Raw genomic sequence first — 144,179 nt, forward strand, 5'->3', positions numbered from 1 at the left:
TTGGACTTTTGCTTTACAGCTTTATTTTCAATAAAGCCTTCTTATTTTCACTTATCCCTTGTTGTACGTCTGGTTCATGGTTCCGTGACATTAGGACCAAGCCATGAATTCTGACGGTACAGGGCCATGCTGGTTGCCAGACTTGATCAGCAGGATCACCTGTTGGGTCGGTTCGCTGTGGCGTTGCAAACCCTGCTTGAACGCACGGCTCATTTCGCTCCCGTTGCCGATGGGTCGGTTGTCGCTCCTGGGCCCGCTCCTACTGCCGCTCCGGTTGTTGCGCCAGAGTCTACCCCGACACCTGTTGTTGCACCTGCGGTGTTCCGGGGTATGATCGGTTCTGCCCCTCTTCCACAGCGCTTTGGGGGAGAGCCAACTCAGTGCCGAGGTTTCCTTAACCAGGTGGGCATTTATTTCGAGTTGCTGCCACATGCCTTTCCCACTGGGAGATCAAAGGTGGGCTTCTTGATCTCGCTGCTTTCGGACAAGGCCTTGGCCTGGGCCAGCCCTTTATGGGAGAACAACAATCCGGTGGTTGCCGAGTTTTCCGGTTTTGTTGCTTCTCTTCGGAAGGTATTCGATGTGCCGGCTCGTGCTGCCTCTGCTGCGAAGCTCCTTATGTCCATCAGACAGGGTTCACGATCCGTAGCTGAATACGCCATTGAGTTTCGTACCCTGGCAGCAGAGGTGGGCTGGAATAATGAGGCTCTGGTCGCTGCTTTCTCTCATGGTCTCTCGGATGCCTTGAAGGATGAGGTTGCAGCTAAGGACCTACCAGTGGAGCTCGAGTCTCTTATTTCTTTCCTGATTTTGATTGACACCAGACTCAGGGAGAGACCTTCCTTTAAGGAGAGCCTGCGGAGGTTTTCTAACAGATTGGCGCCTACGTTTGCTGTCCCACCCGTGCCTCCCTCTCCTCCCACGCCTCCTGGGGATGACTTGTCTGGGGGTGAACCCATGCAGCTGGGGTTTGCTCGCCTGTCCGAGGGGGAGAGGGTACTCCGGAGACGCGAGGGCCGATGCATGTACTGTGGTCTCGGTGGGCATTTTCGGTTGGCATGTCCGAACCGTCCGGGAAACGCTCGCACCTGAGATCCTGTCGGGGGCAGATCTTGGGTGGAGTCTCCTCGTCCCCGGTTTCCCGTGTTGACAAACCACTGATCACTGTTGTCCTCTCCTGGGTCGGGGGCTCGGTGACGACCCAGGCGTTGGTGGACTCTGGTGCTGGTGGTTTGTTCATTGATAATGTGTTCGCTGCCGCCAATTCCATTCCTCTGCAGGCTCGAGGTTCCCCACTGGCTCTTGAGGCGATAGACGGCAGATCCCTTCTGCCGCCACACGTGACTCATGAGACCCTTCCAGTGGGGATAGCCATTGGTGCCGTTCACAGAGAGTCGGTCTGTCTCCAGGTTATTTCGTCTCCACACTACTCGGTGGTCTTGGGGTACCCCTGGCTCCGGAAGCATAATCCGACTTTCGATTGGAGATCGGCCGAGATCCTCTCGTGGTCACCGCAGTGTGGGGCTAGTTGCATCCATGGGTCTGTCAAGTTGCTGTGTACTTCCTCGGACTCTCTGTTGCCTCCTGAATACGAGGAGTACCGGGATGTATTCGATAAGGTGCGCGCGGTTGCCCTACCTCCGCACCGCCCATACGATTGTGCCATAGAGTTACAATCTGGTGCCGTTCCTCCTCGTGGCAAAGTCTATCCACTGTCGGTAGCGGAGAATGAGGCCATGGAGGAGTACGTGAGGGCGGCGCTTTCACGCGGACACATTCGCAAATCCTTGTCCCCGGCAGGGGCTGGATTTTTCTTTGTGAAAAAGAAGGGCGGTGAGTTGAGGCCTTGCATCGATTACAGGGGTCTCAATCGCATCACGATCAAGAACGCTTACCCGATACCCTTGATTTCCGAGCTGTTCGATCGCCTTAAAGGGGCCACGGTCTTTACCAAACTCGACCTGAGGGCGGCATATAACCTGGTAAGGATCAAGGCGGGCGATGAGTGGAAGACCGCGTTTAACACCAGGACCGGTCATTATGAATCCTTGGTTATGCCCTTTGGGTTGTGCAATGCGCCCGCAGTCTTTCAGGAATTCATCAACGATGTTTTCCGTGACCTGTTGCAGCAGTGTGTGGTGGTCTATTTGGATGACATCTTGGTATATTCTGAATCCATGGAGGCCCACATTCTGGATGTCAGACGAGTGTTGCAACGGTTACGAGAGAACAAGCTGTTCGGTAAGCTTGAGAAATGCGAATTTCACCGATCCCAGGTAACCTTCTTAGGTTACATCATTTCCACTGAGGGGTTCTCCATGGATCCTGAGAAGGTTTCGGCTGTCTTACAGTGGCCCCAGCCCAGTGGTCTTCGTTCCCTGCAGCGCTTTTTGGGCTTCGCCAATTATTATCGGAAGTTCATCAGGGACTTTTCCATGCTAGCCAAGCCTCTCACGGATCTGACCAGGAAGGGCAGTAATTCCCAGGTCTGGCCGCTCAAGGCCATCCGAGCTTTTGAGGCTCTAAAGTCCGCCTTTGTGTCGGCTCCGATTCTGTCGCATCCCAACCCTGGGTTGCCCTTTGTCCTCGAGGTGGACGCGTCTGAGACGGGAGTAGGCGCCCTTCTGTCTCAGCGTAGAACACCAGAGGGTCCTCTGCTTCCTTGTGGGTTTTACTCCCGGAAACTGTCTTCCGCGGAGTGCAACTATCAGATTGGTGACAGGGAGTTATTGGCCATCGTGCAGGCCCTTAAAGAATGGAGGCACTTGCTCGAGGGTTCGGTGGTTCCGGTCCTCATCCTGACGGACCACAAGAATCTGACCTACCTTTCTGAGGCCAAGAGATTGACACCACGTCAGGCCAGATGGGCTCTGTTCTTGTCACGTTTTAATTACGTGGTCTCCTACCTACCCGGTTCCAAGAACATCAGGGCGGATGCCTTATCACGGCAGTACTCCGAGCTGTCCAGGGAGGAGTCGATTCCGACTTCGGTCATACCTCCGAATCAGATCTTGGCCGCCATTCGCACCAGCCTGACCTCTCCCCTGGGTGAGCAGATTTTGGCGGCTCAATCTGGTGCTCCCTCTGGGAGACCCAACGGCAGATGTTTTGTGCCTGAGGAGTTGCGCACTCGGTTGTTGCGAACCTACCATAACTCCAAGACCGCGGGGCATCCTGGAAAGAATCAGCTGTCCTGGGCTGTTTCACGTCTGTTCTGGTGGCCTTCCCTACGTTCCGACATCGCCGCATATGTAGCGGCATGCTCCGTTTGTGCCCAGAGTAAGTCCCCTCGGCACCTTCCGTTGGGCCTTCTGCAACCCATAGCCACCGGGGAGCGCCCATGGTCACACCTGGGGATGGATTTCATTGTGGACCTCCCTGCATCCCGAGGCCATACGGTCATTCTCATGATTGTGGATCGGTTTTCCAAAATGTGCCACTGTGTTCCTCTCAAGAAGTTACCCTCTGCACAAGAGTTGGCCACGATTTTTGCCAGGGAGGTCTTCCGGTTGCACGGTTTGCCCAAGGAGATTGTGTCGGATCGGGGGAGTCAGTTTGTGTCCAGGTTCTGGCGCGCCTTTTGCTCCCAGTTGGGGATTCATCTCTCCTTCTCCTCGGCCTACCACCCTCAGTCCAATGGGGCCGCAGAACGATCCAATCAGGCCTTGGAGCAATTCCTTCGTTGCTATGTCTCCGATCACCAAGACAATTGGGTTGACCTCCTGCCTTGGGCTGAGTTTGCCAGGAACACGGCGGTGAACTCTTCCTCTGGGACGTCTCCCTTCATGGCCAATTATGGGTTCCAACCTGCCGTGTTACCGGAGGTATTCTCTCCCCAGGATATTCCGGCTGTGGAGGATCACCTTTCCGTCCTACGTGCTTCTTGGGTACTGATCCAGAGGTCCCTTGAGGTCTCTGCGCAGCGCCAGAGACTCCAGGCTGATCGCAGACGAGCGCCTGCTCCTTCCTACCAGGTCGGAGACCGTGTATGGTTGTCCACCCGCAACCTCAACCTTCGAGTGCCCACTCCCAAGCTGGCGCCTCGCTTTGTTGGTCCCTTCCGAGTGCTTCGCAGGGTAAACCCGGTAGCCTATGCCCTTGCGCTTCCTCCTGGCATGCGGATCTCCAACGTGTTTCATGTCTCCCTGTTGAAGCCACTGGTGTGTAATCGTTTCACTTCCTCGGTTCCTCGGCCTCGTCCGGTCCAAGTGGGTAATCGTGAGGAGTATGAGGTGAGCAATATCTTGGACTCACGCCTGGTCCGCGGTCGGGTGCAGTTTTTGGTCCATTGGCGTGGTTATGGTCCAGAGGAGCGTTCCTGGGTTCCCTCCGCAGATGTCCATGCTCCTGCCTTGCTCCGAGCCTTCCACGCACGCTTCCCTCAGAAACCGTTCTTTACTCCGCGGAGGAGGGGCCCTTGAGGGGGAGGTACTGTCATGGTCTTACCTTCTTGCTGTTCTCCTTCGTTTGACATGTGCTGGCGGCCATCTTGGTTTCTGGGTTTCTTGTAGCCTCCCACCCTGCGGCTCCTCCTTCCCACTGGGAGGAGCTGGATGCCTAGCTCATATATATAGGAGGTCTGTGGCTTCAGTTCCTTGCTTGGTCCTCCTGTGTTCACATGCTTCTAGACTGCTGCTGCTTCTGGTTCCTGATCCTGGTTTCGTCCGACTACCCTGCTGGTTCCTGATCCTGGTTTCGCCCGACTACCCTGCTGGTTCCTGATCCTGGCTTCGTCTGACTACCCTGCTGGTTCCTGATCCTGGCTTCGTCTGACTACCCTGCTGGTTCCTGATCCTGGCTTCGTCTGACTACCCTTCTGGTTCCTGACCTCTGGCTTCGCAAAGACTCTGCTTCGGTTTCGCCATCCGTTTGGACTTTTGCTTTACAGCTTTATTTTCAATAAAGCCTTCTTATTTTCACTTATCCCTTGTTGTACGTCTGGTTCATGGTTCCGTGACATTAGGACCAAGCCATGAATTCTGACGGTACAGGGCCATGCTGGTTGCCAGACTTGATCAGCAGGATCACCTGTTGGGTCGGTTCGCTGTGGCGTTGCAAACCCTGCTTGAACGCACGGCTCATTTCGCTCCCGTTGCCGATGGGTCGGTTGTCGCTCCTGGGCCCGCTCCTACTGCCGCTCCGGTTGTTGCGCCAGAGTCTACCCCGACACCTGTTGTTGCACCTGCGGTGTTCCGGGGTATGATCGGTTCTGCCCCTCTTCCACAGCGCTTTGGGGGAGAGCCAACTCAGTGCCGAGGTTTCCTTAACCAGGTGGGCATTTATTTCGAGTTGCTGCCACATGCCTTTCCCACTGGGAGATCAAAGGTGGGCTTCTTGATCTCGCTGCTTTCGGACAAGGCCTTGGCCTGGGCCAGCCCTTTATGGGAGAACAACAATCCGGTGGTTGCCGAGTTTTCCGGTTTTGTTGCTTCTCTTCGGAAGGTATTCGATGTGCCGGCTCGTGCTGCCTCTGCTGCGAAGCTCCTTATGTCCATCAGACAGGGTTCACGATCCGTAGCTGAATACGCCATTGAGTTTCGTACCCTGGCAGCAGAGGTGGGCTGGAATAATGAGGCTCTGGTCGCTGCTTTCTCTCATGGTCTCTCGGATGCCTTGAAGGATGAGGTTGCAGCTAAGGACCTACCAGTGGAGCTCGAGTCTCTTATTTCTTTCCTGATTTTGATTGACACCAGACTCAGGGAGAGACCTTCCTTTAAGGAGAGCCTGCGGAGGTTTTCTAACAGATTGGCGCCTACGTTTGCTGTCCCACCCGTGCCTCCCTCTCCTCCCACGCCTCCTGGGGATGACTTGTCTGGGGGTGAACCCATGCAGCTGGGGTTTGCTCGCCTGTCCGAGGGGGAGAGGGTACTCCGGAGACGCGAGGGCCGATGCATGTACTGTGGTCTCGGTGGGCATTTTCGGTTGGCATGTCCGAACCGTCCGGGAAACGCTCGCACCTGAGATCCTGTCGGGGGCAGATCTTGGGTGGAGTCTCCTCGTCCCCGGTTTCCCGTGTTGACAAACCACTGATCACTGTTGTCCTCTCCTGGGTCGGGGGCTCGGTGACGACCCAGGCGTTGGTGGACTCTGGTGCTGGTGGTTTGTTCATTGATAATGTGTTCGCTGCCGCCAATTCCATTCCTCTGCAGGCTCGAGGTTCCCCACTGGCTCTTGAGGCGATAGACGGCAGATCCCTTCTGCCGCCACACGTGACTCATGAGACCCTTCCAGTGGGGATAGCCATTGGTGCCGTTCACAGAGAGTCGGTCTGTCTCCAGGTTATTTCGTCTCCACACTACTCGGTGGTCTTGGGGTACCCCTGGCTCCGGAAGCATAATCCGACTTTCGATTGGAGATCGGCCGAGATCCTCTCGTGGTCACCGCAGTGTGGGGCTAGTTGCATCCATGGGTCTGTCAAGTTGCTGTGTACTTCCTCGGACTCTCTGTTGCCTCCTGAATACGAGGAGTACCGGGATGTATTCGATAAGGTGCGCGCGGTTGCCCTACCTCCGCACCGCCCATACGATTGTGCCATAGAGTTACAATCTGGTGCCGTTCCTCCTCGTGGCAAAGTCTATCCACTGTCGGTAGCGGAGAATGAGGCCATGGAGGAGTACGTGAGGGCGGCGCTTTCACGCGGACACATTCGCAAATCCTCGTCCCCGGCAGGGGCTGGATTTTTCTTTGTGAAAAAGAAGGGCGGTGAGTTGAGGCCTTGCATCGATTACAGGGGTCTCAATCGCATCACGATCAAGAACGCTTACCCAATACCCTTGATTTCCGAGCTGTTCGATCGCCTTAAAGGGGCCACGGTCTTTACCAAACTCGACCTGAGGGCGGCATATAACCTGGTAAGGATCAAGGCGGGCGATGAGTGGAAGACCGCGTTTAACACCAGGACCGGTCATTATGAATCCTTGGTTATGCCCTTTGGGTTGTGCAATGCGCCCGCAGTCTTTCAGGAATTCATCAACGATGTTTTCCGTGACCTGTTGCAGCAGTGTGTGGTGGTCTATTTGGATGACATCTTGGTATATTCTGAATCCATGGAGGCCCACATTCTGGATGTCAGACGAGTGTTGCAACGGTTACGAGAGAACAAGCTGTTCGGTAAGCTTGAGAAATGCGAATTTCACCGATCCCAGGTAACCTTCTTAGGTTACATCATTTCCACTGAGGGGTTCTCCATGGATCCTGAGAAGGTTTCGGCTGTCTTACAGTGGCCCCAGCCCAGTGGTCTTCGTTCCCTGCAGCGCTTTTTGGGCTTCGCCAATTATTATCGGAAGTTCATCAGGGACTTTTCCATGCTAGCCAAGCCTCTCACGGATCTGACCAGGAAGGGCAGTAATTCCCAGGTCTGGCCGCTCAAGGCCATCCGAGCTTTTGAGGCTCTAAAGTCCGCCTTTGTGTCGGCTCCGATTCTGTCGCATCCCAACCCTGGGTTGCCCTTTGTCCTCGAGGTGGACGCGTCTGAGACGGGAGTAGGCGCCCTTCTGTCTCAGCGTAGAACACCAGAGGGTCCTCTGCTTCCTTGTGGGTTTTACTCCCGGAAACTGTCTTCCGCGGAGTGCAACTATCAGATTGGTGACAGGGAGTTATTGGCCATCGTGCAGGCCCTTAAAGAATGGAGGCACTTGCTCGAGGGTTCGGTGGTTCCGGTCCTCATCCTGACGGACCACAAGAATCTGACCTACCTTTCTGAGGCCAAGAGATTGACACCACGTCAGGCCAGATGGGCTCTGTTCTTGTCACGTTTTAATTACGTGGTCTCCTACCTACCCGGTTCCAAGAACATCAGGGCGGATGCCTTATCACGGCAGTACTCCGAGCTGTCCAGGGAGGAGTCGATTCCGACTTCGGTCATACCTCCGAATCAGATCTTGGCCGCCATTCGCACCAGCCTGACCTCTCCCCTGGGTGAGCAGATTTTGGCGGCTCAATCTGGTGCTCCCTCTGGGAGACCCAACGGCAGATGTTTTGTGCCTGAGGAGTTGCGCACTCGGTTGTTGCGAACCTACCATAACTCCAAGACCGCGGGGCATCCTGGAAAGAATCAGCTGTCCTGGGCTGTTTCACGTCTGTTCTGGTGGCCTTCCCTACGTTCCGACATCGCCGCATATGTAGCGGCATGCTCCGTTTGTGCCCAGAGTAAGTCCCCTCGGCACCTTCCGTTGGGCCTTCTGCAACCCATAGCCACCGGGGAGCGCCCATGGTCACACCTGGGGATGGATTTCATTGTGGACCTCCCTGCATCCCGAGGCCATACGGTCATTCTCATGATTGTGGATCGGTTTTCCAAAATGTGCCACTGTGTTCCTCTCAAGAAGTTACCCTCTGCACAAGAGTTGGCCACGATTTTTGCCAGGGAGGTCTTCCGGTTGCACGGTTTGCCCAAGGAGATTGTGTCGGATCGGGGGAGTCAGTTTGTGTCCAGGTTCTGGCGCGCCTTTTGCTCCCAGTTGGGGATTCATCTCTCCTTCTCCTCGGCCTACCACCCTCAGTCCAATGGGGCCGCAGAACGATCCAATCAGGCCTTGGAGCAATTCCTTCGTTGCTATGTCTCCGATCACCAAGACAATTGGGTTGACCTCCTGCCTTGGGCTGAGTTTGCCAGGAACACGGCGGTGAACTCTTCCTCTGGGACGTCTCCCTTCATGGCCAATTATGGGTTCCAACCTGCCGTGTTACCGGAGGTATTCTCTCCCCAGGATATTCCGGCTGTGGAGGATCACCTTTCCGTCCTACGTGCTTCTTGGGTACTGATCCAGAGGTCCCTTGAGGTCTCTGCGCAGCGCCAGAGACTCCAGGCTGATCGCAGACGAGCGCCTGCTCCTTCCTACCAGGTCGGAGACCGTGTATGGTTGTCCACCCGCAACCTCAACCTTCGAGTGCCCACTCCCAAGCTGGCGCCTCGCTTTGTTGGTCCCTTCCGAGTGCTTCGCAGGGTAAACCCGGTAGCCTATGCCCTTGCGCTTCCTCCTGGCATGCGGATCTCCAACGTGTTTCATGTCTCCCTGTTGAAGCCACTGGTGTGTAATCGTTTCACTTCCTCGGTTCCTCGGCCTCGTCCGGTCCAAGTGGGTAATCGTGAGGAGTATGAGGTGAGCAATATCTTGGACTCACGCCTGGTCCGCGGTCGGGTGCAGTTTTTGGTCCATTGGCGTGGTTATGGTCCAGAGGAGCGTTCCTGGGTTCCCTCCGCAGATGTCCATGCTCCTGCCTTGCTCCGAGCCTTCCACGCACGCTTCCCTCAGAAACCGTTCTTTACTCCGCGGAGGAGGGGCCCTTGAGGGGGAGGTACTGTCATGGTCTTACCTTCTTGCTGTTCTCCTTCGTTTGACATGTGCTGGCGGCCATCTTGGTTTCTGGGTTTCTTGTAGCCTCCCACCCTGCGGCTCCTCCTTCCCACTGGGAGGAGCTGGATGCCTAGCTCATATATATAGGAGGTCTGTGGCTTCAGTTCCTTGCTTGGTCCTCCTGTGTTCACATGCTTCTAGACTGCTGCTGCTTCTGGTTCCTGATCCTGGTTTCGTCCGACTACCCTGCTGGTTCCTGATCCTGGTTTCGCCCGACTACCCTGCTGGTTCCTGATCCTGGCTTCGTCTGACTACCCTGCTGGTTCCTGATCCTGGCTTCGTCTGACTACCCTGCTGGTTCCTGATCCTGGCTTCGTCTGACTACCCTTCTGGTTCCTGACCTCTGGCTTCGCAAAGACTCTGCTTCGGTTTCGCCATCCGTTTGGACTTTTGCTTTACAGCTTTATTTTCAATAAAGCCTTCTTATTTTCACTTATCCCTTGTTGTACGTCTGGTTCATGGTTCCGTGACAGATGCTCGAGTAAAAATGGTGTTCGGCCGAGCATGCTCGCCCAACACTAATAGATAGATAGAGATTTGCTTTCATAGTAAACAGCAAGTCCAAGATAAGAGAAAAAAGCAAAGTCTGTCATTGCAGTAAATTACAAGCAGTCCATAATCCTGGATGTTTACACACTCTTTTACAAAGTCTTCTTGGAGCTTACAGCATTCATACACTGGTGTAATGTAGACTTCCCCATTAGCTTCAGCAATAAACATCCGGCTTGTTAACCCTCCTGTGTCATTCAGAACAACCAGTTTAGTGCTTCATTGCAACAATGTATTAAGGGCCCCTTACACAAGCCGAAAATCTGCCAGATAACCGGTAATGAGCGTTCATAGGAACTCTTGTTAGCAATTTTCTTGAGGTGTAAAGGTGCCGCCAATTACCCGATGAATGAGCAAAATTTTTGTTCGTTGGGTAACTGGATCATTTGTGTAAGCACGTAAATCGTTGTTTGCCGAAAGCAGATCGTGCCGCCTAAACAGTCTGCTGCCGGAGAGCAATTATTCTGTATGGGGACGAGCGATGGCATTAGCAATCACTGCTCCCCATACTGTGGAGGAGATCGCTACATGTAAATGTACCCTTCACTGATGAGCAGGTACTTTGGAGAGAGTTCAGAGAAGAGCTACTAAACTAGTACATGGATTGCAGGATAAAACTTACCAGGAAAGATTAAAGGACCTTAACATGTATAGCTTGGAAGAAAGACGAGACAGAGCGGAGATGATAGAAACTTATAAATACATAAAGGGAATCAACTCTGTAAAAGAGGAGAGAATATTTAAAAGAAGAAAAACTGCTACAAGAGGACATAGTTTTAAATTAGAGGGGCAAAGGTTTAAAAGTAATATCAGGAAGTATTACTTTACTGAGAGAGTAGTGGATGCATGGAAAAGCCTCCCTGCAGAAGTGGTAGCTGCAAATACAGTGAAGGAGTTTAAGCATGCATGGGATAGGCATAAGGCCATCCTTCATATAAGATAGGGCCAGGGGCTATCCATAGTATTCAGTGTATTGGGCAGACTAGATGGGCCAAATGGTTCTTATCTGCCGACACATTCTGTGTTACTTACCGGGAAGGAATGCTTCCTCAACGACAAACACCTGCAAAATTGGCCTTTACATGGAGGCTCATTAATATCATGCACCCATTAGTGAATTTCCTGAGATGTATTTAGTGAGAAAAGCAGACTTCAAACTTTTTAAGACTCTCAGAACCCCAAACTCATCCAGACCAGATCCTTTAATGCATATAATACCCCAGATCAGACCACTAAACTCATTCATACCCCGGATCAGACCCCTAAAGTTAACCTGACCCCAGACTCCCTTATTTCATTCAGACCCCAGATCAGACAACTTACTTCTTTCAAGTCCTTTTCACTTTCAGGCACTGCCACACCTGTATCATTGATGTGTTGGAGAAGGTAATGCCCACCACCAAGCAGATCCGTACAACTAGTGTCCGGATTCAGACAGCAGTACATCAGCTGGAACAGAGGATTGTACATTAGGTCCAACTACAGGTCATGCTACGTTCACATCTGTGCCATCTGATCTGGTGGTCTGTTCCAGCAGAGGAAAAGACTACTGGATTTAACCTTATCCGACATAGCCGTTCCTCGCCTGGCCCCATTGACTATAATGGGATCTGGTCGGGATCCAGCTGGTTTCCAGCATGAATGCTGGGTTTGGGCTGGACAAAAAGCGCTGCATACAGCAGTTTTTGTCTGAACGAAACACGGCACTCATGCCAGAAACTGGCCAGATCCCACCAGAACCCATTATGGTCAAGGGGGTCCAGAAGGGAACGGCTATGCCGGATAGTCTGTTCATCAGACTACCAGATCAGGTAGCACAGATATGAACATATCCTCACAGATGAACCCTCAGCCCTAAATATAAGAGACTTATGGGAGAACTGCTTCATTTCAGATTACCTTCTAGTTTGAGTCGTGACTCTTTCCTCCCTCTAATGGCTTTGAGTTTTGTCTCAGAGGCTTCCACTAAATGCAGGACTTGGAGATAATTATTTGGAGCATTGTCTAAGGAGGATTATACTATGATCACACAGTTCTGCTAGATGGATGAAGGAGGATGGAGCTGAGGAATGCCGCTGACACCAAGGCTAGTGAAAAATCACCTGCACATACAATGTAAAACACGTGTCAGGAACACGCAAGGCTCTGTGCAGCCCGAGCAGCAGGATATTGCTTCTCCAAAGAAGGTAGTCCAGAGGAACAACACAAAGCTACTGGGCCCCAAAACTGGTCCTGTAATCGGGCCCTATTTATAAAAACTGGTGTCTTCCTATGCGATAGCCATTGGACCCCATCCTCCACCTCTGTACCTCCCATACCTTCAGCCCTGGTAAGGTCTGCAGAATCTATAACAAACTACGGCCAAAGTACAGCCTCACAAGGTGTAAACCCTGAGAATTTTCCACAATGGAATAAAAGGGTTTGTGCAAGAATGGGAGGGGAGGGGGTGTTGGCAACTCTCCCCCCCCCCCCCCCGCCCCCCCAACTTGACAGGACCTGTAAAGGAAAGATGACCTACCTGCGTTGCACCGGCTCCCCACTCCTTCTCCTCTAGGCCTGCGATGCTCCGCTCGACTTCCTCAATGTCAACATCTGGTTGGATATCGCAGCAGCCAATCACTGACTGTGGTGGAGACCGGATCCCCCTTGCATCATGTGACAACTTGTCATGACATAAAGGAAGCTGGTCACTGCTGCGGCCATGATTGGCTGCAGCGATGTCAAACCCAATGTTGAAATTGGCCTGGAGGAGAAGGAGTGGGATGTGATGCTGGGGAGCAGGCAAGTCATCTTTCCTTTACAGGTACGGCCAAGTGGAAGGGTTTGATCACCGCCCCCCCCCCCCCTCCCATTATTTCACAACTTCTTTAAGGAAAGAAAATCCACAGAATTAAAAAAAATCTCATCCACCTGCTGCGTATAAAATCTGCAGTGTAAATTGACCTACGCTGCAGATATTACCCACCTCAGCCCCCAGTGCTTAAACACCCTGAAAAACCAGGCCACTTTTTACACTTCTGACCTACACTACTTTCACCGTTTATTGCTCGGTCATGCAACTTACCACCCAAATGAATTTTTTCTTCTCACTAATAGAGCTTTCATTTGGTGGTATTTCATTGCTGCTGACATTTTTACTTTTTTTGTTATTAATCGAAATTTAACGATTTTTTTGCAAAAAAATGACATTTTTCACTTTCAGTTGTAAAATTTTGCAAAAAAAACGACATCCATATATAAATTTTGCTCTAAATTTATTGTTCTACATGTCTTTGATAAAAAAAAAATGTTTGGGTAAAAAAAAAATGGTTTGGGTAAAAGTTATAGCGTTTACAAACTATGGTACAAAAATGTGAATTTCCGCTTTTTGAAGCAGCTCTGACTTTCTGAGCACCTGTCATGTTTCCTGAGGTTCTACAATGCCCAGACAGTACAAACACCCCACAAATGACCCCATTTCGGAAAGTACACACCCTAAGGTATTCGCTGATGGGCATACTGAGTTCATAGAACTTTTTATTTTTGTCACAAGTTAGTGGAAAATGATGATTTTTTTATTTTTTTTTTATTTTCTTACAAAGTCTCATATTCCACTAACTTGTGACAAAAAATAAAAACTTCTATGAACTCACTATGCCCATCACGAAATACCTTGGGGTCTCTTCTTTCCAAAATGGGGTCACTTGTGGGGTAGTTATACTGCCCTGGCATTCTAGGGGCCCAAATGTGTGGTAAGGAGTTTGAAATCAAATTCTGTAAAAAATGACCTGTGAAATCCGAAAGGTACTCTTTGGAATATGGGCCCCTTTGCCCACCTAGGCTGCAAAAAAGTGTCACACATCTGGTATCTCCAAACTCAGGAGAAGGTGGGGAATGTGTTTTGGGGTGTCATTTTATATATACCCATGCTGGGTGAGAGAAATATCTTGGTCAAATGCCAACTTTGTATAAAAAAATGGGAAAAGTTGTCTTTTGCCAAGATATTTCTCTCACCCAGCATGGGTATATGTAAAATGACACCCCAAAACACATTCCCCAACTTCTCCTGAGTACGGAGATACCAGATGTGTGACACTTTTTTGCAGCCTAGGTGGGCAAAGGGGCCCATATTCCAAAGAGCACCTTTCGGATTTCACAGGTCATTTTTTACAGAATTTGATTTCAAACTCCTTACCACACATTTGGGCCCCTAGAATGCCAGGGCAGTATAACTACCCCACAAGTGACCCCATTTTGGAAAGAAGACACCCAAAGGTATTCCGTGAGGGGCATGGCAAGTTCCTAGAATTTTTTATTTTTTGTCACAAGTTAGTGGAAAATGATGATTTTTTTTTTTTTTTCATACAAAGTCTCATATTCCACTAACTTGTGACAAAAAATAAAAACTTCCATGAACTCACTATGCCCATCAGCGAATACCTTGGGGTCTCTTCTTTCCAAAATGGGGTCACTTGTGGGGTAGTTATACTGCCCTGGCATTCTAGGGGCCCAAATGTGTGGTAAGGAGTTTGAAATCAAATTCTCTAAAAAAATGACCTGTGAAATCCGAAAGGTGCTCTTTGGAATATGGGCCCCTTTGCCCACCTAGGCTGCAAAAAAGTGTCACACATCTGGTATCTCCGTACTCAGGAGAAGTTGAGGAATGTGTTTTGGGGTGTCTTTTTACATATACCCATGCTGGGTGAGATAAATATCTTGGTCAAATGCCAACTTTGTATAAAAAAATGGGAAAAGTTGTCTTTTGCCAAGATATTTCTCTCACCCAGCATGGGTATATGTAAAATGACACCCCAAAACACATTCCCCAACTTCTCCTGAGTACGGAGACACCAGATGTGTGACACTTTTTTGCAGCCTAGGTGGGCAAAGGGGCCCATATTCCAAAGAGCACCTTTCGGATTTCACAGGTCATTTTTTACAGAATTTGATTTCAAATTCCTTACCACACATTTGGGCCCCTAGAATGCAAGGGCAGTATAACTACCCCACAAGTGACCCCATTTTGGAAAGAAGAGACCCCAAGGTATTCGCTGATGGGCATAGTGAGTTCATGGAAGTTTTTATTTTTTGTCACAAGTTAGTGGAATATGAGACTTTGTATGAAAAAAAAAAAAAAAATCAGCATTTTCCACTAACTTGTGACAAAAAATAAAAAATTCTAGGAACTCGCCATGCCCCTCACGGAATACCTTGGGGTGTCTTCTTTCCAAAATGGGGTCACTTGTGGGGTAGTTATACTGCCCTGGCATTTTCCAGGGGCCCTAATGTGTGGTAAGTAGGTAAATGACCTGTGAAATCCTAAAGGTGCTCTTTGGAATATGGGCCCCTTTGCCCACCTAGTCTGCAAAAAAGTGTCACACATGTGGTATCGCCGTATTCAGGAGAAGTTGGGGAATGTGTTTTGGGGTGTCATTTTACATATACCCTTGCTGGGTGAGAGAAATATCTTGACAAAAGACAACTTTTCCCATTTTTTTATACAAAGTTGGCATTTGACCAAGATATTTCTCTCACCCAGCATGGGTATATGTAAAATGACACCCCAAAACACATTCCCCAACTTCTCCTGAGTACGGCGATACCAGATGTGTGACACTTTTTTGCAGCCTAGATGCGCAAAGGTGCCCAAATTCCTTTTAGGAGGGCATTTTTAGACATTTGGATTCCAGACTTCTTCTCACGCTTTGGGGCCCCTAGAATGCCAGGGCAGTATAAATACCCCACATGTGACCCCATTTTGGAAAGAAGACACCCCAAGGTATTCAATGAGGGGCATGGCGAGTTCATAGAAAAAAAATTTTTTTGGCACAAGTTAGCGGAAATTGATATTTTTAATTTTTTTCTCACAAAGTCTCCCGTTCCGCTAACTTGGGACAAAAATTTCAATCTTTCATGGACTCAATATGCCCCTCACGGAATACCTGGGGGTGTCTTCTTTCCGAAATGGGGTCACATGTGGGGTATTTATACTGCCCTGGCATTCTAGGGGCCCTAAAGCGTGAGAAGAAGTCTGGAATATAAATGTCTAAAAAATTTTACGCATTTGGATTCCGTGAGGGGTATGGTGAGTTCATGTGAGATTTTATTTTTTTACACAAGTTAGTGGAATATGAGACTTTGTAAGAAAAAAAAAAAATATTCCGCTAACTTGGGCCAAAAAAATGTCTGAATGGAGCCTTACAGAGGGGTGATCAATGACAGGGGGGGTGATCAATGACAGGGGGGTGATCAATGACAGGGGGGGGGTGATCAATGACAGGGGGGGTGATCAATGACAGGGGGGTGATCAATGACAGGGGGGGTGATCAATGACAGGGGGGTGATCAATGACAGGGGGGGTGATCAATGACAGGGGTGTGATCAATGACAGGGGGGTGATCAATGACAGGGGGGTGATCAATGACAGGGGGGTGATCAGGGAGTCTATATGGGGTGATAACCACAGTCATTGATCATGCCCCTGTAAGGCTTCATTCAGACGTCCGGATGCGTTTTGCGGATCCGATCCATCTATCAGTGCATCCGTAAAAATCATGCGGACATCTGAATGGAGCTTTACAGGGGGGTGATCAATGACAGGGGTGTAATCAATGACAGGGGGGTGATCAGGGAGTCTATATGGGGTGATCACCACAGTCATTGATCACGCCCCTGTAAGGCTTCATTCAGACGTCCGGATGCGTTTTGCGGATCCGATCCATCTATCAGTGCATCCGTAAAAATCATGCGGACATCTGAATGGAGCTTTACAGGGGGGTGATCAGGGAGTCTATATGGGGTGATCACCACAGTCATTGATCATGCCCCTGTAAGGCTTCATTCAGACTTCCGGATGCGTTTTGCGGATCCGATCCATCTATCAGTGGATCCGTAAAAATTATGCGGACATCTGAATGGAGCTTTACAGGGGGGTAATCAATGACAGGGGGGTGATCAGGAAGTCTATATGGGGTGATCACCACAGTCATTGATCACGCCCCTGTAAGGCTTCATTCAGACGTCCGGATGCGTTTTGCGGATCCGATCCATCTATCAGTGGATCCGTAAAAATCATGCGGACGTCTGAATGGAGCTTTACAGGGGGGTAATCAATGACAGGGGGGTAATCAATGACAGGGGGGTGATCAGGGAGTCTATATGGGGTGATAACCACAGTCATTGATCACGCCCCTGTAAGGCTTCATTCAGACGTCCGTATGCATTTTGCGGATCCGATCCATCTATCAGTGCATCCGTAAAAATCATGCGGACATCTGAATGGAGCTTTACAGGGGGGTGATCAATGACAGGGGTGTAATCAATGACAGGGGGGTGATCAGGGAGTCTATATGGGGTGATCACCACAGTCATTGATCATGCCCCTGTAAGGCTTCATTCAGACGTCCGGATGCGTTTTGCGGATCCGATCCATCTATCAGTGCATCCGTAAAAATCATGCGGACATCTGAATGGAGCTTTACAGGGGGGTGATCAGGGAGTCTATATGGGGTGATCACCACAGTCATTGATCACGCCCCTGTAAGGCTTCATTCAGACGTCCGGATGCGTTTTGCGGATCCGATCCATCTATCAGTGGATCCGTAAAAATCATGCGGACGTCTGAATGGAGCTTTACAGGGGGGTGATCAATGACAGGGGGGTAATCAATGACAGGGGGGTGATCAGGGAGTCTATATGGGGTGATAACCACAGTCATTGATCACGCCCCTGTAAGGCTTCATTCAGACGTCCGGATGCGTTTTGCGGATCCGATCCATCTATCAGTGGATCCGTAAAAATCATGCGGACGTCTGAATGGAGCTTTACAGGGGGGTGATCAATGACAGGGGGGTGATCAATGAGAGGGGGGGTAATCAATGACAGGGGGGTGATCAGGGAGTCTATATGGGGTGATCAGGGGCTAATAAGGGGTTAATAAGTGACGGGGGGGGGGTGTAGTGTAGTGTAGTGTAGTGGTGCTTGGTGCTACTTTACTGAGCTACCTGTGTCCTCTGGTGGTCGATCCAAACAAAGGGGACCACCAGAGGACCAGGTAGCAGGTATATTAGACGCTGTTATCAAAACAGCGTCTAATATACCTGTTAAGGGTTAAAAAAAACACATCTCCAGCCTGCCAGCGAACGATCGCCGCTGGCAGGCTGGAGATCCACTCGCTTACCTTCCGTTCCTGTGAGCGCGCGCGTTCACAGGAAATCTCGCGTCTCGCGAGAGGACGCGCCGGCGCGTCCAGGAGGAATGAATCAACCACCTCCAGGACGCGTCTGTGCGTACAGCGGTCCGGAGGTGGTTAAATCCGCAACATGTCTGTCTATGATAAAACCGAATGTAGTATAATATGAAATTTTATGCTGCCAGATTCTGCTTCTGCAAGTGCCCAGGAGGTGGAGCTTCACAGCCCCTCCCCTTTACTCTGAGTGGCTGCAGTAGGACCCAATAAGGAGACCACCACAGCTGTCAATCAGATCAGAGGGGAGGGATTATGAAAAAGCTGAATATAGATTCCTCCGATTCGGACTTCTGATTCTATATGGGTACAACAATCGTTAGAACGGAAAAAAAAAATGCAAAAATTTCGGTTGAATTTTAGAATCTATTCATTTATCTCTACTCATCCAACAAAAAAAAAATTGTGGCATCGGACTCCATAAAGAGCAAGATTTAGCAACCTCCCCAGCCGTGCTGCAACTACGACTCTCAGCATGCACGGTTGCTTAGTTGTTCTTATAACTCCCATAGAAGTGAATAGAGCTCGCTGGGAGTTGTAGTTTCACTACAACTGGAGTGCCGGAGGTTGCTGATGTAGACAGAGATATTCTTCTAGGGAAGAAGTCCAGTGGAGCCTGTTCATCTGTGTTTGGAGACATACATGCCCCACTGCACTTACAAAGGGCAATGTTTGATGAGACCGTACACTGCATTGCTTGATTACATTGTCTGCCAGTCATGTGCTTATGGTGGGTCATCAGCTCAGTGACACCGGATCATAAATTGTCTACCACAGGGAACTGACAGCAGCAAGTGACTGCCATTGACTCCACCAGTGTTAGTACATGAACCACCGCATTGTTCTGGAGGGGAGTCTGCTGTCTGCTGAAGATAATAGATTTAGACGTCTTAGGGTACAGACATGCAGGAGGCCAAAACCAGGAATGAATTATAAAAAAGAGGAGAAGTCATATCTGTCCTTTGTACTTTCTCTCTAGACCGTGTGGCCGTACCCTTAGAGTTTCACTCAGCACTACCACACTGGACCAGAGCCTGTATGCAGTCCATAGGAGCGGCCCAAATATACCACTAGTATGAATACATTCTGGTTTTACCATGTTTTCCTTTAAGATTGGCATTTTTTATTTGTGCTGTCTCACAATTGTAGGGGAATATCAGTAGCAAAAAAAAAGATACAAACCCACATTTTTGGGAGGAGCTTTGCTATGGGCAGGGGTGGGACATTTTTTGGAGGAGCTTTACTATGGGCAGGGGTGGGACATTTTAAATAAGCAGGTGGGACATTTTTTGGAGAAGCTTTACTATGGGCAGGGGTGGGACATTTTTTGGAGGAGCTTTACTATGGGCAGGGGTGGGACATTTTAAATAAGCAGGTGGGACATTTTTTGGAGGAGCTTTACTATAGGCAGGGGTGGGACATTTTTTTGGAGGAGCTTTACTATAGGCAGGGGTGGGACATTTTAAATAAGCAGGTGGGACATTTTTTGGAGGAGCTTTACTTTGGGCAGGGGTGGGACATTTTTTGGAGGAGCTTTACTATGGGCAGGGGTGGGACATTTTAATGAAGCTGGTATGAGCAGGGGTGGGACATTTTTTGGAGGAGCTTAGCTATGGGCAGGGGTGGGACATTTTAAAGAAGCAGGTGGGATATTTTAAAGAATCCAATATGGGCAGGGGTGGAAGAAATCACTATTGTCTCAAAGGCATGAGTTTCAGAATGCATCCTCTTACATTTTAGCATGATTTTTGTTGTGTAGATGGTCATCCAGCCCTCAGTTATCAGTCCTGATACCCTCTGTTTCAGGCATGTCTTGGCTCTTGAAAGTATGCACGCTGTGTCTGAGTGCGTAAGGCGTAGTTCACATCTGCGTTGGAGGTTTCGTTATTGGCCTCCATTGCAGCTTTCATCAAAAATGCTGGGCACCATGACAACAATATGACAAACCCTATTATAGTCAGTGGGGTCTTGTGATGGATCAATATTTGGCTTGTATTCAGTTTTTCCCAAGAAGGAACCGAAGAATGCCTGATAGAGATCCGAAGAGAAGTAACATTAATATATGTATTTATGGTTATGCTATCACCTTCTCAGACAATGAGAGGAATTTATTGTTTTGCTTGATTCTGCATTCCCCTAATTTGCACCACATTTCTCAAACATGACTTGTTTGATACATTTGGCAAATTATTATTTATTTGAGAGTGCCATTAAGGGTCCATTCACATGGGCGGTTTTTTCGGACCACAGATTGCCTTCAATGGATCCGCGATCCGCAAGATACAGCAAAAGATAGGACATGTCCCATCTTTTGCGGAGCAGAGGCAAGGACCCAGAAGACCTCGGAAGGGCTTTTGTCTGTGTCTGTGGGCTTCTGGGTCTGTGTCATTGCTCCGCAAAAGATAGGACATGTATCTTGTAGAGCGCTCCAGAATATGGGGGATGCAAGAGGATTCTTGTAGACGATTATGTGAGGAACTGATGAGAGAAGAACAAAGAAGGAGGTCCTGTAAGGATTGAGGATTATGTGTGGGGATGTTTCAGGGATGCAGGTCAGAGATGTAGGGAGGGGACAGCTTATGGATGGCTTTATATGTAGTTTTTAGTATTTTGAACTGAATTCGCTGGACAATGGAGAACCAGTGAAGGGATTCGCAGAGAGAAGCGGCAGAGGAGAAACAAGGGAAGAGGTGGAATAACTGGGTAGCAAAGTTGAGGATAGATTGGAGGGGTGTGAGAGTGCAAGTTGGGAGGCCACAAAGGAGGATGTTGCAGTAGTCCAGGTGGGAGATGAAGGGCATGGACTAGCATTTTACTTGACTAAAGGGTGAGGTAGGAGCAAATACGAGAGATGTTCTTGAGTTGAAAGCAGCAGGTGTTGATAAGGATTTGGATGCATCCATGTGTGACATGGAAAGATGATGAATTCTGTTCAGTCTTAAGAAGTTGGTAGGAAGAATGAAGATATAGCTGACAGACACGCTGGGATTCTGGACAGAAGTGAAGTGATGTCTGGGCCAGAGAGGTATATCTGAGTGTCATGAGCATAGGCGTTGTATTTGAAGCCATGGGACTCTGTGGTCGAATGTATTAATGTAGAAAAGTAGGGATGATGAGGTAGTGTATGAATGGAAAATGCTGAAGGTTCTGCTGGTGAAGTACGAGGAGATCCAAACGAGGGCCAGTTCTCTGATGTAGAGGGATGAGAGGGTTTGCAACAGGAGAGAGTGGTTGAATGTGTCAAAGGCAGTGGAGAGGTCAAGAAGGAGGAGCACAGACTAAGGACCTCCCATCGACCAGGGACCTCCCATCCGGGACAGGAAACCTGAGAAGATAAAAAGGTTCACACCCCCACCAAGCACCAGTGATAGTAATAAACAGTACTCCGGAGGTGAATACACGTAAGAAAGAGAGAGAGAGAGATCCAATACGGTACATTATATCTCTTCAATACTCAAGAGAGAAACTCTCAGAAACCTATAAGGAAGTAGCGGGCTACTCCGCATATAACCTAATAAAGGACAACTAAAAGCCTTTTATTTTTTTTTGTTTTTTTTTATATTAGGGAAGGGAAAATTTCGGGGGTGCCGTCATGGGTATCGAGAAAAACAATTACCGGTAAGCAATGTTGTTTTCCCCTCACCCATGACGGCACCCCATGCGAGATAGACTATTAATGAGAAACTAGGGGGGGGACAACCGCCTGAAGCACCTTCCTACCAAAGGCGGAATCCGTGTGAAGTTGGAGCCTGTAATGCTTTAAAAAGGTATGTTGAGAGCTCCAAGTTGCTGCTCTAGAAATTTGGGCCAGGGAGGCATCCGCCTTCTCGGCCCAGGACGTAGCTACCGCCCGGGTGGAGTGGGCTCCAAACCCTGAAGGGGGCGAGAGACCCTGCGCTAAATAGGCTTCGGAAATGGCCCTTTTAACCCATCTAGCAATAACTGCCGTGGACACTTTCCGCCCCTTATTCCTACCCCAAAACTGAATAAGGAGGTTTTCTTCCAACCTCCAGGCCGATGTAGACTCTAAATAAGCCAGCAGACATCTTTTGACGTCCAGGCAATGATACTCCCTTTCTAAACTATTAGAGGGATTAGGGCAAAAAGATGGAAGGACAACATCCTGACTTCTATGGAAGTCCGAAACCACCTTTGGCTGGAAGGACGGGAGAGGCCTAATAATAACTTTGTTGTCCAAGACCTGGGTATAAGGAGGAAAAGCCGAGAAAGCTTGAATCTCTGAGATCCTCCTAGCTGAAGTAATGGCCAGTAAAAAGGACATCTTAAAGGAGAGCATATCTATGGGCATGTCTGACAAGGGCTCAAAAGGTTTCTGTGACAGGGCCGTCAAGACCGTGTTTAGGTCCCAAGGAGGGGACAAGGGTCTTATCGAAGGGCGGATCCTGGAGGCTGCTGACAGAAACCTTTTAACCCAAGGATGCAGGGCCAGCTGGGAATCGAAGAAGTAACTCAAGGCTGCCACATGTACTCTTAGGGTGGAAGCCCTAAGCCCCTTATCCAAGCCAGCTTGTAAAATATCTAGGACCCTAGAGACATTTGGAGGAGAGAAGGGGTCAGGATTGATCCCTAAAAAGGAGGAAAAGACTTCCCAGATTTTATTATATTTTCTGGCTGTGGTGGCTTTCCTACTTCCCAAAATGGTGGATACTACAGATTGGGACAGACCCCGACCTAACCAAATCTCCCTCTCAGCCTCCATGCTGCCAGATGCAAAATTCCTGGATTGGGATGCAGGATCGGGCCTTGATATAATAGATCCACCCGAGGGGGCAGAAACCAAGGGGGGGCTATTGCTAGGTCTAGGAGGCAGGAGTACCAGGACCTTTTCGGCCACACTGGGGCCACTAGGGTAACTGTCGCTTTCTCCCTCTGGACTTTTTTCAGGACCTGCGGAATTAGGGAAAAAGGAGGGAAGGCGTAACCCTCCTCCTGAGCCCAGTTCTGTGCTAATCCGTCTAAAGCTGTTGGATCGTCCAGACGAGGCAAATAGGTCGACCGTGGGGAGGCCGAATTTCTGCGTTAACTGGGAGAAGACCTCTGGGTTTAGGCACTCAGAAAATCGGCTACTATGTTCTCTTTCCCCTTTATGTGGACTGCCGACAGGGATAGATGTTTCTGTTCCGCTAACTGAAAGATCTGGTGACAGAGTATTGCCAGAGAAGGTACCCTTGTTCCGCCTTGATGGTTGATGTATGCCACTGTTGTCAAGTTGTCTGAGTATAGAATTATGTTCCTGAAGGATATGTCTGGAGCTATCGCTTTTAAGGCCATTTCTACTACTTTTAGTTCTTTGAAGTTCGAGGTGGCTTTCCTGGTATTCAAATCCCACCTTCCTTGCCAACCCTTGTTCTCCGAGTGGGCCCCCCAACCCCACGGGCTGGCGTCCGTTATTATTACTATTATATCCTGAAAGGACCATGGTACTCCTGCTGAGAGATTCTCTGTCACAGTCCACCAAAGAACAGACACTCTCGCCTCTGCGGATAAGTGGAAAAGCCGGTCCAACGACTGCTTGCAGCCGTCCCATTGGCTCAGGATGCATGACTGTAGCTTCCTTGTGTGGGCCTGCGCATATAGGACCGCTGGAAAGGTTGCTGTCAGGTGGCCTAGCACTGCCATTGCCCTCCTGAACAAGCAGAGGTAGGATCTGAAAAGATCCCAAACATGCTCCCTGATGGAGAATATCTTGGCGGACGGGAGGAAGGACTTTTCTACTCGGGAGTCTAAAAGGATGCCTAAAAATACACAATTCTGAGATGGTGTTAGGCAAGACTTTTCCCAATTTATTTTCCAGCCCAGGCTCTTTAACAGGGCGCAGGAAACTTCGATGTTTTGAATCAAGCCTTCCTTGGTCTGGGAAATAAACAGGAAGTCGTCCAAGTATGGCAGCAACGGAACCCCTGACAACCTTAGGAAGGAGGCTACTTCCGCAATCACTTTTGTGAAGATTCTGGGGGCTTGAGAAACCCCAAAAGGCAGGGCTCTGTATTGCAGGTGCAGACATTCCCCCTGAACCCAGACTGCTGTCCTCAAATATTTTTGGGAGGACACATGAATTGGCACGTGAGATCTATGGCCGACCTTATGGTCTCCATGCGAAATTTCTTGTAGCTGAGGAATCTGTTTAATTTCTTCAGGTTTAGGATTACCCGGAAGGAGCCATTGGGTTTTTTTACTAAAAAAAAGAGGAGAGTAAAAACCCCTGCCCCTCTCTGCCTGCGGAACCGGGACAACCACCCCTTTTCGCAGAAGCAGCAGGACCTCTGACTCTAAGGCCTGTCTCTTGACTAGATCCTTGGGGTAATCTGTCAGCCTGAACGAATCCTGGGGACGGGTCAGAAGCTCCAGCCGGAACCCCTCTCCAATCCCTCCCAGGATCCAGCCGTTCTTGGTTATGTTTTTCCAGGCTGGGAGAAAGAGAGATAATCTTCCCCCTACCTGGGGTTCGGCATCATTGCTTATCTTTGGGTCTTTGATCTTGGGGTTTAAAAAGGAAACCTCCGGATTTCTTAGGAAAGTTATCCTTTTCCCTTCTATCATACTGCCTACCCTTTTGCCTTGGTACCTACGAAAAAAGGGGGGGCGTTGAGGAGCTGGAAAACCCTTCTTCTTGTCTGACGCTTTTTCAAGTATATCATCGAGGGAAGATCCAAAGAGCCTGTCACCCTCACAGGGGATAGAGCATAACCTAGCCTTAGAACCCTGATCAGCCTTCCAGGACTTCAGCCAAATAGCTCTTCTAGCCGCATTGGACATGGCGGATGATCTGGCTGAGAACCTATCTATATCTGTGGAGGCATCGGCTAAAAAAATCGACAGCCTTAAAAAAGGTGGGAAGGGAGGCCAAAACTTCTTCTCTTGGCTTCTTCTCACCCTGCACACTCCTTATGCTTCGTTTTAGAGGCCGCTTTTTTGGGGGGCTTTGCCACCTACACAAATCAAGCAGATAACACCCCATTAATAAAAAAGATACATCTCACCACCTTTTTTAGCCCCCACTCCTCAGGACTGGTACCGGACTCGCGGGCCTTGAGGGTTCCAGGGGTTCGGCGCGTCCGTCTGCCGGCTCTGACATCTTTGCTGGAAACCAAGAGCCTCTTCAGCACCACACTGCGTGCCACATCAGCCGGCTGGGTTCCCCCCCTCTGCCCCATTTATATTTTAAAGGACGCGCCAGGGCACACATCGGCGCTTAACCCGACTTCCGGGTCAAGCCCCACCCCCCCGCGTCGGGGCGCGTGCATGCGCAGACGCCCCCTCCGACGCCGACAGGAAGACGGGCAACCCGGGAGCAAGGAGGGAAGCCGCCTGAACACGGCCACAGCGGCTCCCTCAGGCCAGCGCCGGGATGTGGGGGAAGAAGCCCAGACTATAGGCAGCAGCCCCGGAGAGCATAACGCCACCTGGGGGAGGCCACCCACTGGATAAGAACCTGGGCCTCCCCCCGGCTGCAGGTGAGAACCAACGTGAAGCTTCCCAGGGACTTCCTATCCGGAGGACAGGAAACCTGAACTGGTGCTTGGTGGGGGTGTGAACCTTTTTATCTTCTCAGGTTTCCTGTCCCGGATGGGAGGTCCCTGGTCGCATGGGGTGCCGTCATGGGTGAGGGGAAAAACAGATCCAGTATTCTTTCTTTTTTTGCATTTTTAAAGGTCTGCGGATCCGTTTTGCCGGAACACTTAATGCCGGATCCGGCACTAATACACTTCAATGTAAATTAATGCCAGATGCGGCATTCCGGCAAGTGATCAGTATTTTTGGCCGGAGAGAAAACTGCAGCATGCTGTGGTATTTTCTCCGTCCAAAAAACGTAAGAGGGACTGAACTGATGCATCCTGAACGGATTGCTCTCCATTCAGAATGCATTAGGATAAAACTGATCAGTTTTTTTCCGGTATTGAGCTCCTAAGTACCCTTAGCAAGTTGAGTAGCAAGATGGGGTAATGGCTGGATAAAGAGGATGGATCCAGAGAGGATTTCTTGAGTATGGGCGTGATGGTGGAATGTTTAAAAGAGTTGACTAGTTCTGGTTTAAGAGGGGCGACTGAGTCAAGAGCTGAAGTAATTGTGTTGTAGAAAACAACGGCTGTGTCAGCATCATGAAGGGAAGATATGGTGGACAGCAGTGAGAGAGATTTAGAGAATGTCTCAATAGAAGGATGTTTGAGGTGCTTGAGAAGGTGTGCTAGTTCATGGACTGGATGGGCAGTTGAAGAGAGAATGGTTGAGAATGCAAGAAGATTGTAGTCAGAGAGAGGGAGAGGAGAGATTCAGAGATTAAATAGGGACCAGATGCGACTGCAGGAAAATGTGGTGGCTTTATGTTGGGATGAAAAGTTGTTCACATTGGTTCTCACCCCTCCCCAGATCCCATAGCAGTCATGTAGTCAGGCTCCATGGTAGGTATGGCACTGATTATGTCTCCCTAATCAAGAATAAAATTGCAATCACTGTATAGTTTCTCTGCTGTTTCCATGACTTCGATCGAAGAGAATATAGAGACACCTCTTTCTCAATTTTCCATCTGGGTGCAGCATCCAGAGGTAGGACCTGCATCTATCATACATTTAAGGTACAATCTGTGGATATGCCATAAATATCCAAGGTGAGAATATCCCTATAAACTTGGTTCTTCTTGGCAGTAACAATGATGCCCTCACAAGTTTTGGAAGTAGTGATATACACTGCCTGTCCAAAAAAGAAGTCACCACCTGGATTTAACTAAGCAAATAATTATGAGCCTCCTATTGGATAATTACTGCATGGGCGATTATCATTCAGCTGGCAACAAGTTATTTAACCCCAACTGGTGCAATGAGCTGCTTCTCATTTCTTAAACAACCATGTCGAAAGACACATCTTGTGGCCGTGGAAAAGATGTTAGTCTGTTTGAGAAGGGTCAAATCATTGGCATCAATCAGAGAAAACATCTAAGGAGATTGCAGAAACGACTAAAATTGGGTAAGAACTGTCCAATGCATTATTAAAAACTGGAAGGATAGTGGGGACCCATCGCATTCGAGGAAGAAATGTGGCGGGAAAAAAATCCTGAATGATCGTGATCTGTGGTCACTTAAACATTTGATGAAATTAAATCGAAGAAAAACAACAGTAGAACTCAGGGCTATGTTTAATAGTGAAAGTAAGAGCATTTGCACACGCAGAATGCAAAGGGAACTCAAGGGATTGAGACTGAACAGCTGTGTAGCTGTAAGAAAAGCACTAATCATTGAGGCAAACCAGAAAAAAGGCTTCAATTTGACTCTGGAGCAATGGAAGAAGGTCATGTGGTCTGATGAGTCCAGATTTACCCTGTTCCAGAGTGATGGGCGCATCAGGGTAAGAAGAGAGGCAGATGAAGTGATGCACCCATCATGCCTAGTGCCTACTGTACCAGCCTGTGGGGGCAGTGCTATGATCTGGGGTTGCTGCAGTTGGTCAGCTCTAGGTTCAGCAACAGTATGTGCTCCAAGAATGAGGTCAGCGACTACCTGAACATACTGAATGACCAGGTTATTCCATCAATGGATTTGTTCTTACCTGATGGTACGGGCATATTCCAAGATGACAATGCCAGGATTCATCGGGCTCAAATTGTGAACGAGTGGTTCAGGGAGCATGAGACATCATTTTCACACATGGATTGGCCACCACAGAGTCCAGACCTTAACCCCATTGAGAATCTTTGGGATGTAATGGAGAAGGCTCAGACTCTACCATCATCAATGCAAGATCTTGGTGAAAAATTAATGCAACACTAGATGAAAATAAATCTTGTGACATTGCAGAAGCTTATCGAAACAATGCCACAGTGAATGTGTGCCGTAATCAAAGCTAAAAGCGGTCCAACTAAATATTAGTGTGTGTGACCTTTTTGTTTTGGTGGCGACTTTTTTTTTGGACAGGCAGTGTATATAACAGTGATGGCGAACCTTTTACAGACCGAGTGCCCAAACGTTAACGCAAAACCAACTTATTTATTGCAAAGCGACAACACAGCAATTTAACCTGAATACCAGTATAGTATATTTTCTATGTACTTTATAATTTAGCTATAATAGCTCCCTACATTCAGTGCGCTGCCTGTGCTGTTCATAGCGCTCCCTGCGCTGATGAATGTTAGGAGAAGTCTAAGACATATTGGTACACCATAGACTTTTTACAGGGTATGGGTGCCCACAGAGAGGGCTCTGAGTGCCACTTCTGGCACCCGTGCCATAGGTTCGCCACCACTGGTATATAAGATATACTTGTCCATAGAGAGGTTGTCCAGGTGTTTGATATAAATGACCTATCCTCAGGAGAGGAGTGCTGCGGCCACTTCAGACAGCTGATCGGTGGGATGCCAGAAGTTGGACCCCCACCAATCAAATATTGATGACCTTTCCTGAAGATAGGTCATCAATATCAAAACACCTGGAAAACCCCTTTAAATAAATGCTATCTGTCAAGAATATTGAGCATGAACAACGTGACTTGCTCTGTGGTCTATTAGTTCTTTCAGGAGCCTCCAGTCCCTCCGGCCTTGGCCACTGGAAGCAGACAATGGTTTGTCATAATTCTCGGTAATGCATTTTCAGTGTGTCACCGCTCTCTCTGCATTGGCTCTCATTATCTTATCCATTAGAAGCAGATTGACAATCTGTACAGTCTAGATGGATCGCAGCAGACTAATGGTCTCACCCCAAGTGATGTGTTTTTACAAGGAAGCCATGTATAGATATGGAGGTTAACCACACGGCAAAAACATGGAATGTTTATGAAGTCGTTCAAGACAGAAGTCGGACCCTCCAAAGCTGTAATCTATCTGCTCGCAGGGACATATTGTAACCCTTACAATGTACAATGTGAACATCTCAGCAAACTCCATACTAATACATTGTAAGCATATACAGTCAGGTCCATAAATATTGGGACATCAACACAATTCTAACATTTTTGGCTCTATACACCACCACAATGGATTTGAAATTAAACGAACAAGACTTGCTTTACCTGCAGACTGTCAGCTTTAATTTGAGGGTATTTACATCCAAATCAGGTGAACGGTGCAGGAATTACAACAGTTTGCATATGTGCCTCCCACTTGTTAAGGAACCAAAAGTAATGGGACTTAATAATAAATATAAATCAAACTTTCACTTTTTAATACTTGGTTGCAAATCCTTTGCAGTCAATTACAGCCTGAAGTCTGGAACGCATAGACATCACCAGACGCTGGGTTTCATCCCTGGTGATGCTCTGCCAGGCCTCTACTGCAACTGTCTTCAGTTACTCCTTGTTCTTGGGGCATTTCCCCTTCAGTTTTGTCTTCAGCAAGTGAAATGCATGCTCAATCGGATTCAGGTCCGGTGATTGACTTGACCATTGCATAACATTCCACTTCTTTCCCTTAAAAAACTCTTTGGTTGCTTTTGCAGTATGCTTCAGGTCATTGTCCATCTGCACTGTGAAGCGCCGTCCAATGAGTTCTGAAGCATTTGGCTGAATATGAGCAGATAATATTGCCCGAAGTCACATCATCAATAAATACAAGAGAACCAGTTCCATTGGCAGCCATACATGCCCACACCATGACACTACCACCACCATGCTTCACTGATTAGGTGATATGCTTAGGATCATGAGCAGTTCCTTTCCTTCTCCATACTCTTCTCTTCCCATCACTCTGGTACAAGTTGATCTTGGTCTCATCTGTCCATAGGATGTTGTTCCAGAACTGTGAAGGCTGTTTTAGATGTCGTTTGGCAAACTCTAATCTGGCATTCCTGTTTTTGAGGCTCACCAATGGTTTACATCTTGTGGTGAATTCACTCTGGCAAAGTCTTCTCTTGATTGTTGACTTTGACACATATACACCTACCTCTTGGAGAGTGTTCTTGATCTGGCCAACTGTTGTGAAGGGTGTTTTCTTCACCAGGGAAAAAATTATTCGGTCATCCACCACAGTTGTTTTCCGTGGTCTTCCGGGTCTTTTGGTGTTGCTGAGCTCACCGGTGCTTTCCTTCTTTTTAAGAATGTTCTAAACAGTTGTTTTGGCCACGCCTAATCTTTTTGTTATCTCTCTGATGGGTTTGTTTTGTTTTTTCAGCCTAATGATGGCTTGCTTCACTGATAGTGACAGCTCTTTGGATCTCATCTTGAAAGTTGACAGCAACAGATTCCAAATGCAAATAGCACACTTGAAATGAACTCTGGGCCTTTTATCTGCTCATTGTTATTGGGATAATGAGGGAATAACACACACCCGGCCATAAACAGCTAAGAAGCCAATTGTCCGATTACTTTTGGTCCCTTAACAAGTAGGAGACACATATGCAAACTGTTGTAATTCCTACACCTTTAGCCTGATTTGGATGTAAATACCCTCAAATTAAAGCTGACAGTCTGCAGTTAAAGCACATCTTGTTTGTTTCATTTCAAATCCCCAATATTTATGGACCTTACTGTATCTGATATGTGCAACAATTAATTGTGTTGTAGACATAATACCTTGTAGAGTTAAGCTGCCCATACACTTGACATACCAGTTGGCCAAACACTCATTTGGCAGACATCTACTGACCCCGCCATACCTCTGGCTGCAGCTTGTCTACCCAAAAGGATCAGGCATGTTAATGTCAAAAAGTCCAATCCTTCTTTCCTTCCACATCGGGATACCCCATCCACTTTAGATGGGTGGCTGAGTCTATACAGTTCTAGCACTGACTTTGCGAGTATGTCTGATCACCTCTCCGCTAATGGAAACCTACAAATTACAGATTCTAACAAATCCATTCGTCTTCATTTATAGAACTTTTTTATCTGTGGGGGGGCCGTTCCCGCAGGTGAAGAAGCATCCACCCGCCACTAGATTAGCGCGAGGCCGAGTACCCCTGATCATCTGAACCTGTTCAAAACTTGAGCCTGAAGACCAACATCCGTTGGTTCCTCTGTTACTGCTATTTTTTAATTGACTTGCCGTTTTCTGACCATGCTTTTCGATCGCTGCCTGCTTTGACCTGTATCTGCGTTAGCGGTATGCAAGAACTACAGGGGGACATAATGCCTTAAACAGAATAATCTCTTAGGGTCAGTTCACACTGAGTTTTTTGGTGCTGATTTTGGAGTTTCTGCCTCCAAATCAGCTCCAAATCTCCAAAAACACCTCAAAACAGCCTTCCATTTATTTAAATGGGAAGCAGCACTTGCTTATTTTTCACACGTCTAAAAAAGAAGCAGCATGTCTTATACTGGGGCAGAATCAGCGCTGATTTTCCCATTCAAATTCATGGTAAGCAGAAAAAAATGCACCATTTGAGAGGTGCACATACGAGTGTAAACGCTGCAAAAAATGCTTATGGGAACTATAGAATTCAATAAAGTAAAAAATCTGCCTGAAAAACGCTTTTCAAAAACCGCATAAAAAACGTGTGTAAATTTTAGGCGCAAAAATCTGCTTGGATTCAGTGCAGATTTTTTACACAGCCATGTGAATTATTGCAACTCAAGGCCAAATCCAAGAGCGGTGCAGTTGGGTCACATTCTGTCCAGAGGCTGGTCCATGACATAGACAGGAGACCCATTTCTTCTAGGTATCTGTGAGGATCCTAGGCCCCTGACCCCTACAGACGTTTACTACTGATGTCTCTGATTAACAGCTGAGAGAATGTATACATGCTGTATTCCTTCATGTATCAGCATTTAAATGTTCCTGAATTTTTCTACCGCTTGAAGAGTCTAGGAAGTAGCTAAGACATACTCGTGGCTATGAAGCTGTTATTTAGTCAGAAAGTCACCCAAGCTTGAGAGAAATACATAATCTCTGCTCTCTCCTAACATGCACTACTTTTGTTGTCAATAATAGGGAGACTTTCTCGTTACACTTTGTACGATGGTGCCAATGTCTTGCCACCCAACACAAAAGGGCCTTATGTTTGCCTCACCACCACCACCACCACATCCTTTTCATTTCTATTGGGTTGGTTCCCTACCCCCTCTTCCAATGCAGTTTCCCTGGGCAGGACAGATTCTTGCCATGTTAGCAAAGGGGAGGAGACCAACCAGGGATTGAGGGAATAGCCCCACAGCAACCATGTGTTCTGCCTCTACAGTGTCTATGCACCTACATATTGCATGGCTCTACACGGTAAAGAAGGAGGCTCTAAACGGCATGACAACTGCAGTTTACAGATATGTTTGAATTCATAGGATGTTCATTACTTTGCAAGTCTATTGCAATGTCTAACCTTAAAAGAGATTTCCTATTGTGGAAAGTGGTGGTATACTGCAAGAAAAAAGCATCTCTTTATGATTGATTGAGGCCCAACAGCGGAGGCTCCTAGTGATTCTAAAAATAAAGGGGCTGCAGTACTGATTTAATTTAGTTTTTCTCTGCATAGTGGTGCTCCCGGCCATTTAAGTCTATAGAGTTGTCTTGTGGTTCCCAGTGCAACCATTGGCCTGGACCACTGTTATGCAGGGATATATTGTGAACAGCCTACAGCACTAAACCTTCAGCTAGAGTAATCAGAATCAGTATGAGTTCTGTCTGAAATTGCTGATATATTCTAGCAACTTCATCAGTTTCTACGATGGGAAAACATTGGTGAGTCCGTGCAGCAAGACTCCTCAGCCTTGGTGACAGTTTTCTCCATCTTCTATGGTTGTATTAATCAGATTTTTTCCAACTTTTAGGGCTGTATTAATCAGATTTTGGGCATAAAAGAGAAACTGAACTTGCAGTCACAATTTTCTCCATCTGCTATGGTTGTATTAATCAGATTTTCTCCATCTCTTACCCTAAGTTCACACCTGAGCGTTTTACAGCGCGTTCCTACGAGCTGTAAAACGCTCAACAAGGAGAAACCAATGCTTCCCTATGGGAATGGTTCTCACCTGGGCGCTTTACAGCGCGTACGATCGCGCTGTAAAACGCCCGACGCTCAAACAAGTACTTGAGCTTCTTTGGGGCGTTTTGTCGCGCGTTCCCGTACATAGACTTTCGGGAACGCGCGACAATGGGCGTTCGCTTGTCTCTGTATGCACGATTGTAAACGCCCGTACAATCGCGCATACAGAGCGCTCAGGTGTGAACCCCGGGTCAGGGTTGTATTAATCAGATTTTTTTCCAACTCTTATGGCCTTATTAATCAGATTTTGGGCATAAAACGGTAGTAACTCTCCAAGAGTAACTCAACTCCCACCACCGATGTATATGTGCTGGAAGAAGTGCAGTCAACCTTCATAGCACTGATAACACAAAGTATAGAAGTTCCTGCGTCTTATGCAATGTCACTGAGAGCAATGTTGGGATTTCCCTCGGCAAGATGTGTCAGATAGGAACCCTTAGATCTTCAATGACTTTGTTTACACTGCAATTCTTACTTATCTTTTTTTTTTTTTTTGTCTTTTTAAATACACTCGGTTACAAGTCCATTAAAAGTGGGATCACATGTGCAGTCTGTCACACAGGGTTTATGGCTGTGCCACTATTTGAAGCAGACATCAGAGCTCTCTAAACATTGACTGGGATATTAATCACAGTAAATACATTCTTTTAGGATTTTCTGCTAGTACCCCCTGCAGTTGGTCTCCTACTTAAAAGGACATGCTTCTTAGTACGTCTTCAATTAGTGCCTTGCAGTAAAAAGCACTTCCCATTCAGGAGAAGACAGCCCCTGTAAATTAAGTTGCTCACAAAGAAACGTTTCATTAAACATACGAGCGTCACCGGATAGTCAGAGTCCCTGAAATGCCATCGCTTCCATTGTCATTTAAGTTAATATTTTTTATGTTCTTAGCATATTGCTACTCAGTAAGTCATAAATGCTTTAAGTTGGGGTCATATACCTTGACTGAGAACCAGACTACTGTGTGAGTGACCTTTCTGTGAATCTGCAGTAAAATTCCAGCCCTCGGGCCGAGGACAGAATTCCAGCTGAATTCTCACACACTGTTACAGTTGCAATTTATATGAATGAAAATCTTGCCTGCTGATTGGGACCCTGTCGTTGTCGCCTGTAATACATTTGTCATTTCAGAGCTTTAGTTATGTAATAGGGAATATTTACGGTATTTATTCAGATATCTAATAACCCCTTCCCGACTCGTGATGGTAATGGACATCATGGACGGCTGTCAGTTTACGCATTATAATGTACATTTTAGGCTACTTTCACACTTGCGTTGTTAATTCCGGTATAGAGATCCGGCAGATTTTGCACATCAGGATGCATCCGTTCTGTGAAATCAAAACGGGAAAAAACTGATCCGTCACTAAATACATTGAAGGTCAATGGGTGACGATCCGTTTTTTCGGGCTCCAAAAAAACGTATCTGTGACCATTGACTTGTTTTCAGTGCCGGATCTGTTTTTTCCCCCGTTTTTATGACCAGACACAAAACCGCAACTTGCAGCGGTTTTGTGTCCGGTCACGAAGCAGAATACTGCCAGACCGGAAGACATCCTGATACATCCTGAACGGATCTCTTTCCATTCAGAATGCATGAGGACCCAACGGAAACATTTTTTTTCCGGTATTGAGATCCTCTGCCGGATCTCAATACTGGAAAACAACAACGCAAGTGTGAAAGTAGCCTTAATCATAATGCATTCGGTTGTAATACATAGATCCTTTTGCACCCTTAAAATGAAATAAAAAAAGAGAAGTAGCATATACATCTGCCTAACAGAAAGCACAACTTGTCTTGCAAGAAAAGACCTTATTCATGTGGATTAATGCAGACATACATAAGCTACATGATCCAGAGTGCCGAGATCTTAAGGGGTTAATAGTCTTAGAAGAAAAAGAGTCTGTAAATAGGTTGTTTCTAGCGTGCCGGGTACTATCCTGCATTATGTAGACCTCTGCCAGTACCACCAGGATGTCATTACAGATATAAACTCATCCACATGCTAGAATTTTATTAGCAGGGGTTTGGCCACTGGGACTCCCATTGATTATGAGAATGGGATCTGGAGTTCCTCAAATAAACTGGTCAGCTGTTGAACATGCTCCATTTTTTTTATGGGACTGTCCAATATAACAGAATACAGGCGGTCCCATAGCGTATGAATCGAGTGGCAGTAGACATGCTTGACCGTTGCTCCATTAATTTGAGGGACTTATGACCCGATCCTTTGGATCAGTGGAGGTCCCAGGGGTTGGACCCCGTCCCCTACTGATCAAATATTTATCACCTATCCTGTGGATAGGGGATCATTTATATCTTGAAACAGCCCCTTTAACTTTGCCTCCCCTCCAAATAATACTGAGATGACTTTACTCATTCTGTCACAGTCCACCCAGAAAAGTTAACAAGTTGACTACAGAAAACGGGAGGTATCAGCCTCTGGCAACTTCTCTACCGGCCAGTCAGAAATCTGCAATAGTTTACAAAAAATAATAATAATAAATATATATATATATATATATATATATATATATATATATATATATCACCACATTTTATGGGAAATATAAAATGTGGACTAAATGGCATTGCCTGACGATACACTCTCTTGAAAGAATGCTGTGCATCCTTGTAAAATCATTTTATAGCAGCTCATATAAAATTAATCGACATTCTTGAAATTTAATGCAAAGAGAAATGAGATCCAAACTGTCAACGTTGAGGTCAAACCAAGACACGTATGCGCCATGCTGGACGTCATGTTCTCACTTACATAAACACTGTAATGTAGAGATGACACTTGGTATAAATCGCAATAATCCTCTTGGTATAAATGCTTTACATATGGAGCCTCTTCAGATATAAAGCCCTTTCTATTCACTAGATGGGAATTCTTGTTTGATGTTCAGTCTGAATGAAATCTTACTTCCTGCTGCTTGTAAGAAAGGTACAAGACTGTATTATTTACCAATGAGCGGCATGAACTGGGCCTGCACCAGGGTCATTGTACATCTGGATTTCTCAAGTCTCTTCTATAAGGCAAATAACTCTTTGAAGACTGAAACCGTATACCAGTAGGAAGAAGAATGAGTCACCCAGCAAACACTAATTTCTGTTGAGTGCAATATGGTATTTATCTTTTTCGTGACCTAGAAATAGGACTAGAGGATGTTTCTATTTTGTCCTTTGCCATTGATTATATTGCCCTTACATATTCTGTAGGGCTGTACTAAGACAGCAGTCCCATTAGTACCTGTAGTCAATGGGCTAAGTCTTATTTTCCACACAACGTGGGTCAATTTCAGGAAACACGTCAACGGAGGCATGCTTTAGGGCATGGGAAAAGTTGGAAAAGCAATGGAAACCTACTGAAAAACAAGCTTATGGTAGAACCCCCTTGCAGATATTGCCAACCAGAACCCCTTCTGATGCTGGTTCCCCCAAATTAGAGCTATGTCCCAATACCCATATGAAGACAACATGCTTGACCATCTGCCGTCCTCTTCATCCCTTGAGATATTAGTTGCATCATTTTTGGGTTGGTTGCTTACAGAGTGTAAGAGCCCTGCGCAAATTCAGAGGGAAGGGTCCAACCTGAGTGCAATATGGTAGAAACCGAAGAAATCAATGGAAACCTATAGGAATTCAAAACGATTGCTTGATAGAGAGGGGTCCCATCCAAATAGTCAAAACATGACCGCTAATGGTGTTGGTTCACCCAACTAGAACTCCTTCACTCTTCCAAACCTGAGACTGGCATTTGTTGGCCTTCTACAGTGTCCATCTAATTTGAGGTAACTGTGGGATTCTCTGGTATATCGCTTGTGGTAAGGGGTAGTCCTGAACAAATTCATCCTCCCCAAGGTGAAGGGCCCAACTTTAGCTGAAGTTCACTCCTATTGCAGTTATAGAGGTTATTTCTTTGCAAACCCATCCTGAGCTACCATGGAGGCCATCCTTATGACTGTTATTTGATATAAAGGATCATTTTCAATACAGAAAGTAATGATGTTCCAAGGATTAGCCATCACTTTTTAATCGAAGCGAGCACCCAAAGTACTGCTTTAGGTTTGCAAAGCAGCACTCCCAGCCACCCACTGAGAAGGGAAACGTGGTACTGCTCCAGTCAAGCAAATGGGGCCATGCTGCAGATTCTTTCATGGCCAGTGGTTGGAGCTCCAGTTTGCAGGCAAAAATTTGAAGGTGGTGCTTTCCTAAAGTAATGCTGCAGCCCCTTCATCCCTCCAATGATCACAATGTGGCCCTAGTGATATGCCCTTACTTTCTGTGACAGGAATAACTCTTACATTTGGAGAAGTGGACAATGACAATTTCTGATGACTGGCTTGAGTAAGTCCCTTAGGGAGGCCTTCATGGGTTCCATATCATACCCTCTTTAATTTTGTATCAGAAGGGACTGATTTGAAAAATATCAGGTTGGAATAAAAAAAAATCTGTGGCCAGAGGTTGCAAATGGTAAAAAGTCCTCATATGCAGCATTTTGATTTCTGGCGTCTTTGTTGTATTTTCGGGATTGGTGTTTTTTAGTTGTTTTTTTTTCAAAATGCGTGGCACCGATGTGGTGCATTTTCCATAGGTTTTGCGCTATAATTTCAAAAACACCAAAAAATTTAACAAAATAAAAAGTTTAACATTTATCACCCTTTTTTTTTTTTTTTTTTTTTTTTTTTTTTTACAAGAGCTTAAAAACACTGCAGAAGACAAGGTGTGAAGGAGCATCACTGCAGTGAATTAAAAGGAATAGGAAGTACAAAGGAAAGGAATTAGGCATCTATCAGATGGCCCATAGAAAACTCATCCGTGTCCTGGATGGTGACTATGGACAAGTTTTAAAATGGACTGGATGGAGTCCATGCATGGTCTGTTTTTACCATGGACATAATCATTTTAATGAACGAATCTTGTACGGAAAACTGAATGCTACAAATTTCTCACCATTGAATGATGGTCTGTTCAGAAAGCAGCCCATGTGAAGATAGCCATTCACTTTAATGGTCTGGGTGCTGTCCATTCTAAGGCTTTAGGCCTCATGCCCACGACCGTTGTTGTGTTCCGTGTCCGTTGTTCTGTTTTTCTGCGGACCCATTGACTTTCAATGGGTCCATTAAAAACTCGGCTAATGCACCGTTTGTCATGCGCGTCCGTGATCCGTGGTTCCAGTCCGTCAAAAAAATATAACCTGTCCTATTTTTTTCACGGAAAACGGTTCGAGGACACATTCAAGTCAATGGGACCGTGAAAAAACGCGGAGGCACACAAGATTGTCGTCCGCGTCTGTTTTTTTCCTATCATTTGCATGTCAAACTTGACTTAGACTTTTTTTTTTACTTTCCCTAACCACTTACCGTCACACTAACGCCGAAAGGCGTCATCTCTGCGGCGCTCCCAGGTCACACTAACGCCGATTGGCGTCATCTCGTGTGACCCGAGATTTCCTGTGAACGCGCGCACACAGGCGCGCGCGCGCTCACAGGAACGGAAGGTAAGAGAGTGGATCTCCAGCCTGCCAGCGGCGATCGTTCGCTGGCAGGCTGGAGATGCGATTTTTTTAACCCCTAACAGGTATATTAGACGCTGTTTTGATAACAGCGTCTAATATACCTGCTACCTGGTCCCCTTTGTTTGGATCGACCACCAGAGGACACAGGTAGCTCAGTAATATGTTGCACCAAGCACCACTACACTACACCCCCCCGTCACTTATTAACCCTTTATTCACCCTTGATCACCCCATATAGACTCCCTGATCACCCCCCTGTCATTGATTACCCCCCTGTAAAGCTCCATTCAGAGGTCCGCATGATTTTTACGGATCCACTGATAGATGGATCGGATCCGCAAAACGCATACTGACGTCTGAATGGAGCCTTACAGGGGCGAGATCAATGACTGTGGTGATCACCCCATATAGACTCCCTGATCACCCCCCTGTCATTGATCACCCCCCCTGTCAGGCTGCATTCAGATGTCCGTATGATTTTTACGGATCCACGGATACATGGATCGGATCCGCAAAACACATACGGACATCTGAATGGAGCCTTATAGGGGGGTGATCAATGACAGGGGGGTGATCACCCCATATAGACTCCCTGATCACCCCCCTGTCATTGATCACCCCCCTGTCATTGATCACCCCCCTGTCATTGATCACCCCTCTGTAAGGCTCCATTCAGACATTTTTTTGGCCCAAGTTAGCGGAAATTATAATTTTTTTCTTACAAAGTCTCATATTCCACTAACTTGTGTCAAAAAATAAAATCTCACATGAACTCAACATACCCCTCACGGAATCCAAATGCGTAAAAATTTTTAGACATTTATATTCCAGACTTCTTCTCACGCTTTAGGGCCCCTAGAATGCCAGGGCAGTATAAATACCCCACATGTGACCCCATTTCGGAAAGAAGAAACCCCCAGGTATTCCGTGAGGGGCATATTGAGTCCATGAAAGATTGAAATTTTTATCCCAAGTTAGCGGAAAGGGAGACTTTGTGAGAAAAAAATAAATAAAATCAATTTCCGCTAACTTGTGCCAAAAAAAAAAAAAATTCTATGAACTCGCCATGCCCCTCATTGAATACCTTGGGGTGTCTTCTTTCCAAAATGGGGTCACATGTGGGGTATTTATACTGCCCTGGCATTTTAGGGGCCCTAAAGCGTGAGAAGAAGTCTGGGATCCAAATGTCTAAAAATGCCCTCATAAAAGGAATGTGGGCCCCTTAGGCTGCAAAAAAGTGTCACACATCTGGTATCTCTGTACTCAGGAGAAGTTGGGCAATGTGTTTTGGGGTGTCATTTTACATATACCCATGCTGGGTGAGATAAATATCTTGGTCAAATGCCAACTTTGTATAAAAAAATGGGAAAAGTTGTCTTTTGCCGAGATATTTCTCTCACCCAGCATGAGTATATGTAAAAAGACACCCCAAAGCACATTCCCCAACTTCTCCTGAGTACAGCGATACCACATGTGTGGCACTTTTTTGCAGCCTAGGTGGGCAAAGGGGCCCACATTCCAAAGAGCACCTTTCGGATTTCACAGGTCATTTACCTACTTACCACACATTAGGGCCCCTGGAAAATGCCAGGGCAGTATAACTACCCCACAAGTGACCCCATTTTGGAAAGAAGACACCCCAAGGTATTCCGTGAGGGGCATGGCGAGTTCCTAGAATTTAATATTTTTTGTCACAAGTTAGCGGAAAATGATGATTTTTTTTTTATTTTTTATTTTTTTTCCCCTTACAAAGTCTCATATTCCACTAACTTGTGACAAAAAATAAAAACTTCCATGAACTCACTATGCCCATCACGAAATACCTGGGGGTGTCTTCTTTCCAAAATGGGGTCACTTGTGGGGTAGTTATACTGCCCTGGCATTCTAGGGGCCCAAATGTGTGGTAAGAAGTTTGAAATCAAAATGTGTAAAAAATGCCCGGTGAAATCCAAAAGGTGCTCTTTGGAATATGGGCCCCTTTGCCCACCTAGGCTGCAAAAAAGTGTCACACATGTGGTATCTCCGTACTCAGGAGAAGTTGGGGAATGTGTTTTGGGGTGTCATTTTACATATACCCATGCTGGGTGAGAGAAATATCTTGGCAAAAGACAACTTTTCCCATTTTTTTTATACAAAGTTGGCATTTGACCAAGATATTTATCTCACCCAGCATGGGTATATGTAAAATGACACCCCAAAACACATTCCCCAACTTCTCCTGAGTACGGTGATACCACATTGTAGAACCTCAGGAAACATGACAGGTGCTCAGAAAGTCAGAGCTGCTTCAAAAAGCGGAAATTCACATTTTTGTACCATAGTTTGTAAACGCTATAACTTTTACCCAAACCATTTTTTTTTTACCCAAACATTTTTTTTTATCAAAGACATGTAGAACAATAAATTTAGAGCAAAATTTATATATGGATGTCGTTTTTTTTTGCAAAATTTTACAACTGAAAGTGAAAAATGTCATTTTTTTGCAAAAAAAATCGTTAAATTTCGATTAATAAAAAAAAAAGTAAAAATGTCAGCAGCAATGAAATACCACCAAATGAAAGCTCTATTAGTGAGAAGAAAAGGAGGTAAAATTCATTTGGGTGGTAAGTTGCATGACCGAGCAATAAACCGTTAAAGTTGTGAAGTGCCGATTTGGAAAAAAGGGCCTGGTCACTAGGGGGGTAAAAAACTGTGGTCCTTAAGTGGTTAATGTCTGGTGATCCTCCGAAAATAAAGGAAGACACACGGAAACAAAAACGGATCACAGAACAACGGAACCCCATTTTGCGGAACGGAACACAAGAACGGTCGTGTGCATGAGGCCTTATTCACATACAGGGAGTGCAGAATTATTAGGTAAATGAGTATTTTGACCACATCATCCTCTTTATGCATGTTGTTTAACTCCAAGCTGTATAGGCTCGAAAGCCTACTACCAATTAAGCATATTAGGTGATGTGCATCTCTGTAATGAGAAGGGGTGTGGTCTAATGACATCAACACCCTATAGTAGGTGTGCATAATTATTAAGCAACTTCCTTTCCTTTGGCAAAATGGGTCAAAAGAAGGACTTGACAGGCTCAGAAAAGTCAAAAATAGTGAGATATCTTGCAGAGGGATGCAGCACTCTTAAAATTGCAAAGCTTCTGAAGCGTGATCATCGAACAATCAAGCGTTTTATTCAAAATAGTCAACAGGGTCGCAAGAAGCGTGTGGAAAAACCAAGGCGCAAAAAAACTGCCCATGAACTGAGAAAAGTCAAGCGTGCAGCTGCCACTTGCCACCAGTTTGGCCATATTTCAGAGCTGCAACATCACTGGAGTGCCCAAAAGCACAAGGTGTGCAATACTCAGAGACATGGCCAAGGTAAGAAAGGCTGAAAGACAACCACCACTGAACAAGACACACAAGTTGAAACGTCAAGACTGGGCCAAGAAATATCTCAAGACTGATTTTTCTAAGGTTTTATGGACTGATGAAATGAGAGTGAGTCTTGATGGGCCAGATGGATGGGCCCGTGGCTGGATTGGTAAAGGGCAGAGAGCTCCAGTCCGACTCAGACGCCAGCAAGGTGGAGGTGGAGTATTGGTTTGGGCTGGTATCATCAAAGATGAGCTTGTGGGGCCTTTCGGGTTGAGGATGGAGTCAAGCTCAACTCCCAGTCCTACTGCCAGTTTCTGGAAGACACCTTCTTCAAGCAGTGGTACAGGAAGAAGTCTGCATCCTTCAAGAAAAACATGATTTTCATGCAGGACAATGCTCCATCACACGCGTCCAAGTACTCCACAGCGTGGCTGGCAAGAAAGGGTATAAAAGAAGAAAATCTAATGACATGGCCTCCTTGTTCACCTGATCTGAACCCCATTGAGAACCTGTGGTCCATCATCAAATGTGAGATGATTTACAAGGAGGGAAAACAGTACACCTCTCTGAACAGTGTCTGGGAGGCTGTGGTTGCTGCTGCACGCAATGTTGATGGTGAACAGATCAAAACACTGACAGAATCCATGGATGGCAGGCTTTTGAGTGTCCTTGCAAAGAAAGGTGGCTATATTGGTCACTGATTTGTTTTTGAATGTCAGAAATGTATATTTGTGAATGTTGAGATGTTATATTGGTTTCACTGGTAAAAATAAATAAGTTGCCTAATAATTATGCACAGTAATAGTCACCTGCACACACAGATATCCCCCTAAAATAGCTAAAACTAAAAACAAACTAAAAACTACTTCCAAAAATATTCAGCTTTGATATTAATGAGTTTTTTGGGTTCATTGAGAACATGGTTGTTGTTCAATAATAAAATTAATCCTCAAAAATACAACTTGCCTAATAATTCTGCATTCCCTGTATCAGTGTTTTGGCCAGTGATTTCCATCAGTGATTCTGAGCCAAAACCAGGTTTGGAGCCTCGACAGACATAAGGTAGAAGGGAAAGATCTGCACCTGTTCTGTGTTCAGAGCCGCACCTGGTTTTGGCTCACAATCACAGATGGAAATCACTGTGAATAAGGCCTAAACTAGGACTGAAACAGGTTTCACCTGTGTTTCCATAAATAAGCATTATTGTACCAGTTCCCAAAAAGACCACATACGGTTTGACCAAACTGTGGCTGCTACATATGGCCTTACTGTCACGCAGATTTTAAACACTTGTTCGCGATAAGTACATGATGATGGCTGTAAAATCTACTTTTCATGGTCTTCTGTATGTCTGACAGCCGCTTGTCATCTACCTTAGGAAAAACATAACATTTATAGACTTCTATGTCATTCAAATATAATGTAATATTCTTTAAAACATTAATCATCTTGATGGTATCCCTTCTCCTCACACACGTCTTCCCATTTCCTGAAATAAATCATCTACACTTGTGCTCTCCAAGGCCCCGTAAAGAGTCCAGGAGGTCTGCAGAAGGCGCAACCATCACTCTCTTCTGATAATCACCCTACAGATGTTCACCATGATTAAAAGAGGTTTTCAAATGGATTTTTTTTTTTACCAACAATACATCAGCATCACCCATATAGGAAGTGTCAACCCCACTACCCATCTACAACATGCATGATCCTACTGAGGACAGAAAACTAAATTCATTAGCATTTCTTGTGAGCTCCTTTAAAGGGGAAAGGAATACTTGGCAATAAGTACAGCAGAGCCCCAAACACCTATGTGACCAGTTTGGTCATCATCATTAAGGCCCCTTTCACACGAGCGAGTTTTCTGCGCGGGTGCAATACGTGACGTGAACGCATAGCACCCGCACTGAATCCTGACCCAATCATTTCAATGGGTCTGTGCACATGAGCGTTGTTTTTCAAGTATCACTTCTGCGTTGCATGAAAATCGCAGCATGTTTTATATTCCGCATTTTTCACGCAGCCCCTTTCACTTCTATGAGGCCAGGGCTGCGTGAAAAACACGGAATGTAGAACATGCTGCGATTTTCATGCAACGCAGAAGTGATACGTGAAAAACAACGCTCATGTGCACAGACCCATTGAAATGATTGGGTCAGGATTCAGTGCGGGTGCAATACGTTCACGTCAAGCATTGCACCCGCGCAGAAATCCTGACCCAATCATTTCAATGGGTCTGTGTACATGAGCGTTGTTTTTTACGTATCGCTTCTGTGTTGCATGAAAATCGCAGCATGTTCTATATTCCGCGTTTTTCACGCAGTTCTGGCCCCATAGAAGTGAATGGGGCTGCGTGAAAAACGCATTGCTGATGGTGCTGATGCGATGTGTTTTTCACTGCTGGTTACTAAGAGATGTTGTTTGTAAACCTTCAGTTTTTTATCACTCGCGTGAAAAACGCATCAAAGCGCATTGCACTCGCGCGGAAAAAACTGAAAGCAATCGCAGACAAAACTGACTGAACTTGCTTGCAAAATTGTGCGATTTTCACTGAACCTAATCTTCCGGACCTAATCCGTATCGTTCGTGTGAAAGAGGCCTAAGGGCTCATTCACACAACCGTATGGCTTTTTCACTGTTTTGCGGGACGTTTTTAACAGATACGTTTTTTGTTTCAGTAGTGTTTCTGGCTCCGTTTTTCCGTACGGCATATACAGTAATTACATAGAAAAAATTGGGCTGGGCATAACATTTTCAATAGATGGTTCCGCAAAAATGGAACGGATACGGAAGACATACGGATGCATTAGTTTTTTTAGCAGACCCATTGACTTGAATGGAGCCACGGAACGTGATTTGCGGGCAGTAATAGGACATGTTCTATCTTTGAACAGAATGGAAAAAAATGGTAAGCATACGGAGAACATTCCATTTTTTTTTGCGGAACCATTGCAATAAATGGTTCGTATACGGACCATATATGGAACGCCAAAAAAATGACCTGTATACGGAACGCAAAAAACGTTCGTGTGAACCAGCCCTAAGGCTCCATTCACACGTCCGTATAACGGGTCCATATCCGCGGAACGGGTGCGGACCCATTCATTCTCTATGGGGACGGAATGGATGCGGAGAGCACACTATGTGCTCTCCACCTCTGCATTTCCAGAGCGCCTTCCCCCCCCCCCCCCCCCAATCTTTCGGTCCGCGGCTCCGGTCATGTGATGACCGGAGTGACGTCACCACAGGTCCTGTTCAGCAAATGAGACAGAAGGAGATGCAGACATCGCGAACAAGTAGACTAAGGTGAGTTAAATTATTATATATTTTTTTTTTAACCCATCCATCTCTATTGTACTATGCATTCTGTATTCAGAATGCTATTATTTTCCCTTATAACCATGTTATAAGGGTAAATAATAATGATCGGGTCTCCATCCCGATCATCTCCTAGCAACCATGCGTGAAAATCGCACCGCATGCGCACTTGCTTGCGGATGCCTGCGATTTTCACGCAACCCCATTCACTTCTATGGGGCCTGCGTTGCGTGAAAAACGCAGAATATAGAGCATGCTGCGATTTTCACGCAACGCACAAGTGATGCGTGAAAATCGCCGCTCATGTGAACAGCCCCATAGAAATGAATGGGTCGGTATTCAGTGCGGGTGCAATGCGTTCACCTCATGCATCGCAACCGCGCGGAATACTCGCCCGTGTGAAAGGGGCCATAGGGGGAATTTCAGGATTTTATTATTGATGGCCCATCCTCCGATCTGAGCTACTGCAGGACAGCTGATCAGTAGGCTTGTAGGGCGTCACCCTTCCAAAAACTGAAACATATCACAGCACAGCTTATCCGATTTGCCCAAAGTGTACCTTTAAAATGGCAGGGGATATTTTATTGGTTTCTGCAAAAAAATTTAAAAAAATCTTCAATATTTGGTCATCGGAAAGAACCCTTTCAAAGGGATTGGCTCCTCCAGTACCTCTCCCACCTAGATGTAGTGGCCCGGGGTGTCAGGATCTAAGGAAACAGCTGAGTGAGCTGCATTACCTCTGTAGTCCCAACCACCTCTGACACCCGCATCCAGAAGTGGGAGAAGGTTGTGGGATCAAGATTTCAGAGGCTCCTTTGCAATATATAAAAACATCATGTTTCTCAGCAATGCGGACACATATGAACATGGGACCAACACAAATGTCTTCAGCTGCCAAGTGCACATGTAACAGGTCAGCCAGTGTCATAGGTACAAAACTGCTGACAGATTCTCTTTAATATTTCCATCCATCTTCCCTGGATAGTTGCCCAACTGTTCTTTACGACGACGTCTTAGTAATATTTCAGGACATCACTCATCATATGGATAAGGAAGCCGGCATTGACTGGACTGGCACACCTTTACATGGCTGGAATGTATTGCCTCATACCGAAATCATAGAACCAAACGTAAATTCCAGAGCTGTATTAGAGGCGGTGGGGTCGGGGAAACAGCTCTGTATTTGTTAATACTGCGATCACAATAAGAAAATTGGAATATGGAGATCACGACCCAGGTTTTGCCAATCTGTATTTGATTGCTGCTCAGGGCTTATATTTTACAAAGTTTCCTAGGACGGGATGAAAAGGGAATGTGGATTCATCGTAGTACCGGACAGCACCGATCCCATTCCCACATCTGTCTGGTAACGCAGAGCAGCTCTTTCCACTTGAATTGGGCCGAGCTGCTTTACCAGACAAAGCCCCACTATGGATAAAAATCGTATATACCAAGTCTATAAACGACCACAACACTTTAACCTCAAGGTAATACATAATATAAACACATACCCTTACAGTTCTGAAATGTACTGGATAACACTGACATAATGCTGTCAGTGCTATCCAATACATTCCAGATATCTAAGAGTTACATAGCATCATAAATCAATATAATGCTATGTGACCCCGGCAGTGCTGGAAGTTCAGGACAGGTGCTGCAAGTGCGGAGCGTGACACTCTCTCACCGCTGGGACCCACACCTATATCAAGAACGGAGCCCCGCAAGGTGGTGGCTAGAGAACTCCGGTCCAGCCACCACCAAGCCAGCTCGCCATAGAAGTGAATTGGAGTGTACCACACATGCATGGCCCCCGCTCCCATTCATTTCTATGGTGCCGATGGAAAATTAATGGAGGGCGGCTGCACATGCACCCTCCTTCACTTGTGGGTCTCCTTTCTCGATATAGGTGCGGATCCCAGCAGTTGGCCCCGCACCTATAACACAATGGGGACATATCCTAGCGATTTGCCCCCATTGTCCATGATGAGACAACCCCTTTATGGAGATGGAAGCGTTGATATCTTATACCCTCCTCATCCGCCACAGGTGGAATTAGTTATTTTTAAGCTCCAGGAAACATTTACATGGGGACCATTGACTTAAGCAGAAGGACAAGGATAAGTTTTTATCATAATGCATAAATGTATGGGAAGATTAGTTTGATGCGGTTTCCGGATAGATGCAGAGCATTGATGCCATGAATCTAAGATGTTCAAGTACTCTGTATACCTGGAGAGGTTGCTAATGAGACCATGTCAGACAGCAGTTAATTCACTTGTGACAGTAAGTACAGGAATGCTCAATACAACCGATACATATTAGTTAAGAATGACACCGAAAACGAATTGCCGTCTGAAGGGCATGCAAATAAGATGGAGTTTGATGCAAAGTTTACATTTACAAGCTCTTGTCTCCGCACAGACTTCTAGAGAAAGGAACAGATATTTAAGGAACAGGTCTAAGGGCTTGTAGCTGCTTACTAGGTTGAGACACAAGGATTTTGCACGTAAATGAGGTCAACCCATGATAAATGTAATAAAATATGTCATATCATGTAGTACTATAGTTTCTATAAAAAAAAAAAAAAACCTGAGATCTTCCCCATTTATTCCTCTGCTAGATTTATTTCAAACTGGCAGCTCATGGAGGGTGCCCTTCATGCTGCAGCCAGTGGAGGTTGAAGGGTGGAATGGAGCAGGTGCTTCACAGTGAGCAGGGCAGAGAAATTAGAAAAAGAAGAAACAGCAGGTGGCGCTATACAAAAAAGTATTCAGACCCAGGTGCTGGTTTAAAAGAAAATGGAATATTTTTCATTGGACAACAACTTTAAACATTGCACTTGGTAAATCGGGAAACTTAAAGGCGGTCAATCATAAGCAGCTGCTCATACTGGGATGGTTCATTTCTGGTTCCTCCATCAGCACCAGTTTTATTTTATTTTTTCTTTAAGAGGTTCTCCACTTTGGACAAGCTGCTGGTTTTGCTGAAACCCCCTGTAATCGGTGGAGAAATCATCCTGCGCCACTGTAGGAGAAATTAACTAACAACTTAGCGCACAGCCGCTTGCAGAACCTTGCGACCCAAACTGGCATCAGCAGAGGCCAAGGAATGAATATGGTAGAATCTGGAAAAAGGTGTAAACCGAGGCCCAGGTGGCAGTCTTGCAGACCTGAGAAGCAGAGGCTAAATGCCAGACTGCCCACAATACCCCGACCGCCCTAGTGGAGTGATCAGTAAACCGGAAGTGGGGGGGGGGCTAACGACCTTTCGCCACATAGGGTTCCTTGACTGCCGACCTAATCCAATGGGAGATTGTCGCTTTGGAGGCTTGTAAACCATTACGTGACCACTCAAGGACAACAAATAGTCAGAACGACGGAAGGACTCAGTTAGCTGGAGATACAGCCGAAGCGTCCGAACCACATCCAGACGGTGGAGAGACTGCTCTCTGGGATGAGAGGGGTTGGGACAGAAAGAAGGTAGAACAAACTCCTCATTAATGTGGAAGAAAGACCACCTTGGGAAGAAAGGAGGGAACTGGGCGCAGGACAACCTTGTCCTGGTGAAAAATCAAAAAGAGGGACCGACACGAGAGCGTCGCCAGCTCGGAGACTCTGCGAATGAAAGTAATCGCAACTAAAAACGCAACTTTAAAAGGAGACATAAGAAAGGGAGACCTCCTTCAAGGGCTCGAAGAGAGAGGACTGAAGGGCATCTAGGACCAAATTCAAATCCCAGGATTCCAACGGAAAACGGAAGGGAGGGACGCGATGCGCCACACCCTGAAGGAAAGTCTTAACCTGGGAACAAGAAGCCAAGGACCTTTGGAAAAGGACAGACAAGGCCGAGACCTGACCTTTGAGGGAGACCCTTCTAAAGGCCGGCCTGAAGAAAGGCAAGAATCCTAGGGACAGAAAAAAAAAAAAGGAGGTGAACCTCGCCATATTCACACCAGGCAAAGTAAGCCTTCCAGGTAAGATGGAAATCCTGGCCGACTGGGGTTTACGTGCAAGAAGCATAGTCTGGATGACTGACAGACAGAGGAACCTTAGGACCGCGACTTCAACAGCCATGCCGTTAAATGAAGCAGAGGTAAACTAGGGTGGAATAGCGGACCTTGCAAAGGAAACCGCCACAGGGCGTCGGCGAGCAGGAAGACTAGATCTGCGTACCACGCCCTGTGGAGCCAGTCCGGAGCCACCAATATCACCAGGACCAGATCCATTTTGAGAGGTCTGAGTACCCGAGGAAGAAGCGGAAGGGGAGGGAAGAGATATAGGAGATTGAATTAGGACCACGGGAGAACCAAGGCGTCTACCGCCAGAGCCTGAGGATCCCAAGTCCTGGCGACGTAAAACGGAAGTTTGTGGTTCAGACGGGAGGGAAAAAGATCCACATCTGGGATTCCCCAGCGCTGACAGAGTTGTTGAAATACCTCTGGATGGAGGGACCACTCGCCCAGGTTGAGAAGCTGGCGACTTAGGAAGTCGGCCACCCAATTGTCGACTCCGGGGAAGTTGACCGCGGAGAGAGCGGGAACATGTCCCTCCGTCAACCGCAGAATGCGAAAGGCTTCCTTCAGGACCGCCGTGCTTCTCGTGCCCCCCGGTGGTTTAAATAACCCACTGCAGTGTAGTTGTCCATCTGAATCCGGACAGGATGACCGCGGAGGAGGTGAGTCCAACAGGACAGAGCTAGGTAAATGGCCCTGAGTTCCAGGATATTAATCTGTAGGGAGCTCTCTCGCATCGACCACTGACCCTAGGCTGAAAGAGACCCGTAGACTGCCCCCCAACCTGTCAGGCTGGCATTTGTGGAGATCACCTGCCAACGGAAGGGAAGAAAAGATCTGCAGAGGGAGACGGTTAGCAGGTTCAGCCACAAGCGCAAGTTCCTGGCGGACCTGAGGGGACAGACGTATCGGGCGATTGAAACCCGACTTTGTTCCACCTGGCAAGAATTAAACTGAAGGGCTCGGATGTGGAATTGGGCATAAGGAATTGCCTCAAAGGCGGCAACCATCTGGCCCAGAACATGCATGCCCCGATGGGTAAAGGAGACAGCTGGCGAAGGCAAGACACTACCTTGTCCTGAAGGAGGAACACTCGGCCAAGGCAAGAGTCAAGGACCATGCCTAGGAATTCCATCCTCTGACTTGGAACCAGGGAGGACTTTGTGTGATTGACCAGCCAGCCGAACTGAGACAGCATGGACAGGGTGATGTGGAGACTGGACAGGATGTCCTCTCGGGACGGAGCCTTAACCAGTAGTGTTGATCACGAATATTCGAATTTTTTTTCGCGAATATAGGCACTTAGAAAATTTGCGAATATTTCAAATATAGTTATATATAGTCGTAATTTCGAATTTTCCTTTTTTTTTTTTTTTTTTTATCAGTACACATGATCCCTCACTGCTTCTAGCTTGTGGGCCAATAAGAAGGCTGCAATATACTTGACTTTAAGAGTAATAGTGTTTGCGAATTTTGCTCTATATTAGTTTTTTTTTTGAATATTCGCTATATATTCTTGTTTTAGAATATTACGAATATTGGAAAAAACTAAGTTATAGCAATATAGAGAATATTCGAAAAAATCGAATATAGAGCAATTTAGCTAATATAGTGCTATAATCTTCTTTGTCTAATAGTTGTAAGTTGAAAAATTCTCAATAAAAAATTCGAATCCGAAAATTCGAATTCCAAAAATTCGCATATTACACAATCATTACCTTTCCGATTTTTCAAGAAAAGAAAAAATAAATAAAATAAATAAAAAAATCGCAAATTTGACGAATATTCTACAAAATATTCGCGAATTCGAATATGACCCCTGCCGCTCATCACTATTAACCAGATCATCCAGGTAGGGTACGGCAAATCTCCCGGAAAGGAGAAGTGCAAGCAGAGGAGTCAACACCTTGGTAAAGACCCTCGGGACAGATGCCAGGCCGAAGTTCAACGCCACGAACAGAAAATGCAGAGAACCTACCGCGAAGCGAAGGTACCTCTGATGAGACTATGGGGACATGCAGATAGGCATCTTGGATATCGATGGACGACAGAAATCCAAAATGGGGAGAAGAGCACAGTCCTTCTTGGGAACCGTGAAGAGGTTCGAGTAAAACCCCTGAAAACATTTCGAGGTCAGAACAGGAACAATCACCCCATGCGTGTGAAGGGATTAAATGGCCTGAAACGACTGGGAGAACCGACACGTGGGAAGGGCGGACAATTCTATTTTGTACCCGGAGGAAACTACCTGCAGAACCCAGGCGTCGTTCACTGTTGCGCTCCATTGATCCTGAAAAGAGCAAATGACCCCCCACCCGATGGGGCAACTCGAGCAGGGGAAACCAGTCAGATAACAGCTTTGCAGACTGGGGTTTGGAAGGCTTAGGGCAGGCTTGGCCTTAAAGGAAGGACGAGCAGTCTTTTTGTCCTGACGGGAGGAGGAGTCCCGAAAGGAGCGAAAACTCAGACCGCGATGAAGGCATAGGGTGGCAGGAATGGTTCTGGGGCAGGAGGGAACTGTTCCCACCAGTGGCCTCAGAAATGAGCTCCTCCAAACGTTTCCTGAAACGTCTACCACCCAGGAATGGGAGAGAGGAGCGCCTTTTTGGAGGCGGCATCCGCAGCCCGGAGCCAAACCATGCGGTGAATGGCCACCGAGTTAGCTGCCACTCTACCAGAGTGGCGTGCAGATTCCAGGGAAGCATCACAAAGGTACCTGGAGAAGATGAGTGGCAAGGAGATGGAGCTCCCCCTGTGCAGAATCCGTGGAAGGACCGAACAAGCTGTTTGGCCCAGACCATACAGGCCTTAGCCACCCAAGACACAGCAAAGGCAGGGCAGATAGCAGAACACGCTGCAACGAATACAGACTTGGACAAGGAGTCTATCTTCTTGTCCAATGGATCAGACAAGAACGTCGCATCGGCCAAAGGAAGGGTGGTGGCCTTAGCAAGTCAGGCCACCTGTGGAGCTACCTGAGGAAGGACAGACCACATAGTAATGGACTCCTCAGAAAAGGGAGAGGACGTCCGAACCTTTGGTGGGCTGAAGACGCCTATCCAGGTGACGCCACTCCTTGGCCAGGAGTGCATCCAGATCCGCATGGTTAGGGAAAACCAAAGCGGGGCACCTGGAACGGCAGAATGATAGATTCGAGAGCTGAGGAGGAGGGGTCTTACTGCACGTGGAGAGCGTCCCTACCTGTCCTGATGAGATCCTGCATGGGCGCAGACAGGGCAGTACTCTGCTCCAATTCGGAACCAGAGTTAGAGGAGTCCCCCGAGGCGGTGGAAGGTGCGGCAGGGGAAGATTCTTTGCCAGCCTCAGACCTGTCCTGGGAATGACCCGAGGATGCCGTGGAGGAGCGGGACATGGTTGTGACAACCAGAGGTCTTTTGCGGGACCAGCTGTCAGAACGTGAGCGTGCCCCGTCCACGGAGGAGTCCCTGGGAGGGGCAGCGGTGGCTGCAATTTTGGCAGGCAAGGGGTCAGCGACTCAACCATGGATTGGGAGAGTCAGGCCAGGTTCCTGATGGCTGGAGACAGGGAAGAAGCCCATTCAGGAGGAGCCAACACAAAAGGGGTGGTCAGGACGTCCTGAGAGGGTCTCTGGGCAAGGCACTGCGCACAAACGGGCTCAGGCTGACCGCAAGGCAGCTTTTTATTACAGTGGGCACACTTATAATACGTGACGACCCCGCGGGGGGGGGGGGGGGACCCCAGGTGCTGTGTCCCCGAAGAGGTGCTGCAGCAGTAGCAGGAGAGTGCCAGGAAGGTTGCAGGAGATTGGAGAGCGTCGCTCAGGAGTGCTGGCAAGATAGAGGTACCAGAGGAAGAACTAGCCAGAAGGCGGCAAACTCCACCCCCAGGCAAAAGCCCACGCTAAACTGGGATAAGAGGGGAAGGAGACCACTGGGATAAGAGGGGAAGGAGACCCGCGGGCAAGGGCCAAGAAAAAAAGCCCAGGAAGCGAGGGGAGGGGACGAGAAGGATGCGGCCTAGGCCTCGATTAATGGAGGGATCGGGAGAGGAGCGCCGTCAGCAGGACGGAACCGCGGGCCCTCCGAAAGGAAAAGAACAGGTGAGGGGGACTCCTGAGGAGAAGCGACGCCCAAGGAGGGAAAAACCAGGGGAAACGGAGCACCAGGAGCAGAGACTCAGGTAAAAAAAAGGGGCAGAAACGCAGGGAGAATACTCACTGTCCAACGTCTTCAGGTGCTGCAGGGTCACCCCTTCGGCAAACTCACATGTGAGATTACCGGCATGCCACTGCAGATGCAGTGATGGCGGACTAGGTGACCAGCAAGGTACTGAGAGTACGCACCCGCAGGGGGTGCAACTAAAGTGGATATCCACGATGGAGCCCCATCCTGCAGCAGGCCGAGACCTGCATGAGAAGAAAGAAGAAAAAAACAAAAAACAAAAAGCAGCAAAGACCTGCAAAAAAAACAGAGCAGGTCATGTCTGCCTCCTACGGACACTAGACTAAAACTGGTTAGTTTAGTGTCTGAGTAGAGGGTATAGCCCATCTGGATGGAGTCAACACTTTTCTAGTGTCAGCTGGGCATATACCCATGGTGCCGTGTCCCCCAATGCCATTCACGAGAAACTACAATTCCCACCATGCCCTGCTGTAGGCTGATAGCTATAGGCAGTCTGGGCATGCTGGGAGTTGTAGTTTATAAACAGCTGGAGAGCCACAGGTTGGACATCCCTGATCTAGACTCTTCAAAGGAATTGCCCAGGATAAGATAAAACATGGCTTATAAAAACAGCACAACGCCTGTCTACAGGTTGTGTGTGGTATTGCAGCTCAGTCCCGTTCATTTCAAGTCTAGATGTAATACCAGACAACCCCTGGACAGATGATGCAGAGCCGTTTTAGGAAGAAATCAGCCCCTTTACTTCTAAAATCCGCTCACCAAGACGGACACAATAAGGGCTCATCCACAACAACATATTAGGATGCCACAAAGGTATTGCCACACATCTAGCCACAAATGGCACCTGTACAGCCCTGTATGGAGACCATGTTTTCTATGGATCCATACTCCGCACGCTGGAAAAGCTGAGCCGGTGAAAGCTGAAGGTGCACCATCATTATTTCAGTAAAGGTTTAGTTACCCTTTAAGATACTAAAATACACACAAATCTTGGGGCTCACTTGCTGTTGCCCCTGCTTCAGAATCTACCTGGTATGCATCATGTGAATGGTATGTCTACATACAGGACTGTCTTAAAACTACATGCATCCTAAAGCATCGAGGCTGACGTCCATATGTGGGCCAATACGAAAGCTGGTCTCACACAGACAAATGCAGTGCATTTAGGGTTATTTTTGGCATTACTGGGTACCATCTAATGTGCATGCCCTCACCACCACCTATAGCAGAAACCGGGGAGGTAAAGACTGGGATGGATTTCAACAGCACCATCCTTTTGCACAAGAGTCTAGCAGCAGCTTCAGCCTTCCTGACACATGCACGCTTCACCGATGTGTAGGGAGGGGGTCAGGAGAAAGAGTGGTGAGCCGACTTCTAGTAGGGTGCTGATGTGCCATGAGTGAAAAAAAATAAAAATAAAATGGGTTTCCATCCTCCATATTTGTAGAACTACTGTAGACGTGCAATAAATGGACTCATTCAGACTTTGGTAAAATGAATGGTAGACAATTTTATTAATAACATACTTGAACCTTACACGGAGGGGGAGATGTGTAAGATGCTGAATATATTATATCAGGAATTGTGGTAAGTTATCAGTAGAACCCAGAGTCCTGAGCCGCCCATGTCGGTGCCTGCAAAACACAAAAACAACAAAATTAAACATCTGAATAACACTAAATCATATGTGCTACATACATTTGGTAGGTGTTACAGCTGCCCTGGGTCAGGAAAGATTTCGGCTGGGGTTTATGGAGAGTATACCATTTCTCTCTACAGCCACAGCTGTTTTAGTAGGACTCTGGCAGCGGGTACCTTTCTGGGATCTCATAGGTCCAGTCTGATAAACCAAAAATCATCACAGGCTATTGGGTGCACATCAATAACTGGAAAGAGTAAGGTAAGTTTTGCACCAGCGCTTTACATCTCCAGTAGTCTGGATTCAGCACTGCCTAACAGCCCCATTAACTATAACCTAGACCGGCGAAGATCTGGCCGCGAGAAGCGATTTTAGTCCGGCCGATTCTCTGCATATTTGCTGGGTTGCAGCAGGATCACCTTCAGGCAGCTTCCGGCAGTGCCAGATCCAGACCTCTCCGGCAGGCTGCAACCTGTCGAAACAGCCTTGCGGAGATATTAAGCGCTAGTGTGAAACTAGCTTAACCACTTCAGCTCCCATAGCTTAAACCCCCTTAATGACCAGACCACTTTTTACAATTCTGCACTACACTATTTTCACGGTTTATTGCTCGGTCATACAACTTACCACCCAAATTAATTTTACCTCCTTTTCTTCTCACTAATAGAGCTTTCATTTGGTGGTATTTCATTGCTGCTGACATTTTTACTTTTTTTGTTATTAATCGAAATTTACTGAAATTTTTGCAAAAAAATGAAATTTTTCACTTTCAGTTGTAAAATTTTTCAAATAAAACTACATTTCTATATAAATTTTTCTGTAAATTTATTGTTCTACATGTCTTTGATAAAAAAAAATTCAATAAGTGTATATTTATTGGTTTGGGCAAACGTTATAGCGTTTACAAACTATGGTGCAAAAATGTGAATTTCTGCATTTTGAAGCAGCTCTGACTTTCTGAGCACCTGTCATGTTTCCTGAGGTTCTACAATGGCCAGACAGTAGAAAACCCCACAAATATCACCATTTCGGAAAGTAGACACCCTAAGGTATTCGCTGATGGGCATAGTGAGTTCATGGAAGTTTTTATTTTTTGTCACAAGTTAGCGGAAAATGATATATATATTTTTTTTCTTACAAACTCTCATATTCCACTAACTTGTGACAAAAAATAAAATTTTACATGAACTCGCCATGCCCCTCACGAAATAATTTGGGGTGTCTTCTTTCCAAAATGGGGTCACTTGTGGGGTATTTATACTGCCCTGGCATTTTAGGGGACCTAAAGCGTGAGAAGTAGTTTGGAATCCAAATGCGTAAAAAATGCCCTGTGAAATCGTAAAGATACTCTTTGCAATTTGGCCCCCTTTAGATTTTAAACTACTTCTCACGCATTAAGGCCCCTAAAATGCCAGGGCAGTATAAATACCTCACAAGTGACCTCATTTTGGAAAGAAGACACCCCAAGGTATTCCGTGAGGCACATGTGGGGTATTTATGCTGCCCTGGCATTTTAGGGGCCCTAAAGCGTGAGAAGAAGTCTGGAATATAAATGTCTAAAAAATTTTACGCATTTGGATTCCGTGAGGGGTATGGTGAGTTCATGTGAGATTTTATTTTTTGTCACAAGTTAGTGGAATATGAGACTAAGAAAAAACAAAAAACAATTTCCGCTAACTTATGCCAAAAAAAAAATAAGTTAGTATAGTGGCGTTTGGTGCTACTTACAGAGCTGCCTGTGTCCTCTGGTGGTCGATCCAAGCAAAAGGGACCACCAGAGGACCAGGTAGCAGGTATATTAGACGCTGTTAACAAAACAGCGTCTAATATACCTTTTTGGGGGGGGGGGGGGGGGGGGGGGGCGCAATCCTGCGTTAGGCGGTCAGGAGGTGGTTAAAGAGGACCTTTCATCTGATTTACTTATTGGAGCTAAATACCTGTACTTGTGGAGTACCCCCCTGCTGATGCTGCCACACGTCTTTTTTTTTTTTTTTTTTTTAACACCGCTCCTATGCCTCGCCTGAAGTTTTCATGCTCAATATGCCAATACTGAGCATCGGAACAGGGAGGAGACGACGCCAGGGTTTCTCAATGGGCGCCTCCTTCTCCCTGGCTGTGCTGCGATCCAATCACATCGGAGAGCGTCACATCCAGGGAGGTCACAGCAACCGATGACCTATCGCTGATTGACAGGGTCTGACTACTGGGAAAGATGCCAGGTTCATGTGGCCCCTCCCTGCACAGTGCCACAGCTAACCAGGGACAGCATAGGTACCACAGCTCCATCATCATGCACTGCTGCGGCACGGTGTACAGCACATGGATGAAAGGGACTCTCTCCATAGAAAAGTGGCAAGGAGGCCTCAGTTACTTCTGACTGGTTGGGACCCACATAAGATTAATCCCCTGTAACAGGCAGGGTCCTATCCACAAAGAGTTACATTTCTTTTCGGTGCCCCTTAGAAGACTCCCCACTGTAAGCAGAATCCGCGCTGAAAAACTATGTAAAAGTGGTAGAAAGACCACTGAGGCACGGTGATGGAACCAAAACCACCAGTATGTCATTATGCATCTGGAGTTTACGATCCCAAACCTGCCCATAGCCAATCCATCCTTCCCCTGCAAAAGAAAGTAAATTAAATTCAAACCTATCATAAGAAGAGTCCAGGACTCTTCTACAGCGGCATTGGGCACATACACACTGTGCCAATGAAGCCAGGGATGACACCTAACTTCACTGTGCAAGTACTCCACACACTGGGTACATGAGCAGTGAAGGTGCATCATCCTCACCTACACTGGCATAGCGCACATGTGCCACTGGAGAAGAGTCCCGGACTCTAATGAAAAGTTTGAATTTCATTTTCTTTCCTTTTCCCAGGAACAGATGGATTGACAACCCTCGGCACCCCCGCCAATCAGCTGTTCCAGGGAGCCGCTGCGCTCACTGGACCTGTGGTGAGTGCGACAGGCTAACGGCAGCTTACCAAGCACAGCGCCGTACAGAGTACAGTGGCTGTGTTTGGTACTGCAGCTCAGCGCCATTCACTTCTATGGGGCTGAGCTACAGCTAGGCCATGTGACCGACGTACAGTGACATCACATGACCTAAGAAGAGGGCGCAACGCTCACAGAGCAACTGGCCTCTCCTCACAGCTGATTGGCGGGGGTTAAGAGTGTCGAACTCCCGGCGATCTAATAGCTCTCACCTCAGCTCTGGTGTTCTGGTTCATCTTCTTTTCTATATTCATTGCCAGCATCTGACTGCGGAAGGCAAGACTCTTTGTCTTCTCGATGACTTGCTGATAGGGCGACACGGCATTGTTTCCCATTACAACATGACCCTAAAATAAAACACGAGACACATTATGGAGCCACCGACAGTATTTATGATCAATTTAAGAGAACAGGCTGTTCAAGCCGACCGTAAATCAAAGGACGGGCCTAAGGACAGTATGCGGAAAAGAGACCGCTCTGGGTTTCTAAATTATGCAAGGTGTGAGGCTTTAGAAAAATGGTGGGAGACGTTACGCAACACATTTAAAATAGAAAACCCGCAAGGAACAATCTGAACGTCAACTGGAGATTTTTAAATTAATGAATTTTGTGACCGGAAAGGAATAGCTCAAAGTTAAAAGGATTATACTCCCCCTCCCCCCACCTTCGTCTAGGCAGGACTCGGAGGGCAGTATAAATCAGAAGAGTGGTGCGCCCTCAAGTCAACCTCTGACAGAGGATGTCTGAAACGCTAGCAAAATTAAAGGAGTTTTCCTATATGGATATATTTAAAGGTTAGATGGAGACCACTGATCTGCGCCCCCCTCTAGGAGACTGTGTAGAGAAGATCTCCAGATGAACGAAGCGTCATTATCATGGCAAACACGTGCACCCCAATGTTCCTTAACTGGGGCTCGAGGCAGCAGTACAACCTGGACACACTATACACAACCTGTATACAGGAGCTGCTAAATGCATGTGCACGTCTAAAGAAATCGTGCAGATCTGCAGCCAGTCTCGAGATCTATGCTCCAAAAGACAAAGTGACAGCACCGAGCATTACTAAGGGTGGGTTCACATCACGTTTTTCCCATCCATTTAATGTATACCTCAGACTGATGCCATACACTGGAATTCATTCACCATAGAGTTCCATTGTAAAAAAAAATTTTTTAATTATATATATATATATATATATATATTAAAAAAATTTTTTTTACAATGGAACTCTATGGTGAATGAATTCCAGTGTATGGCATCAGTCTGAGGTATATTTTAAATGGATGGGAAAAACGTGATGTGAACCCACCCTAAATGACAGGATCCATCTACGGTAAGTGTAACTCATCACAGGTATAGGAGCATAACAGCACTGTGGTGGGTGTACCGCTGGCCTTGTACCCCTGCTCCTTTTTCTTCCATAGTTAGGCTTCCGCATGAATGTTAAAGTGCACCTCTAACTATTATGCTGGTCACATAGGGAGGCCGGGCCGGGTGCTTAGGAAACCGGACCATGCCAGACGCAGGAGTGGATTTCAGCGTCTTGTAGAAGCCAAGATAACTGGATCACTCCCCACCACAGCCCTTGGAGGTCCTCTTTAGTGTATTTGATCACTTACCAGTTTGGAGTCTATCTTGGCGTCCAGTCTGGCGTTCCTAATTAAATTGACAATCCACCTCTCAGCTTCTTCGGGGCTCATATTCAGCTTATCGGCCAACATGCTGCAAATGAAAGAAGAAAAGTTATTGCCACTCTTAAAGGCGGCTCCGTTCGTCACCATTATGTACCATGATGTAGCGGGTGTCACAGAATTTTGCAGCTTGAAAAACAGATGGAAAATTGGTTAAAGAAAAAAAAAAAAAAAAAACACTCCCGGTCCCCGACTCTTCTCAGATCTTCAACAAGGTATAGAGAGGGTTAAATGCCTTTAATCCATCACTTATGAGAACTGGCGGATAGTCAAACATCCTAGATGACTGGCCTGACATTTAGAAGTATATCATTGTAAGGGTTGAGTGCCTTGGCGAGGACAGCCCAAAATAAAATAGTAATCAGACCAGTGATGGACAAAGGAAGTGCTGAATTATCAGAATTTTTGGATTAGTGGATGCTGTACTACACTACATAACAGTATTGTCACCATGTATGAATGTATACCTAGAGGGATACAACCATCTGGTAAAGTGATGTTTATCACCAGTGGGGGTCTGGTCTCTGGGATCTGCGCAGTTCCTCAGACTTAGGGCTCATTCACACGACCATATGAATGGTTCCGCAATTTTGAGGAACAGGTGTGGACCCATTCATTTCAATCAGCCACAAAAGATGTTCTGTTCCACAAAAAAAAATAGAGTATGTCCTATTCTTGTCCACAATTACGGACAAGAATAGGCATTTCTATAATGGGCCACCTCGTTTCGTTAATTGCAGAACACACACGGGCGGCATCAGTGTTTTGGCGGATACGCAATTTGTGGACCGCCAAACACTGCGTGGTCGTGTGAATGTGCCCTAAGACTTGCAGCACTGATCTGACACCGTGTCCCCTTCTAAAGTTTCCCCTGCACACCAGCGACCCTTCAGGCCCCCGCACGGTAGGTGGCTGGTGTGCTGCTGTACAGGGGAAAAAAAACTGCGAACATGTCGCAACACACACTGAGGCCTCTTCATTCTAAGGACCATTGGGGGGCTATGGAGGTCTCTAAAGGTCAGAGACCCCCATCAATCAACACGTGGAGGCTTATCCTAGCATAGAAGATGGGCACAACCCAACCTAACACTACTACAATTTCTTAAGGATAGAGAACAAAAAAAAAACAAACCTTTTCTTCTAACTGTATAGTCCTATTAGAAGTTCTCCTTCCTAAAGCCTCATGCACACAACCATATTTTCGGTCTGCATCAGCCACTTTTTTGTGGATCAAATGCGGGTCCATTCATTTCTATGGGGCTGCAAAAAAATTCAGATAGCACCCAGATGTCATCTGTGTGCTGTCCGCATCTGAGAGGCGCAAAAAACAAACAAAAAAATGCATCCTATTCTTGTCCATTTTGCAGACAACAATAGCCATTTTTTCAATTGGGCGGGACGGGAAAGTGTGGGACGTGCAGGGCCGGTATCCAGGTCTTGTCTATGCGCACTTTGTGGACTGCAAAACAGATACAATCATGTGCATGAGGCCTAACCGAGATCTGAAAGGAAGGAGGTGTCCTAGTGTCATATAAAGAGGACCTCGGCAATGTATACCCCATCAGATCTCGCAAGGGTTAACTCCATCAGCACCACAACCATCCTCTGGAGCATTCAGGAGAGGGACAGCCGATGCTCTAAATTCTGTCCAGACCCGTGAGGCCGGTTAATAGGTCTGGAGAAGTGTTTCTTATTAAGTCAATTAGTAAGATAGCAGCGCCCGGCTGGACGTCAGCTTTGATGTGCTTTGTCACGACACTTGTTCCCAAAACATCACAAGCCGCCCCCTCTCCCCCCTGTACATAAACACTGCTCTTAAATCGGTATCCATCCCACGCAAGGAGGAGAGGAGGGGGTCACGTTCCTATATTCTGCCCGCCGAGTCATCAGGCATTGAGAAAGCCTAAAAATACACCCAGGTCTCCTGAGCGCTATTACCACGGGCCAATTACAGGCCTTGCGCAATGTCTGATTACACGGGGACGCTTCTATGCAAACGTCCGTCCAGTCATCGGCTTCCCTCGGGGACACTTACCCCTTCCTGCTTCGTAAATGTGAGCAAAAACAAACAGTGAGTAAGTCTCAGGCTGGGGCAGACGGCTTCGCTCTCACGCTAGACATGCGAGTACATAAACTAGAAAGCGGCCACACAGCGCTGACTCACTCGCTGGTTTCAGCCTCCGATTGGGTTTCCTAAATATAATTTTTTTTGTTCACTTCCATGAAAATGATACCATGACAGGCGGACGGAAAACACTGGAAGGGCTGCGGAGTGAAAGCTAGCAGATATATAGGTTTATAAAGGCTCGGGTGGGGGTGAGAAGCCCCTTAAAGGGAAAGTCTACTTTTGGACTCAGATGAGGGCTTTCCAATGAACTGTAATGTGAGGAAATGACTAGAGACCCTTTATATAGGCTGCGGGGAAGCAACTTCTAATTCTTTTTATGTTCAAATGAGTTTTTAAAAAAAATGATATTTTAATCGAAATGTTCTTCATGGTATAACCAGACAAGCACCAAAATAAGAATAACACATGCCATGAATAAACGGACGACTGGGTGTCACCACTTCAGGGTGTGTCCCTGCCAGTCTCAGACTGTGTAAGGGCACACTTCTATAAAGGTAACACCCAGTGGTCAATTAATTCTTACATTTCTAGGTGGAATAACAGGGGAACACCACAACTTGTTGCTCCCAACTGACTGTGGAAATTGTAATACAGCTTATTCAAATGGAATGAGGGTTTGCTGAAAATCCAGTTTGGAGCCCGCACGAAGGTGGCTTTGGGCTGGACAAACGAAGGGGCAGTGGATCCCCTCATTCCCAATACTAAATGGACAACTCTCACTGGAAGAACTTATTGAATTTAATGGGCACCGCATTTACTAATAAAATTACACCCACCTGCTTCCATCAGGATTTCCACCACCGCCTACATTAGTGGCTCCAACCTCCCCTTCTCCTCCTCCACTTCCACCTCTGAATTATCATCTTGCAGCACCAGGCAGCCATCAGTCGGTAGCTGGAAGCAGTGTAGCACTGCAGTGGGGAAGCGACAACAGGCAGTGCTTAAACTGATCTGCTTAGGTGACAAACAGCACACCGCCACAGAGCTATGGCAGGGGATAAGGGACCAGACTGAGCTGTGGCTCTCACCACTCAACCTACAACCAGGCATGGTTGTGTCTGATAATGGCCGTAACTTGCAGGCGGCTTTGGAGCTCGGCAAGCTCACACACATACCATGCCTAGCCCACGTGTTTCTCAAAACCTACCGCAATTTGCCTGAGCTACTGGTGAAGGTGTGCACATTTCCGCAAGTCATCGACAGCTTCAGCCGGTCTGTCAACGCTGCAGCAGTGCTGGAAATTGCCAGCTCACCGACTGTTGTGTGACGTGAGCACGCGCTGGAACTCCACATTACACATGTTGGCCAGGCTGTGTGAGTAGCAGAGGGCAGTAGTGGAATACCAGCTGCAACATGGTCGCCGCCTTTCCAGTCAGCTTCCGCTCTTCACAAGCGAGGAGTGGGCATGGATGTCTGACCTCTGTGAGGTTTTCAGAAACTTTGAGGAATCAACACAGATGGTGAGCGGCGATAACACTATTATCAGCGTAACCATCCCACTTCTGTGTCTACTGAAACGCTCGCTGCTCACAATTAAGGACAACTCTTTGCATTTGGAAGAGGTGGAAATGGGGGAAGACAGTACACAGGATGATAGCCAGACCACCCTAGGAGGAGGAGACGACGGTTGCCTCCGCTACAGAGGGTAGTACCCATGGAAGTTTAATTCCATCTGTCCAGCGTGGATGGGCAGAAGAGGATGAGGAGATTGAGAGTCATCCTCCTGATGATGACAGCGAAGTCTTGCCTGTTGGTACTCTGGCACACATGGCTGATGTTATGCTGCATTTCCATGTGACCCTCGCGTTATACGCATTTTGGACAACACCGATTACTGGTTGTTCACCCTTCTCGACCCCTGCTACAAAGGGAACTTCTCATCTCTCATTCCTGTGGTGGAGAAGACTAGTAAAATGGTGCAATACCGGAAGGTCCTTGTGGAAAAATTGCTCCAAAAATTTCCAGCTGACAACGCTGGCGGCAGAGTACGTAGTTCCTTGGGCAACTGAGGAGGGGAGACAAGGGGAACACACATCAGTTCCAACAGAGGCAGGGCAACACTCTCCAAGGCCTGGGACAGTTTCATGACACCCGCCAGCACCCTCACCCTGATGCAAGGGAAAAAAATTTGGAAGATGGTGAAGGAGTAGGTAGCAGACCGTGTCAGCATCCTCAGTGATCCCTCCGTGCCTTACAAACTACTGGGTGTCCAAGCTGAACACGTGGCACCAAGTGGCACACTACGCCTTGGAGGTGCAGGCCTGCCCTGCCGCCAGCGTTTTGTCTGAGCGGGTATTTATTGCTGCTGGGGGCATAATAACTGATAAGCGCATCCGCCTGTCAACTGAAAATGCTGACAGATTGACTCTTATCAAAATGAACAAGGCCTGGATTGCCCCTGACTTCTCTACTCCACCAGAGGAAAGCCGCTGAACATAAAGGCACTTTAAATGTGTTTTTTATAATGTACTGAATACACTGTATTCCCATGCACCCCTTCCACCACAAAAAAGAATATATGGTTCAATCTTCCTTTTCTTGTCTTCCTCCTCCTTTTCCATCATATCAACATGCTTATTAGTCTGCCCTCGCTCCTATAGTTGTAGTGTGTCAGATCACCAGCAGGTCCTCACCTACAATCTTTTAGAGGGTCAGATCACCTGCAGGCCATCGCATATAATGTTTCAGATTGTCAGCTCAGCAGCAGACCCTCACCCCTAAATGTTTTAGATTGTCAGCTCAGCAGCAGACCCTCACCCCTAAATGTTTTAGATGGTCAGCTCAGCAGCAGGCCCTCACCCGTAATGTTTCAGAGGGTCACCAGCAGGCCATCAATCAAATTTTTCAAGGCTCTGAATGATCCCCTCCTTTATGTGTAATAAAGGGTGTATTGTAGTGCCGGTTCCTTGTAATTTTTGGCAGCCCTTTCACTTAGTGCATAGGCTTTATCAGTGTAGGAGTCCCACTACCTGAACAATTGTACCACAATGTGAATGAGGCCCTCCTTTATGTGATATACAGGTTGTATCGGAGTGCCTCTTCCTTGGCAGCACTTGCACTTTATATACAAGTAAATATACAGGAAAGAATGCTTCCTAACAATTTTTTCCTCTAAAATCGATTTCATCTTCGGTTTTGTGCGTATTATTGTCAGTCTGTAAAAGTGTCGTACTACTCGGACAACATCGTTCCTAACAGCGACCTGGGAGTCCAAGATGCATCCAGACATCCTCCCCATGCTGCTCCCATCAATTTCTGACCTTATCCTGTGAACCAGACGCCCTCCCCTCTTCAGAGCAGGAGGTGCCTGGTTTAATGCTCGGGTTCTCCCGTTGACTTCCATTGTGCTCGGTAGAGCACCCGAGCATCCCGAGGTGTTCGACCCAAGCACTTTGGTACGCGATCAACACTACTCCGCGCCAAAATCATCTTCTGAGCGGAAATCTAACGGAGCCCATTATAGTCTATGGGGTCCTTAGGTTCCGTTATGTGCTGAATCCGTCCTCTGTTCTCCTGCTCCTAAATGGAGCAGAAGGGAAAGGCTGTACGGAGATGTGAACGAAGCCTAAGGTGTATTGCGACTGTAAGTAGCTGGTTACATGTCTGACAATACAGTAGATGTAATCAGCTGTCTGTTTCCAAGGGCAACCAGAAGAATTCTGATTAATAAATTAAAGGATTATTTTATCTTAACACACACGGAGAAACTTCAAGAAATGGCTTCAAATTGTTACAAAAACAGGAAAGCAATATATGTGTCAAAAGTTCACCTAAATCTCAAACATAGAACTAGTCACAGTAATAAATGTTAGAACAAGTCACGTTAAATCCTGAGCGCTTTTATTTCTCCCTCTTCCAGCAACACCTTTAAAATGAGAGCCATCACTGCGAAGGACATTGCGACCGAAAGACCAACCAGGTCACCACATCAATAGAGGAAGGGGCAGCATGAGGTTACCATCATGGGGACACCCTACTGGATTGTGACCAATGTGTCCTCACAACTAGTATTACTGGGGGGGGGGTCTGTACAGCAAAGATGGCACCTGAAGAGCTGATGTACGAGAGGTATAGTTTTCAGTGCGACTCCCTTCTTGAGGAAGTAATGTAGGAGACCAAACAGCGCACAATGAGAAGTACGAATATGGGAAAAGGGAATTTAGTTTAAAAATTAAATAAATAAAAATACATGAATCCTATGTCCCTTAAGCCTCATGCACACAACCATATCCTCCAATCACACATCCTGGCCCAGCGCAGGCTGACATTTCTCATTTACCCCTGTAGAAATGCCCTATCCTTGTTCGTTTTGCGGACATGTTCCATCTTTTTTGACCCCATTGATATGAATGGGTCGGCATCCGATGAGCAAAATATGCAGATTGGATGCGGACCGAACATACGTTTGTGTGCACGAGGCCTAAGAGATGGTTGTATTCTGGAATACGATCAAATTTGAGCAGTGCATTACAGTATCAGAGATTTAAAGGGAATCTGTCACCTGCTTTTACCATTTCAAGCTGGCACCATCGCTAGGTTGACTAAAGTACCTTATTTCCAGCAGTCTTCTTTTTACTTTATTTCGTTTTGTAGTTTTAATATAAAAGCGCTTTTTATGTTATGCTAATTAGGGTCCAAGGAGCCCAGAGGGGCGTTTTTTTCCCTCTCCGGAGCCCAGTGACGCCCCCCTGCAGTGCCCAGCCCGCCTTAATTTGAATTCCAAGAACGCCTCCTGATCATCAAATAACCTCCCACAGCCCGGCAAACGGTTCCGCCCCCTCCCCACGTCATAGTCTACCTTATAGAAATGCCCAGTCCTTCTTCCTGTCTGCGGCCAGAAAACTCGCGCAGGCGCAGTACTGCCAGCGGCCTGCGCGATCAACCTCCTGAGGGCAACAGCCTCAAAAGTCTCACTGGGCATGCGCCAAGCCCAGTGATGTGACCTGAGCGCTGTTGCCCTCAGGACGTTGATGATCGCGCAGGCCGCTGGCAGGCCTGCGCGAGTTTTCTGGCCGCAGACAGGAAGAAGGACTGGGCATTTCTATAAGGTAGACTATGACGTGGGGAGGGGGTTGAACCGTTTGCCGGGGCTGTGGGAGGTTATTTGATGATCAGGAGGCGTTCTTGGAATTCAAATTAAGGCGGGCTGGGCACTGCAGGGGGTCGTCACTGGGCTCCGGAGAGTGAAAAAAACGCTCCTCTGGGCTCCTTGGACCCTCATTAGCATATCATAAAAAGCGCTTTTATATCAAAACTACAAAACGAAATCTAAATTAAAGAATCTACAGTGTAAATGGACGTGTGGTGCGCAGCGCGACATGTTCTACTGCTGACTTTACCCTTTGCAAAGCAGATGGTGAAATCTGGAGCACTGGTCCTGTCAATTCCGTACCATTTGTTGCGTTAGTTGCTGCTGTGGAATTCGGGCAAATGCATTGTATATTTTGCAAATCAGACCCACTCAGTGTGGACGCAGCCCCGATTTTGTCTGTCATATAGGACAGTGAAGGAAGACCTCCCCTGATGCAAGCTGCCGCCCAGAAAGACAACGCATCCCCTTTTCCCTAAACCCGTCATATAGTATAAGGCTAGGTGCCCCCATACTGCACCAACCAGACGTTACCTAGATGTAAACCTCCGAGAGCTTTATTCACACTGTGCAGTTAAAACTGTGGTAGAGTCCCCCTACAACCTCACGGGGAGGGGGGGGGGGGGATGATTCAAGCAGGAATAACACACGGACCAACAGTCAACTTTGGGTACTAAAGGGTTTGGAAGAGGAATCCATTCCAAAACTAAAACCCACACCTAAAATATCATGTGGCGAGAGAAGTCCCTGAGAGACTGCAGGAGACAACTCTGGGTAACAAATCTAATGCACGCTCCCTACTTCAGACACACGGCAATTCCTGGAAAGACTTAATGACAAGTGAATGGTGAGCGGCTGTATAATTAAAATAACTGCGTGCAGTCCGACCCTGCTCCTCGCAGAATACAACATCGCCTCCGATATCGGATTATGTCATGGGGAAAGTATGAGAAACAGATAAGGGATTGAGAATTTAATAAAAGCAGATATGCCGCTTCTTAATACAGTCTATATATCAAACTGCAAAAGGCTACAGCAAATCCGGCTTATTGAAATGGTGTAATTAAAGGGCATCTGCAGAGCAGGACATTGCGCAGCCAGATGTATAGTGGACCCCTCCGCAGTGTACAGGACGCTCACATCTGGCTCCAGGCAATATATTTACTGCCAACGGCCGACGACCTATTTTATTAAAAATCAAACCACCAACTAATTCGTCTAGGAGAACCCTCCACTACCGTGTGTGGATCTCTCCTCCTCCCAATCTGTAATAACTGCTGGAATTTAGGGAATCAGATGCTGCAATGGTAGCATTTGGAACAAACTGTACATACCTGATCCCTAAAAGCAGGTCCTGAACCCAGGGAGGTGTGGAAACCGCACTCGGACCCCCACTGAACATTTGTGGCTTGTCCTAATATAAAGGATTTAAGACCCCCATACATATAAGAGAACCCACGGTCAGCTGACTATCTTATATGCAGTGGGGCCTCTTCTCCCCTGATAGATGTTGAGGGAAAGAATGGATATGTGAGACCCCAATACTTCTTGAAAAGGAGATTGGCAGCGGCTTATTCTCCGCTCACTACTGGCAACACATGCATGCTCAGCCAAACCTAGTGTGCATGTGTAGCTGGGAGGAATAGCTGCTAGACAAACAGCTACTGAAGGAATATGGGGACACATCTACACCACTACTTCTTATCTTTGTAGTACAGCCAAATACCATCTTCTGTCCTCCGTAACCAGCTACTGATCAGTCATAACTTACCTGATGCTGATACATTGATGGATGCGGCAGAAGGTCTCAAAGATAAAAAGCCGGGCATTTTCAATGAAATCTTCCAGACATGCCACAAGGAAGAAGTCGTTCACAAGCACCTAGGAATAAGACAGCGAGTGTTAGTAAGGATCTAAGGGAGAAAGTGAAAACCTGCACAAGTGTCAGGCCTCGGGGTGCTGGCACATAGTGCGGACATGCATTCAGGATGCAGTTTTGCAGCCTCAATGAACCCCGGTGTTCTGCATCATGGGAATGATTTAAGTAATGTCAGCTTACTACAAAACTGCATCCTGAATGCATATCAGAACTGCACCGTGTGCCAGCACCCTCATTCACACGTCAGTGTTCGGTCAGTGATTTCCATCAGTGATTGAGCTAAAACCAGGTGCGGCTCCAAACACAGAACAGGTGCAGATCTGTCCCTTCTACCTTATGTCTGTGGAGGCTCCAGTCCTGGTTTTGGCTCACAATCACTGACGTGTGAGTAGGGCTCATGCGCTTCTCCATATTACAGCTTCTAGGTCCCCATTGAACGCATGGTACACGTTCTGTTCCCCAGCACTATTTGCTACTGCAGCCTATAACGTGGACTTTGTGACCTCCACTGCATCTTTAAGCTAAATCATTTTAATGAAATACGATATAACCTAATAAAGATCAATTTACACCATTTTTTCCTGTATTCTATTACATTTACTACCGTGATGAGCCCAGGTAAAAAAGGTCCATGTATCTGCCGGATCTCCTGGGCCGACCAAGGCTCCCCCTGAACTGAATCCATCACAGTGTTTAATGAGTTAGTCGGTTCTTTTCTGATCACGGATCTTCTCGTCTTGCACTCACAGTTCAGTACAAAAGATCAGTCATCAGATATGAAGACTCTGATGCAGTCCGTTCAGGGGAGCCATGGTCGGTCATGTGCATGAGGCATTAGTAGGCTTTTCATACAGCAAGACAAGTCCTACGTGAATACCTCCATCTACACATTATATAGTACATGTATCCTTGTCCACAGGATGGCGATAACTATTAGATCGGTGGGGGTCCTAAAACTGATCATGAAAAGAGGTGCCTCGAACGCATCAGAGTCCCCTCTAAATGAATGGAGAGGCAGGTCGAGCAAGCACAGTGCCACGCCATTCATCTCTACAGGAGTTGCGGAGACAGCCGATCAAAGTTTTTTTTTCAAAGTTCAGGGACACTTAAGCTCACGTCCTACCAAAGCTCGGCGTGTTGTCCTATCTAGCAAGCCTCCATTCCACAATCCGCTGGAAGTCATGCCACATGTAATAACTTTCAGGGTTACTTATTCTAAGTGGAAGCTGCAAACCAGGAAGGTTTATCCATCATAAGGGGAGGATGTGTTCTACAGGTTAGCGAGGTCCGAGAAGAAGAGGGACGCTCGGAAATAAATGCAAAACTCTTTCAGATGTGACTCGTGCACTTCCCTTCTCTTCAGCTCTCCGTGGGGATGGGTCACTAGGGCTGGATACAGAGAACGGCACAGACCAGAAAGGACGTGGGACTGACCTGCTCCTGCACGAGTCATACAAACAACCTCCATGTTTGTGACTAACCATTCGCAATGCTGCACGCATCTATCGTGCGAGTCGCCGACATTACTACGTTTTTTACAAGTTCTCCACTTCAGTGACTTCTTAATTAGCAGTAATCTGTGCAGCTGATTTATAATGACATTTTACTGCGCAGAATGACGATTTGCTTCCTTCCGCAATCGATCACCGTTACAAGCGCGCCTGATGGGCTGAATGGTTTGTCGGCAACATGAAAGCAGCAGGGCAATCAGGACACCTATATACGAGGCTGGATCCTCCCCGTGTGACTGTACACAAGGCAGCAGATGCTCGCTGGGCCTGTAAACTAATCTAAGGACGTGTGTTTCCGATTACCGCTACTGGATACATGTGTAACGCTTGCTCATGCACCCAATGTGCTGCAGCGGGTAGCAGTTAACAGTTATCTTGTGTCTGGTTTTTAAAGGGAAATCTCACCTCAGGCAAGAGCAAGGTTATACACGTACAGAACCTGCCGCCGACTCCAGACCAGTGACTTATATGTCGATATGAACCCCCATAACCCTGCAAACGAGCCATGGAATGCATTGATAGGACTTCTGGGCACACACACATAATAGAGAGGACCCCCGAAGAAGTCCCCTCAATGCATTCCACAGCCGGTTTGTTTGAGCATAGTGGGGGGGGGGAATGGGAGCCACATACAAACTACTGATCTATACACGTGATCGTGTACTTAAAGGGGTTCTCTCACTGCACCAAATGGCATTTACCATGTAGATAAAGTTAATACAAGGCAGATACTAATGTTTTGTGATTGTCCATTGGTGAAGTGAGACAACCCCTTTTACGACCACCCTGTAGTCCAGCGTTTGTTCACTATAGCCTCTCTGCTAGCCAGGAGTGCGCCATAGGCCAGTGCTTTTTCCTACAGTGTCCAAGCACAACCACCGCGGCTGGATTGCAGGGTGGTCATAACCCCTGGAAACTAACTGTGTATAATGTGATGGAAAATTAATCCAGCCAGCAAAGGAAGCAATATGGAGAATCACAATACATTAGTAAGTGCCTTGTATTAACTTTCTCTACATAGTAAATGCCATTTGCTGAAGTGAGAGACAACCCCTTTAATAGGGCTTAATGAAGGTAACATAGGTAACAGGTCTTTGTCTATAGTAATCCATGGACTGTAATGATCTGGATGATTAGACTAAAGTGTGCAGAGAAATTAAGGGGATCCGCAAACTACTGAATACTCAGACAGACATTGTCAGGAGAATCAATGGTCATTCCCAGCCCTGTCACGCCTCAGGTCAGCGGAGTAATTTTGTACAGACAAACTGCAGTCGTCAACCAGCTTTTCCAGAAACAAATATATATTAAAATGTAGCAGCTGTCATGCACTATATTACCATTAGGGCTCATGCACAGGACCGTATGCCCCGAGGCGGCATACATCGTGCGCACACAGCATCATAGGTTACTATGATACTGCGCACATCGGGCCGCCCGCGGGACTATTGTTCTGCACTCATAAGATCATATGAGTGCAGGACAATAGTACAGCGGGCTGCCCGATGCGCACAGTATCATATTAACCCATGATGCTGTGCGCTCCCGTTTACACGATGTATGCCGCCTCGGGACATATGGCCTGCTCACGGACCATATGTCTCGGAGGGCATACGGTCCTGTGCATGAGCCCTTAGGGTGCATTCCCATGACCGTATGTATTTTGCGGTCTGGAAAATGCGGATGACATACATGTGACCTCCCCGCTGAATCTTTTTTTGCGCATAGATTGTAACAATGCCTCTTCTTGTCCGCAAAACGGACAAGTAAAGGACATGTTCTCTTTTGTGGGACTGTGGAATAGACATACGGAGGCGGACTGCACACGGACTAGCCTATGACAGTAATCCAATACTTTATGGCACTGAATTTATAGTTTAGCATCCATCACATGCAGACGCTCGGATCAGTCATAGTAGCCGCGGGTAATCACTTACCGACTCGCACTCTCTTAGCTTCTTCTGTGCTCCGTCAAAGTCAAAATTAACATATAAACACTCCACAAACTCAGTGATGGGATCCTTGTAGGTGTAAGATTCCTGTAGAAATAAAATAAAATAAAAAAATAAAATAGGTAAATATAAGCAGTACTCTTGCACTTCTCATAAAAGATGGCACTACACAACCACCAGAATCTGGAAAGAATACGTATTCCCCAAACACAGGTTATCCGCCATCTCATGCATCTAAACCTGTATCATGTGCATATGGAAACTCAGATTGATGGAGGATGAGTGCTGCTGTGCGGAAATCTAATTCACCATTGGACTTGCTGGTTGTCAGAGCCTGTATTCTCTCTATGGGGAGAGTGAAGGCTGAAACGTGGTGACCGCCTGCACTACCTCCTGCTTACCAGGGAAGACCCTCAGCTCACAGGTGTTAATATGAGGATTCTTCTAATTACATTTACAGTGGAACTCCTTTTAAAGGGGGCATCTCATGAAACCACTGCAGCAACGGGGGACTTCTCTCACCCTTAGCAATCAGTTCTCAACAGCAATGTCCTCACTTACGTTTTGCCCCTCAGTGGATATATAGCATTGAAAGGGTTGTCCTGGATTATTAAAAAAAAAAAAAAAAAAAAGACGCAGGGGCATTTTCCCCCATTTGGGGGGGGGGGGGGGGGGGGGGGGAGAGTGCGTCTTATGGGGCGAAAAATACGGTATATCTGGTATTGCAGCTCAGCTCCCCTGGAATGAATAGGGCAGAGGTGCATTTCCTTCTCCCTCAATCTGTGTACAGACGTGGTGCTGTTTTTTGTAACAAAGCAGCCACGTATCTAATCTCCAGCATCCCCTTAAATACCCCTCCAATAGTGGTGCATGTTCTGGATTGGTGGAGATCCCGAACCAAATACCCCGGTTTGATTAAATGAACCCGGCTCATTTCTGATGGGTGCTCTGCTTTCATCCCTTAAAGCTGCGCTGTGACCGGCTGATGAGGCCACTGCCGCCAGTTCTCCTTGATTTGATAAATGAACGCACAGACGATGGCTCTTACCTGCTGGATCACTTTCACCAAATCTTTCAGGACTTGCCGTCTCTTCCGGACGTCTTTGTTGGTGATGACTGCGGTGGTGAGGTATCGGAGAATATGTGGGCACATGGTCTGAATGGAATTCAGGTATCTAAAGGGGTTTAAAAAAAAAAAAGAAGCAGGTTCTCTTTAATGGCTCGGTTCTCCGAATACAGGACGGAAGGTAATGATTATTGGCCTACTTTCCTGATAAACTGAATATCTCTATTTGACATCTAAAAGGAGGCAGTGGACAAACCCCGATACCCACTACCAAGAGGCAGGCTCGGTTTCGTCTCTTGTGCTCCGTCAGTACAGTAATAAAAGCACCAAAGTTATTAAAGTAATTTCTAAGTTATAAAAAGTACAATTTCACGCACTAGGACAACAAGTATAACGTTTATCCTAAAAATAAAAGCCAAATGTGACCCGATGCCTTTCGGTAGCACGTGGACATCTGTAGGAGTAGGCTTTCTTTTCTCGCTCAGACAGGGAAAAAAAAATTAATGGCAAACAGATGTTTTGTGAAACGACTCCGAGCGTGGCGTGCACTTTGATGTGCAGCTGTAATATCTGGCTGGTGCGAGCACCATGCAAATATTCCTCCTGGTCAGGTAAAAGATACGGTAAATCCCAGTTACCTCTCCTATACCACAATGGAAAGTACATACAGCGCTCAGCACAGAGTATACCACAAGCAGGCGCAGCTATAGGACAGCACTATGCAAGGATTTCAGGGGGAGCTAGTCCTAATTAAAGAGACACAGGGGTCTACCGAATGATTGCTGGGCCAGCAGCCATCCCTTCTGACTCCCCCATACACTCTGTTCGGCCAAGCATGTATGTGCTTTCAATGGGGAAGGTAAAAGGCGGCGATTTATCACCCAGGAGAACAAAAAGGATCAGGTGAAAATAATTCAGTTCACCCGACCCTTCTCTCCTTCTGTAATAAGCTCCCCCTAGTGGTGGCTTCAGACAGCCAGCATGTTACCATTTCACGGACTATGCAGGGGATGAACACCTTTCTATTACAAAAGATACTAAGAAATTAATTGGCCCAGAATTTCAAACAGATGGTATGCAGGGGCGAACGTTTATTTCTGGTCCTGCGGCTCAGCCCCAACCCCATTCACATGAAACAGGCGAGAGTGCAAAACCGGCCTGTGGACAAGGGGGGCCGCACCTGCGCTATGGAAAGGGCAGTCGGGAGAGCCTGGGAAAAGCCATAGCGTAAAACCACTAAGACTGAAGGGGAATGAATACCTATTTACCAGCATGACACATCTGCAGCAGGACGGCTGAAATTAAACCCGATGGCCGTGCATGTGGCCGATCAGACAAGATGTGAGAATGTTACGAAGCTCCCGCATATTGGCGTTTAACATCCTTTATAATCAGTCGCTGTTAATCAGGGCCTTATCCACGGCCCGGAGGCAGGAGGATAGATCTGCACATTTGGTATTAGTTACAGGACCAGGGTTGTGAAACAGCAGATGCACTTCCAGCGTTCAGATGGCCGATTTACAGCCATTCATCTAGAACTTTAATGGAGACATTTAGACAGGAGAGACTGTATTCTGGACTGTGACAGACGATTGACTTATGTCCTAAGCAGTCAGCGCGGTCTTCAGGAGATGCATGGCGAAGAACAGGAAGCAAGCTCCACATATGGGTCCGAGCACAGGTCTAGCACTTCACGTTGTATTCCGTGCAGCCACATTACAACCCACACCCAGATCCTCCATCATCCTCGCAGAGCTCTAGCCAGCATTGCAGCCTCTCCACATGGGTCACGAGGTCTGAGCGATAGATGTGCAGGACACTGCAGCGCCATCCCGCTGTCAGAATGGAACCTAAACGAAATGGCCTATGTTTCCACATACGAGATGTGACACTGAAGAACCATCCTTAGCTGGACTGCCACTTTCTCCTCATTGCAGTACGTGGCATGGAGATGCACGGGTTTACGGATGTGTCTAGTACTGCAGTCCAAAGCATTCGCATGAAGAAGAATGGGTTGCAGAAAAGGGTGCACCACTGCCCCCTCATCCTGCAGATCAGTGGGACCTCGACAGATCTTAGATTGATGGCTTAACCTTAGGACAGGCCCTCAACGCAACATAACAGAAAACTATTTCACCAGTCTCTCAAAGAGAAAACGGAATCACAAAATGCAGTGTAAATTCGCAAGCCGCATCTTATAGAGCGGGAGGAGCCGAGCAGATCGATATATAGTAAAGTGTAAAACCTGTAGTTTACACACTTACATCTCAACTTATTCTAACTTAAATGGGTTGAGCCATCTCGGACTTTGCTGGCATATCGATAGGATATGCCAAGGTCCGATAGATGCGGGTCTCAGAATTGGCTCCTGAAAGTGAAGAGTGCACCACGCATACGAGGCGTGCTCTCTATTCGTTCCCATTGGAGCACCCTCGGATATTTTCTAAGTCCCATAGAAATGAGGGGCGGATGTGCGACTGCTCTCCACTCACTTTAGGGGCCCTGCTCTGGAGAGAGGTGTGGGTCTCAGAGGAAGATCCTTGTGATAGGCCACCAATAATAGAGAGACAACCCCTTTAAGACCCCCACCCCCATGAACAGCTCTCAGTACACCAGGGGGGTGGGTTGTTATCAGTGACTGACAGCTATCTCTGTATACACACTTAGCCTTGTATTTTGCGGTCCGCAAAAAAACAGATGACTTCTGTATGGCATTTTTTTGTGTGGATCCATTGTAACAATGCCTATCCCTATCCGCAAAACAGACAAGAATAGGACATGCTCTATTTATTTTTGCGGGGCCACGGAACGGAGCAACGGATGCGGAACCAAACCATGTTCAGGTTTATGTAGGCCTACACAAAGAATGCGATCACGAATATGTATAATCTCAATCTGCTCAGCTCCTCCTGCTCTATAACATGCTGCCTGCAGATTACACTGCATTTAGCGCTCTTTAAGCACTACCACACTGCTTCTGCAGGGAGACATGCAATCTAATGGAGGCTGAATGACGTGAGAGCTGCAACTGGAAAGAAGGATATGCAGAAAGGACAAGAACTATAGGGTACTTAAACACTAGAAGCAATGGGGGGCTCCAGGACCCCAGTTCTAGCAACTACTGAGGCCCCAGTGGTCAGATATTTGTCCATCATGGAAAAACAGATTGTAGAAAATAAAAAGGGTTAAGCAAACCTCAGACCAGAAAGAACCACTGAAACGGCAATTTATTTAAACATCAAAATAAGCAAAATAACCAGAGCACAAACAGGGGGATCGGTCACTTACTGAGGCTGGTAGAGGAACAGGTCAATGATATTATCTCGGCCCTTAGGATGGTTGAAAAAGACAAAGAGCGACCAGTGGATGAGCCAGGTCCGGTGCTGAAGAGACTGGAGTGGAGAACTGACAGACTGGAAGGATCGAAAAATAAAATGCATACGGTAAGTAAAATAACATAAGTGATGTAAAACAATGAACCAAAAGGATAGATCTCCAACATGAAGCTGGGCAGGGTGTCCAACGAAGCTTCCTCAAATTAGCGTCTGGTTCACCACAGAATCCTGCTGACCAGAGATGGGGCACGTGGTGCTGGCCAAATACCAAGTCACTACAGTCTTGGCTGCACTACTTTCTGCTGCCAAAATCTGGCCACTAAATCTATTTCAGTGGTTAGAGGCGATTTACAACAGATTTCCAGCACGCCATCTCCAAGGAGAAAGAAGCCACTTACGTTGTTATCAATGGTTTCCTTCAGCCTGGTGAGGTCCTCCATCGCGGCATCCCAATTTTGCATCAGGATTTCTGAAGCCAGCTTTCCCCAAAGGGAGCTGAGGGCGTTCCTGTCTGTTGAGGGCACCTGTAACCAAAAGAGAAGATACACAAAGGTTAATATCCCCTGTGGGATCACTGATGGGTGACGTTCTCAGGCTGTGGTGGTCTCCATAATCCAACAAGTGGTTTGATTCAATGTGAAGAGTAGAGAAAAGGAAAATATAAAAATGTGATATCTATGGAAATCCTCATCCTGGGCTCAAACATAGGCTTTCTTGGGACTGCAGAGGTGCGAGTGTATAGCACAGAATGTGGCAATAACCCACTGCAATCTAAGGGAAATTAACTCAATGCATCAAACTAAGTGGTTTTCATTTTCACTTTTCCCACCCTCCGTACGTCCCTAACATTTCCTCTTTTCACATAGCCATAGGATGGCTTATTTTTTACAGGATAAGTTGTACTTTCTAACGGCACCATTTAATATTGCATACATGGTATTTAGAAGCTGGAAAAAAATAAAAATAAAATCTAAACTGAGTGGAATTGGAAAAAACAAAAACAAAAAAACGGAGCCATAGTTCTATAGGTTTCGCATTCACGGCATGCACTGGGTGGTAAAAAATAAATAAATGACGTTACCTTTAATCAGCGAGTCAGTATGATTACAGAGATGCCAAATTTATATTTGTTATGTTTTAATGAGTAAAATAAAAATTGCATTGTCATATTCCGACCCTCATTACTTTTTTGTTGATACAATATGAGTAGGGATTTTTGATAAATTTTTTATTTTATTTTTTTTGCAAACAGAAAAATAAAAATTAAATTTTGGTATTAACTTTTTTATTACGGTATTCAACGTACGGGATTAATATTCTATCTTGATATCAGTTCACGCATTTTCATGCATCGATGCTAATGGTGATATATATATTCTTTTCAGTTTATTTTTATTTGTAAACTGGGGAAAGGAGGATGATGTGAAGTTTTAATTCTTCTGGTTATGTTTTTTTTAAATTGTTTTCCAACTTCATTTTTAGCCCCTTTAGGGGACTCGAATATGCGATCTTTAGATCACTTATAGCATAGAATGCAATGGTTTACCATTTCAGTCTATGGTAAAATTGCTGTGTTTCTATTGAGCCCTGCCAATGGAGGAGCGATTCAGCGGTAGCAGCCCACTCTCAGTACATGATCCTTCAGCTGACGTGGTCACAATTGCCATGGCATCCGAGGGGTTAAATATTTGTGACTGGAGTGGTCTCTAGTCATGGACACTGCTGGCAGGTGTTTGATGTAGAACAGCAGTCATTGTCCAGCCAGGATGCCCGCTCAGCTCCTGAGTGGGCACCATGTTTAAAATACTGCTTTCTGCTGCATACATACGGCAGACTAAGGGGTTAATATTATTCCAAGGCTCAATAAAAGGACTGTCATCGACTTCTAGAGCAGCTACCTCCAATAGGTGGCACCAGAGAGAGCGTTTTCTTTCTTCTAGAGGAGAGCACATTTGCATATTTCTTTCCCATGGAGAACCAGTACCTCCCTAGTATAGGCTACCAAAAAGTAGATACAGTTTATGGGGTTTTCTGCAGGTTCCAATATGAAAACGAGAAATTCCAGAGGCCTCATGGAAAACAATGCATTATGAAACCGAAGCCCGTATCCTCAAAACCAAGAAAAGCTCCCACCACCCACTTCGCTCAATCTTGAGAACAGGTCTAGTTATTTTATCTAGTTCAGTTCAAGCCTTCTGAAAGCCAGGGTAACGGCGGGGTCATAAAGCTGTAATTTATACAAGGCTGAACTACACTAGGTCATTGAGAGTGTCAAATTCTAATCTCAGGGAGCACGTACAATGGGCCTTTCATGGCTTCTGTTTCGCAAGCCATCACTTTAAATGAATCTTCACCCGGCAAACGGGTCCCAGCGCAGAAAAAGTCAGAGCAGACGCTGAAGCCGGTCTTACTTTCTGATTCCCAAGGGAACCTGAGTGTGTAGGCTTTCCATGCAGCCATTATACATATATCATGTATGTATCAGTCATAGGGGTCTATAATATCCCGACGTCATGCACGATTACACAAATCATATCTGATTTATCAGACACGGTCTACAAGAAAAGCTGTCTTAGTTGTCACAGCACAGCTTTTATCTCGTATAGTTTGCTTGAAAGATGCCCTGTGATGGGTTGCCATGGGCAACAAGTCAGTTTTATCTTTGACAGTTTTGACAAATCTCCCTAGTACTCCTAGCACAATACTGTCAGATAAGACAGCTGAATCACTTATAGCTCCCTACCCTCACATCAGACATAATTGCTAAGAGCTGCACTACCCCCACAGACAATCACTAACAGCAGTGCTACCCCCATATCAGATATGATTGCCAAGAGCAGTCCTAGCCCCACATCAGACATAATGCCCGAGACCTATGTCCTAATCCTATATCAGACACGATCAGAAAAGGTTTGTCCTGCCATTCAACAGATTATGTTCCAATCTTGCTGCAATAAGTCAACAATCATGGACACAAACATTCATTGCCTATGCTTGGCTTTCACCAATGAGCACCGAAAACCCTTTAGACTAAACACGTCCATGGGTTTACATTAGCCAGGCACAGAGACCAAAAAGAACACTGTTGGCCTGTCTATCAAGTATATGTGTGTATACCACAGGAAAAAAATAAATAAATATAGCACACTACACTATTTCATACAATGGTATTAAAAAATAAAAACACTGTTGCATGCCACTGAATGGGGTCAGCTGGAGGCATTAGTTTAAGGGCTCATGCACACAAATGGATTTAGTTTCCGTGGCCTGTATGTGGTACCATGTGGTGCGCTAGCTTGCGCATTGCGAGACGCCAGCTCTGTGACGTCAGTCAGCAAGGAGGAGATTCGGAGGACGCGGGGCGGTGCTGGGCTCCTTTCCGCTTGACTCATCTCCGGATACAGGACTCATATCAGGTCATTTGCATATGGATCAAAACTGTTTAACACAATAAAAGCGCAGAGAGCTATGGGGACTGGGTATTGCAGATGTGCTAGCGGCCATCTAGCAGCCCATGTCCCCAGCTCTATGCACAAAATCCTGGTGACAGGTTTCCTTTAAGATCCCAAAGATTCAACGGAGGCCGGTAAGTGGGCGCGGCGTGTGCCACCCCCTGCAGAAAGGCCTGAACCGCAGAAAGGGATTCCGCTGAAAAGGAATGGAAAGGGCTGAAACTCGCCATTTGAGGGAACTGAGAGCCAGCCCCAAGTCCATGCCCGACTGCAGGAAAGACCAGAGTCTCGGCAACGAGAACCGAATGGGAGACATCTGGTGGCGTTCGCACCAACTAAAGTAGGACTTTAGGTCCGAGAGGACGATTGCTTCCTAGCCCGAATCATGGTCTGGGCAACAGCATCTGGGAAACCCCGAGCCGTTAGTACGGCAGCTTCAACAGCCATGCCATTAAATGTAGCGACCCTAAATTCGGGTGGAAGATCAGTACCTACGACAAAAGGTCCTCCCAAAGGGGAAGAGGCCAGGGTTCGTCGGCGAGGAGGGAGACTAGGGATGTGTGCCATACTCTGCGTGGCCAGTCCGGGGCCACGAGAATGACGGGCAGACCTTCGGACCAGATTTTTTGGAGAAGATGCGGAATGAGCGGAAGAGGAGGGAACACGTAAGGAAACGTGAACTGACTTCACGGGATCACTAGGGCGTCCGATAACCGAGCCAGAGGATCCTTGGACCTCGCGACGAAGTTCTCTACCTTGCGGTTGAAAAGCGGGAGGTCATGAGATCCACATCCGGCAGACTCCATCGCTCGCAGATCGCGAGAAAGACCTGTGGATGCAGAGCCCATTCGCCAGGATCGAGTCTCTCTCAGCTGAGAAAGTCAGCGATCCAGTTGTCGATGACAGGGATATGAACTGCTGACAGAACTGGAACATGGCTCTCCGCCCAGGAGAGGATGAGCGCTGCTTCAGACATGGCTGCTGAGCTCCGGGTGCCGCCCTGGTGATTTAGATATGCGACTGCCATGGAGTTGTCGGATTGAACCCAAACTGGACACCCCCGGAGATGGCCCGTCCAATGAACCAGAGACGAATTGCCCGCAATTCTGGAATATTGATTGGAAGGGAGCGCTCCTCGTGGGACCAGGAGCCCTGGACCGATAGATTGTCCAGAACTGCCCCCGTCTGCAACACTATCCAGCGGAGGGGAAGGAAGGAGCGGCCCAATGTCAGCATCGGAGACATGAACCACCACCGAAGGTCTCAGCGCGTCGGGGCAGGGAGATGGATGAGTCGATCCAGGGAGGTCCCAAATGGTCAGCATGTGCTGCTGAAGAGCCCTGGTATGGAACTGCTCGTAGGGCACCGCTTCGAAGGAAGAGACCATGTAGCCCCGAGCCCTTATGCACTGGCGAATGGGAAGAGGCTGAGGCTGCAACAAGGAGAGGATCTGACGATGGAGAGTGGAGAGTTTGTCCGGGGGCAAGAATATCTTTGCCCGATCGGTGTAGAACAGCATGCCCAGAAATATCAGCTGTCGAGATGGGTGAAGACATGACTCACGGTGTCCCAGACGATGTGTAGGCTGTCCGCCGTTGTATGGAATGACGGATCCTTGATCAGTAAAAGGTCCAAGTACGAAATTGCCACTATCCCCCTGGCATGAAGCAGAGCCATGACTGAGGCCAGAAGCTTAGTAAAGACCCTGGGAAACATGGAGGTAAGCGTCCTTGATGTCTATTGAGGACAGGTACTCCCCCGGGTCCATGGATGCAATGACCGATCGCAGGAACTCCATCTGGAAATGGCAGAGCTGAAGGAAGCGGTTGAGGGCTTTGAGGTCTAGGATGCCGCAGAAGGGTGAGGATAGCCTGAAAAAAGAAATGTGCGGCAAAAAAAAAAAAAAAAAAAAAAACTAGGGCGGGGGTGGGGACGGGAACTCCAGTTTGTAACCCTCTGAGATGACTTCTCGTACCCAGGCATCTGAGATGTGAGCTAGCCAGAAGACGACTTGGGGGTATAGACCTTGGAGACCTACCTGCAAAGGGGAGGGAGGTCAAGGTCAGTTTAGAAGCATTATCCGCCGCCCAGCGAGATAGCGACAGGGTACAGCGAATAGCCACCAAAAGGGCTGAAGAGCGGGCCAAAAGCCTGGCCGCGTCCAGAGAGGCCTTACAGAAGAGCTGGCGTGGGAAAGTTGCTGTGCAATATCCTAAAGTTCCTCCGAGGAGTCCCCCGAGGCTAGGCCCTGATGTAGCTTGATTGCCCACTCGGTCATAGCCTTGCTGACCCATGTAGATGCAAAAATCGGGCGTAGGGCAGTGCCAGTTGCTTCAAAGGCAAATTTGGCAAAAGATTCCAATTTCTTATCCCTAGAGTCCGAGAAGGAAGCCCCATCCGCCATAGGCAAGGTGGTATTCTTAGCCAGGTGGGTAAAAACAGGAGAGGAGGACCACTTCTTTGTCAAATCCTCTAAAAAGGGATATAAGACGTCTAAGCGTTTCGGCAAAGCAAAACGCCTGTCAGGGGAGTTCCATTCCTTGGAAAGGGAGGAATCAAACTGCGGGTCGTTAGGGAAAACTTTTGGCGAGCGACAGGATCTTAGGGTCCTCAACCTGTAAGATTCTATAACCGCTGCAATGAGATTGTCTACCATAGCGGACAGTTTGGAAGACTGTTCCTCCGGTGAGACTAAGTCAGCGTCTGACAACTTATCTTCAGAAGACGCCTCTTCTAATGAGGACGCATCGAAGCGAGACTCCCTGGGAGGCGGCAGAGAGATGGAGGAAACGGGGGACGGAGACAGCCTTGGAGGTGCCCTGGCCCGTTTTGCAGGGAGTAGCAGATGGGTCCCCAGAGTCTGACTGGTCAGAGGGTGGTCGCGCGACCAAACGCCCCAGCATTTCCACAATGGCCCTGTTGGACTGGGGGAGGTGTCTGCGACAGAAAGAAGTTTGGCAAGCACAGAGGGCTACCGTTCACCCCGCCGCCCCCCACGCACACAGAAGAGACCACCACACAGTTGTTAACCCTTTCCCTGCCTGGGGGGACAAGGCTTTGAGGGGGTCATCCACAGCAAGTAACCTGAGAAGGGGGAGAGAGGGTTGGAGCCAGGAATACTTACCCATCTGGCGTGTTCTGTTCCCCTGGTTCCAGCGGGTTACTACCTTTGGTGTTCAGCCCCCTGGGAGGGCTGCTACACCAGAAACTGAGGGGACTTGTCGTGGGCGGCCATGGTGACCCGAAGGCTGGCGGGATGCAGAGGCTTTAGGAACCTCTACTCCTCCTCGTCTTCTGGAGACCAGGAAGGAGCAGTGGGCTTGGGGACCCCTGGTCTCCCGTCTCCTGGGTGGGAGTGCAGGCAGCTAGGACTGCCTATAATCCCGCTAGAAGAAAAAAAATCAATCTGCAGACCTGCAAAGCAGGGAGGTCTGCCTCCTACGGACACTAAGCTAAAACTGTTGGGAGACTACGGCGCTCCGGTGAGTACCAAGGCCTCTTCACAGCTTACCAAGCACAGCACTACACATTGTTTACATTCACTTTAATAGGGCTGAGCTGCACTGAGGGCCGTGGCTTTCTCAAACAGCTGATCGGCAGGGATCCCACATGTCGGATCTCCACTGATCAGATACAGAGGATGGGTCATCAGTATAAAAAAAAAAAAGTTGGAAAACCCCTTTAACATCAGTAGATCAATTCACATGAGCTTCCCCCCCCTCATACAGACCATTGGTCTGTGCTGAGAAAATTGCAGCATCCAGCTCTCATTGAGGCCTCATGCACACGAACATGTTTCCATGTCTGTTCCTTTTTTTGCGGATAGGATGCGGTCTGCATTAATTTCAATAGGTCCACGTGTGCTGTCCACATGCGTATGTTCATTCCGTAGCCCCGCAAAAAATATAGAGCATGTCCTATTCTTGTCCATTTTGCAGACAAGGACAGGCATTGTTCCAATGGATCCACAAAAAAAACAAAAACAAAACACGGATGCCGAACGGACATCTGTATTTTATTGCAGACCGCAAAACAGATACGGTCATGTTAATGTAGCTTTATCCTCTCATTCCTCTTCATAAAGGATCAGGCACACAAACTTATGTATTTCGCAGTCTGCAAAAAAATACGGATGACGTCCGTGTGCATTCTGTATTTTGCAGAACGGAGCAGCTGGCCCATAATAGAACAGACCTATCCTTGTCCGTAATGTGGACAATAATAGTACATGTTCTATTATGTTGCGGAACGGACATACGAGAACAGAATGAAAAAGGTATTGCATACGGTCCGCAAAAATAATAATAATAATTGAATAGACACTGAAACAAAATACATTTGTGTGCATGAGCTCTAACTCTTCCTAACAGATTTGCTTTCCTGCCTTCTACACAGCACAAGAACACGGGGCTGACAGCTCCCAGCCGGTGCCAGCCACAGCTCCGCCAGGTAGCAGGGTTAAATGTCTGCACCATTGTGTTTATGTACGGTACAGACTGCCCGGCACGGACAATGCCTGCCCAGGTGGGAAAATATAGACTTCAGTCTTCATAGCCCTGGCGGAAAGAGGCGCTGTGAATGCCTCTCCCTGTATGGCAAGTCTACATATCCATAGATATTTAGCCCCCACCCTCCTAGAAAACTGCAAACCTCTATGAACCCACACCTATTATTTTTAGCCATTCATAAATTAGACTTGCATGGGCGTCAGGTGCACAGGCATTAAAGGGGTCATCAAATGCTAAAATAGTGGCCCAGACCTGCCCGATCCAGGTGAGGGTGATGCTTACCTGATCCCCACTGCTGGATCTGGTCTCTTGTGCTCCTGGTCCAGTAGTTCCAGCTCCAACGTGTGTGGCAGGGATCAGGTAAGCATCACGGGCCAGTCTGGGTCACCATTTTAGTATTTGATAACCCTTTAAAGGGGTTTTCCAGGAGTAAGATATTGGTGGCCTATCCTTAGAATATCTGACACCCAGGAAGCCCCTACAATCAGCTGTTTGGAGAAGCTACAGTGCTTGCTATTGCAGCTCAATCTCTTTCACTTCAATGGGACCGAGCAGCGCCTATGCCATATGATCGATTGTGACGTCACTGACCTAGAAAGAGGCCACAGCGCTCACCTAACTCTTCTACCACAACCCTATTCTATTTCAGCACCTTTAATAAAAAATTTCTGTACTTGTATAATTATGCCAGTCATAAAAGGTTTAAAAGGCAATGTCCACCATCACCACCAATCCCTGCCCCCACAAAATGCATCTAAAACGCAAAATGATGCAAATAGTTAAAGGCTATTTTGTGTAGCAAACCTATAGGAACTAACTACAGATCCAGACAACACAGGGTTTGCTTGTAGTCTGTTACCACGGAGACAGAGAGGTCTGCATAAGATCTGTAGACATGAAATGATGGGAGATCTATACTTATAATTAAGAGGTTGTCTGTGCTTTTTATATTGATCACCTATCCTCAGGGGGTCCGACACCACCCACTGCGTGCGCCGTCTTCTCATACAGCTTATCAGGGGGGGTGCCGGTGTCGTACCCCCGCCGATCTGATACTGATGACCTATCCTGAGGAAAGGTCATCAATATAAAAAGCCTGGACAACCCCTTTAAGAATGCATCTAAATAAAAAACAAAACATTGCCCTGTCGTGCTTTATGACCACCCTGCGGAATCGTCAAAGGTATAGAATGGGACTGCGGCACTCGCCTATCTTTGACAGTCCCATAGAGCGAACGCCTCTCCTTTCGAACAGGGGACACAGGACTCCCATTCCAGTGACTGGTGGGAGTCACAGTGGCCAGACCCCCCACTAATGAGACCATCACCAGCTATCCTGCAGGCAGGTGATAAGTTGTCACTCGGACAATTCCTTTAAGTATCACTCTTTACTAGAGTCATTTTATTAATGAAGCAGGTAGCTCAGGATGTACAGCCCTGCTTAAAAAAAAATATATATATATATATATAAAAAAATAAAAAATAGCCCGCTGCAGCCATGGCTGGACGTGAGATTACACCAGGTAACCCGATTACCCCCAGTCTCTGTATATTTGGGTGCGCTCGTTTCCTAAGGTTCATGCGAGCTCTTTGGCCCGGCTCCATGTCATTACAGTTGGCTCTGCAGACTAACCTTTCAGGCGAGGATATGGTAGAATAGTTTCAATATCTGGATTTTTACAGGGGTTACCTAAAGTTTCCATTTGCTGGGGGAATGGCACATTCAAGTCCCCGGCCAGCAACAATAAATGGACTGTGCTGAGCCTCGACCAAGACATTAAATCTTCATTCTCAGAATTCACTCCCAGCATTAACAAATGATATGAATAAGCAGCTCTTTGCAGGGGCTGGTAATGAAACCACGGCTCTGCTTCTATGAAGCTCATTTAAGCTGTTTACATTTCCCCAGTAAATGACTCTTTCCCTCTTAAATCCCTCGTAATATTCCAGAGGAGGCAGATGGAAGGGGCTGATAAGAGGAGGCCGGGCCGCGGCGGGACATTACTGACGATTACCTTTAATTTGCCAGGCTGCTTTTCAACATTTGAATTTTCTGCTGGAGATTTAGATTACAATCGCTGATGGGGTGCGCCCGATCTGCCCGAAGCGGTCCTCGCCAATAGGGCCGTGTGCACAGGGGGCTTTCACTGCAGCAAAATGTTTGACTAATTAAAAGGGTTGGCCCCATACAGGACATGATCACTGATGAGGTCCCCAACCACTGTTACCACCACCAGATCCCTGTGTGAATGGACAGTAATGTGCGTACGTGACCGCCGCTTCATTCACTTCTATGGGACTGCAGAGTACAGCACTCGGCGTCGGTCACATATGTGCATTACTGCTCCAATCACATGGGACCTGGGGACCCCCGTTCTTGTGGTCTGTAGATGGATGATAAAAGCTGTTCATGATCCAATTATAAAAATAGGCAGCAAAAAATACATTAAAAACGCAGCAAAAGAAGCAGAAACAGCAAGTGTAAATAGAGCCTTAGAAACACGACCGCCTCCCAGCTTATAGCAAAGCCGGCCATGCCAAGATAACTGCCAGGGGAAGACAGTCAACGGCTCTTCCTCCTGACCCAACCTTACATAGCCCAAGTATGCCAGTACGTCCTCACGCGCTCATGCTGGGAGTGCGCCGTGGGGTCATCAGGCTCAGCGCAGCTCCTTTTTAATCAAGAGGAGCAACTGCTTCTGCACAAGTGGATGAGGGGAGTATTTTATTTATTTATTTTTTGTTAAAGCAAAACATTACATCTGGGGGCCACTATGGGAGACATTATTAATGCTGGGGGCCACTATGGGGAACATTATGTGTACTGAGGGCACTGCAGGGGTTGGGAGATATATATATATATATATATATATTCCGTTTCTCATGGCCATTAGAAACGGACAGACGGACAGAAAACGGATGCACAAATGGTTGAAAAATAGCCATGAAAAACTGACTGCATCTATTTTATTTTTCCGCGTCGCTGTGTGCATGTAGCCTAAGCGTGCAGAGACTAAAGAACCAACAATGGACAGAAATCACATTACATCTACCAGTCAACAGGTTCTCAGTAATTCATTGCTAGAACCAGGGTGGTCTGTGCGGAGTTTAAAGTTGACCACACAGACCCCCCGCCCATTAGTCTATAGGAGATCTAGGTGCCCTGCACGCCCAGCAGCCCCCACACCTCACATACCCAGGGCAGCTGCCATCTTCTCCTTCATCACTAGATGTGTAAACAAGAGGGGGCACAGGACACCAATCTAGTGATGATGGGAGGCCCACCGGTCGGAACCCCCTTTTAAAGTTTATGCCAAATCGGATATGAACGTTTACTACAGTGAAGAGATTCATACAGATCAATTTCTTCACCAAACCGTTCTTCAGCAGCGAGGGGGGTGTTCCCACTGCTCAAGAGGCCTCCTCTTAATTGACGGGGCCTGACATTTTGCCAGTCCCTGGCGCCCGGCAGTGCAGTGGCACATGCCCAGTCACTGCTCTGGCGGCAGCAGCAGCGGAGCCTCTGACAGGGCCAGGCGAGATGAACTCACTTTTCTCTATCCTTTTAATAGTTTATTGATCCAGAAATGGCTACATTTAACCCAACAGTGACTGACCACAATGCTTTATGTACATTCAGAGGAACCAACAACTTAAATACGTGCAGGCTTACCAACACCCTGAAGAAGTACAGGTACTCGGCGGCTCCGGAGTAGTTGCCGCATTCGTACTGGAACTTGGCGTATCGGTAGAGCGTGTCCAGGTACTCCTGTCTGAACTGAAGAGAGGGGGTTTAAATACTGACACGGCAAAAGGTCTCCCTCCTACAACACCAAAAAATAGACAAAGGTATATTCCTTACCCCATGTTTTTCAGCAAGGTGGTCAAAAAGCATCCGTCCATCCCTGAAAAGTAAAACAAATAAAAAGGCAGTTTAGTCAGAAGTAACGAATTTGTAAATATCAAATAGTTAGGCAAAGCCTTCACTTTATGACTGGTGCGGGTCTGACTTTTAGAACGGCCGCGGATCCAGAAAATGAGCCTTTAGCCTTTCCCTGCACAGCGCTGCCACTGGAGAACTGCTGCGAGTGAAGGCGGCCATGCCGCTAGTTCCCTGCATTGCGCGGTGGCCGGAGGTGCTGATATAGAGGGAAAGACTGGAGGGGCTGTGGGAGGTAGAGATCGGACCCCCACCAAACTGATGGCATATTCTAGTCATGTGTCACAGGAATACCCCTTTAATACTTGCACTTTCATAACTCCTACTACTATACCGTAAGTGATGGTTGAATGCTACTCCTAACAATGTTTTCTGCTGCGAGGGATATGTTTGAGACATTAGAGATTAGTCACTTAAAGGGGTGTTCAACACCGGTCCAGATTAACTAAAAGTAACGCAGGCGCCATTTCCTGGCAATCACTTCCGCATTTTGGGCTTATCAGAGGGATCAGCAAATCATTTTGGCCAGGATCACATTTGTATCCGGCTCTCGAGTCGGGGATCCATTAGGGATCTTTCATACGAACGATGGTGAACAGACTGAATCTTGACCCGCTCACTTCAGTGGGTCTGTGCACATGAGCGCTGTATATCACCGATATTGTAGCACGTTCTGTATTGAGGTTTTTCGCGCGGCTCTGGCTCCATCCAAGAGAATGGCGCTTGCGTGAAAAATGAAAAGCTTCCAGATGCAATGTGTTTTTCACTAATGGTTTCTAGGAGATGTAGACTGGTATTCTTTCGTTTTTCTTCAGGCGTGTAAAAAACACATCCAGCCCAGATACAATACGGACAGAAAAAACACACAACACAATTGGAGCCAAAACTGATTGAACTTGCAAAACCATAAAAAAAATAAAAAAAATTTGCTTTTTCTGATTGAGTATCCAAGCATTTACTAAAACGGACATGTCCGAAAACCCACAAATGCAACTTTTCCTAATGTCCATTACCAGAAGGATTCTTCATTCATCCTACAAGAGACACTATTGTGCTGCATCGGTCGGTGCATCCACCATGCTGCATCGAATGCCACCCCTCCCTGTGAGCACAGCGCCCTTACATCTACAGCGTGAACCCATATGCCAAGTCCTAAAAACAAAACTTCATTAGACGTGACCCCCCTCCCATCTGCTCACATGGTCTCCATTGCCTTCTCAGAGCCAACTTGTGAATTCCTTTCGGTTTGCTCACCTGGGATTTCCCGCCATCCCTGATTAACTTTAGCAAGCACTAAAAGCCTGCAATCTCATTAGCGGACTTTACAAGGTGACGTCCAGCAGCTCTTACGGTTTTCAAGGAGATCTCGATGCCTCGGAGAAGATGACTTGCACTTTGTAATACACTTCCCTGCAGCAGGGCCACCACTTACCGTCCTTACAGTAATTCTCACAGTTAGGACTCTTTCACACGTGCGGGTAATTCGCTGCGTGAAAGACAGCCAAGCCCCGCACCGGACAGCAGAGACACGGAGAAGTAACATGACTGACAATGCTCCGTGCCTCTCTGATCAGTGAGATAAAGTGGTCACTGTGATTTTGTAGTAAAAAGATCACAGAGAGGCAAAGAGCATTGTCAGTCATGTTACTGCTCCGTGTCTCTGCGGTCCGGAGCGGGGCTTGGCTCTCTTTCCGCTCTTGTGAAAGAGCCCTTAGGCTAAACTATGCCAGCAGCACAGCATGAAAAAGCCGGGTTCTACCAAGACTTCTCCACAAGTATTCTAGATATTCCCTAAATACGACCAAACTGCATATAGCCTCCCAGTACCTGAAACTACTGGTCCAGGAAAATATGGGGTCCTGGTGACTGCGCTGATGTATAGAATCATATGGACCGTACTGTGTGACCTGCACCTATCGGACGTTTATGGGATATAGTGTCGATGTGCCATAAATGTCCATATGGGAAGAACACTTTCAAACCCATCGGTCACATGACCTAGGCGCAGCTCAGCCCCATAGAAGTGAATGGGGCTGAGCTGCAATACCAAGCACGGCCACTATACAACGTACGGAGCTGTGCTAGGCGATCTGTGAGGAGGCTGCGGCGCTACTGCAACGGCCGATACCTTCTGAAATGGCTGATTGGCAGTGGTACCGGGTGTCAGATTCCCACCGATCAGATACTGATGTCCTATCCAGGGGATAGGTCATCAGTATAAAACACTTAGAAAACCCCTTTAATTGTATATTGCTAGGACAGGCAATCCAGCTGTTCTAAATCTACAACTCCCAGAATCCTGTTTTGACTTCCATGGGAGTTACAAGAACAGCCAAGTACGTGCGCATGCTGGGAGTTGTAGTTTCACAGCAGCTGGAGTGCTGAAGGTTGCTGATCCGTGTGCTAGGATGTGACATCAATGTCAGATAGGAGCTGGTCTCAGAGATGGAACCCGCATCTATCTCCAGAACGGGGCACAGTGTGCTCTCCGTTAACTGCTATAGACGAGCGAACACACCATGGATACACGGCCACCTCTCCACTCACCGCTATGGGACTGCCGGATATAGCACAGCCAGTGGTCAGCTATTTCCAGAGCTCCCTTACTTGAGAATAGAGGGTGGCTGTGCAGCCATGCATACATACATCAGGGTGTCCTGTTCTGGACACTGATGACCATGTATGAGATGGGAATATTCTGAATACTAGAATGGGTGATGTATAGAAACTTAGCGTCTTGTCTTCCTCTAACATTATGTATAATACAGGAGAACCATTCCAACTGCCTGGAGAAGAGAGAACCTTTAATTGCAGTAAGGAAGGGGGAGGGGGGGGGGGGGGGGGCAATAATGAAGTGTATGTGGTCTGCACATTGCACAATGTCTACAACACCCCGTGTTATTAAGCCGCTGAATGCTGCAGGCTCTGGACCATGAAAGGCAGACAATCTCCTATAACCTTTAATAATTGTCACTTCAGAAATACCAACATTTGGAGGCAATTACACAGAAGGGACAACTTCCTCATCCTCATTATTAGTGACTACAAACTACTTGGAGGATGATGATCAATGCACTGTTCAGTATCAGCACTGCAGGTGGAGGAGAACAGATGGAAAACGTACAGGAGGTAACCCTGGAATCTGTATAATGGAGTATCCTAAAGCTTTAGGAATCATGCACATGAGCTTACGACGGGTCCATGTTGCCAGCACCTGTAAGAGGATGTCCGTGCATGTGGTGGAATAGAATTATTCTAGGATCACATGTGCAGTATAGGAACTCAATCAATGGGCAATCATTTTATAATAATTTTAATAACCAATTCACTGTAGTAAAACAGTAACACTGGGGCTTTTATTACTATTATGCAAGTAATCAGGCTACTTCGATGGAACGTAGACCATATTTGGTGGAATACAACTTCTGAAATTTCTGACATTCTCAAATTCCTGCAAGTAAATATGTAAGGTACGATGCATTTAAAGGGGTTATCCAGCAAATGATAATAATGACCAATCCCGAGGATAAGTTATTATCAGAGCAGCTGTTACGGGGAGCGGCCACGCTCAACGGACCGCTGGGGAGCGTAGCCGGCACCCAGCAGCTCTACAAGCACAGCGCCGTACATTGTATAGTGGCTGTGCTTGGTATTGCATCTCATCCCCATTCACTTCAATGGGGCAGAGGTGCAAGTAGGCCAGGTAACCAATGTACAGCGATGTCACATGGCCTAGGAAGAGGTTGTGGCGCGCATGAATTTGCCCTCAGAAAAAGTTAGAAAAGCTATAAGTGTATGTCCTGGAAATGCAGAGAATTGTGTGCAAGTCTAAATGGGACTAAAAGAAACATGCAAGAAGCCGCAGATGAGAAGATAAGCTCACGGGTGCCAAAACGCAGGACCAGAGTGTAGCATCAGGGGAGAACGGATCATCCATCACCACTAGGACACCCTGCTTATCACTGTATAAGGACAGGAGAGGTGAGGACTGATTATATATCACTCCAACGGTGCCCCACGGACTGTATTTCAGTAAAGTCAGGTCTCAGTCTTTCTGCCAGACAAAATATTGCTGCATGTAGCGGTAGTAGCTATATTTTGTCCTGCTTCGTTTTTGCTGGAATCTCCTAATAGCACCTCCGTTACAGATGTGAGCAAAGCCTTACGCGATTCCACATAGTGTCTATGGACTAACTGTGTACAATCCCAATTACGGCGGCCACACAAGGCCCATTTACATTCCGAAGCTACACAATTGAAACCAGACATTCACATTCTTAGGGCTTGTTCACACGACCGTGTGAAGCCCATGCCCGTGCTGCAGTCCGCAATGCACAGGCACCCGCGATCCGTCCGTTCCGCAAAAAGATAGAACTTGCTCTATCTTTTTGCAGTGCGGAGGCACGCAACAGAGCCTCAGAAAGCACTCCGTAGTGCTTCTATAGTGTTCCATTCCGTGCTTCCGTTCTACATCTCCGGTTTTGCGGATCCATTGCAGAATGCACACGGTACGGTGACAGTGTATTGCGGCTAGGGCTAGCACTAAAAGACTGCCTATTAGTTCTGGTGACGTCACAGGGCTTACTGCTAGGCATACACATACAGAGACCCTGTACGTCACCGGCTAAAGAGAAAGCCCTTGCCCAATGCAGCACATTCATGCTGAATGAGTAAAGAAGGGGTTATGTCCAGGTTCACCTCTGCACCCGGACAACCCCCTTTAAAGGGATTGTCTCATCTTGGACATCCTAGCAATATGCCCCCAGCGTCCGATAGGTGCAGGTCCCACCTCTGGGAGCCGCAACTATCCTCAGAACGGAGCCTGCAACGTGACGGGCGACTGTGCATATGAGGCCACCCTCCATTCAATTCTATAGGAGTGCCGAATATACCCAAAATAAATGGAAGCGCACCACACACTTCTTGCGGAAATAGCCGAGCCAGTGATCAGCTATTTTCAGCACTCTCACAGAAATGAGCGGATGGCAGCGATATGCCCTCATTGTCCAAGATGAGACAAGCCCTTTAAAAGACTGCACGGACAGGCATATATTATAGTAACCGCTAACGGAAGAATTTTCTAAATGTTTCACTCCAAGAAATGTAGGAAAGCAATGGAGTTACTTACCTAGTCGACTGCATCTGTCGAGTTGTTTCAGGATCTTCAAACATCTTCACGATCGGTTCCGTCTCTGCTTGAAGCTGTTTCAGTTGTGCGACAACCGTGGTCCTTTTCTCTCTTAGAGCTGCAAATAAACAGCCGCATTAGACACGTTCTCAAAGCACGAGATCGCCGAAAGCAAGGAGGACATAGCAGAGTATACTGAGACATGACCAGAGATCTTTAGGGCACATTCACACATCACTGTTAAATTCTGAGGATGTGCAAAAAATAATAAAAATATTAAATTTGGATAAAACCTGAAATGTGAATACATGACACCTTTAGATTCATTAAGATGGAGACCAGGTGACCAGATTCCTTTGGACTACCTGCAGCTCATTCTTTCCCTTGCCACCTGCCATCGAGTGTGTCGGGACACTTCCAGCTCAGCCAATCTTTATGTATTGTGTACGGCAAGCATGTCAAACTCAAAGGCTAACATGGGCCAAAAAAAACGAAATTTAAGTTTGTGTGCCGCATAAAAAAAATAAATAAAAAAAATCGTACATTTTCATAGAACAACATTGTTGTTTCATGACTGCTGACCCCCAACATCCCGTTGCCCAATAACACAAGTGAGACCTATATACATATATATACAAATATTAAACTTCACTATAAGACACACCTAGGTTTTTGAGGAGGAAAATAAGAAAAAAATATTTTTAACCAAAAGTTGTGCTTTTGGTGGGCTTTGAATTAATGGGGGCCTGTGGGTGACGCACTGTCATGTGGGGGGCCTGTGGGTGACGCACTGTCATGTGGGGGGCCTGTGGGTGACGCACTGTCATGTGGGGGGCCTGTGGGTGACGCACTGTCATGTGGGGGGCCTGTGGGTGACGCACTGTCATGTGGGGGGCCTGTGGGTGACGCACTGTCATGTGGGGGGCCTGTGGGTGACGCACTGTCATGTGGGGGGCCTGTGGGTGACGCACTGTCATGTGGGGGGCCTGTGGGTGACGCACTGTCATGTGGGGGGCCTGTGGGTGACGCACTGTCATGTGGGGGGCCTGTGGGTGACGCACTGTCATGTGGGGGGCCTGTGGGTGACGCACTGTCATGTGGGGGGCCTGTGGGTGACGCACTGTCATGTGGGGGGCCTGTGGGTGACGCACTGTCATGTGGGGGGCCTGTGGGTGACGCACTGTCATGTGGGGGGCCTGTGGGTGACGCACTGTCATGTGGGGGGCCTGTGGGTGACGCACTGTCATGTGGGGGGCCTGTGGGTGACGCACTGTCATGTGGGGGGCCTGTGGGTGACGCACTGTCATGTGGGGGGCCTGTGGGTGACGCACTGTCATGTGGGGGGCCTGTGGGTGACGCACTGTCATGTGGGGGGCCTGTGGGTGACGCACTGTCATGTGGGGGGCCTGTGGGTGACGCACTGTCATGTGGGGGGCCTGTGGGTGACGCACTGTCATGTGGGGGACCTGTGGGTGACGCACTGTCATGTGGGGGACCTGTGGGTGACGCACTGTCATGTGGGGGACCTGTGGGTGACGCACTGTCATGTGGGGGACCTGTGGGTGACGCACTGTCATGTGGGGGACCTGTGGGTGACGCACTGTCATGTGGGGGACCTGTGGGTGACGCACTGTCATGTGGGGGACCTGTGGGTGACGCACTGTCATGTGGGGGACCTGTGGGTGACGCACTGTCATGTGGGGGACCTGTGGGTGACGCACTGTCATGTGGGGGACCTGTGGGTGACGCACTGTCATGTGGGGGACCTGTGGGTGACGCACTGTCATGTGGGGGACCTGTGGGTGACGCACTGTCATGTGGGGGACCTGTGGGTGACGCACTGTCATGTGGGGGACCTGTGGGTGACGCACTGTCATGTGGGGGACCTGTGGGTGACGCACTGTCATGTGGGGGACCTGTGGGTGACGCACTGTCATGTGGGGGACCTGTGGGTGACGCACTGTCATGTGGGGGACCTGTGGGTGACGCACTGTCATGTGGGGGACCTGTGGGTGACGCACTGTCATGTGGGGGACCTGTGGGTGACGCACTGTCATGTGGGGGACCTGTGGGTGACGCACTGTCATGTGGGGGACCTGTGGGTGACGCACTGTCATGTGGGGGACCTGTGGGTGACGCACTGTCATGTGGGGGACCTGTGGGTGACGCACTGTCATGTGGGGGACCTGTGGGTGACGCACTGTCATGTGGGGGACCTGTGGGTGACGCACTGTCATGTGGGGGACCTGTGGGTGACGCACTGTCATGTGGGGGACCTGTGGGTGACGCACTGTCATGTGGGGGACCTGTGGGTGACGCACTGTCATGTGGGGGACCTGTGGGTGACGCACTGTCATGTGGGGGACCTGTGGGTGACGCACTGTCATGTGGGGGACCTGTGGGTGACGCACTGTCATGTGGGGGACCTGTGGGTGACGCACTGTCATGTGGGGGACCTGTGGGTGACGCACTGTCATGTGGGGGACCTGTGGGTGACGCACTGTCATGTGGGGGACCTGTGGGTGACGCACTGTCATGTGGGGGACCTGTGGGTGACGCACTGTCATGTGGGGGACCTGTGGGTGACGCACTGTCATGTGGGGGACCTGTGGGTGACGCACTGTCATGTGGGGGACCTGTGGGTGACGCACTGTCATGTGGGGGACCTGTGGGTGACGCACTGTCATGTGGGGGACCTGTGGGTGACGCACTGTCATGTGGGGGACCTGTGGGTGACGCACTGTCATGTGGGGGACCTGTGGGTGACGCACTGTCATGTGGGGGACCTGTGGGTGACGCACTGTCATGTGGGGGACCTGTGGGTGACGCACTGTCATGTGGGGGACCTGTGGGTGACGCACTGTCATGTGGGGGACCTGTGGGTGACGCACTGTCATGTGGGGGACCTGTGGGTGACGCACTGTCATGTGGGGGACCTGTGGGTGACGCACTGTCATGTGGGGGACCTGTGGGTGACGCACTGTCATGTGGGGGACCTGTGGGTGACGCACTGTCATGTGGGGGACCTGTGGGTGACGCACTGTCATGTGGGGGACCTGTGGGTGACGCACTGTCATGTGGGGGACCTGTGGATGGCACTGCTATGGGGGATCTGTGGATGGCACTGCTATGGGGTGGGATATCTGTGGATGGCACTGCTATGGGGTGGGATATCTGTGGATGGTACTGCTATGGGGTGGGATATCTGTGGATGGTACTGCTATGGGGTGGGATATCTGTGGATGGTACTGCTATGGGGTGGGATATCTGTGGATGGTACTGCTATGGGGTGGGATATCTGTGGATGGTACTGCTATGGGGTGGGATATCTGTGGATGGTACTGCTATGGGGTGGGATATCTGTGGATGGCATTGTTATGAGGTGGGATATCTGTGGATGGTACTGCTATGGGGTGGGATATCTGTGGATGGTACTGCTATGGGGTGGGATATCTGTGGATGGTACTGCTATGGGGTGGGATATCTGTGGATGGCATTGTTATGAGGTGGGATATCTGTGGATGGTACTGCTATGGGGTGGGATATCTGTGGATGGTACTGCTATGGGGTGGGATATCTGTGGATGGCATTGTTATGAGGTGGGGGGATCTGTGGATGGAACTGTTATGGGGGGGGGGGGGGGGGGATCTGTGGATGACACTGCTATATATCATCCACAGATCCCCCTCATAACAGTGTCCCCCAATACACCGGGCCCCGCCGCTCACCGAAGTATTTATAAACGTGAATCCTTATCCTGTTATTAAGTTGAACTAACGCTGCGCTCTCCCATGTTCCCCTGTATCCCCACAGCACTTACTTAAGCTTCCATAGCAGGCAGAGCGGACGGCACCAGTAACTTCACTCACTGACGTCGCGCTCCTGCTCCTCCTGCTTCATTCATAAAGTGGGCGGAGCAGGCGCTCTACGTCAGTGAGTGACGTTACTGGTGCCGTCCGCTCTGCCTGCTATGGAAGCTTAAGTAAGTGCTATGGGGATACAGGGGGATACAGGGGAACATGGGAGAGCGCAGCGTTAGTTCAACTTAATAACAGGATAAGGATTCACGTTTATAAATACTGCGGTGAGCGGCGGGGCCCGGTGTAAGAGTACAGTGACTGCACCGGGCCCCGCCCCTAGTTACGGACTCCAGCCCCTCCTCTCTCCCGGCTGATACATAGCAGTGCATCTTTGCCGGGCCGCAATGGTATTCATTGCGGGCCGCATGTTTGACACCCATGGTGTACGGCCACCTCTTTTTTAAAGCGCCTTATGATGGACATCAGAAGATGACAATAGGAAAAGGCCACATGTCAACATATCAGACACAGATCCATCAGATTCAACCAAGTGAAAAATAGGACACGTGCGCTTCTGCCAATCATTTATTTTTATTGTCCCAAAGAATCACACAAAAAAATTATATGCCCCCATTGTCTGATCGGTGCAGGTCCCACCTCTGGGACCCGCACCTAAATGAGAACGGAGCCCGGAAGTTGTGGAGGGCGCACTGCACATGCACAGCCACCCTCCAGTCATTTCTTTGGGGTCGCCGAAAATAGCCAAGCACTGGCTCGGATATTTCTGCTGGCCCCATAGAAATGAATGGGAGCGGTGGCCGTGCAAGTGCGGTGCTCTCGCATTCACTACTATGCTGCCAGACCTGGGATCCTCCGGCCACCAGCTTCCCCACTCCGTTCTAGGTATAAGTGCGGGTCCCAGAGGTGGGAGCCGCACCTATCAGACAATGGGGGCATATCCTAGCGATATGCCCCCATTGTCTCAGACAGGAATATCCCTTTTAAGGCGGTGTTACACAGCCCAATTTAACAGGCGATTGTCGGGAAAGGAAGCGTTTCCCCATCGCCCGCTTGCTAGTGGAGGAGACAGCCGCTATTACATGCAGCGATCATCTCCTCCGTTTAGGAAGGAGGGATCATTGTCGCTCTCTTCTCTATACTGAATCATTGTTTGCCGGCAGAAGATCGTGATTAGACACCACAAACTGCCGCCTGCAAATTATGACTTTTTTTTAACCTATCAAAAGATTTGGATTGCCTGATTGAGTGTTTGCTCGTTCACCGGGCAATTGGCTGCAGCATTATACTGCCAGATGATCGCCAACGAGCGTTACTATGAACGTTGGCAGGTGTAATACACCCTTTATATAATGCTAGTAGATATATGGTAGGTTCCAGATAAGTAGGGGACAGAACGAGTGCAGGCCCTCACGGCGCCACAGATATTCAAGGTCATATGGGAATACTATGACAACATCACGGAAGATGGACACCTACTGTGTGGAGAAGTGAAGACTTACTGTGTGGGATCTCTTTGTCAGGATAGAGGTTTTTATACACATCCATGGCAAAGTCCACCATGTTGGTGTCACTGAGAAGGTCCAACTTCCCTTGCAGCAGTTCCTTCTCATTGTAAATCTGGAAATATAAAAAAAAAGGAAAGTAACTCATGTAGGGTAACAGGACGAAAGTAGCACATTAAGTGCGACACTACATTTTTGCGACTGTCGCATCACAGTGGTGTGGCGGTACGTCGCGTGTTGCGTTGCGACACCATTGTCAATCATATCAAATGTGGCCATGTAGCTGAACCCTTACACTGACAGATTTTCCGCCGGTAAAGAGCGGCCAGCTATGAGCTAGCGGGTCAATCGGCGCTCACTTAACTTCATTACCCCGGACCAATCATTATCTGTAGGTGAAGGAACGGTCGCTCGCATCCAGTTTACACGGGGAGACGTGCTGCAGGCGTGATGATTTTTAAAGCTCACATAAAAGATGCTCGCTTGTCTGACACATGATCCGTCCACAAGACCACGGACCCGCTCCAATACAGCGCCGTCCTGCAGCTACACTGATGAGGTGCGCACTTTTGCCATTTGCAGCGCCGTCACTGAAGAGGTCTAACCCTGCAGGAGGAGAAGGGAAGGGCACGGGCAGATGTGTGGTGTTGGCGACATGATCTTAAAGAGGGAACAGAAGGAAAGTGCCTTCTTTGAAGGGGTTTTCTGGGTGAAAAACTGTTCTGTAGCAAGATTTAACGGGGTTTTATCAGCGTTTTATACTGATGACTAGGAATGAGCGAATAGACTTCGGATTCGCATAAAACTTTGTTCTAATACTGAACGGAGCAGGTGCTCTGTACAGTATTAGAATGTATTGGCTCAGATGAGCCGAAGTTATTGCTTGGCAAAGTCTGGCGAGACTTCGGGTAATAACGTCATAAATTCATTTCTACTAAAACCATTTCTCAAACTCTGATTCGGTTCCAAACCAGAGTTCGGGGAATGTTTTTTTTACAACTTACAACTCATAGGAGCCGATACATTCTAATACTGCGCGGAGCTCCTGCTCTGTACAGTATTAGAACAACGTTTTATGCAAATTGACTTGGGATGTTTTATCTGAAGTCGATTCCCTAATCCCTACTGATGACCTATCCGCTGGAAAGGTCATCAGACGATCGGTGAGGGTCCGACTACCTGTTTGAACTGGCTGCAGCACTTACACGCACGCCGCGGACTCTTCCTAGGCCAGTGACGTCACGCGGCCGCTGCGCAGCTCAGTCCCTTTCAAATGAACAGAGCTGAGCTGATAACACAACTACTGTACAATGGACGGAGCTGTGCTAGGAGTCAGACGCCCACCCATCACATCCCGAGGATAGGTCATCAGTATAAAAAAAAAAAAAAAGTCAGAAAACCCTTTACTAGACAGATGCACCATTCTGCCAGTTTCACCCCTGCTCATGTGACCATGTGCCATCTCCCTGCGTCAGACGCATGCGCTGTGTAGTCCAGATGCATACAGTGCATGCTCCTGTGCCCGCCAGCTTCAGTGTGGTTTGGGCTATGCTGCATAGAGGAGGGGTTGCCTACAATATCAGCCCAAAAGAGAGGAACGGAGCTCAATGGTGATGTGACTAATGGAGGTAACAGCCATCCCAGCAGATCTAACCACCACAGTGCCCATCTATAGGGCAGATTTGTAAGGGGTTCTGTCTCCCAGGAGCCGCGCCGATCAGCTGCTGGAAGAGGCAGCAGAGCTCCATCAACGTTGTGGCCGATTCCTAGGTCAGTGATGTCACCGTACATCGGTCACATGGTCCTAGGCACCGCTGAGTCCCATTCACGCAAATCCTGCTGAGCTGCAATACCAAGCACTGCCACTAAACAATGTGCAGCGCTGCGCTGTGAAGATAGAGGAGCCTATTCAAACAGCTGATCGGGGGGAGTGCTGGGAGCAGGACCCCCGCCGGTCTGATAATGATGGACTATTTATATAGAATTCTAGATAAACCCTTTAACACCACCAAAACTACTTACCTGGAAAACCTATTTAAAGTTCGCAGTGAGGCCGCCGGACTAAAAAGTCGGACATGCAGGACTTTTAGTCCAGCGCCCTTTCGCCGTGCACTACCGTGCTGCGCCGGAGCTCCGCCCCCATTATAGTCAATGGGGACAGAGCGGCGGCACGGCGGAATAGCGGAAGGACGGATCCGACAGGGTGAACAGCCTGCCAGATCCGTCCTGCCACATGTGTGAAAGTAGCCTTATTCTGAGCTGGAAAAAAAATCTGATGCGGAATCTGCTTCCGGATTCCTTGTGTTTTCCTAGGACGCAGTTTTGGTACCGAAGCGTTTTTTTTTCACCACATTTTTGGGTGCGGTTTTTGTCGTGGTTTTTCATCCTGCCCATTTCAATGGAAACTCTGGATGCGAAGCATGGACGGGTCACTGCTTTTTCTGCGGAGTGGTTTTTAAAAAGGCATGTGCAAAAAAAAAAAAAAAGGCCCATGCGACCTAAAAAGCGGTTTTTACCATTTAATTCCATGGAGATGAAGGGCAAGCATTTTCAGCATGGAATCCGCTCCGAAATCGTGAGGCCACGTCTGAACTGTGACTTGTGTCGTCCTGCTCCTTCACATGCTGGAACAGGAATGGCGCACGCCGCTGGAGACCGCCACTGACTACAATGGGTCCGCCATGTTTGTGTCATTTTTGGCCAGAATCTGGAGACCTCAACAGATGTGAACAAAGCTTCAGTGAATCGCAGACGAGGGCTGTCCGTGGTCTCCACACACCGCTCACGTACTTGGGCTACATGCACACGACCGTATGTGCTTTGCGATCCGCAAAAAAAAACCAAAAAAAAACACAACAACCGATGACGTCCGTATGGGCATCAGTTTTTTTTTTTTGCGGATCCATGCCTCTCCTTGTCCACAAAACAGATAAGAATAGGACATGTTATATTTTTTTTTGCGGGGCTACGGAACCGGACGGCACACGGGGGTGGGCTGTCTGCATTTTTTGCGGACCTATTGAAATGCATGTGTCCACATCCTATCTGCAAAAAAACGGAATGGACACGGAAACAAAATATGGTCGCGTGCATGAGGCCTTAAAGGGGTTATCCAGGAATTGATATTAATGACTGATCCTCAGGACAGGAATCATTATCACATGGGCAGTGGTCCGAGTTGTGGCACCCCGGCAGATCAGCTGGTCCGGGGAACCGCCACGCTCACTAGGGCTCCCGGGAGCGTTCCGAGCCCAGCGCCGTACAGGGGCCGTGCTTGGTATTGCAGCTCAGCCCCATTCACTTCAATGGCCATGTGAACGTCACTGGTCAAGAAAGAGGCGGCGGCGCTCACGGAATACCAGCCTCTCCAAACAGCTGCAGGGGCCCCAATCATCTGATATTGATTACCTTTCATCAATATTAATTATCGGAGAACAGGGTTGCCAACCAGAATTTTTCTTTTTTATGAACAATTATCCCAAAATCACAGACATCCAACATTTTTTATGGACAAATTGGTAAACTAATGATAAAGAGAAGTGATGCTAATAAGACCTGGAAAATGATGAGAATTACCCCCAAAAGAACCTACTCAAGTGCCACCAGCCTAAAAAAATAAATAAATAAATAGACTTTTTTCCCCCACAGATACAGGGAAAAAAGTCACCTATCTTTACAGATTGTTCAGAAATTTCTGGACGTTTGTCAACCCTTCTGGAGAAGCCCTTTAACCACTTCAGCCCCTATGGCTTAAAGAGGACCTTTCACCTGTATAAACTATGGGAACTGAGTATGCTGCCATATAGAGCGGCGCCCGGGGATCTCACTGCACTGACTATTATCCCCGGGCGCCGCTCCGTTCTCCCGTTATAGGCTCCGGTACCTTTGCTTTTTAAGTTATAGTAGGCGGGTCTTCCCTTGTCCTGTGGGCGTCTCCTTCTCCTAGGCTACAGCGCTGGCCAATCGCAGCGCACAGCTCACAGCCTGGGAGAAAAAACCTCCCAGGCTGTGAGCTGTGCGCTGCGATTGGCCAGCGCTGTAGCCTAGGAGACGCCCACAGGACAAGGGAAGACCCGCCTACTATAACTTAAAAAGCAAAGGTACCGGAGCCTATAACGGGAGAACGGCGCGGCGCCCGGGGATAATAGTCAGTGCAGTGAGATCCCCGGGCGCCGCTCTATATGGCAGCATACTCAGTTCCCATAGTTTATACAGGTGAAAGGTCCTCTTTAAACACCCTTAATGACCAGGCCACTTTTTACACTTCTGACCTACACTACTTTCACCGTTTATTGCTCGGTCATGCAACTTACCACCCAAATTAATTTTACCTCCTTTTCTTCTCACTAATAGAGCTTTCATTTGGTGGTATTTCATTGCTGCTGACATTTTTATTTTTTTTGTTATTAATCGAAATTTACCGAATTTTTTAAAAAAAAATAACATTTTTCACTTTCAGTTGTAAAATTTTGCAAAAAAAAACGAGATCCATATATAAATTTTTCTCTAAATTTATTGTTCTACATGTCTTTGATAAAAAAAAAATGTTCGGGTAAAAAAAAAAAATGGTTTGGGTAAAAGTTATAGCGTTTACAAACTATGGTACAAAAATGTGAATTTCCGCTTTTTGAAGCAGCTCTGACTTTCTGAGCACCTGTCATGTTTCCTGAGGTTCTACAATGGCCAGACAGTACAAACACCCCACAAATATCACCATTTCGGAAAGTAGACACCCTAAGCTATTCGCTGATGGGCATAGTGAGTTCATAGAACTTTATTTTTTGTCACAAGTTAGTGGAAAATGATGAATTTTTTATATATTTTTTTTTCCTTACAAAGTCTCATATTCCACTAACTTGTGACAAAAAATAAAAACTTCCATGAACTCACTATGCCCATCAGCGAATACCTTGGGGTGTCTTCTTTCCAAAATGGGGTCACTTGTGGGGTAGTTATACTGCCCTGGCATTCTAGGGGCCCAAATGTGTGGTAAGTAGGTAAATGACCTGTGAAATCCTAAAGGTGCTCTTTGGAATATGGGCCCCTTTGCCCACCTAGGCTGCAAAAAAGTGTCACACATCTGGTATCTCCGTACTCAGGAGAAGTTGGGCAATGTGTTTTGGGGTGTATTTTTACATGTACCCATGCTGGGTCAGAGAAATATCTCTGTAAATGACAACTTTTTAAAAAAATTTATACAAAGTTGTCAATTTACAGAGATATTTCTCTCACCCAGCATGGGTATATGTAAAAATACACCCCAAAACACATTGCCCTACTTCTTCATACCACATGTGTGACACTTTTTTGCAGCCTAGGTGCGCAAAGGGGCCCAAATTCCAATGAGAATCTTTACGATTTCACAGGACATTTTTTACGCATTTGGATTCCAAACTACTTCTCACGCTTTAGGGCCCCTAGAATGCCAGGGCAGTATAAATACCTCACAAGTGACCCCATTTTGGAAAGAAGACACCCCAAGGTATTCCGTGAGGGGCATGGCGAGTTCCTAGAATATATATTTTTTGGCACAAGTTAGTGGAAAATTATTTTTATGATTTTTTTTTATTTATTTTTTTCTCTTACAAAGTCTCATATTCCACTAACTTGTGACAAAAAATAAACTCGCCATACCCCTCAGCGAATACCTTGGGGTGTCTTCTTTCCAAAATGGGGTCAGTTTTAGGGGCCCTAAAGCGTGAGAAGAAGTCTGGAATATAAATGTCTAAAAAATGTTACGCATTTGGATTCCGTGAGGGGTATGGTGAGTTCATGTGAGATTTTATTTTTTGTCACAAGTTAGTGGAATATGAGACTTTGTAAGAAAAAACAAAAAAATCAATTTCCGCTAACTTGGGCCAAAAAAAATAAAAATCTTCTATGAACTTGCCATGCCCCTCAAAAGTGATCTTTATAGCGCCGCAGCGATTTTACGGTGTTTTTGCAGTGATCAGAAAAAAAAACATTTCTGTCACTGCGGTGGGGCGGACTGAACGCAAGTGTGCGCACAAGACCAGGCCTGATCGGGCGAACACTGCGTTTTTGGTAGAGCCTATAGAACATGTCCAATTCTTGTCCGCAATTGCGGACAAGAAAAGGCATTTTCTATATAGTTCTGGCAATGTGCGCATCCGCAAAACACATACGGACGTCTGAATGGAGCCTGACAGGGGGGTGATCAATGACAGGGGGGTGATCAATGACAGGGGGGTGATCAGGGAGATCACCCCCCTGTCATTGATCACCCCCCTGTAAGGCTCCATTCAGACGTCCGTATGTTTTTTGAGGATCCGATCCATGGATCCGTAAAACACATACGGACGTCTGAATGGAGCCTTACAGGGGGGTGATCAGGGGTGAATAAGGGGTTAATAAGTGACAGGGTGGGGGGTGTAGTGTAGTGGTGTTTGGTGCTACTTTACTGAGCTACCTGTGTCCTCTGGTGGTCGATCCAAGCAAAGGGGACCACCAGAGGACCAGGTATATTAGACGCTGTTATCAAAACAGCGTCTAATATACCTTTAAGGGGTTTAAAAAAATAAAAAATCGGATCTACAGCCTGCCAGCAAATGATCGCCGCTGGCAGGCTGTAGATCCACTCGATTACCTGCAGTTCCTGTGAACGCGCGCACTGGCGAGATGACTCGCCAGCGCGTCCACTCGGAATAACAGGGCCACCGCAAAGACGCAATCCTGCGTACGGCGGTCCTGTAGTGGTTAATGTGCGTCTTCCACGCTCTGTGGGGACACCACGGAAGCACAACCTATTTTTTTCCACGACCATGGATCCCTCACGCCGCTCCCCATTATTGTACCCCTCAGAGGCCACGTTCATGGCCGATCGTGGCCAGTAAAATAAATAAAAAAAATGAATGAAATAATACTTGCCTCATTCATTTGCTCGCGACGAGCCGGCCACCGCCATCTTGATTAAAGATCTAGTGCGACATCTCGCACATCCCATGATAACGTCACTGCACACAGGATTTCGTGCGAGATCAATCAAGATGGAGGTGGACGGCTCGTCGCGAGGTTAGTATGATTTTCTTTTTTACCGCCATTCAGGGAAAAATCTATTCGCTACCACAAAGCACGAGTGAATTCAGGTTTGCGGCGAATCAAATCTCTGAAATTCGGATCAAAGTTCACTTTGTGGGAAAAGTGGAGTAAACACCGGACATATAAAAGGACTGAACGGCCTTTACATGGGTCTAATATCACGTAACCAATCAGAGCTCAGCTTTTATTTTCTCCGAGCAGTTTGAGAGATGAAAGCTGAGCTCTGATTGGTTGCTATTCGCCAGTTTTGAGGCCTAGCGCTGACTAGTATCTGGAGGAAACGCTCTTCACCACACAAAATGGAGCAGCCCTTTTATCGCCATGACTCCATGCCGTTCTCAGAAGGCAGCACTCCCGCCCGGAGCCGGCACTACATATGGCGGTATCAGTCCCTCCTCACATGGCCGCAGGCCGCGGCCTGTCACACAGACTAGTCGGCGCTCGGCTCAGCTACATGATTTACCTCTTTGACGGATAAGAACTCGAGAAGCGGGAAGACCAGGTGCCGGTCCAGAAAATGCGCGATCCTGGTGGTCAGATCGTAGTCCGCCATGGTTGCCGGCGTGAAGAGGAAGGTTTCAAAAACCACAAAACTTTATTAAACGGACAGGAAAGAGCCGCTGAGAGCCGTGGCCTGGCGTGGTGACGTAGGCGCGATAGAGGGAAAGACTCCGACAAAATGGTGGCGCACTCACAGACACATGGTGAGTGCGCCACCATTTTGTCGGAGCCTGTCCACATTTCATGTTCTTCCAGTTTACTTCTGCCACTGAGAACCAGAAAATGAATATTTCAGCTCAATAATACAGTTTTCCATTGAGCCCTGTGTTATAGTCGCAGGGTCTGTTATGGCATGTCTATTTGGTAGAGGATCCACAGCAGAAATCCATGGGGTAAGGGTCCATTCACACGACTGTATTTCTGGGCCTGCATCTGTTCAGCGATTTTGCGGAACGGGTGCGGATCCATTCATTTCAATGGGGCCGCACAAGATACAGACAGGACGAGTGACTTTTAATTTTAAAAAATGCATAAAAATAGACATATTAGATATCGCCGCGTCTGTAACGAGCAGCTCTATAAAAATATCACATGACCTACACCCTCAGATGAACGCCGTAAAAAAGTAAAAACTGTGCCCCAAAAAAGTACAATATTGAAGGATCAAAAAATCACATGTACCCAAAAATGGGTACCAATAAAAACATCAACTGTTCCCGCAAAAAAAACTGCCTCTACATAAGACGATTGGCAGAAAAGTAAAAACAAAAATATGGCTTTCAGAAAATAGAGACACAAAAACAAATTTTTTTTTTCAAAATGCTTTTTATCTGTATTTTGCAGACTGTAAAATACATGTGGTTGTGTGCATGCAGCTTTCCTGTCAGAGCTCTTTCCTCTTCCGGACACAGGGCGTATAGGTACGCCCTTATGTCCTGGTACTTAAGGACACAGGGCGTTTCGATCGGAACCCGGTGCCTGCTGAAATCATTGAGCAGGCACCTGGTGCATTTTTTCCCCTTTTTTTTAGTTAGTCTTTTTTTCTTTTTCTGTTAGTTTTAGGGATAAGTACGTGAACACCCGTGCCCCCACACACACACGCACACTGAATAAAGATTTACACGCACACGCAGACACACACTCCCCTATGGCCCGCCGGACGTTATCGGCCGAGGAGGCATACGCCCAGCTTGCCTCTGAGTCCGAGAGTCCTAGTGAGGACGAGGATGACCCCACTTTCCTGTTGTCATCCGCGTCCTCATCATCTAGCGATGATGATGAACCCCCAAGGCGACGGAGACGCCGCCAGGCGGAGCAAGGTGACCGCCATGCTAGGGACCCTGTGGCCCACCCTAGTACGAGTAGCTCTGGGGCTCGTACTAGTTTTCCGGCCCACCAGTTAAATCCACCTGAGTCCCCTGCCGGTGAACTTGTCTGGTGTACCCCAGAGCCAGGGGCGTAGCTACAGGCTCCTGGGCCCTGGTACAAGAGTTCAGCTTGGGCCCCCCTTTCCTCAGTTGATTAGATTTGAGCCCGTGATTCCTGAGTTTGTAGGCCAATCAGGAATCCAGATTTCCACAGTTGGCTTCACTGAATATGACTTTTTTAGTCTTTTTTTTCAGTGACCAACTGGTAAATCTAATGGTGGATCAGACGAACCTGTACGCCCAACAGTTCGTTGCTCAACACCCGGGCTCCTTTTTGGCCAGGCCCGGTGGCTGGACCCCGGTCAGTGCAGCCGAGATGAGGACATTTTGGGGCCTCGTACTGCACATGGGCCTAGTCAAGAAACCTAGTGTCAGGCATTACTGGAGTGGGGACGTCCTCTACCAGACCCCACTTTACAGTACGGCCATGACACGTACCTGGTTTGAGGCCATCCGGAAATGTCTGCATTATTCCGATAATGCAGCATGTCCCCCCCGAGGTGATCCTGCCTATGACCGCCTGTACAAAATCAGGCCGGTCATCGATCACTTTGGGGCCAAATTTGTACAGGCCTATGTACCTGGAAGGGAGGTCGCGGTTGATGAGTCTCTCATTGCGTTCAAGGGGAGACTCAGTTTCCGCCAATACATTCCCACAAAGCGGGCGAGGTATGGCGTGAAGCTGTACAAACTTTGTGAGAGTACCTCAGGGTACACTTACAAGTTTCGTGTGTACGAGGGGCGAGATTCCCGTATTCAACCCCCAGAATGTCCCCCCACTCTGGGTGTTAGCGGGAAACTTGTGTGGGACCTTATGCACCCACTGCTAGATAAGGGTTACCACCTGTACGTGGATAACTTTTATACTAGTATCCCCTTGTTCCAGTCCCTCGCCGCCAGCTCCACGTCCGCTTGTGGGACCGTGCAGAAAAATTAACGCGGCCTCCCTGCCCACCCCCTCCAGGTACCTATCCCCAGGGGTAAGACCCGTGCCCTTACCAGTGAAAACCTGTTGCTGGTCAGACATAAGGACAAGAGGGATGTCCTTGTACTGTTCACAATTCATGGTAACGGCATCACCCCTGTCCCTGTGCGAGGTACCGCGGCAACGGTCCTCAAGCCCGATTGTATCGTCGACTACAATCGGTATATGGGAGGAGTTGATCTCTCTGATCAAGTCCTCAAGCCATATAACGCCATGCGCAAAACCCGGGCATGGTACAAAAAAGTTGCGGTCTACTTGGTGCAGGTTGCCTTGTACAACTCTTTTGTGCTGTCCCCGAGCGCTGGCAACACAGGGACATTCCTTCAGTTCTATGAGGCAGTCCTCAAGGCCCTGATCTTTTCTGACTGGGAAAGAGCAGGCCGGAGTACCTCGGGAACTGTAGGCGCCCGGATCGTCCCTGTCCAACACTTTCCAGGTGTGGTCCCCCATACTGGAAAGAAGGGATGAACCCAAAAAAAGTGCAGTGTGTGTCGCAGGACACCACTACTCAGTGCGACACGTGCCCCGATCATCCGGGCCTCTGCATTGACGGTTGCTTCAGGGATTATCACACTTCCATGGAGTACTAAATTTATATCCTAATTTAGCCACTGACAATCGGATAAAAAAACTGGTTCTCAGACTTGAGATACCAAAAAAAATTGTAAAAACTAAAATAAATTAAAAAAAAGGATACAAATTAGGTATAATCTCCTCTATAACAATAATCGGTAATAATCGGTAATAATCTCCTCTATAACAATACCCCATGACCTAGCCCCCCAGATTAACACGGTCCAAAAAAGAAAAAACGGTCCAAAAACAGAACTTTTTTTGTCACCTTACATAACAAAAAGTTTAATAGCAAGCGAACAAAAAGTCATATAGCCCCCAAAATAGTGCCAATAAAACCGTCCTCTCATCCCGCAAAAAATGAGCCCCTACATAAGATAATCGGCTAAAAAAACTAAAATAAAAAATGACTCTTAGACTTTAGAGATACCCAAAAAATAATTTGTATCAAAAAGGATAATATAGTCTAAAACCTAAATAATTGTAAAAAAAGTAGACTTATTAGGTATCGCCGCGGCCGTAAGAATCTCCTCTATAAAAATACCCCATGACCTAACCCCCCAGATTAACACGGTCAAAAAAAAAAACAGTGCCAAAACAGCTATTTTTGGCACTTTTCCATTTCAATCCGTTTTTTCCGGTAACAAAGCAAGGGTTAACAACCAAACAAAACTTAATATTTATTACCCTGATACTGCAGTTTACAGAAACACCACATTATAGAAGTAGAGAAATTGAAACTTGGAAATTAGCAATTTTTTACAAATTTTTTGTAAATTTGGTATTCTTTATAAATAAAAATTAATTTTTTGGACTTCATTTTACCAGTGTCATGAAGTACAATATGTGACGAAAAAACAGTCTCAGAATGGCCTGGATAAGTCAAAGCGTTTTAAAGTTATCACCACTTAAAGTGACACTGGTCAGATTTGCAAAAAATGGCCAAGTCCTTAAGGTGAAATAAGGCAGGGTCCTTAAGGGGTTAACAGTAGGTTTTACAGGCTGGTGAAAATTAAAGGATGCAGCTGAGCATGTGCGACCACCTCAGTGGAGTGGACAAAGAAATAATGAAAAAAAAACACATAGATTTTATTGAGTAACTCAGTATAAGGCCTCATGCACACGACCGTTGTTTGGGTCCGCATCCGAACCGCAGTTTTTGCGGCTCGGGTGCGGACCCATTCACTTCAATGGGGGGCGCAAATGATTCAGACAGCACTCCGTGTGCTGTCCGCATCCATTGCTCCGTTCCCTGGCCCCGTCAAAAAAATATAGCATGTCCTATTCTTATCCGTTTTGCAGACAAGAATAGGCATTTCTAAAATGGGCCGCCCGTTCCGCAAATTGCGGAAGGCACACAGACGGCTTCCGTTTTTTTGCGGATCCGCGGTTTATGGACCGCTAAAAACGGAATGGTCATGTGCATGAGGCCTAATACAGGAGATGCCGATCCACAATGACCAGGATCGGAGATAACTCCGATCCTGTTATTTTATTTAAACCAAAATAGAACGGTAGATAATTAATGATGTCGTCACTACAGTTACAGAAACTGAAAAGAGTAAATGGTGATGCTTATTAAGACGTAACTTTTAATCAGTCCAATTAATAATAGTCCCTTACGGTGTATCAAGACAAAAACAAAAACAATGTTTGGCTGCTCAGAGTACTCAATAAACCTCAAGCATAAAGGTGCACGGCGGCACCAAAAGAATAATAACCGATAGTCCTACCAGATAATATGGTTCACCCGGACATCGTAGAATCACAGCGGTAGGTATGATCCTAAAAGAGAAAGCAAATACCAGACAGGTGCAAACAGAGGGGCTCTAGATCCCTAGACGGCCCTAGGGTACGGGTGCTATACTGACCCTAATGACCTAGCCACGGAGCACCCATCCTGAGAAGAACGACCCCGTCCGGAACCTTGCCCTCAAGCTACTTGGCCCTAAGATGGGGGAACCTTGTAGCAAATAGGGATACCGCCAGTCCGGTAGGCCGGTGCGACTGTTGAGGCAGTGAGATAACCTGTCTGCCAGCAGTCGCCCGCCCGGAATTTAAATACAGGCCCGGTCTCATAACGAGGCCTGAGATGCAGCGCGGTGACGTCAGGCTGGATTACTGGCGCTTCACCGCGCATGCGCTTGATACCAGAAGTGTCTGCCTATAGAGGAGTTCCGTGATGACGCGTGCCAATGCTAGCGCGTCATCAGGAAATGGCCACAGAGCGCATCGCTGACGTAGGATGTTTAAATGTCACGTGACCTAGTTGCCAGGGATGGTTCATGGTTACACCGTAAACCCATGGGTAGTTTCAGGTGTAGTGGCTGCATCACCTGTAACACAATACAGACTGGCAAGGTTTTTTACAGCGTTAACCTACAACGGTCCTTTCCTATAAAGGATTTCATCAATTGCCGGTCTCGGGGTGTCATATATAAAATCATATGCGACTGCCCAATGGAATATGTGGGTAAAACGAAGCGTGAACTGCGTAGACGCATTGGGGAACACCTAGGGGACATTGGCATTAAGAGGGACACGGCTGTGTCCCGCCATGTTAATGATCACCACCTTGGTAATCCCAAATGCATTAAAGCTATGGGCATCGGAGTTGTTTCACCACTGATTCGTGGTGGCGATTGGGACCGGACTCTACTACAGCATGAGGCCCGGTGGATCCACACACTACGCACGGTATTCCCCTCTGGGCTGAATGAACAGCTGTGCTTTAGCTGTTTCATTTAAGGCCATTACAGTAACTGTGCCCTGCCACCCATAGACCTGGCACATTACTATGATAATGATTCTCTTCACCTGTTTTTATACATTATTACCATTGTGTGTAAACCTCTGTGCACCTGATCTTATGTTATAGGTCCGTTGGGCTTATTTACCCTTTTGATATCCTAATGCCATATAATGCCCCCTATTTAGAACACCGTCCTGTATGCAGGACCGCGCTGTTACGGATTGCCGGCAGCTTGTCCCGGTTACCTGGCAACTAGCCGCAACTAGGTCACGTGACATTTAAGCATCCTACGTCAGCGATGCGCTCTGTGGCCATTTCCTGATGATGCGCTAGCATTGGCACACATCATCACAGAACTCCTCTATAGGCAGACACTTCTGGTATCAAGCACCTGCCGCGCATGCGCGGTGAAGCGGCAGTAATCCAGCCTCACGTCACTGCGCTGCGTCTCAGGCCTCGTTATGAGACCGGGCCTGTATTTAAATTTAAAGGCGGGCGGCTGCTGGCAGACAGGTTATCTCACTGCCTCAACAGTCGCACCGGCCTACCGGACTGGAGGTATCCTTATTTACTACAAGGTTCCCCCATCTTCTGGCAAGTGCTTCACATCTAAGGTACTTGCACAGGCCCTGCATATGGGAGTGAAGCTTAAACTTTGAGCTACCACTTCTACCCAAACAGCCGGAATTATCTTCCTGGCACCTATGTATATAGTGTACTATAATTTATTTGTACATCTATCGAACCTTTTTGCCCTTCTGGATTTTGATTTTTACCTGTCCAGTACATGTTTCCCCTGATGAGAATCAAATCGAAACATGCATGTAGGGATTAGCTGCACTAGGGCACTATAGGGCCAAGTAGCTTGAGGGCAAGGTTCCGGACGGGGTCGTTCTTCTCAGGATGGGTGCTCCGTGGCTAGGTCCAGGGCCGCTGATAGGCCAGTACAGCTGGCCCAGTTGTACCGGGCCCGGCTGGCAGGGGGGCCCGGGCTGCCGACTCCCGAGCCATTTTAATTTTTTTGCTGTCAGTGGGCTGGCTCCAGTAACAGCAGGCAGTGTGGGGGCGGCGCTCACTCACTGACGTCACACGCCTGCTCCTCCCACTAGGCGGCGCAGGCGCGTGACGTCAGTGAGTGAGCGCTGCCGCCCGCACTTGTTACTGGAGGCTGGAGGGTGGAGGGAGGAGGCAGGAGCTGAATGTAAGGTAGTATTTTAGTAAAGAGATGAGCGCTGTGCCTGTGCTAAAATTAAAGTTACTGTCTGCAGCCTGCACGGCTGCACCGATTTATTAATGTATACTACTGTGAGTGGCGGGGGGGGATCTATATGGATGACGTCATGACGGCACTGTTATAGGGAGGGCGGGGGATCCGTGGATGGCACTGTTATGGGGGGGAGGGTCTGTCATGTGGATGACACTTATGGGGGGGGGCCGGGGGGTCTGTGGATGACACTTATGGGGGGGATCTGTGGATGGCACCATTATGGAGGGGGATCTGTGGATGACACTGTTATGGGGGGGATCTGTGGATGACACTGTTATGGGGGGATCTGTGGATGACTGTTATGGGGGGGATCTGTGGATGGCACTGTTATGGGGGGATCTGTGGATGGCACTGTTATGGAGGGGGATCTGTGGATGGCACTGTTATGGAGGGTATCTGTGAATGGCACTGTTATGGAGGGGTATCTGTGGATGACACATAGCATAAGATGCTATATACGGTATGTGTCATCCACAGATCCCCCTCTATAACAGTGCCATCCACAGATCCCCCCATAACAGTGCCATCCACAGATCCCCCCATAACAGTGCCATCCACAGATCCCCTCCATAACAGTGCCATCCACAGATCCTCTCCATAACAGTGCCATCCACAGATCCACTCCATAACAGTGCCATCCACAGATCCCCTCCATAACAGTGCCATCCACAGATCCCCTCCATAACAGTGCCATCCACAGATCCCCTCCATAACAGTGCCATCCACAGATCCCCTCCATAACAGTGCCATCCACAGATCCCCTCCATAAAAGTGCCATTCACAGATCCCCTCCATAACAGCGCCATTCACAGACGACCCCCCAGCGCCATAAATATCACTTGTAGACAAATCTGCATGTTGTTTCAAGGCGGCGTCTGGGGAGGGGCCAAGGGCGGGGCCAGGGGTGTGGCTGAAGGAGGGATCAGGGGGTGGAGCTGAAGGGGGCCCCGTCATGTATGCTGTACGGGGCCCCATGATTTCTATCAGCGGCCCTGGCTAGGTCATTAGGGCCAGTATAGCACCCGTACCCTAGGGCCGTCTAGGGATCTAGAGCCCCTCTGTTTGCACCTGTCTGGTACTTGCTTTCTCTTTTAGGATCATACCTACCGCTGTGATTCTACGATGTCTGGATGAACCATATTATCTGGTAGGACTATCGGTTATTTTTCTTTTGGTGCCGCCGTGCACCTTTATGCTTGAGGTTTATTGAGTACTCTGAGCAGCCAAACATTGTTTTTGTTTTTGTCTTGATACACCGTAAGGGACTATTATTAATTGGACTGATTAAAAGTTACGTCTTAATAAGCATCACCATTTACTCTTTTCAGTCTATTTTATTTAAACCCCTCAGATGCCATAGCGACAGCGATCTAAAGTTGTATGTACCCCAAAGTTGTGCCAATACAATCTACAGCTCATGCCACAAAAACGAGCCCTCAGGCAGCTCTGTAGACATAGTAACATTGTTTATAAGATTGAAAAGAGACATTTGTCCATCCAGTTCGGCCTGTCATCCTGCAAGTTGATCCAGAGGAAGGAAAAAAAAAAAAACTGTGAGGTAGAAGCCAATTTTCCTCACTTTAGGGGAAAAGAAATGTCCTTCCCGACTCCAATCAGGCATCAGAATATCTCCCTGGATCAACGACCCCTCTCTAGTAGCTATAGCCTGTAATATTATTACACTCCAGAAATACATCCAGACCCCTCTTGAATTCCTTTATTGTCGAAAAAAAAACTATGGGTCTCAGAATATGGCAATGTAAAGAAAGTTGTTTTTTTTTAAGTAATAAAACATAGTGACAACTATATAAATTTGGCATTGCCATAATTATACCGTACTTTCAGGCAAAATAAAGTCACCCTTATCATAGTGAACTCCGAAATAACAAAACACAAAAAACAATGGCGAATGGTGTTTTTTTTTTTCAATTTCACCTTACCAATTTTTTTCAATTTTCCAATACAAGATATGGTGAATTAAACTGTCCCACAAAAAGTCCTCATATGACTATGTGAATGGCAAATTAAAATCTTGTGGCCCGGGGGCTGCTGAGGGAAGATGGCTGCCTAGTCCTCAGCTCTCCCAGCCACAGACAGAATACAGCAGCTCACAGCATAAGAAACCGGCGCAGAGCACCTCAAAGCGGGTCTCTATCCCATCCTGAGTCGGAGGTCATCATTAGGGATCCTTCCTGTATCGGGTGTGCGCCGGAGACATCGAGTCCACACCATCACGTGCACTTAGTCAACACAGTGTGCAACGGGATCCGTTGTTGCACGGCACCAGGTGAGGAGGACGGCGCAGCACTAAGCAGCGAGACCCAGCGCTGACACTCCCGCTTTAAACCAACTGCAGGATCGGCCCTCCAGAATGGCACTGCTGCGGGCGGGCCTGAAAGGGATTTTCATAAATCTTACTTTTGATACATCACAGATTAGACATATATTATACAAGCCTCATCTCTTGTGGCATGCAGCACATCGAATTAGCGCATATCACACCCTGCCAGTGCTGGACACAATAGCAGCCTCCCTGAACAAAGGAGCTATTTAACATCTGACCTCACATACAATGAAACGAACTGAGATAACCTACTCAACTTATTAGCATGTAGAGAAAAACCTGTTCAATGTAAAATAAGCTTTTGTCATGTATTGTATACAGCAGATACTAGCATTGTTTAACAAAGTTTCAACTGTATCTTCACAAACATGTCTCCCAAGGCCTGCTGAGAACTATTAGGATTGTTCCAATTGGATCTTGAGAGACAATATGCGCCCACCCACAATGAACCCTATAAATATGTGCTGGGAAATAAAGATGTCAGATATTTAACAACCTAAGTTCGGTCTGGGCTGGTTATTTATCTCTCTGATCAGAAGCAAATGGGATATTCGTTGCACAGGGAAATATTCACAGGTTGGAGGTCTGATGCCTCATCATATAACCATCATAAACCTGCCTGAAGAAAACCGCTAACAGTTCGGGCCGAAAGTGGTAGTCCCTGTCACAGCAGACATTTTGACCACGTGGAGCGATTCAGATCATTGAAAGCAGCGGTCCCACGACAGTGTGTGTATAAAGGCGGCTCAGCGTGCAGAGGAGTCACGGAGATACGTGGATTGAGGTGAGGGGGTCAACGCAGCATTAAGAAGCGGGATACCTAGCTGTTAATCTACCTAATAACCGCAGGAGCGGTTTTCAAGCATAGAAGTATAGCGGGCAACCATAGTATAATAACTCCTCGTTTTGATGGCCATCTTGGACACATGCGGCTCCTCAGTTATAGCTGGGGAAAGTGATAACACTCCAGTGTAGCTGCATTCTAAATCCCTCTGCCAGTTTCAGGGCTTTCACGCACACAAGGGGGTTGAAAAAATGAATAGAGGGTCTAAATCGACCAAAAGCCTCTGCTCTAAGGACGCTAACGGATTTCTTTGATTCTGCAGACCCTTCCGGAGTAGACCAAAATGAATCAGCACCTCCCTCACCGCATCCTACAAGCCCTACTTTATCAAACACAGACCCCCCAGGAGACGAAGCTGTCTCCTCTCGGACACGGGATAACCTCTTCACCAACAGGGGAGTGGGTGAAGAAAGTGCGAAAAGGAGATCTGCCACTTCGCCATCTTTGTTTCCTAACAGCAAAAGCTCGATCTCCAAAAAGGGCTACGTGCAAAGTGATGAGGAAATAATCTCTACAGTATTGCCTCAATATGATATCTCACAATTTCCAGCGTCCTCAGCTCCTGTAACAGAGGACACTTTAAAAGATATGCTCACTCTATTGCAAAATGGAATTAATACATCTGTTTCGTCCCTTATTCAGAAAATTCAAGTCAATGTCTCCGACTCTCTGACCACTTGGAACGTAAAATGGCAGAATTTTCTAACGCACATAACCAGCTGGTGGATGCACACAATGTCTTAGAAGATGTCAAATGGCTCAAAACCAAAGCTACAGATGCAGAAGATAGGTCCAGATGTAATAACATCAAAATTAGGGGCATACCAGAGGAAATCTCTACCCCTGAATTTATGGACTATCTTAAATGCCTTTTCCAGACCGTGGTGCCCAATCTGACCCCTATGGATCTTACTCTGGACAGAGTGCATAGGATCCCCAAATCTAAAGCAGCTCCAGAAAAAGCTTCACGAGACACACTAGTGAGAGTAAATTTTTATCATGTTAAGGAGCTTATTTTATTTGAGGTATGCAAAGTGAGAAGTGGAACCTGCAAGACGGAAGAAAATCACCCCAACGCTCCCGTCATCATCTGGCGCCCACAATCTAGCCCGAATGGTCCACAGTTTCTGTCAGACAAAAGCTGGGATGAAAAGTTGATGTTGAGGGGACCCAAGGCCCGGGTCTGTGATGATACCAATATAGCCTTATGTTCTCCATTTCTTTTTTTATCTCCTCAGGTTTCTCATTACCGTTTTACCAAGTATTCTGTGGGACTGATATTCTCCCTCCCTAGATGCTTAGACTTGGTCTCAGCTTTTACCAGAGACTGGCAAGCTATGTAAGATGGTTCTCATTAAGAGTTTATGTTACTAGTCGTTATTTTTTTTATATATTTTTTCTGTTACCAGGTACATCGCTCTTTTTAGAAGTGGTGCAGGTTGGCGTGACTGCTCGCGGGAGTGGAACAAGGACGGCATACTTTATGCTTCTAATGTGGTTATAACTATTGCCTCTTTGAATGTGAAGGGTCTTAATAGTCCCTTCAAAAGGAGTATGGTCTGGAAGGAAGCTAGAAATCTCCGATGTGAGATATTATTCATACAAGAAACTCACTTCAATAAAGACGCCCAAATTTACAAACAGGAGGTTCCCTTCATATCTTCATGGCTTCCGGCCTTACCAAACGTAAGGGGGTAGCCTTATTGATTAAAAATAATGTAGCCTTTTCGCTTCATGACACAATAGAGGATCCACACGGTCGTAATATAGGGTTAATCTGTGATATAAATTATTTTACATATACCCTTTTCAATGTGTATTTTCCCAACAGACATCAACCAAGATTCTGGGGGTCTCTCCGGTCCAGGATAGAATTGATGAGCAAAGGGATTCTGGTGGTGGGAGGGGATTTTAACTCCATTTTGGATAATCAATTGGAGACTTTTACCCCTGGGAGGCATCTCTCCACTCTTGCAAAGTCTTTAACAGAAGAGGGATATTATGACGTGTGGCGTTGTCAGCATGGTAGTGAAAGGGACTATACCTTTTTTTCCTCCCCCCATCACTCGTACTCCCGGATCGACTTTTCTCTAGTGAATAAAATATCCCTACTTCAGGTAGTCTCCTATTATATTATGTCTATCACGTGGTCTGATCACTCCCCCATTTCTCTCACGTTAGCAGAAAAATAGTCATTCCCCCTCCCATCTCAATGGCGCCTTAACGATGTAATACTTACCCATCCAGACTATAGAGATAGACTGAGTTCAGCTCTTGCTTCATACTTTGAAACTAATGCAACCCCTGATATGGATCCCCAGGCATTGCGGAATACGCATAAGGTGGTGAAGAGGGGTACTCACATCCATTGCTGTGCACAGATGAAGAGGAAATGTAACCAGGAGATTAATGATATTCTCTCCAGTATTCATCAAATTGAAACCCTAAATAAAGCCTCTGTACATGCCTCCCATTCCATAACCCTGAGGGATCTTAGGCAGTGCCTACAAGTAATTCTTGCAACCAGTGCCGTCTTTAATATTGATTGGACCCTGGGCAAGAATTTACTTGGGCCCCCTGGATCCTGCCCCCCCCCCCACTTGCTATACAGCAGCACTTACCTGTCACGCCCAGGGCCTCCAGGTGACGTCTCCTCTCTGTCATCATCTTCTCTGTAGATCTTCTCTCTCATCATCTTCTCCACTCGGTCTGGACAACTTCTCTCAGCCGCCTCGTCTCTGCAGAGTGTGACACACAGACATCTTAGCTTCCTCACATTCTATCATTATCCCCCAACTGGAGTCCCCACAGTGTTATCCTGCTGCTTGCTTTGCCCCCCCCCCCCCCCCAGGGGTGTAGCTATTGTGGGTGCAGAGGTAGCAGTCGCTACCGGGCCCAGGAGCATGAAGGGGCCCAAAGACCCTTGTGCCACATAAGACAAACAAAGCACTGAGGGAAGGGGGGCCCAAGCTGAACTCTTGCACCGGGGCCCATGAGCCTTTAGTTCCACCCCTGCCCCCCCCCCCCCCAATACCCCCAAATACTATCCTGAAGAAACATTACTGCCCTCCATAGTAATAGTGGTCCTCATAGTCCCACCAATAGTAATTCCCTTCTAGAATGCCCTCATTAGTAACACTGCCCCAACCGTGATAATGCTCCTCAACAATGCCCCCATTATTAGAAGAGCCCTCCCATATTAATAATACCCTCACAGAGTCCCCAGTAGAAATAAGGCCCCCTATTGTTCCCCCAGTGGTAATAAAGCTCCCTACAGACCCCTCAGTAGTAATAAGGCCCCCATAGTGCGCTTAGTAGAAATAAGGCGGATCTATAAGACCCTCCTATAGAGCCCCCAGTAGTAATAAGACCGCCTATAATGTCCCCTGGATCTGCAGTGCCCCCTGCAGTTATAATCCTCCCTCCACCATACAGTCCCATGTAAATAACATCACCTCCTCCCCAGCCGCCTCCAACGCACAATCCCATGTAAACATCACCCCCTAAGGCTACTTTCACACTTGTGTTCGTGCGGATCTGTCCTGTACTTGTACAGGACGGATCCGCACCGATAATACAAACGAATGCATCCGTTCAGGACCGATTCGTTTGTATTAGATTTGAATTTCTAAGTCCCAATACGGATCCGTCCTGACTTACATTGAAAGTCAATGGGGGACGGATCCGTTTACAATTGCACCATTTTGTGTCAATGCAAAGGGATCCGCCCCCATTTACTTACATTGTAAGGACGGATCCGTTTGGCTCCGCAAGGCCATGCGGACACAAAAACGCTGCTTGCAGCATTTTGGGGTCCGCCTCCAAAACGGAACGGGGGGCCGTACGGAGCCGAACGAATGCATTCTGAATGGATCCGCATCCATTCAGAATGCATTGGGGTTAAACTGATGCATTTGGGGCTGCTTGTGAGAGCCTTGAAACGGATCTCACAAGCGGATCCCCAAACGCAAGTGTGAACGTAGCCTAAACATTAAGTCCCATGTACATAAACATCATTCCCCCACACCATCCACTTTCAACATACAGTCCCATGTAAATAACATCACTCCCTCCCCCAGCCACCTCAAGCACACAGTTCCATGTCAATAACATCCCTCCCTTCAGCCCTAACATACATCCTAGATAAATAACTACAACTCCCAGCATTGCTCTGCCTCTCCCTTCACTTACCTCTCCTCATGTACAGACATCAGCATTAGGCCCCTTCTCCTCTTCACTCCGGTCCAATCCTGCACTGGTCACATGATGGTGACATCATCCAGGTCATCCTATCATAGCCTGTTTTGCTGATCACATGACCTGTGATGTCACCACAGGTCCTTAAAGGGACTCTGTCACCACTTTCTAACCCCCCCCCTTTTAAAACTATTGTTCTCTCCATGGCGCCCTTGTGATTACAAAGGTGTTGTTATAACATAAATTCGCCGTCTCGTTTTGATAAAAATACCTTTTATCTAACCTGTCAATCTTGTGGATAAGGTGCCCAGGGCGTTTCTGAAGGTCTGAAGCTGCCGCCTGCCGCCGCCGCCGTTGGTGCCCAGCTCCTCCCCTGATCCTTTCAGCGCCGCCTGAATGTAAAGAAATCCGCCTCCGGCTCTCGCTGTGCGCACGCGCGGGATCTTTGAAAAGGAGGAGGGGGCACTGAGCGAGAGCCGGAGGCGGATTTCTTTACATTCAGGCGGCGCTGAAAGGATCAGGGGAGGAGCTGGGCACCAACGGCGGCGGCGGCGGGCGGCAGCTTCAGACCTTCAGAAACGCCCTGGGCACCTTATCCACAAGATTGACAGGTTAGATAAAAGGTATTTTTATCAAAACGAGACGGCGAATTTATGTTATAACAACACCTTTGTAATCACAAGGGCGCCATGGAGAGAACAATAGTTTTAAAAGGGGGGGTTAGAAAGTGGTGACAGAGTCCCTTTAACCTCTTCCCATTGTATTAGATTCAATTGTATTACCGTTCTGTGTACGGCAATACAGTTGTATCTAGCAGGCAGGCAGGACATTCGGGGCCTGGGACAAAACATCAGGGGCCCAGGCCTCGAATGTTTTAACCTAGAGACGCCCCTGGCACTAGTGAATGGGAGTCGGTAAACGGAGCTCCCTTGGGCCCCCAGGAGCAACTGGGCCCGGGGCAGCTGCTCCTTTTGCCCTGGGGCAAAGACGGCCCTGCTTGCAACCCAGCATGAAAAATTCAAAATGCAATGTTATGTACATAACAATAAAGCAAGTGCCTTTTTAGCTAAGCGTCTTAAACAGGCTACAGCTTCATCTCGCATTGGTTATCTGCTGGATAAAAAAGGAAACAAATTACAGATCCTAGACTAATAGCAGATTAATTTAAGCAATTTTATGAATCCCTTTATAACTTACAAAAAGATAAACATACCCCGCAACCCACCAGGAAGACCATTAACTCCTCTCTGGATTCTGTCCAGTTACCTCATTTATCCTCAGAACAGGTCGGGGCCCTTTCACTTCCTATAACATTTGAAGAAATACAATCGGCAATCAAATCCTTACCGTTACACAAAGCTCCAGAACCGGGGGTTTACCAATGATGGGTTTACCAATGCCTATTATAAACATTTCTCCCCCATGTTAGCACCTTACTTAGCGAAGGCTTTTAACAAAGCTGACGCAGAGAGCAGATTTCCGGGGGAGATGCTTATGGCCCATGTAGTTACCCTTCCTAAACCGGGCAAAGACCCAACTACTCCCGCAAATTTCCGCCCCATCTCCCTACTGAATTCCGACGTTAAAATCTACGCGAAAATACTCACAACGTGCCTCCTGAAACACATTCCACTCTTGATTCATCCAGATCAAGTGGGATTTGTAGCAGGAAGACAAGCCTCTGACGGAACGAGATGGTTCATCAATTTAGTTCAGCTGGCTGAGCGCACTCTGACGCCTTCTCTGTTCCTGGCTCTGGATGCAGAGAAGGCGTTCGATCGGGTATATTGGGGATATCTCTCGGCCACATTAGATAAGTTTGGCTTTCAGGGATTCATTAAGTCTGCAATACTAGCTTTGTACTCCTCCCCCTCGGCTAAAGAATTTACTTCAGGATTCTTGTCAGATCGCTTCACTATCTCTAATGGAACGAGACAAGTCTGCCCACTGTCCCCCATAATTTTTGCCTTGGTCAATGACTAGACCATGGGATGGGGGGGAGGAATGAGTATTCCAGACCTTAGGAAATACTATTGGGCGTGTATACTCGCTCAATCAAAAGGTTTGTGGGTGAGAGAGTGACAAGAGATGGGTGGGACTGGAATTTCTGCGTCCTTTACACCTCTTATCTCGTTGTTCAGTTTACACGCACAAAATCTTTCAAGAGACCAACAGCCCCTCCTTAGTATCAAAGCATCAGTTATTGCTTGGAAAAACCTCCTACCATATATGGGTCCACTGGCCAAAGTGTCAGTAAGGAACCTTCCATTGCATTATTTGAATGTATGGATCCATGATATACAATTAGATGACTGGGTGCTGGCTGGCATTTCCAGAATCCAACATCTTTTTGAAGGCACGGTTATGTGTTCTTTTGAAAATCGAACTACTCGATATGACATCTCAAAAAGAGACTTTTATAAATACTTGAGGATTAGACACGCTTTAACTGATTCCCATAATTCTTTATTAGAATTTCCCAAACAGATACAAGAGTTCCTTTCTTCTATTAGGCCTTCCATAAAAGGAATCACCCTGTTCTACAACACCTTTATAACGCCTACGAAAACGATAAAACCTCCCTTCGTACTTAAATGGGAAGATGAGTTAGGGGTCATACACTCTACGGAGGAATGGTTCTCAGCTTTTCCTATAGTGAAACAAGTATCTAAGAGCGCTTCTCATTGGGAGACCGCATTTAAAATATTATTGAGATGGTACCTCACACCTGCTCATATTCACAAAATTAATCGTTCATATCCTCTAAACTGCTGGAGAAATTGTGGTCAAGTAGGTACCTACAAACATGTCTGGTGGGAGTGCCCTATTGTATCTACTTTTTGGGAAGCTGTGTTCCTTCTTCTCAAACATTTTGTGGGTTGGAGGATCTCTAAATCAGCGTCTTCAGCCTTATGTTTTGTGGGGTTGGCAGGTTTGCCGGTACAGATCAGAACAGTCGTTGGTCAGATTTTAGCAGCAAGAACGATGATTGCAAAAACATGGAAATCTAGCTCACCACTGATCTCCTCTGTGAATGCGAATTTCGAAATGGAAAAACTGTATGCCCTCTGTACTCATAAATGGTCTGAGTTAATGTCTAAATGGGAACTGTGGATTCAATTTTCCAATCCAGGTTCATAGTTTTATCAAATGCCCCATCTCATCTCCCCGTCGAGCAGCCCGGCACTTCAAATTACTGAAAATCACGGAAAGATATGTACCTTTTTCTTTATATTCCTTTTCTAATAGATTGTCCTAATTTCTGTTGGGTCTTTGGCAAGACTCTGAGTTTACAACATAAATCTTGTGTATTGATAGATTCCTGCGTGAATAGTGAATACTATAATGCTAATTTCATGTGTTGTTACAACTGTGAATGTAACTTGGAATTATTAATAAAAACTTAAGTTGTAAATAAAATGTTATGGCCCTTGCAAGGAAGAGAGGAAAAAACAAAAACACAAAAGTTGTCCTGGCTCTTGAAGGGGTTGTTCACCCCATGGGGATTTTTGGGCAGACCCCCAGCATAGACAGACCTGTGGAGGGAATCATACTTACATGACCCCTGCTTCTGGGCTGTAGCTCCTTCTCTCTACCACCGCAGATCTCCAGTCTCTGTGTGTCAACATTCGGTTTGACACAGGTCACTTGGCTGCTGAAACCCAGGCATGGGATTCAGCCGGTTCCCTCAGGTTCTCCAGATCCGGTTTTTAAAATTACAGCCGGAGAACCGTGTTACTGGCTGATAGCATAGTTTAGCTCCTTAAGGTTTTTAAAAGTTGGGTGGTATGTGTGTAGTGTATATATGGTGTATTTATGTATGTGTACCATGTATATGGTGTATTTATGTGTATGTGTGTTGCATGTATATGTAAACATATGTCGTGACGCCGCGTGTCCGCCGTTGAGTAGGGAACCTGTTAAAAATTTTAATCCCACCACTGCTGAAGCCAATGACTGGTTGCAGCGGTGACATGTCCTCTATGTGTCATGTCACTGAGTCATGTGACGCATGTGGGATATGTTGCATGGGGGACAGTCATTGGCTGCACCCGCCACGTGACCTTTGAAAAACCGGGAGACCAGAGATCTGGAGAGAAGGAGCCAGCAGCATGGATCAGATAAGGATGATTCCCTCTGCAGGTCTAGCCATGAATGTCAGAGCTGGGAACTTTCTACAGTAGTAATACAGTAGTAAACAACCCCTTTTAGGGAGGCTCATCCCTGTCACGGCCTACTATTGGCTGACACCCAGCTCCCCCCTCGCCGGATGTTTTGATCCGCGCAACAGGGAGATGCAACGGTGGCCGTGCAGGCATTAGAAGCGACACGGGTGCCTGGGAAGTATAATCTATATGAGGGGCCCAGGCATTAGGGGGGACAGTATAGGGGCTGGATAACCCCTTTAATAGCGATGAGCGGCATATTGGTTTTCATAATATTCGCAATAAATTCGTAAATTCTAGAATTTGTGATCTCGTCATTATTTTCGCGACTGCGCAAATCGGCACTAATGATGCGCATATTTTTTTGCACAATACATGCATCTTCACATTTTATCAGATCTGAGTAGATATTACTGATTGGTGCACTAAGTATTGTTGTGACATCACAGCCCTATGTCTGTAGCATGTATGTATGGACAGCAGAGAAACAGTAATCCCTATCACACTACCTAACACCCTGCACTGGAACCTATCAGCTACACTATATCAGGATCTAAGCTACACTGACTATCTCCCACTAACTATCTGTATTATATATATATAAGCTAACTAACTATTTAATGTAATTGGATAAGGAATAGGATCCAGATGAAAGCACAGAGCACAGCAATGTCACTGCTCTCTCTCAGAACTGCAATAAACTGCATATAAGGGCTGCTGGGGAGGTTCTTATATAGTAAGGGGTAGGCAGCTTTCCTATTGGTTGCTAGGGATGTTGCTAAGCTCTGACAAAGATATTGCAGCCTTCTCATTGGCCCACAAGCAAGAAGGGAGGTTACTGATGAAAAAAAATCTAGAATATTCGCGATTACAAATATATAGCACTATATTCTACATCTTCGCAAATTCTTGAAGTGCCGATATTCGCAATAAAACTTCGCGATTAGACTATTCGAAATTAACACTACCCTTTAATGGCTGTGCTTCACCTTCAAATAGGCAACCAATAACAATACAGACCTACTGAACAGCGCGGTCTTCATTAGTTTAGGGTACTTTCACACTAGCGTTGTGAGGATCCGGCAGGCAGTTCCGTTGTATGCAAACGGATATATATTTTTTCCGGATCCGTTAGACTTATTCATCGAATACCGGATCCGTCTTTCTGGCATCATCCGGAATAACGGATCCGGTATTTATTTTTTTCAAAGCTAAAAAGAACTGCGCATGCGCAGAGCGGAAAACCAGGAAAACACTTGGTACCGGATCCGGCATTAATACATTTCAATGGAAATTAATGCCGGATCTGGCAAGTGCGGTAGTGTTCCAGGATTTTGGCCGGAAAAAAATAGTGCGGCAAGCTGCAGTATTTTGTCTGGTCAAATACCATACAAGGGACGGAACGGAAGACATCCTGAATCATACTGAACGGATTGCTTTCCATTCAGAATGGATTAGGACAAAACTGAGCGTTTATTTTTCCTGTATTGAGACCCTTTACCGGATTTCAATACCGTAAAATAATAACGCTAGTGTGAAAGTACCCTAAATTAGAGACTGCTACAGCCCATACGGCCTCGTGGAAATGAAGAGCAGCCGTGTAGCAAGCCCTACATGACCGCGGCGTGCGGTCAAACCCTCATAGCGAACGTCCTGGTGACAGATTCCCTTTAATCACAGCTATGATTAAGAGCAGAGTCCCTGCTCGAAACGCGTAAGCCGCTGCTGAATTTCTCTGCTGATTTTGCTGTCAGTGCCAGCACAAGACCTGCAGCTCGCTAGCAGCGATTGGCCCCAAGCAATGTCATTTTACGGTATCCACATGCCGGGGGGGGGTTGTCCTGATGGGGCAACCTCCTTTCAAATTCTATACCCATCTAAAAAAAATAGGCAATCCTTGTGATGCGGTAAACAGACAAGAGAGCACATAAAACCATTGTAGTCCAGATTCTCGTGCAGCACGAACTCCAGCTTCCCAACCGGCTGTCATATTTTGTATGTGTGAGAAAACATGGAATTAATCACCTTCCCGTATAAACCATAAAGGTGTGATCCCAGCAGGCTAGCGCAATTAATTTTCAAACCAAATCTAATGAAACCTGAAAATACGCCAGTCGTTTTTTTATTCTCTTGTATTTTCCCAAAAAAACATTGGCAAGATCACAATGCAAATTGTCACTGAAAGCACAAAGGCAACATTTGGAAAGCATTAAAGGCTTGTTCTTGGTTAGTAGGATGTTCTCTCCCCCCCCGGCCCGTCAGGAACGCTGCGCCTGATGGAACCTTACAACAATTTAATCTGATCTGTGTGGACACAGAGATTAACCTATCACTTTTTGCAAATTGCACCTCCCTGCGACTTTTCAAACGGAGTGAGTCATTCATTTTATGGATGCCTGGGAGATTGGAAACATGGGGGGATCGGGGAGGCGGCTGCATCGGTCCCCGCTGACAGTGCAGTTTGACGAAAAAGCATGACATATTTCATCCATTTAAAAAAAAGGAAATTAACGCCCCAGGGAAGCCGAACCGGCGTTGAGTGTGGAAACATCTAACATGAGGCATGTTCCAGAAATACGATACACAACGAAGACTTTAAGAGCCATAACTTTATTTTCGAGAGAAGAAGTAACACGTTTACAGTATCTTAAGTGGCTTACGGATCTGCCATTTATTGGCTCGCTTCACTGGCCGGGAACCAAATGAGTCCGGGGAGGAAAAATAAAAATGTATTACTACTGGAGAAAGTTCCCAGCTCTGACATTCATGGGCGATAACAAGCAAAATGGAATCCTACAGAATGTGTAGGAAAAGGCCTCCGATCTGCAGCACGAAGGGGCGGAAATTCAGCGCCCATCAGAAATACGGAATCGATAGGTGCTGGATTATCGGATGGTTATAGAAGTGTATAAAACGCTGACATTGTAAGGCTGGGTTCACACGCGACTAATTAGCTGCGGATTTGCCGCAGCGTTGTACGGTACAAGCAATGGGGATGAGAATTTCAGAATTCTCATCCACCTGCTGCGTAAGAAAAGCACAGGTTTTTGCGGTATTGCGGATTTGAAATCCGCAGCATGTCCATTTAGCCAGCGGATTTCACCTTTTCCAATGGAGAGGTTGAAATCTGCTGGCTTTTCCGGCATTTTTTTCCTGCGGCTTTTGCGGAGGAAACACAGCAAAAACCACAGCGGAATTTTCCGCTGGATTTTCCAGGATGGGTTCACATGTGACTGATTTTCTGCAGCAGATAATCTGCAGCATTTCTGCTTCTAATCTGCAACCGATAAAAAACGCAGCAAAGGGCGCGTGCATACGCAGAGGATTTTGTAGCAGAAAGGCTGCAGATCTTTGCTTTGAAAAGGGTGAAATGCACAGACACGCTGCAGATTTCAAATCCGCGATACCGCCGCTTTTCTGCTGGGTTTCTTTTACGCAGCAGAAGCACGGATCGGAAGCACGGATCGGAAGCCCAGTTTTTGCGGCTCGGGTGCGGACCCATTCACTTCAATGGGGCCGCAAAAGATGCAGACAGCTCTCCGTGTGCTGTCCGCATCCGTTGCTCCGTTCCGTGGCCCTGCAAAAAAAATATAACGTCCTATTCTTGTCCGTTTTGCGGACAAAAAATAGGCATTTCTACAATGGGTCGCCTGTTCCGTTCTGCAAATTGCGGAAGGCACACGGGTGGCTTCTGTGTTTTGCGGACCGCAAAAAACATAACAGTCGTGTGCATGAGGCCTAAATCTGTGCAAAATACGCTTAGGTGACTTGCAGATATGGGTGCAAATTTGCCACTTTTAACCCGGAATTGCAAGGCGTGAAATCCGCAGTGGAGGGCTGCACATTTAGCCCCCTTTTACGCGAGCGCGTTTTCCGCACGGGTGCAATGCGTGACGTGAAGGCATAGCACCCACACTGAAAGCTGACCCGTTCATTTCAATGGGTCTGTGTATATGAGGTCTGTGTACATTTTTTCACGCATCATTTCTGCGTTGTGTGAGAATCGCAGCATGTTCTATATGGTTCTAGAAGGTTGCTAGGAGATGTTGTTTGCATGAAAAACACATCAAACCGATTGCGTCCGCACGGAAAAAACTGAACGCAATCGCAATGAGCAGGACACTGGGTCAGTGGGGATGCTATGCAGTGGGTCAGTTTATATGTGTATAGTTCGTGACGCCAATTGCAGCTTGCGCAGGTACTGTAGCAGGGCCCTTTAAGATGTAATAGCTCATGTACCAGGCGAGGAATGCCAGAGGGGGATAATGTCTCTGTATAGCAGATATGGTAGTGTCAACGGTGTCTCCTACCTTGGTACGGCTGGACTCCTGGATCCTGGCTCACTTGCAATAAAATTGAGTGTAGTCAGTAGGAGTAATTGAGGAATAATTGAGATTCAAACAGGTAATAGGGTCCAACTTGTCTTTACGTAATGATTCGCAGCTTTGATCCATACAGTTACAGCAATAGTCTTGGATCCCAGCAGGTATTGGCAATATGTGGCAGGAATTTATATCTATTCTGCTTCTTATACATACGCCTAGTAGAATCTGGCAGGTATCTATCTTCTGCTCTGTCTTTAGTCTGCTTAGTTTGGGCCTGACTAGCTGAAGAGGTACTTAGCTTCTCTTTGTCTTTGGATCTGTACTCACAGGACTGCTCGCAGGGTATGGTGTCTTCTTCCTGGAGATCTATAGTTCTGTAGATGGCTGCTTGCTTTGTCAACTAGCTGAGTTAGAGGACTCAGGCTGGGAAGAATGATCCTAGGTTGAGATCCCTGTTTTCTGGGAGCTCCTACTAACACAGCCTTCCCCAGCAGGGGGGCTGGCTCACACTCACTAGAACTTTCCTTCCTCCCATTGAAGTAGGATGTGGGAACATTCCACTCCTCCTCAGAAAGGGGGGAGCTAGTCTGGAATGGACTATTCCAGCCTAGAGACACTAACTATTACCTGCTACATACTGCTGCCACCTGCTGGTGTACATTGAAATGACAGTTAATATATAAAACAGGCATAGAAATACATATAATGATGACAATGCAAAGTTAGATTACAAGATAGTAATACACATTTACACCTGACATTATTGTAGCAGGGATAAGAAGTTTTAGTGACATACTTCAGGATGTTACACAATCGCAGACAAAACTAACTGAACTTGCAAAATAGTGCAAGTTTCCCTGAATGCATCCTGAGCCAATCCGTATCGTATGTGTGAAAGAGGTCTTAAAATCAGGGGCGTAGCTATAGGGGGTGCAGAGGTAGCAGTCGCTACTGGGCCCAGGAGCCTGAGGGGCCCAAAGACCCTTGTGCCACAAAGGAAGACACCAGTATTATAGAAAGTGTATGCAAGTTACACCTCTGGCTGGACAGAAGGGGTTAGGTTAAGAATTTTTAATGAGGAGGGAGCTGCGGCAGGCGGGGCAGGCAGCACATGACCGAGGGAGCTGCCGGTCTGCGCCGTCTTAATGCTATACTTACGGTACTACAGTAAGTACCGAACAGTGCGGTATACATTTAGATATAGATCGGATTGAATGTATTTAACAGTTGCGGGGCCCGGTGTATTAGAGTAGAGTCACTGCACTGGGCCCCGCCATGAGTGTCTCCGCCTCCTCCCTCCACACTGATACTTCGCTGGCCGCGCTGTGCAGCATAGCGGCCAGCGAAGTATCTGCTTTATAAGACGCACAGCCATTTTCCCCCCACTTTTGGGGGGGAAAAAGTGCATCTTATAAAGTGAAAAATACGGTAATTTACTTTTAAGAATTCAACTAAACCCTTTATAAAACTGTCCACTGCTCCTGCTGTGACCACCTCCTGAGGAAGTCTATTCCACAGATTCACAGTTCTTACAGTAAAGAAGCTTTGACGCTTCTGGAGACTGAACTTTTTCTTCTCCAGTCGGAGGCAGTGCCCCCTGGTATTTTGAGGGCATTTTACATGGAACAGTTTTTCACCGTATTTTTTGTACGGCCCATTTATATATTTGCATAGGTTAATCATGTCCCCCCCTTAGACGTCTCTTCTCAAGACGAAATAAATGTCATTCTTTTAATCTTTCTTCACCTACTGTGTCCTTCTCCCATACCATGTAGATTGTAAGCCCTCACGGGCAGAGCCCTCTCTCCTTCTGTCCGAGTTTGTAACTCGTCTTGTTTATGCTTAGTGCAATTGTCTGTATTATGTATGTGCACCGCTTATCATATGTACAGCGCTATGGAATGAATGGTGCTTTAATAATAAATAATAATAACTAATACCCTCCATGCCCCTTATCAGTTTAGTCGCTCTCCTCTGTACTTTTCCAGCTGCAGTGGATCCTTTCTATGGACTGGTGCCCAGAACTGAACTGCGTATTCCAGATGAGGCCGCACCAACGCTTTGTAAAGTGGTAATATTACATCCCTGCCCCGCGAGTCCATGCCTTGTTTAATGCATGACAATATCCTGGTGGCCTTAGAAGCAGCTGATTTACATTGTATGCTGTAATTTAATCTACCATCCACAATGACACCCAAATCCTTCTCTATAAGTGACTCCCCCAGTGTTACATCACCTAGGACATATGAAGCACAGAGATTATTACTACCAAGATGCAGAACTTTACATTTATCCACATTGAACCTCATTTGCCAAGTTGATGCCCAATCACTCAGAGTGTTCAAGTCAGCTTGTAGTTTATGGGCATCTTCCATAGACTGCACAGTACTACACAGCTTAGTGTCATCTGCAAAAATAGATATGATGCTATTAATCTCGTCCTCAATATCATTAATAAATAAATTAAATAATAGAGGATCAGCACTGAACCTTGGGGTACACTTAATGGCTGCAGAACAAAGTAACAGCATGACCAATTCTGAGTGGTTGTTGATTAGGTTAATCCACCATGAGGTACTCATCCAGCCCCACCTAGATGTTTCACATGCTGTTGCACCAATCACTTGAATACATCTGCCCTGTGCCCCCGTGGGTCCTCCTGGCGACTGTGCCACTACCTTTCAAGAATTGCCTGACTACCATGGCTGTGTGTGTGTCTCACAATGCAAGCATGCACACCAGAGTACAGTCTTTGGGTCACAGACAAGGGTGGATGTTTAACTATATAAACAATATTTTACGTGGGATAACTCCTTTTAAGGACCTGAATCAATTAAGTCACATGGCCAAAAGGTCCTGTGCATCCACACAAAATATCTAACAGAAATTATGCCACTGGCCAGTAGGTGGCAGCATAACCCCAGTGTTATTTTCAACAGTTTATGGACTTTGCACACAGGAGGTTTTATGCTTCTTAGTGTAGTACTTAATCTTATACTCCAGCTGGCTTTTCCTCAGTGGTTTAAGTCCCACATAGCACATATGTAAAATATCACATTACATATATAATAGTGCTGGGCGCGAATATTCAAATCGCGAATATTAATGGAGAATATCGGCACTTCGAAAATTCGCAAATATTTGGAATATAGTGATATATATTCGAATTTTCGAATATTCTAGATTTTTTTCCCATCTGAACCCATGATCCCTCCCTGCTTCTTGCTTGTGGGCCAATGAGAAGGCTGCAATGTCTTTGTCTGATCTTAGCAACATCCCTAGCAACCAATAGGAAAGTTGCCTACCCCTTACTATATAAGAACCTCCCCAGCAGCCATTTCTACAGTTCTGAGAGAGAGAGAGAGAGAGAGAGAGCAGTGGCATTGCTGTGCTTTGTGCTTTCCACTCATTATATTAGATAGACAGTTAGATATCTTGTATATATATATTACAGATAGTTAGTGGGAGATAGTCAGTGTAGGTTAGATCTAGTGTTGATCAAGCACAATGGAAGTCAATGGGAGAACCCCAGGCACCCCCTGCTCAGAAGAGAAGTGGGTGCCTGGTTTACAAAAAAAGGTTAGAAATTGATGAAAACCCCATCAAAATGGTTTCGAAACAGCATTAAAAGGATGGCTGGATGCGTGTTGGACTCCTATTATCTATTACATACAATAGACAACCACACAAAGGATATATGCCAAAAGCCAGGTATGTGGAAGCCAACAATCTATCCATGAGATAGATAACAGCCAGCATACCTTACAATGGCAGCCTTGTGCACTATGAGATATTCCAAACCAGCTCTCATCTGACTGAGAACCAGTAAACCTCAAAGTTGCTTTACATCTGTTGGATGGCTTGGGTGGACCTGCGCACCTAGATCAATATCATTAGGGTGACAAAAAGTTTTCTGATTGTCCTAACATAATATTCAATAACCTTTCTATACAGTTTTGTCATGTAAAAACTCATTTGCATAAACAAGGGCATATGGGAAAGACATGCAAATGAGCATAATCTGCCTTGTTTTTCAGCTGAAAAACCATTTGCATGGAAAATTCGCAATCTACACTACTCATGAACAGCGCCATCTATTGGATTCATAGTCTTGTCATAAGACTATGAAACCAATAGATGGCGCTGTTCATCTTGTTGGGGAGTTACACCACCCATTTTTTTACCAGAAATGGGTAATGTGATCAAAAATGTAATACTTCACATTGTTGGGGTTCCTTCACACACAGTTTTGTCCCTGGTATTTTTATTTTTTTTGCCATTATAGTATGTTTTATCATCTGGCATTTTTTGGGGAAAGTATGTGTTTCCCTGTGATGCCATTTTCTTTGGAGATCTGCATGGTGGAAAAAAGCATTGGTGAAAAGAAAATGTCATGCATATATGCCACTGATAAAACACACCAACAAACATTGCACATGGATTTTTTTTAATGCAAGGCAATAGAGGAAAAAAACACCACACTCAGAGTATGCATTGTTTAAAAAAATAAAATAAAATACAAGTGTATTACTGTAGTGCAGCGGCGGCATGAAGCGCACGGCGTCATAGCAACCAATGACGCCGTGCGCTCCTGCTGTCAGCAGGAATCCAGGCCGGGATACCACAGACCATTCACGGCCGTGTGCATTCGGCCAATGGGGGAGGTTTACTAAGCACGTTGCACCAGAATTATGGCGTAAAATGCACCAAAACGAACATCGTTTTGATTTACACCAAATACATCAACTGCTTTCTCCAGAATTTTCACCATAAAGAATGCATCACACCAGAAATTTGTAATAAATGTCAAAGTGGGGGGGGGGGGGGCTATTATATTGTTGCATATTACACCTCATTTATTATCCTCTTTTTGGCAGAAATGGCTCAAATTGTTGCAGACAATTAAGCCGGCTTATGTGGTGGTCTTTTGTGTAAAAAGTCGCATTTATGGAATAAAGATGCGACTTTTTGTCAAAAAGTCGCATTTATGAAAAGTGAAACCAACTTGTGGTGGGAACAAGTAATAGGTAAGGCTACTTTCACACTAGCGTTAATATTTTCCGGTATGGAGATCCATCATAGGGTCTGAAAACCGGGGAAAAAAACGCTTCCGTTTTGTCCCCATTCATTGTCAATGGGGACAAAACGTAACTGAACAGAACGGGATGCTCCAAAATGCATCCGTCCTGACATAGTCTGACACAATAGAAAACAGACCCATCCCCCATTAACTTTCAATGGAGTTCATGGCGGATCAGTCTTGGCAATGTTACAGATAATACAACCGGATCCGTTCATAACAGATGCAGATGGTTGTATTATCAGTAAAAGTAGCATTTTTGCTGAACCCTGCCCAAAAACACTAGTGTGAAAGTAGCCTAAGTATTAAAACAGGATGCGTTTATTTTTTCTAATATAAGCTAAAGAACAGGGTTTTGTCAGTAAACTGACCTCCAACAAAAACCTCTCAAGTGTGAAACAAAAGTCGCAATTCTCCAGTGGAAATGTCTTTTAAAAGTTACAATTATGTTTCAAAAGTCTCAAGTGTAGTCTAGCAGGGGGGTGGCTGAAATGGTGCATTTTGGTTTGAAAAAATCGCATTTTAGTACTGTTGGTGTTAAAATGTCGCAAATCAAGAGAAATAGGCGAATAATCAAGTTGACATTTTAAAAAGGTCACATTTTGCAAGTGTTGTGCACCTTTTGATATATGAGGTAAAACAAATCACCAGTTTTGATTTGTAACTTTAGTATTTTTTTTTGGTACAAAGTACGCTATTATTGATAAATGTCCCCAATGTGTTTTTCATTTTCACTAGTCAATGTTGTGTCCACAAATGAAACAAAAGAAAAATTGGATTAGCTTGGACCATTGATCTGGAGCCAGTCAGTGGTTGATTGTTCCTGTAGCAAAGAGTTGGCATGAAAATATTCGGTAGATAATGATAGAACAAAAAAATGATTTACATCTTTTCGACATAAAATATTAATGTGCCAATAGCCTCCTCTCTTCTCGTGAAAAGCTTATTTTGTCATAGTACCATGTAGCTGGTTGTAAACTAGGGATTTGGCATGAGTAGGATGAGGAGGCATTCAGCCAATTTGGACAATACAGAGTGGTTTATGAGCTCCTTGCATAGACTTAAAAGCCATTCTTTCAGTAATAAAGAGCAGGTACTACATGATCTGAAGCTCTAGCTGGAAACTGCTGCATGGTTTACGGGGGATATGTGGGTTGTCACTTAGGTACCTTCCCCACATACACATTAGTGAGAATTAGTAAGAACATATCTCCTTCCAACAAAGAAAGCAGAAATTCAGAAAGTACTGTACTTAGGACTCAAATTTTGGGAATGTGAAAAATAAATTTTTGGTGATTGGACTTATTCTTGTGCCAGGTTATCAACAATAAGAGTGTCAGACATGGTGTCAGAGTGTTTGTGTGGGTGTCCCAATCACAATGTTTTTTGCCCTGTGTTTCCGAAAAATTCATCCTTGTCTTTGAGACATTGTAGTGTAGGCAGTGGGTACTATAACTTATCCACTTCAATGTCCACATCCTCTGCAACAATTATGCACAACTTGCGGTCCAAGGGTTAGACGTTGCTCACAATGCCATTCTTTGAGTCCTCCAGCCGTCAGGAAAAATCTTAAAATGTTTGCCAATCCACAGAGGAGGAGACTAAGCCTAGAGGTGGCCACACAGGCATGCATTTCTTTCCATCATAGTTCATTGCAGTTGCAAAGCACTCCCTTGAAGAACAGTGGAGTGAGCCATATGTATGTGCATCCAATTCTTCTATGGAGTGCCAAACAAAGGAACAGAAGTCCACATTCGCAAGACAAGTTTGAGCTATAGAGGTGGAACATGCCTTGTTAGACATTTATGACAAATACTGTCAAAACACCATAAATTACTCAGATGTAAGTAGATCTCTAAGCTTTGTTCCAGCCCTTGCATTTGGTACAATTTGATAAAGTGGCTGAAAGGTAAATTATGGAGTCACCATCTGGAACCAACAGCCAGCAAACTCAAAACTGCTAGCTGTCTTCCAATACCACTTTGGTTAGTAGAGTCTAAGGCAAGCCCTGGGTGTTCATTAGAGCCTGTTGCAAGGCCGGATGGACTTGGCTGCTAGGAAACAAAGTTAAATCTGTGGAGAAAAGTAACAGAATACTGATGTGAGCTTACCATATGACCAAAAAACAAAACCATATACAATACGAGTCAGCTAGCAAGGATCAAAACCAGGAGTGTAAGTAGAAGATAAATCAGTAAACAAGGGGTTAGTCAGGAGCCAAGTCAAAGTTGGTACATGGACGATGGCTAAGCAAGAATAGGGGATTAGAACAAAGCACAGTAGGAAAAAAAGGAGCCAGGAAACATACAAAATTACAGGCACTGGCCAATATTCAGTGCCTTATTTAAATCACTACCTACCTAAACCTCTCATTGGATGCCAAGCCAGAGGCCTGATTGACTCAGTATCCCATCTCTCTGGCAAACTTCCAGGAATAGCTGTGCAACTGGCACATGTGCTGCTCCTGATCTCCCCCATCATCGCCGCAGGGACTAGAACGGTGATTGTTGGGCAGAAAGACAGAGAAAACTGGATCATCACCAGGTAAGTATATGATAGTGGCTTTCGGACCAGGACAGGTAAAGCACCAGGGCTCTACAGCTATGTGTGCCAATGTCACGCCAATGTCACGCTCGTATGTGGGAGGAAAACACCACATAGGAGCATAGGAGAGAAAGAGGATACCGGAATAAGGCCTAGAAACTAGGGAAGGAAAATGGACACCTCCTGGAGAAAACCCTTACTCCAGTTCTGACAGACTACCAGTATGAACAGGCCCCAAAGGTAGGCAAGTTCATACACCGGATACCTAGAATCCTAGCTCACCCTATAGGACCTTGGAACTAATGTCAGGACTGAGTGTACCTGTTCCTACAAAGGGAAGGACAAACAGGAGTCTCCCTCAGGCCTAATGACAAAAAACAGGGAAAGGCAACACATATATATATATATATATATATATATATATATATATATATATATATATATAACAAAATACAAAAGGGAAAAGAAAAAACGTATCTTCAATGAAGCTTTGGAAGCACCATGAACTCAGCCGAGAACCAAACACAAGCTAACCACAAGTCCAACAGAAGCTATAAACCGCATAGCATAGTGGGAGAAACAACAATAAATAGAGAAGGTGAAATGACCCTAATAGCCACACCTGGGGAAAAAAGGTGTGGCAAGCATCAGAAACAGCACAGACGCCATTTGATCCAAAAGGAAAACATGTCAGATCAAACCACGTGTTGCCAGTCTCACAGATCTCCTGCCACCTGTCGCCAGAACGTCCGTATGTCTCGGTACGTCCGTGACAGCCACTTTTTCCTTTTTGCAATAGAATATATAGAGATGGCCTCAAGCTGCTTAGTGTATAGGGTATGACTGTAGTGGCGATTACCGTATTTTTTGCTTTATAAGACGCACTTCCTCCCCCCCAAAAGTAGGGGAAGATGTGCCTCTTATAAAGCGTATACTAGTGAGCGCTTCCATTGGAGCATGTGTATGTACTCACCCTCCCGGTCTTCATTCCTGGGGCCAGCGCTGCACTGTCCTGACCGCGTACAGTGCCAGGACATAGTGCGCGCACTATGACCTGACGCTGCACGCAGTCAGGTGACAGAGCAGCGCAGGCCGGGAAGACAGGGGAGCGCGACTTCTGCTTGAGGTGGAGAGGAGCCGCGGCGCAGGACAGGTAAGAGATGTTTTTTTTTTTTTAAAGAAATCTTTTTATTGATTTTACAATTAGAGGAACAAAGGTACATCAAAGAAAACAAATCTGTAGATCTATTATCATCAGTTAAACAGTGACATATATAGATCCGATGTGGGAAGAGAACAAGAATATTTTAGGAATAAAATAAAAGAAAGTAGCATTCTGGTTTTGTGCCAAAAAGCTAACTGCGACATTTACCCCTCTGCCTGTTAACGTTCACAGTGTCAGAAAGGTTGTTTATCTCTTATACCGATGTAATCAAATGTTAATGTGACTAAATAAAAGGAAAACAAAAGTGATCAAGTGGTCACTCGAGCAAGACAGCAGCATGTATATGTTGTCTATTTTTATGTAACATCCATGGAGCCCACGTTATATCTCTGACAATTGGGTTGATTATAGTAGCAGGAAGCCTCCTCTCGTATCTACAGGAAGAGTTTAGTGCTTGTATAATCTCTCTTAGCGAGGGGGGATCTGTAGCCTTCCAGTGCCTAGTAAGTATTAGTTTCACATATAACAGAATATGACTAGTGTTGAGCGCGAATATTCGAATTGTGAATTTTAATCGCGAATATCGCCACTTCGAGAATTTGAGAATATTTAGAATATAGTGCTATATATTCGTATTCACGAATATGTTAATCGCGACTTTACTGTGAATATCAGCACTTAGCAACATCCCTAGCAACTAATAGGAAAGTTGCCTACACCTTAGTGTTGATCGCGAATATTCTAATCGCAAATTTTTATCGCGAATATATTACATTGCTGATTTTCGCAATCAAGTAAATAATGAATGGAGATCACGAATTCTCGAATATACGAATTGATGGCGAATATTCGGCCAAAAATTTGAGAAATATCGTGAATTCGAATATTGCCTATGCCGCTCATCACTAAATATGACCTATGATGTGTCTGTTTTCATGAGGAAGGTCAATAATTCCAATGAATAGAAGAACAAGGGCAGGAAAGGGAGCAATCTGTAATCCAGAAACTTGTGAGACTAAGGTGAATGTATGTTGCCAATAAGTAGTGAGTTTTGGGCATGACCAAAGAATGTGGTATGGTGAACCAGTCTTCCCACAATTTCTCCAGCAACAAGCCGTTGTGCCTGTGTATATAGCCTATGGGGGGTAAAGTACCACCTAAGCAAGGTTTTCATACCAGCTTTATAGTGGGTGGTACATTTGAATGTGGATACAATGAAGTTCACTGCCCCGGCCCACTCCCCCTCCAAGTAGGATTTCTGCAGATCCTGTTCCCATTTTATTATTAGAGGAGTTTTAACAAGTCTAGATTTGTCACCAAGTAAATCGTATATATGATGGGTGGTATGTTTGAATAACGATGGATTCTGGAATATTCTAATGATATCTGGTTGAATATGTGGCGGGAAGCGAAGAAGTGAGCTGAGGCAGTGGCGAACCCTCATACATGGGAGGAACTCTGAATGAGGTAAGTTGTTGACTTTTTGGATGTGCTCGAAAGAAACCATTGTCGAATTTTCCATTAGCTGGGTTGCTGAAGTAACGCCCGCAGCACTCCAGGTAGAGAGGTTAATATCTCCTATAAGCTTTTCCAAAACATATATGGTTACATGAGAGAGTATAGGGGGGCCTTATTCCCCCCAGGAGCGGTGGATTTGTGACCACAAAAAGCCAGCATGTGCTATGGTAATGAGAATGGGATGAAGAGCCTCTGGTTTCCATACTGCTAGACAAAGGTAGTCTTTCAGCGTGCCGCCAGCTAGAAAAAGAGATTCGATCTGAACCCATGACTTGCCCAATGTGGGATTCCACCACTCCCTGAGGAAAGAGAGGCCTATGGATTGTAAATAATCTTTAATTGAGGGAAGACCTATACCACCCGCTCTTTTCTTCCTGAACATTATAGCCTGGACTAATCTAGGGTGACTTGAGTGCCAAATATAGGAATTAAGGAGTTTCTGTGCTTCCTTAAAAAAGGAATCTGGTACGGGGATTGGTAGAGCACAGAAAACATATATCAATTTCGGCAATGTCATCATCTGGAATGCCGCCACTCTACCAACCCAAGACACATCTCTTATACTGAAGCTTGCAAAGTCTTTAGCCATAATGGAGAGAAGGGGCTCATAGTTGTTCTGGTATGCTAGCGAACAAGGATACACTAGTTTAATTCCAAAATATGATAGATACAAAGTCTGCCAGTCTAGAGGGAACATATTTTTTTGAAATCTTTGTTCTGTCAGGGGAATATTTATACTAAGGGCTTGTGATTTCAAACTATTTATTTTATAGTAGGAGAGTAAGCCAAAGTCTGAGATAATTGAGAACGCTTGATTGTCTGGGGTTAGTGACATTAAGGATGATATCGTCCGCATATAAGGAGATGGTGTGCGCTGTAGTGCCAATTATCACTCCCTCTACGTCTTTAGATAGGCAAATGTGTTGCGTCAGGGGTTCCAGGGCTAAAATTACTATTGAATTGCATTAATTATGGGGCCAATAAAGCCCATTGTTATAAGAAAAGAAAAGGCATATGACCCGTGGAGACAGTCGAAAGCCTTTTCAGCATCTAAGGTGACCGCTACTAGGGGAAGTTTTTTAATTTCTGCCGCATTGAAAAGGTTAAATAGTCTCCTCGTGTTGATCCGACACTTGTCTTCCCTTAACAAACCCTGATTTATCATCTTTCACTAGAGGAGGAAGGATTGGGGACAATCTAGAAGCTAATAATTTGGAGAATATCTTAATGTCTGAGTTAAGGAGGGAGATAGGCCTAAAGTTTTGTGGAGAATCTGAAGGTTTACCTGGTTTGGGTAGAGTGAAAATCAATGCCAATAACATATCTGATGGCAAAGGTGTTCCTGACATAGTCTTTTGAAACATACTTTAGTAGGTGCGGGGCCAGGGAAGTGTGAAATTGCTTATAATATTTGTTCGACAACCCATCAGGGCCTGGGGATTTGCCTATAGGGAGGGAAAGTATTCATTTCTTCAGTTCTATTTCTGAAGTTAGGCCATTTAAAGAGTCTAATTGTGCAGTTGATAGCCGTGGGAGTTAAGCTTTGGTCAGGAAGCCGTGGACCAAGGATTCATAATCTTCAGGTAGTGAGGAACTGTCTTTAAGATTGTATAGATCTTTGTAATACAGTCAGAATTGCTCTGCGATATACCTAGGGTCAATGATTTTGGTTTTAAAGGATAGGTGAAGTAGAAAAGGAATTTTGGATTTCACTTGTTGTCATTTAAGTGTGGGAGCTAACAATTTGCCTGCTTTGTTTCCTTGAGCATAGAATCTGGCTTTCAAAGAAAGAAGTGACTTATGAAAATCTCTGTCGATAATATTAATTAATTTATCCCTTTCAATGCGAAGTTTATCTGTTATTTCTGCAGAAGGTTGTTTTTTATTAATGCTTTCTAGTTGTGAGATTTTCCCTAAAGTCATTGTAATATCTTTTTCCCTTCTTTTATTTTCTGTGTGATTCATTTTAATGAGAAAACCTCTAATGAAGGCCTTCTGTGTCTCCCATACTATGATAAGATCTGAAACTTAACCCTCATTTAGTTGGAAATATTCCTGTATGGCTTGATGTATTTCAGATTCATATTTAGAGTGTGAACATAGGAAGGTGTTGTTCCGCCAGATTGGAGCAGGGAGAGATTGATGTTGCTCTGCCAGATGTAATGTTATAGGGGCGTGGTCAGACCATTGGATGAGACCGATAGAGCTTTTGCAGGACAAGTTGTGCTTTATAATTAATTGAATATTAAATTGAACAAAACTTGATTGGTTTATTCTTCAATATTTAATAAATGTAATAATAAAAATTAAGTGTTGCCTAAGGGCTCTTTCACACTTGCGTTATTGTCTTCCGGCATAGAGTTCCGTCGTCGGGACTCTATGCCGGAAGAATACTGATCAGGATTATCCTAATGCATTCTGAATGGAGAGTAATCCGTTCAGGATGCATCAGGATGTCTTCAGTTCCGGTACGGAACGTTTTTTGGCCGGAGAAAATACCGCAGCATGCTGCGCTTTTTGCTCCGGCCAAAAATCCTGAAGACTTGCCGCAAGGCCGGATCCGGGATCAATGCCCATTGAAAGGCATTGATCCGGATCCGGCCTTAAGCTAAACGTCGTTTCGGCGCATTGCCGGACCCGACGTTTAGCTTTTTCTGAATAGTTACCATGGCTGCCGGGACGCTAAAGTCCTGACAGCCATGGTAAGTGTAGCGGGGAGCAGGGGAGCAGCATACTTACCGTCCGTGCGGCTCCCCGGGCGCTCCAGAGTGACGTCAGGGCGCCCCAAGCGCATGGATCACGTGATCACATGGATCACGTCATCCATGCGCATGGGGCGCTCTGACGTCATTCTGGAGCGCCCGGGGAGCCGCACGGACTGTAAGTATACCGCTCCCCCGCTCCCCGCTCCTACTATGGCAACCAGGACTTTAATAGCGTCCTGGGTGCCATAGTAACACTGAAAGCATTTGGAAGACGGTTCCGTCTTCAAATGCTTTCAGTACACTTGCGTTGTTACGGATCCGGCAGGCACCTCCGGCAACGGAAGTGCATGCCGGATCCCAACAACGCAAGTGTGAAAGAGGCCTAAGACAGGAGAGAATCTGCCAGTCTTCTGTTTTTTCAACGACGTGGTTACGATGGAGAAAGCATTCCAAAAAACTATTTCTCTCCACCTGGAGACGAATCCTGTCAAGATAGATGCAAGTGCGGTATCGGCTGCTCATCGACCCAGATACTTCTGGGGGAACCTGCCTGGCATCAACAGGCCTCTAGTAGCTACAGACAATGAAAAGACAAAGCGTCAAGATAGCTTTGAGCCCGGAAGAGTTGCGAAGTTCATCAAGATACGTCACAAGATTTTACCGCATATAACCGCAGTGCTGACCGCTGAATAAATTAAGTTTTTCGACCAAAATACTTCAATAAAGATTTTACCGCATATAACCGCAGCGCTGACCACTGAATAAATTTTGTTTTTCAACCGGAATACTTCAATAAAGATTTTACCGCATATAACCGCAGCACTGAACGCTAGATAAATTTAGTTTTTCGACCAAAATACTTCAATAAAGATTTTAATGCATATGACCGCAGTGCTGAACGCTGAATAAAATTAGTTTTTCAACGGAAATACGTCAATAAAGATTTTACCGCGTATAACTGCAGCGCTGAACGCTGAATGAAATTAGTTTTTCGACTGAAATACGTCCCAAAAGGTTTTACCACATATAACTTTGATCAAAATACGTCAATAAAATCTTACCACATATAACGGAGCACGGAGATGGAAAGGGTCTTCGGATTTACCCCGCACTATACGGACATCTAAGAAATGAACCGTTGCTCCTGACAGCAGCTCCTGGGAAAGTCATGGAGCGTCCCGGTCATCCGGCATCTATTCGCCCCGCTGAAGGATTATTTTGAAAGTGTGTAGAAGCCACACGGGGCCCCCATGCTACAGATTTATCATGGAGACATCATGGAGATTTTAGTTTTTTGACTAAAATACGTCAATAAAGATTTTACCACATATAACTGCAGCGCTGAACGCTGAATTAATTTTGTTTTTCGACCGAAATAAGTCTATAAACACTTTACCACATATAACTGCAGCGCTGAACGCAGAATATATTTAGCTTTTCGACCGAAATACGTCACATGTTTTGTTTCTGTACTAAAATAATAGCTGCAGAAGTGAAATGCGTATATATATTTTTCTTTTTGTACTGAAAAAGGCCAGTAAATGCTTTTAGCAGAAATAAATGCACCAGTGAAGTGCGTATACTTTTTTCCTTTTTGTACTAAAATGGGACACTGAACGCTATCAAGACATATAACCACCGCCGACATGAACTGAGAACATATTTTT

The 144,179-nt window shown here is 46.6% G+C and overlaps 1 protein-coding gene across 1 annotated transcript; it reads right to left on the reverse strand.

Annotated features, from left to right (window-relative positions):
- Window positions 1-54,912: 54,912 nt before the first annotated feature.
- EIF3E (eukaryotic translation initiation factor 3 subunit E) lies at window positions 54,913-106,722 on the reverse strand. The gene is made up of 13 exons (XM_040432117.1): window positions 106,583-106,722; window positions 99,058-99,175; window positions 93,738-93,855; window positions 88,532-88,574; window positions 88,343-88,447; window positions 77,108-77,233; window positions 76,663-76,787; window positions 73,357-73,483; window positions 72,294-72,395; window positions 68,738-68,847; window positions 59,678-59,780; window positions 58,271-58,405; window positions 54,913-55,056 (listed from the first exon to the last, which is right to left on the reverse strand). The coding sequence occupies exons 1-13, from the start codon at window positions 106,670-106,672 to the stop codon at window positions 55,018-55,020; spliced, it is 1,341 nt and encodes a 446-aa protein (XP_040288051.1). The 5' UTR covers window positions 106,673-106,722; the 3' UTR covers window positions 54,913-55,017.
- Between the last annotated feature and the right edge of the window lie 37,457 nt (window positions 106,723-144,179).

Source organism: Bufo bufo, chromosome 5 (genome assembly GCF_905171765.1).
Source record: "Bufo bufo chromosome 5, aBufBuf1.1, whole genome shotgun sequence".
Classification (NCBI taxonomy): domain Eukaryota; kingdom Metazoa; phylum Chordata; class Amphibia; order Anura; family Bufonidae; genus Bufo; species Bufo bufo.

Coding starts and splice junctions, on each gene's coding strand:
- EIF3E (XM_040432117.1), bottom strand. CDS start 106,672: ATGGCGGACTACGATCTGACCACCAGGATCGCGCATTTTCTGGACCGG. Junction 93,856..99,057: donor TGACAAAGAGATCCCACACA/GTAAGTCTTCAC, acceptor GTTTATTTGCAG/CTCTAAGAGAGAAAAGGACC. Junction 73,484..76,662: donor CTGTTCCTCTACCAGCCTCA/GTAAGTGACCGA, acceptor AAACCCCTTTAG/ATACCTGAATTCCATTCAGA.